Raw genomic sequence first — 121,896 nt, 5'->3', positions numbered from 1 at the left:
TTTCCCAGAGTGATGCTGAGAAACTGGTGCATGCATTTATCACTTCTAGACTGGACTACCTAACTCTCTCCTGTCAGGATGTCCCAAAAAGTCTCTAAAGATTCTCCAGCTGGTCCCGAACGCTGCAGCGAGGGTGTTGACAGGAGTTAGGAAGAGAGAACACATCTCTCCCAATTTAGCTTCTCTCCATTGGCTTTGTGACTGACTGACAGAGTCATGCTGCTAGTTGGCTCAATATTGAGTCTTGTCTGTTTTGAACATTTTCTGTTTCACCTCCTGTGGATCAGTTTCACACTTACAGTAGATTTTTTCCCCTCATGACCAGATGTTACTTAAACAGCGTTTTAGACAATGTGTGTTGCACAATGTTTTGTATTTTGCAACAGTGGTGTTTTACAGAGACCTCAAGCCCATGGCATGATAATCGGGATGGCTATGTTTGGTTTGTTGTGTGGGGGAAGTGAATCCTGGTAAACAATGAGAATAATGGATTGTTAGGGATTTTTATTTGATCTTCAATCAGTTTAATTCTACACTATTTGTTTTTGTAGCCTGTTGGTATTCACTTCAAAAATTATTTCATACACTTTTAGAACAGTCCTTTGGAGTCTATTGTATATATTGTATTCTTGCTAATGGAAGAACTTAATTACGTCTTCCTCGACGTCCTCCTCCACGAGTGACATGGCGTCGCTCATTTCTTCTCCCTTGGAGTGTTTGTCTTCTTGTCGTGGTTTTTGTTTGTCTTTTTTCTTGCCCTTTGATTGCATTTTTACATCCTAGTTTAACAGTGAGGGAAGAAAAAGCAGTCGCTCAACTCATAGCCTTGATGTAGAAAAATATATGATTTATTAAAAAAGGACCGACGTTTCCACCTCACACAGGTCTTCCTCAGGGTGTATGTCCAAGTTTAAATCAAGTTGTGGTTAATTTTGTAGGACTTATTATAAGCTAGCTGCAGAGCTCAAAAAGTAATAACCAGAAGTCTCGCTTTGGATCACTCATATACACTTATGCGGACAACCCCATTTTAAGCACTAAAAGCGAATACCTCTGTGGTGGAAAATTTGCTGACATTGGTATTCTCCTTGTAATAAGTAGCAACGTAGTCTTTGAAGTAGTAAAATCTTGTAGCAATCCTGTTAACTCCATTAGTGGAGACATTTCTGTACTGACCACAATAAACCTGGGGGCAGAGGAAGGACACTAGGATGACCCATGTACAACCTTGTTTACTAACTGATCTAGGTTGTAAATTCCTATAGGTACAACAACAACTGGGGTGCCATTTGTTGAGTAACACATCTGTTGACTTGGTTTATTGTGGGAAAGCTAGAAGTGCTTATATAATGAAGTAAGCAGAGTCATAAAGTAGGGTATAAGAAGGGACTGCAATCTCTGTTCTGGGGGCACTACTCTGAACTGCTACCTGCCATGTAGTTCTGTCCCCTTCTCTATGGAGAATGGAGAATAAACTTGGGTGCATGCTACCTCTCCAGTCTTGTTCTTTGACTCTCCACCGGCAGAACCAAAATTTCCACGACACCTCTCCAAAGATTTAAAAATGACAAGTCTACAATATTTCAAGCTTCATCTCTTGAAATATACTAGATTGAATTGCACTTTATTTCAGTTTTATGATTCACTTCTAAGTGTAACAGCCTGTTATATTATGTCTAAAGGGGCTGTGGACAATGCAACAGCAATACTTGATCTTTGCCTTTTATGGGTTGTATGTCACGTTACTTCAGTACAGACATAATAATCGTAGTAGTAGTCTAGACCAATATTCACTGTACTTAATTTGTAATTGTTATTCAATACTGGGTTGGAATGGGTCTTAGACATCGAACTGTCTGTTACCTAGTTGTGTTCAACCAGTCTGTCGTGAGAAGTTATTTTTATGCAAGAGCTTTGCTGGAAGGCAGTAAAAGTGTGTCAAGGGCACTAGTAGTGTTGAGATAAGATGGCCCTAATAAGACTAACCTGTTATAAATAGTATACCAGGAAACGTGCTGATTGTTAGGAAGATATGACATGGGTGTTATCTGATACGGAAGCCGGGAACGGCCATGTCCATATATTTTCTCATTACCGTTTCCTTGTGATAACAACTTATTTAGTTGTCTCGATATAACAAAGATTGTTTTCTCGTGATAACAAATTAATTAATATTGTCATCTCATTATAAAACAGACCATTTTCTTGTGATAACGAAATAATCATAGAATGTGTTAGAACAGGGTTCACCGGTGGAATCACTTCTGCTTAGAGGGAGGTAGCAGTTGGTTAGCCATTGTATGTTCATAGCAGGAGGCTCATAAAGCATGTCTGTAGCAAGTTAACTCAACTAACAGTGCCTGTTACAAAAACACTAAAAGCACACACATTTATAGATATAATAGAAGAGCTGTTTTCAGTGAAAAGAGAAGGCAACAACTCCACGTGTAGCACTATGTTGGCTGTGCAACTGTTCCGTTAAAATAAGAAGAGCGTCAGGTGTGCCGCAAAGGGCCAGGTAGAACTTCATATGAACGCAGAAAGCGACCCGGTGCCTCTCGGCCCGGTGACCAAGCTCAGATACTGGATCAGTGGTAGCCTACAGCATGTCCTCCCGCTTAAAGCCGCAATGTACTGGAGCTCTGACAAAACAACAAAAAAAAAAAACAACTTGCGGCGGAGCTGAAAACAGCAACGTTTTCCTCTACTAGCTGAACAGCTGACATGTCAGTGAGTGAGTCAGCTACTGAAACCATAACAAGGGCTAGAGATATGACAAATCAATTTGTTAAACTCATTTGATTCCACGTTTGCAAATCAAAGGATTTTAAGGAAATGGAAATGTTGAAGTTCTCCTGTAATTTTGTTTTTCTCCATTGTTGTTGAGAGTTCCTGTTTGTCTTTGCAATTCTCTATGTAGCTAGGCCTATATGTATTTTTCATAGAGGAACAACTGCAAGGTGAATTTATATATTTGTTTAGGTTACACACTAGAGGATGACATTTTTCTGGAATTGGGAGTCAATTTCACCTCTAATCACGTGATTGGGCAAGAGCGTGAGTAAAAATGAATGGGCGCAGAAGGGAGCGGGATCTATGATAGCAAAATCAACGGGATTGGACGGGACTGTCTGAAAACCATGATGCATTACATTTTATTTCAAAAATAAATCTGTAATAAATCTCCCAAGCCTTGCGCTTAAAATCACCGTCCCCATGTTGTAGTTTTCATTTAGCCTCACAACACTGCATCACAAGAGAAAAGAACTACACTGGAAATTAGTACTACATCCTGTAATGACCGTGAAAACTGCAACGCGCATCCGCTGTAAAATTTTAACTGTGGGAAAACTGAGCAGGATTGGGTGGGAGTAAAAACGGATGGGAGTGGGATTGTGTTAAAGGTTTGGTTTGGGACAGGATGGGATTATTTTCTGTGGGAATGGGAGGGAGTGGGATTGATTTTGAAACCCTCCCTCAGGATTGGGCAAAACTGGGATTTTTTCTGTGGGAGTGGGAAGGAGCGTGAGTCAAAATCCACTCCCATGTCATCCTCTACACACCCCATCTTGTTTTGTAGAAGAATTTCTCACATCCATCCTCAATCCCACAAGTACAGCTGGGGTTGCCCACACGGAAAGAACCTATAGGTTTTAATATACCTATACCTTATTGTGTGTTATAGCAGGATCACGAGAAAATAAAGGTTCAGGCTTGATACGTTTGCTGATAACTTGATGTTTTATCACAAATTGGCAGTTCAATCAAAATTACATTTTTAAATTCATGAAAACTTGATTTGATTTATTTCTTTAGCACAAGTTAAAAAAAACAGTGCAACGAGGGAACGAAGCAAAGTTTCACTCCCATCAAGAATTACATGAAACTCAAGATAACCAATTAGAAATACAACATAGAAAAAATCAAGATAAACAATAAAAAGTACAGTGCAACATAGAACAACTATGAAACATAAACAACAGAAGAGTGACAGTGGCGGACGTAATCCTTTTGTGGCGGGCCGCCACGAATAAATGAATGTGTAGGGGACACTGTGATTATTCCAGTTTAGACCTTCATCCAAAATGACACCCAGAAATGTGGTGTGTGGTACTTGAAGGATTTCAACTCCATTGATTAGTATTTTGACTTCTTCTTTTGCATGAGATTTATTTTTGTTGCAGAAGATCATGAAGTTGCATTTATTAACATTGAGAGTTAGCTTATTGATCTGGAACCAGTTTGAAACAGTTGATAATTCATCATTTACACATGCAATGAGAGACTTGAAGTCATCATGAACAGCTATAAGACTAGTGTCGTCAGCAAATAATAAGGGGAGAAAGTTATTGCAAGACCTAGGCAAGTCATTAATGTAAATCAAAAATAATAGAGGGCCCAGGATCGACCCCTGTGGCACTCCAAAAAGACTACTTGATTTGGTAGATGAGACACCATTGAAATAAACAAACTGCTCTCTATTATCCAGGTAATTGATCAGCCAATTGAGGGCAACATTCTGGATTCCATATCTATTGAGCTTTGAAATGAGAAATGAGATTGACTGTATCAAATGCTTTACTTAAATCAAGAAAAACACAAAGGGCAATTTTTTCCCCATCCAGTGCTGAGGATATGTTATTGACTAGTTGTAGCAATGCATGCTCAGTGGAATAATTCCTGCGAAAGCCATTTTGATGGTTATATAGGATATTGTTAGCAACTAAGTGCTTGGAGATTCTTACATCTTCCAATTTTTCCACAATCTTTGAGAAACAGGGTAATATGGATATTGGACAATAGTTGCCAAAGTCCTTTGTGTTTTGAGTTCTTGGGGGACAATACCAGACTGAAGAGATAAGGAGAAAAGATGGGTTAGGGGATGGATGATGTAATCTATTGTTTCTTTCACAATACTGCTTTTAATACTGTCGTGTCCTTGGGCGGAGTTCTTTAGGTTCTTAATAATTTCATACACTTCTTCAGCACTGGGAGGATCAAAACTAGAAAGTGGTGAGAATGTGCCTTTAATGAAACTACATGGGTTCACATCAGAGTCCTTTATGACTTAGCCTAATAACTTGTTCAGTCTTTGTGTTTTAGACTCTTTGTGGGGGTCTCTGCAAATAATTACATCATACATAATGAACATCATGAAGGCCACAGACGCAAGAGAAAAAAGGGTTAAAAAGGAAAGTTATGAAAATATCTGGATAGATGGCGTTGTCACTCTCTCTCTCTCTCTCTCTCTCTCTCTCTCTCTCTCTCTCTCTCTCTCTCTCTCTCTCTCCCTCTCTCTGTCACTCACACACACACAGATCATTTTCTGGAGAAAGTGGAGTACCTTCATTCACTCTGCACTCCTCGGCACTAACCATCCTCTTTGTGGTCACGCACTGCAAATATCATGCAACCAATCCTACCAGAGAGGGGGGAGGGGAGGGGGGTCAAGGAGCGTGCGCGCAACGTCACGCACATGAGCACATTGCGTTACAGAAGGTGTGTGGAGAAGATGAAGCAGCAGCTGAAGTCGAAGAGTATAAAATCTGCACTTTGTTCCTGCTGTTTGGAGAAGTAACTGGACTGAATGGGGGATCAATGGTGAGTCTTTTTACTGTAATTTATGAGAAGAAAAGAAAAGATTGTTGATAAAATGTTTTTTCACTGTGCTCACACATTTTCTTTTAGCTTTATAATTTTGTTTTACAATCTATGTTATTTGTTTACAGTGTAAAACCTGTAACAATTTGTTCAGCTGATAATATTTGAGCTGCAGTACCCCAGTCTTAAGATGCTGATAATTCGCAAGTAGGCTATTGTGTTGGGAAAAAATATATGAATTAAATCAATTGAATAAATCCTAATTCCATAGTAATGACTTTTTAGTTGATATATATTTCAAATTTCTGCAACTGCTTATCTCACAATTAGCACAATATGATAGATAGATAGATAGATAGATAGATAGATAGATAGATAGATAGATAGATAGATAGATAGATAGATAGATAGATAGATAGATAGATTCAGAGGTGCAGCAACTGCTTATCTCACAATTAGCATAGATAGATAGATAGATAGATAGATAGATAGATAGATAGATAGATAGATAGATTGATTCAGAGGTGTAGCAGTGTGGAGTGGTTTAACAGTCTCGCAGCATCAGACCCTCATGTGTTTGATAATGTGTCTGGTGGGTTTTATGTTTTTGGTGGTGTACATGGTGTGTATATTGTTGTGTATTGTGTGTCACATGTGACAGACTGTGAGAATCTATCTATCTATCTATCTATCTATCTATCTATCTATCTATCTATCTATCTATCTATCTATCTATCTATCTATCTATCTATCTATCTATCTATCTATCTATCTATCTATCTATCTATCTATCTATCTATCTATCTATCTATCTATCTATCTATCTATCTATCTATCTATCTATCTATCTATCATCCAGGAAGAAGTTATGGGCTTTAGGCAACTATGAAAGGAAAGTGTATGCTCTTGGTTAAAAGTTAGGAATCACTGCACATGACTCATAGTTACGTGACAAAATATGAACCCTGAGCATGCAGCGCCATAACAAATCTGACCATCGAGCTTCGGTACTGAATACGATCAGAGGTGAATATGTGTGTGTCAAAGGACCAATGTTGTTACTTCACCAACACATGTCAACACTGTTAAGTAATAACATGGTTCTATAGGTTTAGTTGCTGCACTTCCTTGTGTATCTTTCCTACAAACACGAAAACAGGACATTTTTGAGTTTAAGTTCAAGTTAAAGGCGCCCTGCAAAGGTTTTTGACCCTTGTAACACTTTATGAGCTTGTCCACTTTTTTATTTGCAGGCATAGTATGAGATGCAATATTACCTATCGTTTAATGCATTTGTACAGCAAAGGCAGACAATGATTGTAATGTTTATGGCAGTGAAAGGATTTTAAAATGTGCTTTGTTGATGTTTTATGATAGATAGATAGATAGATAGATAAATCTATCTATCTATCATAAAACATCAACAAGGAAAGATAAGCATTCAGCTTGCTAGTTAGACTTCAATGCATGTACATTTTGGTGAGAAACTCAGTATGTTTGAAGGAAACCAAGACAAGACACTTTGTCATGTGTCCTGTGGAGGTTTTTGCTACCACGACCATGTGACAGTGGTTACATGTCAGAGAACAAGAAGAAGGCTTGACGTTTGACATTATGTAACTATAGTGACTGAAAATGTAACTCGTGAGTTCACCTGAAATGTAGGAAATTGCAACATCCATTGAAATACAACCACTGTTTTTGAAATAAGAGTAGATGGCTCACACATTTGGCAGTCCAATCCCCAACAGCCAATGTTACGATAGACAATGAATTACACATATCAACTACTGTAGATTTGATATGCATGTGTCATCTGTCCCATTCAGTCCTATGATCACTGATTGACTGTAATTGATCCTGACAGAACCGTCACTTGAATTCACATGAATTCACCTGTACATCTATAAATCAAGGCAGAGGGTATCAAAGTGAAATAATGGAGGAGCAGTCTGCCGGTGAACCATCCAGATCAGGCTTCGTGCTGGCTGACTACGCGGTCTTTGCCACCATGTTGCTGGTGTCTATGGCCATCGGACTCTTCCAGGCCCTGAAGAAGAGGCAGAGCAACACCAGTGTTGATGATTTCTTCACTGGCGGTCGCAGCATGCCAGCCCTGCCTGTTGGGCTGTCGCTCTGTGCCAGTTTTATGTCGGCAGTCCAGGTTCTGGGTGTTCCCGCTGAGGCGTCCCGCTACGGCTTCAAATTCCTCTACATGTGCCTCGGACAAAGCATCAACTCCCTCCTGACAGCTTACATCTTCCTGCCAGTTTTCTTTCGACAGGGCATCACCAGCACCAATCAGGTTTTGATGAGCTTCAAGTTATTATCATTCGTTGTCACATATGTCAGCGTTATTAGTCTAGTATACAGCTTTCAAAGCTTATTGATTAATATAGATTTTTTAAATTTGATGTTAATGATTAAGGTCTAAAAACGCATATGTTTTGTAACCACTATCAGGCAGAAACACTGCAAAACAAAGTAAGTTAGAAAAACTTGGATAGTGGTGCCTGAGTTTATAAAGTTTCTGGATAACCTGCAGGATGTTACACATTCAGGAAATACAGAACAACATTTTACTCCTGTTGTCTGTGCCTACTGATCAATGTTGTATTCAATTTTTTCAGTCTGACTTGACAAAAAAAATATGTTGACAGTTTTATAGTATTTAGCATTACAAATGAAAGGAAAGAAAAGAAAAAAATCTTACATCCCTGAAATGTAAGGAGAAGTCTGCAGGGTTTTCAGAGGAACAAGAACATTTTGTGAGGTTTTTAGTTGTAGATTTTTGAATCACAAGAGAGAAAGGATGATAGGAGGATTTAAGATAACTACCATAAAATAATTCAACTTTAAGCCACTGTATCAGTAAGTATAGGCTATTGCAGTGAGATTTCTCTGACAAAATGTTGAAATGCACCTGTGGCTCATCAACTGAAATGAAAATAAGAGGTGAGGAAGGATGAGGGACGTGTGCAGAGATACTGTGATGTGTTATAACTCCAGCCGTCTGCCTGTCACAGTATCTGAAGATGAGATTTGGCAGAGGGATGCAGCTGTTGGGGAGTATCCAGTTTCTTGTGGCCACGGTAAGACACACGTCATTGTGTTCCCAGCAGAACAAAATCATATTTAGTGCCCTTTTTAGGGTTTGTCACATTTTCACAACTTTTCTAAATAGTTGCTAGGGTTCAGACTGGGTAGCGGCCAGGCCGGTCTTTAAAGTGCACAGTGAGACACCTCAGTTGAACTTCTTTACCTTGCAATTTTGTCACTGAGTTTGTAGTTTTCCTTGTGTTTCCCTTTTCTCAGCTGCTTTACACAGGGATTGTCATCTATGCACCAGCCTTGATCCTCAATGAAGGTAAGAAAGCTCAACTGTGCCCTGCTGTCCGCAATGGATGTAATTGGATTTTTTCATTCACCTGCCATTTTGGTCTTAGTTCCTGTAACTATTATGATATTTAATTTGTCGTTGGGTAGAATAGTGCATGCACATCCAAATTTGTGAGTCCAGGTGCAAAACAAAAAGCAAAGTAAGGTGAAAGAGGAAAAAATGTTCCAAACATTGACCTTCTGTTAAAAACTCTTTTGGGAGCATTGACCGGTGTGCAAACATTTTTTCCTCTTTCATTTCATTCGTCATTCACAGAAAAAAACAATAACTCAGACGTTCATTAGAGAATGTTTAGTCAGTCAGTATTTACACCCAACCATGAGACCTGACAGGGTGAAATTAGCTGGACAAGAAAAGCTCTTTTCTTCCAGGTTTAGTAACAAGGTGGCAAAAATAATGAACCAAACCACTTGTTGCTGAGAACAGGATGTGTGAAGGAAATTAGATGAATGAGTCTGCACACCAAAAAGCTCCCTTTGATAAGGATTTATTTGTGAAGTGACGTTTTGAGAAGGACGCTCTTTCTCAAACTGCTGTGCTAGTAATACAGACAGGAAGTTGCTCTTTAAGTACAAGTGCAGGTCAGTAACCAATTATTCAAATCTGGTGTCACTTCGCAAATAAATCCTTATCAAAGGGAGCTTTTTGGTGTGCGGACTCATTCATCTTCTTTAGTTTTCCTCTCTTTGATCCAGCACCCATCCCAACTGGGCTTTTTGATGTGCGTGTTTTTCTCACAGTTTCTCAAGGAAATTAAAGTAGGCTACACATGACCTACAGATGTATTTGTTCTGTGAAAATACTGTTGTGAAACTGTGAAAGTGTGATATGAAAGTCCCCACTGGCACACCGGCATATTCAAAACAGTGGCAATGAACATGTCACAACAAGAAAACCTTTTGCACTCAAAATTTCTATTGATTACTACGACCTTGGTGATGCTGTCAGTGACACAGATGTTAGATTAAAAGGATATGCCATGTGAACACGTTTCTCAATCTTTATCTAATGTATTTTAGCTGCTGGACTGGATATGTGGGTGTCTTTGTTTTCTACTGGGATCATTTGCACCGTGTACACCACTCTGGTAAGAATGTATTTCCTACATCTATTCAGCACGGACATTATTAAAGGGATAGTCAACTAGTTTAGACAATATTACTCACATCATGTTTTTGTGCTGACTTTTGTTTTTGTCATTTCCTTTCTTATTTTGAAATTTTTATTTTTGTGTCCATGGTTGTTTTTCGTCCTGCCCCCATTGATTGTCCCACTTACCTTCACCTCTTACCCCCTTGTGTATTCAGTGTGTTCTCCTATTTCTCTCCTGTTCCTCATGTTTTCCCCCAAGTCCTTATTTCCTTGATGTAGCTACAACTTGTGTGATTCTAAGTACCTTCACTGTGCCTATACCCAATCGTACTCAATCGTACCTGCCTCCACGTGGGGGAGCATACCGCCCATCTCTCCGACTACCCATTAATCCAATTTTTCTACATTGGCCCGACTGTCTGGTGCTCCAACCAAAATAATCCATATATTCCGATCATGGCTAAATCCGACCACCCAGAATTCCGACAATGAACCCCAGAATATAGCAATGCATAGTACTCTGGACTGTGATGAGATTATTATTAATAGGCTATTCCTTGGAGTGTTTTGTCTCTGTTGTCTTAAAATGTCGAGATATTTTATTACCTTATCAAAATATTTCTGAGTTAAAAATAAGTGGGCTACGCATTTCTGATTTTAGTTGATTTTAATTAACTTTCATTTCTCTTGGATTTTTGTGCATATTATGGAGCCGTTTTGGTCCATATTTGTAAGCCTTTTTGCTGGATTAATTTTTCAACAAGTGGCGTCGGAGTGTGTGATTGAAAACCACCACGGTCTGCTTCCCGGATGCCGAGACTTTGTGTTTATTACACATGAAAAACGCATGAATGACCATCCACGCGCACTTTTGTCTAGACTGTGGCGCCGTCAAAATACAATTGATATCTCATTCAATATGTTTTCATATCCTGCTTCTGGGCCGGATTAGTCGGGCTAATACACTGTCGTAATTACTGGGAGTCACCGAGCATACTTAAATCGAGGAAATGGGAGGTCGGACTAATGGACGCAAAAATATAGAAATGTGTGGTCGGAGAAATGAGAAGTCAGACTTTTGGGTTGTCGGAGAAATGGGAAGTCGGACTAATGGGAGCAAAAATATAGAAATGTATGGTCGGAGAATTGGGAAGTCGGACTGACGTCATGCACCCATCAACGTGTGTCTGATTTGGGGATAGGTTGAATGCACAATAGGATGAGCTTTATTACAGTAACCTTATGACATCACAAATACAATCTCACATGCAACCTGCACTGGATTTCTCAACAGGGACCTATATTTATAGTTGGCATTTAGTCTCACCTGTAGACATAACATCTTGTCTCATGGATCATAACCTCATTTAGGTTGTATGAAACTCTCCATTGTTATTTGTATTTGCCTAATCAGCTCTTTCGCTTCCTGTTTGTCTCTTCCATCGTCTGTTTGTCACAGGGTGGCATGAAAGCTGTGATTTGGACTGATGTATTCCAGATCGCTGTCATGTTGTCTGGTTTTGTGGCCATTTTCATCCAAGGCACAATCCTGGTTGGTGGTCCTGGGCTGGTGCTGGAGATCGCCAAGAATGGATCGCGGATTAATTTTAATGAGTATGAAGAACTTGATTTGAACACATAAATATCACACAACCACATTTAACGATAAATTCAAAATCCAAAATTGTCGATGTTTTATTGGAAGGTGGTCGCGAAAAGCATAATTGCTTTGTTCCATATTGTTTTCCAATAGTTTTGATGTCGATCCGCGGCGGCGCTACACCTTCTGGAGCCTCTCTGTCGGGGGTGCGTTTGTTTGGTTGTCCATGTACAGTGTAAACCAAGCTCAAGTGCAGCGGTACATCTGCTGCAGAACGGAGAGAGAGGCCCAGTGGTGAGTGGAGACTTGTTTGTCACTGATATAAAGTTTCAGCACTTGTTCAGACATTAAAATATCTATTGATCTGATCTTAACCATCAAGATAGACAAAAAAAACTTTTTTCTTAGTTGGGATAGTTCAACATTTTGGCAAATTGACCCATTGCCATAATCGCTATAGTCATAGCAGTAGGTTTGTTACCTTTATTTGTCGGTGTAAGCTATTTTTAGAAACGCCGAGCCAAGCGGCGAGCTTCTCAGAGCTACGCTACGGAGGCTAATGGGATTTCTTGGTTTCCCTCATCAAACTCATCAAATACACAATCCAAAAACTCCAAAACGCTCTCATGGACAAGTTGTGACCTGCACACATCCACCACGCTATGAGATAACAACGGAACGTTACGAGACAGAGTCGTTTTAGATGTATTTGAGGAAGACTTTTGGACAGCGTTTCATCCCCCCTCCCCCATTTTGACCATGAATGAATGGGCCTTTGAATATCGCTATTCTTTCTTCTGTTTTTTGTGTTGGAGGGCTGTGTTCGTGAACCAGGTTGGTCTGTGCCTCATTGTGAGCAGTGCAGCAACTTGTGGCATCGTCATGTTTGCATATTACATCAACTGCGATCCGCTGAAGTCTGGGGAAATATCTGCACCTGATCTGGTACCCATGACACTCCTGAGAAAAATATTCATTTAGATCCTAGAGTAGAAGATGAGAGTTTGAAACTCTTAATTATTGATATTATGTATTGGTGCTATGGACATGTAATATATTTTAATAGATTTAAAGGAGCATTATCGCAAATCCAAATTCTTAATTCGGCCACTAGATGGAGCCAGGCGGAGTTTATCAGATATAAACAAGTGGGCAGCTGTCAGAGAGAGAGAGCAGCCTCGTTTCGCAATCGAACGCAGCAAGCGCCGGGCCGGCTTGGATCATAACAAAGACAAATGCTGCATTTGCCCCACGGACACTATACTGTTGGCGATTTTTTTTTGTAAATTTAGTTATGGCTCCCCCCGACCCATCTTTTACATATTTCAGCTTATTTTATGCTATTACTGCTGTATTTGTGATAATGCTCCTTTAAGTCTCCTCTCATCTGCTGGTGACTTGGACTTAAATGGTAAATCTTTCCAACACCAATATTCACTTTTTCACTTTTCCTTCCCCCATCGGTCCGATAAAGTACATGCCATACTTTGTGTTGGACATATTCAGAAATCACCCAGGCTTTCCAGGTCTTTTCCTTGCCTGTGCATACAGTGGGACTCTGAGGTATTTGAATATTAGTTACTTGTGACATATTTCTCTATATACATTAAAGTGAGTTGATGGTTTCAGTCACTACTGTAAGATGCTTATGTGGCATTACTGACAAAAACCAATGTCTTTTTACAGCACCGCCTCCACAAGTATCAATGCCATGGCAGCAGTAACCATGGAGGATCTGCTGAAACCTCATCTGGAGCATATGACCCAGAAGAAACTGATCCTTGTTTCCAAAGGACTGTGTAGGTTGAGTCTCACTGACAATATCCGCTTAAATTAGTATAAATTCTTAAAACCACTGTAATTTTAAAACTAATCATGAAGAAAACTGGTAACTTTGTTATTTTCTGTCTTTCTTTAAGCGTTACTGTATGGAGTTGGTTGTATGACCGTAGCTGCTCTTTCTTCCCTCCTGGAGTGGGGAGTTCTGCAGGTATAATACCTCAGCGTTACCACGTTATATAACATTTAATCCAGTCTCAGTCCATTCTAAAATGCGGCATTACAAGAGCTTTGAAATGAACACAATCCTGAAAGTAGCTTATGAAATGATTAAATATTGAATAATGTTTTTTTGTTGTTGGTGTTGCTTGTTAGACAATATCATGCAAACCAGGCGTTGGTTTTAGGGTCTATAGATATACTGGGCCAATATGTGACATATAATAAATCTTGTCTTGCAAAATGTTCTGTAATTGAATCTCAGCAGAGTGTGTGTTTGTTGTCTCTCCTCAGGGGTCATTCACTGTCATGGGTGTAGTCAGTGGTCCATTACTGGGAGTGTTCATTTTGGGAATGTTTGTTCCAGCAGCAAACAAGCTGGTGAGTGGCATTTTTCAGTACATCAGACATGTAAGTCTTTTCCCTCCCTTTGCTGCTGTATGTCAACTGGCTATGTAGCTACAATATACATAATACATAATACATTTATACTGTAAGTACATATACATTTTTTACATGGCAAAATGGCTACAATTTTGATTTTTGTTGTCCGTTTTAATGTCAGAAATATTAGAAAGAAACTAGATAAAGTGACTGCACTGCTGAGCACACAGTGAATGTTATGTATGTTATGTTAAACGACTAAGTATTTAAAAAATAAACAAATTGGGTTTTACACATTAAATGAAAATGAACACGAGCACTTAAATCCCATGATTTTGTTTTATTGTAACTGTGGCTTCATTATGATAACTTCCTCCTCTGATCACGCAGACTTTGCTATATAGGTCACAACATCACGTCTAGCTAAAGTTTTATGCTTTCCTGTTGAAATTTTATTGATTTATTGATTAAAGGAGGTCACAGTCTAAAACCAGACTAACTTTTAAAATCATTAACTCATGAACACCACCTTCAAACAATAAGCAGTCTTAACAAAGGCGACCCCTCTTTACCTCTAACTCAGACAGTATTTTTTATTGTTCCGTTAATCACAACCATACTGGAAGTCAGTCTTCCCTCCCCAGTCTGTGTTATCACCAAACATTTTACGGCCGATTTCACTGCCAGTGATTTATTTGATTTTTGAGTCAGGTGCAAGTTTACAATATGACTAAGATATATTTTTATTGCACCTTTTTTTCTGATACAGTGTTAGAAAAAGGCAGTATTTTCAAATGCTAATTAATTTAGCAGAAACCCTTTTGTCTAATTTAACATTTTACTTACAGAAATGCTTCTATTTACAGACTAATGTCTCAGCTGATGGCTTTTAGTGCTCTTACACTATGTTAATCTTTATCTGCTTTGATGTCTATATCTGCCTTTCAGGGAGCGTATGCAGGAATATTTGCGGGCTTTTGTGTCTCTCTATGGCTGGCTGTCGGTTCAACCCTTTACCCACCCAGTGAGGAGACAATGGGGGTCTTGCCCAGCTATGCAGGAGAGTGTCATTCTGGCAACGTCACCTTCAACAGCAGCCCGGACCAGGAGCAGCATTCAATCTCTCCGCTTCACCCCAATAACCATGGGTACCTAAGTTCAAACAGCTTGTACTGACATATAACTGTTTTTTCCCCTTCCTTATGTGTTATAGTTGATGTATTTTATGCATCCTGTAAAAAATGGAAACATAATTTGGTCCTTCTTCTTCAAATGTGATTTTGAATAGTGTTTAGGGAAATAAAAGAGGGTGACAAACCAGGAACAGTAAAATTTTGAGCATATTTAATTAAATTTGGAACCTAATAATATCAATTATTTTTAATTGAATAAAGAACATTTGAAGAAGCTGGTTGCAACTTAGTAGATGGTAAAGTATTTTCTTTGCTCTCTATTTTTCCAAACTAGAGGCCTGCACAACTTCTACGCAATGTCCTACCTCTACTTTGGTGCTATGGCAACTAGTTCAGTTGTTCTGGTTGGGCTCATTGTGAGCTATGCAACAGGTAAGAAAATAAAATTCAGTGAGTGAGATGAGCTTCTATTACAACTACTGTCACGCTTTAGGAAACCTGCTGATTCACAATGACACAGTGTATTCATAACAGCTGTGTGAATGCAGGTCAATAAACTACAGTTTAAGACACCCGCCGTGCAATAAAAATAAAAAGCACCAATTTTATTGATATAGGACTAGAGAGGTGTGAGTCAACTCTGTTGTCATTTTGGAGCCATTAGTGACAATGGAATTGCTTTGCATTGTACCTGTATAAATGAACTTATATTTTTATTTTTTCCCCACTACACACAGGGCCAACTAAGAGGAGTCACATCAGAGAGGGTTTATTGTGGTGGGACCTAAACAGAAAGCAAGTGGAGTTACCATCAGAGCACAGAGTGAGTATAATATTAAAAACTTCAGACTTACAGTATGATTTATTCAATTTGTGTATTTAAATGTATATTATGTTACTTAGATGGAAGTAGGATAAATTGATGATCTAAAAAGACGATTTCTTAAATTTAAATTTACACATTTATAAATTTACAGTATTATCTCTGGGTTGTTTCTTTATGGACACAATGTAGGCAATAATGTATAATGGGCTTTGCCTGTTTGCCATTGCTTTAACAACAAATTACAGTTTGGCTGCTCTTGGTGCTGGCAGTACAGAAATGCAAACGTCCATGTGCATGTAAATGTGTTGGCTGTCTGTGTTCGTTCTCAGACTGGATCAAGGTCCAAGATGTTTACCTGTTGTCAGCACAATGCATGCTGGGATACACTGCAGCCACCTATGAACCTGAGTAGGAATAACAGGGTAAAGAATTTTACAATCTTTTTTTTACAAATTACTGTAATTTGACTGTAATTCAATAAACCAACAATTGAATATATTGCAATGAAGAACAGATGCAAGTATTTAGCTTCTTGTAAATAACAACTCAAACAAGTCTGTAACCCCCATTGGCACAATGAAAGACTCAACACCAATCAATCTGAATCTACACTTGTCTGTTCCCGCTACAGTAATAAGGTTTAAATTGGAAAGCACACATCACATGTGTATGTGCGGTACACATTTACATCCATCTGACACTGCGAAATTAGGATATGGATTCAAAACTGAAAACCCAAGATGTGTGTCAAGGATAACGAGGACTATGCGTTTGTCAAAGCACCTGTATGTCCATCAACTTGTTGTCACTTATCTATTTGAAAATAAGTTGTTTCTCTTTTTTTTTTGCAGGGAGACAAGTCACCAGTTAAACCAAAGCTTGTGCCTTTGAGGAACCTGCAGGGAGATGACGCAAATGAAAAACAGCTGACAGATGACAACATTATATCACCACTCAGAGGAGTGTAGCTGCTGGATAACTAATGACTTTCGAATCATACGTGTGTGTGTGTGTGTGTGTGTGTGTGTGTGTGTGTGTGTGTGTGTGTGTGTGTGTGTGTGTGTGCGTGCGTGCGTACAGGGCCTGAAGTTAACATTTGGGGCTAAAAATCCAAGAAAATGTTGGACATTTCATTTGATTTATTTTATTTGGATCCCCATTAGCTGATATAATACAAAACAAAGAAAATGCTTGAGTTACCCTCATAACAGAGCACACGTACTGTAGCTGATAGGTCAACAACAAAACCGTTTATCTGCATTTGTCGTGTCGTCAGGGGTTAATTTCATGCCCTGTGTGTGTGTGTGAACTTAATTTCTGTGTTATGTTTGGAGCTCCTTTTTTTTAATGTATGTGCTTTAAAATGACAGACTAAAGATGTCATTTAATATTGTGATGAGGGACATGGACTCTTGTCAAATAGCCTACCCACAGGTGTTATTTGAATTCCTTTTATTTCTGAAAGGCTCTTTCATCAGGACATTCATTCTGGTATGTTCCCTGTATGCAACAATGCACAGGCAGCTTGAGGTAACTCAAGTGTGATCAATGTGTCTTCTCTCCTTTCTCCACACAGATTAACCTAAAGCTTCTGTTTGTGCGTATACTTCATGACTTGGGAAGAAATATTTGCTAGTAGGACAACTGGGAGGTCTGGTCCCCTAACCAGTTATTATGGCTGTCCAGAAGCATTTTAACATCCTCACTGCTCACCCAGTCTCCAAAGTCAATATCTGTAAAAAAAAAAAAAAAAGAAAAAGAAAAAGAAGGTAACAGCATCAATGTCTACAATGTAATCCAGCTCTCCACAAACAGCAGTAGCCTATGTGAAAAACGCATTCAATATAAAGCAGTAAAACACACCTCATCAGGTCAGTGTTACAGACACTAGTTTTAACCAGGGCACACTCCTTTTTACTGTAGCCTATATGCTTATTGCACGCCTGTAAAACATTTATAAGTAGCCTAAAATTTTAAGTTACAACTTCCTCAAATGATCAAAATAAACACTGTAATGGTTGGTGCCAGGGGTCAGAAATCATTTCCTGTGCTGTGTCATGTAGGTTTGATCCAGTGAGATAGCAGATAATGATTGATCGCCATTCAAAACATAGGAGTCTGGCCCTTCCAAGGCTTACACTGGTAGAGACTTGTTCTAGGCTCAGGTTTGTTACTGTACCACTGAGGGAGAATTAGCATTTGATTTCTGTTTGTTTGTTTTTTAAAGATGCATGATGGGGACATGTATATTTATTTTATCGCACTTTTCTATATCCAAGTTGTGAGGCCTTCTCATAAAGAAGTCACACATTTTTGGACTTTAATTAAGTAATGTGTTGGTATTTTCTATTACTCTAAATAAAATCAATACAATTTCAAAACCATCCTGTGTAACTTCAACTTTATCTGAAGCACTTTCCTTCACAAGTTTGACAAGCAGACTTACTATTACAGACCACTATTTAACTATGAATTCTTAATTTCATTTTTAATTTCAATGCCTTTAAGATGACACCTGGATATAAATAGGTAATAAATAAGATGGCACAGTTACACCTTGGTGCAGGTGTGGGATATATATTTTTTGGTGTGTGGCTAGTGACACCTGCTGTAGACAGAATGTCACTTCAAAATACAGATGTGCACATATGGCTGCCTGTCTCACACAGCCATCATGGCTGCCAAGACACATGAAAACCAGAAAGCACTTCTTCTCAGGTGATGGTCATTTATTGCATTTTCTTATCTCTTTCACTCAGCCTCACCATACAAAAGTAAGCATAACATTTCCAGACATTCAATCTTTCACAATTAGATAGATTGGACTAAATACAAGTCTGTCTTTAACGTTGTGGGATTGTGCTTCCGTGCACGCTGACGCTGCTCCTAAATCCCTCAACCACCTCCGTGCTGCTGCTGCTGCTTTTTCCCCCCCACAACCCGGTGCTTCACCACTCATCCGCGGCCCTGTTCGAGTCCTCGTCGGCTACAGCGCAGTCCAGGCGCTGAACACCGGGAAGCGCCAGGTCCCTTTCGTTAAGCTTCTCCAGAAACGAGGAGAGCAATCGTTTGTTTAAATGGTCCGTCAGGGTCCTTTCCTCTTCGACCCGCTCCTTGCCGACATTTCCCTCCTCCGACTCCCCGGCTTCTTCTTCCGGCTCGGTGGTGTCCGCGCCGGGCTGCGGATCATGGGCCGGCGGCCGGTGGTTCAAGGACAAGCCGTGCGACTGCTCGTCCTCCCCGGACTGCTGCCCCGACCAGCTCCCGGCGTCCGCCCCGGATTCAGTCTCCATCCGTGATATTAAAGTGGTCTGCAGAGCGGCATTCTCCAGCTCTTTCAGGCGCTTACTGTGGAGGCCGCAGGCTGGTGGTGGAGGTTCATTTCCAGCCGGGGTGTTGTTGTGGGGTGGCTCACTACTAGTTTGCTCCATCATGTTCTGCGTCAGGAGTGCAGCCCATAGATGTAAAAGAGACCAAATGTTTGGCGCAGCCTGAGAGGTGTCGCCGCCTTGTGGCTGATCCATGAACACACACTGTAACCCTTTGACATTGGTAGGAAAAGAATGCAAATCATTTTACCATTCAAATATCAAATCAGATATCAAAAATAAATAAATACTGAAGTCAATATCACCTTTAATAAAAGTAGTCTGAATCATAAGTTGCCTTCTGATCACTGAAGCACTCAGCAATCTGCAATTGGCTTGATAATGACCTGTGAACTGTTTATGTCTGTATCTAAGAATGGAAACGGTCTTTTTTTAATGTAACATCCTACCACCTGTTATTCAGATAAATAAATAAGTTATATTGTGCTTATATGGGGATTAGGGAAATGCATTGCACTTTTTCTACGTTTTCCAATCATGGCTTTTGCCCTTTGTGAGTGCAGGAAGAAATGTATTATTATTATTATTATTTTTTTTTTTTTTTAATGTTTTTTTTTTTTTGCCTCATCTTAGTGCGTTTTTCCTCTGTTGGAAGTAGTTTTGCAAACACACAACTAACACTAACATTACATTTTAAACAGTCTCTTGTTAGTCTGCAGGGGGGAAAAGAGGGAAAAACTACAATCGACAAACAACGGCAGTGAGAGAGAGAGCACTATTTAAACTTTTCATAAGCTGTGCAAATAATTTAAAAACAATAAATTGACTATATTTGGCCATGTGACATAAAATGCAAATGGTTCCGACATCCATTTTGATTACGTTAGGCTTCCGTAGAGCAGGAATCGGTTTCCATAGAGACCGTCTTGACTGCAGAGCAGGCGAGCTGGCTGTTGGCTGTTGCTTAGCTTCGGTACTGCACAGGTAAGAAAAGACAAGAAAAAACATTATTGTGGTGGCATATAATGATATTTTGTGTTGCATCATTCCTGATAACGATGTTAAAAGATATCGACTCCTCGTCTGTGATTACCTACTGCGACACTAAGCATGAGTTTGTTTGTTTTTCTTGCTGACTTCCAGTTAGCCACCAGCTAACTTAACTCAACGCAAAATAACTAGAGTCATTACTTTCACCTACTCCTATCACTGGAACAATAGATATCCTAATTATGTTGTATAGCAGAATATGTTTTCATCCTGTGGTGATTGGTGGACAGTCGCTACCACCCCCGTGTTTTGTGCTTGTGTGTGACAATAACTCACATCTCTGTCTTTGTTATTGTTTTTTTCTTTACCACCAGTGGATGAATCAGTGTATGATCCGCTGTCCAGTATCCGCAGGTCACAATGTCCTTCAGAGACATGAGAAGTAAGTGATGCTCTCTATCTACTCGCTATTGAGTGTAATCATTGTGTAACTGAGAGTTTTTTTTATTTTATTGTCTACATAACGTTGGTAACTAGTGTTTTATTTGGCAGATTTCACTGAAATGATGAGGGCCTTGGGCTATCCTCGGTTGATATCAATGGAGAACTTTAGGACACCAAACTTCACTTTAGTCGCGGAAATCTTAATATGGCTTGTAAAGAGGTATGCTTGATCTTCACACATTTCATGTTTCTTCCAAGTGTAAAAAGTGTGATCTCTATCCAAAAATCCTCAATGATTTCTATGGTTGGACTAGTGATCCATTCACTCCTCTTGTGATCTATGTTTTTTTTCCTGTTTTTTCTGGCCCCCGGTCTATGTTTTACTTCAGCAAAAGGAAGGATATTGTTACATTTTTCCCTTGTCTTTTACATGTAGATATGAGCCTCACATGGATATTCCCACTGATGTGGATACGGAGTCAGACAGAGTATTCTTCATCAAGGCAGTGGCCCAGTTTATGGTGATGCCTGTTTTATGTATAGTCCAAATGTGGAGTTCATTCATAGCTATTAAGGGTTTGCTGTTATTCTGTCTTAACCCATGTTCACCTGATTGCAGGCAACAAAGGCTCACATTAAGCTGAACACCAAGCATCTCTACCAGGCCGATGGCTATGCAGTGAAAGAGATGCTGAAGATCACCTCAGTCCTGTACAGCGCTATGAAGACCAAGCAGATGGCCCTGGAGGACCCAGTCGAGGCAGATAACAGCAAGTTCAAGTTTGACCTCAGTTCACGGGTGAGGTCCACTTTTTACACTGTAATGTCCATGTTTCTTTAACTATCAAAGTTGTTTCCTTTACATTGTTTCATAACTTAATTTTCTTGATTATGTCTCACTCTGTCTTCACTGTAGATTTCGGATCTGAAAGCAGCTCGACAGCTAGCATCTGAGGTCACGTTTAAAGGAGCATCTCTATATGATTTACTGGGGAAAGAGGTGGACTTGAGGGTGAGGAAAAATATACTGTAGTGTACATATAAACTGACACTTTCTGGTCCAACTACAATGATCTTGAGTCCACACACCCCGTGTCAAAACAGTCTGGTTCTACTGTGATGTAAATGCTTTTTAAGATTAATTCTATGGAAAAAGAATGATGACACCCTTATTTTTGGCAATATCTTTAAGACCAGTCCAAAAAAAAAGCTGCCATTGGCCATTGAGCAGCTTAGTTACAACTGATTTGTCTGAGTGCTGCTGAGGCTGGTAGCATGATCTGACTTTGTTGAGCCCATTCTCTGTGATGATAATAGCTAAACAATGCTGAAGTCTGTTTAAAAAGACACAAGTGTCACTGATGCAGGAGATTACTCTCCTCCTTGTTTCTGACAGGAAATGAGAACAGCGGCCATTGCCAGACCACTGGAGATCAATGAGACTGAAAAGGCACTGAGAGCTGCCATCAAGGACGTTTTGGTGTGTAATCTCAGCATTCTCAGTTTTTTCATTCACACAGACCCACACTGATTTTATCCACAAACTGGCACTGAATCTGCCACCATGTCTCTGTGTTCATTGTCAAGCTAAGTGTGGATAAGACCAAAGACATGCTGAGTAATGTCGTCTCTGATGAGACCAGTCTGGACGCCAAGATAGAAAAGAAGAAGCAAGAGCTGGAGAGGAATCGGAAGAGGCTCCAGACACTGCAGAGTGTTAGGTAAGTTAGTATACATATACAAATTGGTCTTTCATTTTGATTTATTTTACTTTTGATTTATTTTATTTTTTCTGCACTCTTTTTCCAAAACACATGTAGCTCAAGCTGTGCTGTTTTAAAGTTCATTGTCTTCTTAAGCTTTACTTTACTTTTCTCCACTTCTCTACAACTCTTTGAACAGAACATTGATGATAAAGTGCATCTAAATTGGCTTGCTGGCTATTTTTTTTCTTCCACTGTCAATGTTTGTAGGCCAGCCTTTATGGATGAATATGAAAAAATTGAGGAAGATCTGCAAAAGCAATACGAGATCTATGTGGAGAAGTTCAGGAACCTCTGCTTCCTGGAGTCTCAGCTGGATGAACACCACAGACTGGAGCAGGAGAGGTTTGAGGTGTGTGTGAGTGTATGGTGTATAGAGCAGTGACTCACTATGAAAGTGCTGGCACTGTATGTAACTACCACTAATATATATTTGCTCAGTGTAACCTAGAGACATGTATTTATCAGCAAATATAAAGTTTTCCTGTAGATTGATGGAATATTTTGGACTTTTTATTTTAACAATTGAAAGGAATGGGATCTAGTGTGTCCTTCTTCCTCTTCTCTTCTGTGTAAAAAATCATTTGTTGGTCTGTGATGTTGACAATTAAGACAATACACTTCTCAAACATCAGTATGGAAAGGAAAATTCAGATTCAAAAATTGGGAGTAACTCACACTAGAAAATAGAGACTAAGAAAGAATTCAGATTTTGAATTTTACAGATGTATGAAAGCTTGTGAACATGTGAACTTCTCTTCTTTCAACGACCCTCTTTATAGCTGTCTGTGTGTGTTTGTCTTCTCTGCAGGAGGCGGAAAACACTCTGAGGATGATGCAGCACAAACTGAGGGAGGAGGAGAAGGATTTGATGAAGACCTCTTGTGAGAAAAACAGACAGACAAACTTAAAGCAAAAATATAACAACATAAACTCGACCCCTTTTTCATGGTTTCACACATTTGTTTCATAATATTTGCAGTGAAAGATGAGGATTCGGACATGGATGTTCCAGAAGACGAAGGTTCAGACAGCGACATGGAAGAGTGTCGACCATCTAAACCCAGGCCTACACAAAACGCCATCATGGCAGGTACACAAGGCAAAATCATATCGTTGTGATGATTAACTACTGATGGCTTTGTGAAAAAAAATTGCCAGAACTGAAATTCCTCATTATTACCTTAAATGATTTTCATCTGTAATTAAAAAAAAAGAAGTAAATGCTGAACTATGAAAACATTACGTTTTTGTACCTCAGGAAGAGGATCGCGGTTCATCGGGAACATGCAGGGTGGGGACAGTGATGAGGTTAGTACTGCCATTGCAACATCCATACAAGACTCCTTTCTTCCTCTCACTCCACATTTTGTTTGCTACAGCTTCGTAAATTTAAAGACTTCTTTGCTGATGCTGCTTTCCGTCATGCCTCTCTCCCAACAGAATGACTCGCGGTTTACTTGTGTTTGTAATTTCTAACCAAACGAGTGTCCCATTCTTCACCATCTCTGATCAGTTTCACGTCCCATTGGGTTTCCATCTTCTCTGTTCAGTATCTTACCTTTCCCTCACTTGTATTTCAAAAGGCCTTCTTAGCTGTTTCCAAAAGGTCCGTTCATTCTGCCAAAGAACAACGGAACGGAAAGGTTTGTGGCAGGACCAGGATCTAGTTTCTTTCTCATTCACCCGTACACTAAAAGGAAAAATCCATTCTCAAATAATCTCAGCTGCTACAGCCAGTATAGCCGGCATCCACTCATACTAATTAACAAGAGTGGATTTTGAATTGTCTTCTCTGTAAGTCACGCATATGTAGATGCAAAGAAGATGCACTAAAAATGAAAAAAAAAAAATGCATCACACAATCACATATGCACGGTAGGTGGAAATGAAAACAAGCGACATTGAGGCTTTTTTTTTTTTGCTGGAGCCTGCTTTCATGTTATTCATTCTGCAGTGTCTAATCTGTACTCTGTGAGAACAGTACATTTTCTCTTAATTTGTGGATTGACCAGAGCTATTATTTAAGATATTGCTTAAAACTTCTGGGCTTACCCTAAACACTGCGTTGTCCTCTTCCCCTCCAGGAAGTTATTTTACTACATTATTTTGATTTAGACTGGATTTTTCTTTTAAATCAGTAAATTGTCATGTAGTCCCTGTAGATGTGTGGCTCCAGATGGACGTGTCCCACTTCCAACACTGTGAAATCACTTCTAAACTCTGCATGTTTTCATTCCAGCCCAAGATGTGACTCTGTGATTAGATCCTCCTGTCTGATTTAGGTTGTGATAAACAGTTAGCTGGTTTAGCGTTTGGATTTAAGTAGTTGGATTGAAGACATGCCCATCCCTGTTGTAGCCTCTACATGGTGTGTTGAAACTGTTTCCCTCTTGTTATGGTGCATTTTGTAAAAGTTGTGATCATGTGGCCTGCTCTTTCAGAGTGAAGACAGCGAGATTGACTTGGACGAGGATGAAGAAGAAGATGAGGAAGGTGAAGAGGAGGAGAGCAAGGATTTGGAAGATGATAGTTTGGAGGGCCCTGTTTCAAGGGGTGGTCGCCCCACCAGAGGGAGCATGAGACCCCCTCTATTGGAGGAGAGTGACAATGACTTCTGAAAAACACACACACATTTAAGGATGTTCTTCTGCTTTTTCTGTATTCCAGCTCAAACAAGAACATGTACCTCTCAGAAATATGCATTAAATAATGTGTTTGTATAGTTCCTATTTTTGAATATTTATGTGAACTGGTTGTAATAAAGTCTTAACTCTTGAATATTTCATTTATGTGTCTAAATTGACTCAAGTATGACAGCAGGAGTGACATAGTCTTGAGATAGTTAAGTATAAGAAACACAAACCTATGGGGCACTTTGCGGTTTCAGTGTAAGGTTTATTCAACATAAGTTTTCTACAATGCACAGGATACAATGAGGCACAATTTGTTCCCCAACAGCAATATGTATTTGAAATCCGTTTGAAACACATAAACAAGGTGTTCATTTTATTCCAGGCAACTAGGTCTTGTAACATCTATTTGAATAAATAATTCAACATTTCTCATTTATTTACATTTAGATGCAGGTGTGAAGTTTGACGACCAAGTAGTGTTTATCTATAGGCTGCAGAGCTTAAACTGATGTTTTCATCCGACAAGTAAAGTGAAACTCACTGAGCGGCACAGTAACGTTACTTTTTTTTTTTTCGTGTTTATTTTTTATTTTTATTTTATTTATTTTTTTCTTTATTGACAAGCAAGTAGAGTACAATATCGTTTTAAGACAAAAAATAGATATGGAACAAGGTAAAAGTCAGGCGATACGGTAATAAAAAACAAAACAATAACAATTAGAAGAGGAGAGAAACAAATAAAAAAAAAGAAAAAGGGTACATACATTGGTCACGCATAGAATACAGAGTACACAAAGATTATGATCATCAAAAATCCATAAAGTCATTAGAAATAATATTAAGATTAGACATTCATCAGGCTGTCGTAATACTGCAGAAATAGATCATTTTTTTTGTCATTTATAATTCTGAGAGACTTAAAATGAAAGTTGAATTCAAGTAGAAATACCTTAAACTTCGGTTTAGTTTTGAGAAATCTGTGTTTGTGTATAAAGAATTTACAGGAGAGAATTAAGTAATTGGTAATGAATTCAACAGACTTGTTGTTATGAGAAAAATAACAAAGAACATCTCTTTTGGTGAACAGGTATGAGACACTAAGAAAGTTAGAAAAATGATTTCTCAGGTCAATCCAAAAATCATGCACAACACAACATTCGTAAAATACATGAGCGATAGATTCCTCTACATCACAGAAGACACATTTACTGTTCACATCCATAAACTTAGATAGGAATGCATTACAAGGGTAAATTTTGTGTAAGATTTTAAGATGTATCACAGTAACGTTACTCCATCAGACCTGCATCAGACTCGTTACGTCATCGCAGTGCGCGGTGGTTTCAGAGAGGAGGTGGCAGATGCCTCTTCGGAACAACAGTCGTCTATTTACGACCTGTTTTTCCTCTCCTACTGGTATGAAACCATGTTTATGCTACGACATGTGTGAATTGTGATCGTCCTAATCTTCGCTAAAAATCGGCGGACCTAAATAGGGGAATATGTAGCTCGTTGAAAGGCGAATCTGCCTTGTTTACCAGGCTAACACCAGGCAGCTAAAGCTAACTAGCTAACACAACTGACAAGCAGAGCTGCAGCCGTTTGTGTAGCTTTACAGATTCAGGTTTGATAAAGTTAACCTCCTCTGTGGCTGTGTTTTCTTCGTCTATTTGTTTGCGAACTCCCATTTCTAACTCTAGATCCCCAGTCATGGTAGCTATGTAGCACAGCAATAATTGTTTTTTATTCATAACGTTATGCGGAATTAATTTAGATAAATATCTCATGATGTAAACACTCGGTTTTGAACAGTTGGTATGTAAGTTATGTGTGGGAGAGAAACACTACTTTGGCAAATTAAAGGTAGGGTTTTGAATCACTGGAGGCATTTTACTTACTTGAAATGCAATTAATGCTTAGTTTCATCATCGATTGATCTCATTGATGTTTTTTTCTGACAATCATGTGACCTTTGAATTGTCACAATAGTGGACAGAAATATACCAATGGCAACTTCGCAGAACCTACCTTCGGATGCCTTGTGTTTTGTTTGAGTTAAAGTTCAAAAGATATGAAAGAGAAGCTTGAAACCATTTTTTTTACTAGTTTGTTAAAAAAAATGTTTCAGCTTTAGTTCATTCTAATGATGAAATGAGCTTGGTCATTATTGGGCAGTATTCCTGAGAAGTCTCCTTTCAATCTTGTCTTTCTCAGCTGAATAGCAGCTGTTGGGATGCCAAAGAAGTTCCAGAGCGAGAACACCAAGGCGGCCACAGCCAGAGCCCGCAAGGCTGAGGCTAAGGCAGTGGCAGACGCCCGAAAGAAGAAGGAGGAAGAAGATGCTATGTGGCAGGAAACTGACAAACATGTTCTCAAAAAAGAGCAGAGAAAGGTGAGGTGTCTCTCCAGATGGGTATTGTTTTAAAAAATATATAATTTCATGAGTATTTTGTGGTGCATATCCTGGTGAGTATTCTGATTTGATGCCAGTTTTATTGGTGTGGCTTAATTCATAATATCTGTACAAACACAGAAATGAAAACAGCAGAATAGCTGATAAAATGGTCGTACTTGGAAAGAAAGAAAAGAGCTGTCAACCTGACAAGACATATTTCTGCAGGATGACAAGGAGAAGAAGAGAGTGGAACTCCTGGAGAGGAAAAAAGAAAACCAGCGACTCCTGGATGAGGAGAATGCCAGGATTAAAGGCAGAGCTCAAAGGGAGGCTGCGGCTGCAGCCGCAGGAAAAATGACTCGTGCTCAGATCGAGGAGACGCTTCTGAATGAGCAACTGCAGCAAGGGGAGGAGCTCAAACCGAAAGGTGAGGTTCTGGGTGAAGATGTTGATTAACGTTTGATGGTTAGAATAAAAACGCACCCTCAGTGGAAATCATATAAAATCAGACTGCAAATTGCCTTACACTATGATTTAACCTTTGACGTGTTTTGAATGAATGTTCCCCACAGAAAAGAGCCACCTGGAGACTCCACTGGAGGAGAACGTGAACAGAATTATTCCTGAGGAAGGAACAGAGGAGGCCAGAACAATAGAGGATGCCATTGCTGTGCTTAGGTACCAGCTGTTTGTTTGCACTGTTGATTTAAATGAAACACCAGATATGAATTGGGTAGAGTAAACACAATTTACTCAACCCTGTGTCCCTGTCTCCTAGCACGGGGCCTGAGGACCTGGATCGCCACCCAGAGCGGAGGATGAAAGCAGCGTTTCTTGCCTACGAGGAGGTCAACATGCCGCTCCTAAAAAAGGAGAACCCCAACATGAGATTGTCCCAGCTGAAGCAACAGTTGAAAAAGGAGTGGATGAAGTCACCAGAAAACCCCCTGAACCAACGCTTTTCCAACTACAACACAAAGTGAATGCACTCCGATTAACACCATTTGAAAACAGGAAGATTGATTCATTGGATTTTCATTAGGAAAAATTGAGTAATTTCATCTAAAAATGAAGGGCGTTGCTGACGAGAACTTCACCGCTTCCTGCTCAGAAACGATCTCCCCAGCACTAGAGGACTCTACTTTATTGTTCCATTCACTTGCAAGGAGAAGCTCACCCACCCCCCCGCCCCAACCACCAAACAGCATCACAACTGATCATCGTGTCTGTGCACATGGCCTCTCATGAGGCATCTTAACATCTAATGAATTTAATTAAGACCTTTTTTTTAAGCACTTCCGGGGAGGTGGGAGATCCGATGTTTTGAGAGTAACTTATTAAAGTTCACCCCTCGATCATCAACACCTTTTGTTGCAAGACTCCTTCCTTGTTAGCAGGCACATACCTAAATTCATTGCGTACTGTTATTGTTAAGATGATGGAGGTCAAACTCAACTTTTCAACGTGGGAAGTTGTTTATGGTAAATTTAAAATATCTGTGGCTGGAAATTACTCACATTTTGATTTACTTTTGTGATTTATCTATTTCTTTGCTTAAATATTATTAGTCTGGCTCTGTATTAACTCAGAGCATAGATATGCATATTCTGTCAAAATATACTCAATGGGTTACACATGACAATTTTAAAGGACAACATTTAGTTCAATGGAAGTCGGAACAGAGATCAAATATCTATCTATATTTATGTTGTCATGTCCATCAGTTATGTGTCAAAGAGGCACACTGGTCTTGACAAAAGTTTGTTAATTGCAGCAAACATAAAATGAGACTTGCTTGTACTGTAGTCTGACTCACTGGGTGTAGGCTGTGGGTATACTGTAAGCTTGCTACTGCAGACAGCAGTTTCCTCTGCTTTTTACAACAACCTCCGAACTAGCAACCTACACTCTAAAAATGGTGAGTTTTTGATGCAGGTATGGATTGTGCAATCACACAGGGGACATACAACAGCGCTGCCTGAAAAGACTGTGAACAAGCAGAGTGTTTTTGCCCTGATAGCAGACGAATAATAAGGGAACAGCCAGATCTCTTCCACATAGGTCGGGTTTTGCAAATCTACTTGTGCTATTGCGTCATATAACAGGCAACGTTAACGGTAGAGGCTGAAGTTAAAAGTGTTGACACAAGTGTGTTTTCAGATAAAATACTGAGCTGATAGATTCCCCTCCAGTAGTTGAAGTTATTGTCCTCAGCCTGGATTAGTTTTTGGATTGAATCTGGCTTCCTGTAAAATGTAAATGTGGAGGAGAACTATTAACATCAAATACTGTCAAGAGTACTGGTGTAGCTACTTTAAAAGCAGAAGTTGTCACTTTATTGCTTTATAACCGGTCTGCACCAACTGGAAAGATGAAGAAAAAGAGCTGCTTTTACAGGTGGACATCTGCTCAAAAATATGTATTTATGGTATAGTAAAACAATCTAAAATGGGCATGAGGACTTCACATCCTTACCATAGATCAATGTGTTCTCTTTGTAAGGGTTAGGGCTAGAAGAAGAAAAAAACAACAACAAAAAAAACATCTCCAGACGTCAAACAGTAGCTGACTGGCCTCCCTTATCTCCTCCACCAGGCGCCTTGGCCTTTAGCCAACCATTGCTTTTAATTCCTATCCTTTCTCAAAACTGGTGGGCTGGTGAGATTGAAGTTGGGATTAAACAAGGTTATGATCAGATCATTATTAAGAGCTCTGTTACTGCTGTGGATGCAACTTTTGTTTGAGCCAATAGTCACAAATCTGTAAAATAAGACAGACTTATAACTGCTATGTGAAGAAATGTCTCTTGATAGGAACAAAACAACACAACTTGAATGCAGTTATTTGTAGCAACAAAATGAAACTTCTCATGGGGAATACCTTTCTGATTGTTTTGGACTGTGACCCACTGGTCACTGCTGGTCACAAAGGTTTTCTCCAGCGCAGCAACATTGATGTACTGAGCTGCTGAGGCAGCAGGCTGCAGGCTTTGTAAGTTTGTGTGATGCCAGGTGGAGAGACAGCAGGCACAGAGAAAACAGGGCAAAACAGTCTAATTATAAGTTATATAAAGATAGAGGATGTTAAAACAATGTAGTAACGAATATAATTTAGCTTCCGTTGTGTTTGGGAAATGGGGCTCAACACACAACAGCGCTCTCATGCAAGAAAAATGTGTAGCCAGTGAAAAAAAAACAATCAAAACAAAATTGATTGCTGGATCACTGCCCTAATTTTTGGCTGTACAGAAAAACAAGCAAGCTGTTTTTAGTGCAACATACATTCACATTGTCAGGCACCAGATCTGTGTCATGTTTGCAGGTTTTTATTTTGGAACAGTAACAAAAAAAACGTTGGTAAGTAGTTGGTCAAGTAAACAACAGCACTCCTGATGCCTGAATTGGTGTGTTTAAATGTTTCTTTTCATGCAGTTGCCGCAAAATTTCTCTTGCAATTACACTGTTAGATCTTCTGGGACACGTCTGATGAGGCCTTGCCCTCACTGGATTGATTCATTCAGAACCAGATTTTAAAATAGACACTTTTGTCCAGCCAGGCTCTTGTGGCGGAGGAGATAAGAGACCCTGTGAAGACCTTTGAAATACAGAGCTTTAATGACAAGTTCAACTGACCTTTTATTTTCCATTTTGTATTGAGAGCAACCATTTCCCTTTCTTTCCGCTACCAACCAATCACACCCACTTTACAGGGATTTCTTTGAGCTCATACGTGTGATGTTCCGCCTTAACACCCTGGTCTGATGTTACAGGTTTTTGTTTTCCTGCATCCTAACCTGTGGCTGCACCCTCCCACTCTCTGTCCATTTGCATGGCAACCCTTTTCCAGGCCAGCTGCTGCTGCCCTTTTCTTTCTTCATGTTGAATTCTAATCATTACTTTCAAAGGAAAGCGTCTCCAAAGCTCCTTTATCAAGTGCTCGTACTGGGAGGAGGCAAGCCGCTGTCCACCACCCACTTAGGCGGTTTTTCTTACCACCTCTGTTCTGTAAACAGCAAGCACTTCCTATCTGTGACCTGCTTCTTAAAGTTTGGAGAAAACAACATATGGCAGAAGAAGGTAAGATTTTCCTCTGGGATTCATTTTCAGTCATTGTAAAGATAATTTTGTACAAACTGATGCATTGAATTGCAGTAGAATCATTAGGTTAATTACTATTTTTCACCAATGTGAAATGATAATCAAGTTCTAAAAACACATTGAGATAAACTATTAGAGTGATGGCTCATGTCTTTATGCGCAAGATGATGATTTTCCCACCTTCATGCGGTGTCAGTACATGTACATCTGTCAATTCAAACAATAAATCAGTGCTTTTCTTGCAGAAATGTTACAATTTAGTGAGTTGCAGCAGTTGAATGATCAATGAGGGAGGACTTAGCTTACAATGCTTTTCTATAAATTATCATATAATCACATGTGTATTAGTTTTGAACTTTTTTGAATGTAATGTAAAAAAACAAAAACAAACAAAAAACACAACTTTAAAAGCTACAACATTATATTTGTTACAAAATGTTTTTTCCTTTTTTTTAATCTACACAACATACTTTTCACTCCCCGAACACTTGTTGGTAGTAATTTAAGACTTAAGAGCAATGACACTCATTATGGATTCCTTTTCTCTGTCCTCGTTAAATGATGAGTGAAACTGATCTGTGTAATTTTCTCTGAGTGTTTCTGATTTCTATGCACAAAACAGAAACATTAGAGGGGGGCCCATCTGCTTTTGACAGAGTAATTCACATTCATTACCAGCTGAGCATTTCAGACTCACCAAATCATTGCTTTTGAAACAATGATGGTTTTGCTTTGAATGAATACTCTGTGTAAACACAAGTGTGTGCAATATTTGCTGTTTTTGATTGTGAAACGTGGCCATTATGGAGGCGAAATAGTTTTAAAAGACTTATTTTGAAATGACATTTGTTTCTTGTTGTTTTCTGAGCTAAGTAAAAAATGAAAAGGAGTTGTTTTTTTTATACTGGTCTCGCTGCAACCGTGATTCAAACATTTTTTTTGCATGTAATTCTCCTCGCAATCTTTTTCCAATGACAGGATCTGTTTGTGATCTCATTTCAGCTCTGCAGTGATGCCATGAGGCTGATTCTGGTGAAACCCACGAACGCAACACGACGTCTTGACTCAACAGGCGAAGTCTTCCACGACAGTGATCGGGAGCACTGCACCGCGGGAGGTCCACCCCCTCCGACAAAGACCCCCGATGGGAAGCATGATCGATACGCTGGAACCTCAGTTGAAGCATCTTCAGCCCCACAAGAGACGAGTCTGTGCTGCGTTTCATCTTCACCCCACGAAAGAGCGAATGGAATCAGCCCTCCAAGAGTTTCAGCCCAGATGTCGCCGTTAAAATCCCAAAACCTAACCTTATCACAGCTGAGCGATCAGGACTGGCTGCTGCTTTGTGGCCAGGTTAGCAGAGTAGGAGATGGTTCACCTTCAGCAGAAAGGGCAGGGACCAATGTAGGAGATCCGAACCACAGCGACAGATGTGGTTGTACCTGTCCTGATGCACACCAGCACTCTGAAGCTTCTACTTTTCACTCACAATCAAAACATAGTGCAGTGAAAGACTGCCTGCCCAGAGTTGCACACAAGAAGAACCTTTCATCTTTACCGTACAACCAGTCGTTCTCTCAAAGCACCCAAGGTTCAACCTCTTGCCAGGTTTTACCGCAGCAAACCAACCATAGGGACCCTTCCAAACTTGCCACAAACCATCCACAAGATAATTTCATGCCTCAGGGCGCTGACCAAGAAGGTCGGAAAGAGCTTTCGCAGCAGCACTCTTGCAATCATTTTAAACCCAAGGACAGCATCCAAGCAATCCGTACAAATCTGTTCAACATCCCGCTGAACTCTGTCGAATGTGCCGAGACAAATCAGAAGCTTCCCCAATGGCCTCAACCTGCCGTCAGCGCAGACGTGAACTGGAGAGAGCTATTCGGCAAAGAACCGCTGTTAGTTCAGCAACGGCAAAAGCAAGACTCTCACAGCTCCATGACTGGCGATGAAGCCTGCAAGTCGTCCGGGGAACCCTCGGTTGCTGTCAAGTGTCGTCACCTCCCGTACAACCCTGCGAGCAGTACTCCGAGGGTGAAGAGGTCGTCGACACCAGCCAGTAACAGAAGTGTCCAGTCCTTCTCGTTCAGCCAGTATAGTTCGCTTGAGAACCAGGATTTAAGTGACGAGAGAACTAGACAGCGACACAGCCAGGTACTGGATTTGTTTTTTGTTTTTTTCATTTCTCTACTGGAGCAATCAGTGTCTTTATTGGATAGCCCTGTTTCTGTTGATATACTGTTTATAGTTTCTCTCAGGCATGTTGTCTTATAAATTTGTATAAGACAACGTCTTGTAAATATGTATTATTTTTTAAATAATATGTACTGACTGTCTTGCTTGCAGACTGACTCTCAGCAGCTCAGTGGATCGAAACTCTCCTTCCTCAAACACAGTCCCCTACAGTCTGACAACTTAGAGACTAGTGACACGGTAAACGGGGATGCAGTGCGACCTCTGAGCAGCCATGGCACCATAATATCCAGTCTCGGAGATCTTCACTCAAGCCAACAGCCTCTTCAGCTTCTTCACAGTGCCATCCTCGAAGATGCTTTCTCCAAAGTCATTAGAGAAGACTCCAGTAAAGCCAACAGTGAAAACCTGACCAGGGAGGAAGGCTGCGTACCTCAGAAGAAGACGAAGGACATTAGCTACCGCCTGGGTCAAAGAAGAGCTCTCTTTGGGAAGCGCAAACAATTGAGTGACTATGCATTGGTCTGTGGGATGTTTGGCATTATTGTCATGGTGATTGAGACAGAGCTTTCAAGGGGATATTACGACAAGGTAGTCCTCTTCAGACTCATTTTAGGTATCTTTGTATTGTGTTCTGACAATGCGGCCAAGAAAAGTCAACACTCGCTAGCTACTGACAAACTGACCAACATGAATATGAATGTGTCAGGGCTACATTCCCATTGTTTTTTTTTTTTTACTGTGGTCACTTCTTTACAACAGACTGCTCTCTCCACGCTCATGTTTTTGTTTCTATTGTTCACAGGAATCCATATATTCATATGTACTGAAAGGCCTGATCAGCCTTTCTACTGCTATACTTCTAGGACTCATTGTGATGTACCATGCAAGGGAAATCCAGGTGGGTAGATGAATGAATAGAAACCCATTTTAGTAAAAAACCCATGGTCTTTTTATGATCGGTAACCTTATTATTTGATTCATCTTGCAAACATGTATAAACTCAACTTTGACCTACAATAAAATTATAGCTCAAATGTTCTCAAATGTTACATCATCAGCTACTTTACATTGTTTGTTCTGATCTCTTCTTCTACAGCTTTTCATGGTGGACAACGGGGCAGACGATTGGAGGATTGCTATGACCTTAGAGCGGATTCTCTTTGTTGTGTTTGAGCTCCTGGTTTGTGCCATCCATCCAATCCCGGGCCAGTACATATTCACCTGGACGGCTCGACTGGCCTTCAGCTACACAGCTTCAGTAGCGGATGCTGACGTCGACATCATTCTCTCCGTGCCCATGTTCCTGCGCCTCTACCTCATTGGCCGGGTCATGCTGCTTCACAGCAAACTATTCACAGATGCTTCCTCCCGCAGTATCGGGGCACTCAACAAAATCAACTTTGACACTCGTTTTGTGATGAAGACTCTGATGACCATTTGCCCTGGCACTGTCCTGCTGGTTTTCAGTGTGTCCTGTTGGATCATTGCTGCGTGGACTGTGCGTGTATGTGAGAGGTATCAGCAAAGACTATTGAACTTCTCACTCTTTCTTTTCTGTCCTCAGTGACCATTTGAATAACTTCACTATCATCAGTAGTTTGTGTAAATAACGCCTAATTTAAATGACAGTTATTAATTTAAGACACCAACCATCATGAATACTCCATCTTTTTTGGTGTGACACAGCTTCTCTTTGTTTTTACATAAATTGCTGTTGCATCCGTGTCTTACCAGGTATCACGATGCACAGGAAGTAACCAGTACCTTTCTTGGAGCAATGTGGTTAATCTCCATCACCTTCCTATCGATCGGCTATGGAGACATGGTCCCTCATACATACTGTGGAAAAGGAGTTTGCCTGTTAACAGGCATTATGGTGAGACATATGATGATACAATACCTCCATACAGGAAGGGGAAAATCTGTAAAAAAAAAAAAAAAAAAAAAAAAAAGAAAGAAAAGAAAACGACAACAGCATATCAACCAACTGGACAAATAATGTACAACAACACAGCTTTTAGCCTTAAAATTAATCATCAATATTGAGTTTGCATACAATTAAAGAAAACTGTATGGACAAAGATAATCAAATGATGGTCATTCAATCTTCAGTTTCAAATTGGAACTTGAAAACTTTACTTTTACAACAATCTCACTGTATAAAGCCTGTTTGTTTTGAAATTGCTTTCATAGTGCTCTTTATTAAGCTACAGAATGCCACAATATCACTAATCACTGCTTTTCACTTCAGGGAGCGGGCTGTACAGCTTTGGTTGTTGCCGTTGTTGCAAGGAAGTCAGAACTCACCAGAGCTGAGAAGCATGTCCATAATTTCATGATGGATACCCAACTCTACAAAAAGGTCACTTCACAACCATGCAAATATAATTCACAGTATTTATCAAAATTAACAGTGCAGAAATGAAACACAATTTTGTCTTTTTTGACCTCACTGGGTAAGTTTAGGATTTGCCTTACACTGTATGTCAAGACTAAAGATTTGAGATACTCTGTGTTGTCATTCTGCAGAAACATCAAAGATGCGCAACAGATTGAAATTGCAAGCATGGCTCTACAAAAACACAGAAAGTGCTCCATAAATAGAGGGGCTCAATAAATATATAAGCATACCTATCTGTATCTATATCTATATAAGTATACAAAAAAGGATACAAGTATAAAGTTATTACATAATATTTTGCAGACAAAGAATAAAGCATGGGGAGTATGTCTCCAGTTTTACAGTGGAGATAAGACAAAGTGCAGGACACAAATATTGCCTGTGCCATGTAAATTCTAGTCCTCTGTCGTCTCATCTGTGTGACATTTCTCCTCCAGATAAAAAACACGGCTGCGAATGTCCTGAGGGAGACGTGGCTCATCTACAAAAACACCAAGCTAGTCAAGAAAATTGACCGTGCCCAAGTACGCCACCATCAGCGTAAATTCCTACAAGCCATCCACGAGTAGGTACACACCAGGGAGTGCACCACCACACTTTAAAGAACGTAGGCTATATTGGGAGAGATTTTTATTTGTTTTATTTATGTAGGTTAAGACAGTCTTGAGTTGTTACTAGGACAAACTGTGCTCAACATTTAATTTTTCCTTTGGTTTCTGGTTTTCAATCATAGATTGCGAAGAGTCAAAATGGAGCAAAGGAAACTGACTGACCAGGCCAATACAGTTGCTGACCTTGCCAAGGTCTGTACCTTTCAAGTGAAAAAAAAAAACCTTGTTAGCTAATTATACATAAGAATCTATAAAAACATTTAAACTAGAGGATACTGTCTGTTATTTCATGCCATCATATTTCCATTGCACTTCACTTCATCACTTTACCATCCTTTTAGGAGGTTACTTTACCCATAGGCCTACTACACAATAGACACAGTCTCCCTCCACAAACAAGCTCACTGGGTTCACTGTGAGGCCACTGTTGGCTGAAAAGTCCCGGCCCCATTGAGGTGCCCCAAACAAGACCGATGTCCACTGTAAGATGGAGGGCACATTTGTCACATAGTGTATCTTTTCATTTTGGTCTGGACCCACCAGGGGTCAACAGCTCTACTATAAATGCAACAAATGTCTTAATTCTAATGCGACAAATTATGCCATCCAAAAACATCTTCAGGGCCTATTGTGACCTCTCCTCAAGCAACTGCAACATAGCCTACTATAAAGTCAGTTGTGTGATTTGTCCGCCTCACTGTTTTCAGACTCAGAACATGATGTATGACCTGGTGTCGGAGCTGCAGCATCGGAGCGAGGAGCTGGACAGGAGGATCGTAGCTCTGGAAGAGAAACTGGATTCCCTCCTTCTCAGTGTGCAGTCTCTGCCCGTTGTGCTTTCTCACGCAATAACAAAGCTACAAAAGGATTTCCTGGACGACTTGGCTTGTCGTGTCCACTTCCTGTCATCCTCCCTGAGCTCTGAGTGCTGTCCGGTCCCTGCCAGGCAGCTCTGTCCAGGATCCACCACACCGGAGACACCTTACAGCTGATGGGCAAGACTCAGTGGTTTTTCCAATTAGCCTACCACTACTTTTTTCACGCTGGAGAGGATTTTCACAACATGCACTCTTATTGTTACACACTAGTTCTAACTAGGTTCTAGTTACACACATTCACCCCTGGGAGATTCGCCTCCAGAGTCATGTTGAGCAGGTCTAATGAGAGGGGAAATGTTTCAGTCAGGGGACTATAGAGGAAGGGAAAATCATGATCCCTGCCTTTCCTTTGGTCAAATTTTCTTAGTTTAGGGACCAGGGTTTTCACCTATGAATTGACAAACACGTACTAGTCCAAGTGTCTTTCTTGACTGCATCCCAGTGAACTATAAAATGTACGGGGAGACGTTCATGGAGATGATCAGGTTTCATACTCCAAGTTACACATTAAGTTAAAGTAAAAATTGTATTAAACATGACAATTATGCTAGCAATAGTTAAAACGTTTAGTTTTGTTCCTCCTCCTCTACTAGGAAAAGTTATTCTGTACTTTATTGTAGAGCATGTCCTCCATTAGAGAAAAGTGATGTTCTTATGTTGATGATTTTGTTACTTTCAAAGCAATAATGTATTTGTGCAAGCAAAGATTTCAGATCTGTTTGGTGTTTGTGAGAAGTGTAATCTCAGATAGCCTGACAAAACTGTTGTGCCACTTTCCTATCCCTACGATGTCAGGGCAGTTAATGACACTGCAACTTACCTCAAGTGCCACCTTGGTACTGTTATTACAACATTAACTCAATTATTTGTGCACTTTCCTCATTTTCTTTGTTTTGTTGAACACTCAATTTCCATTTATTTTTTCTGCTTCTAGTTAATTTTTATTACACTAAGTGGTATCAGTAATTTTATTATGTAAACTTGTAAACCTGCCTTTTAAATGTGCAATAAAAATAAATATATTTGATAACTTGGGAAAAGTATTAGTTTTGAATCCTTTCTTGGCAGTTCTACTGTGATTGTATTTAGGAAGTTAATTTGAGTACAGTATGTCCACCTGGTGGGAATTCAGTAGGCTAACAATATCCTGGCTAGAACTGCTGTGCAAATTCTCATTTCTTAAATTATTTTTAGGACATGTTGCTCTAATTGATTGTTGACCATCAGTGGTGCACAAGGACACTATTTGCTAATGCAATATATTGCATTTAGTAGAGAAAAATTACATAGCTAAGTGTTGTATAGTGATATAGGCCTAGTAATTTTACATGCAGACAATCTCTGGTTTGTATATAAAAGAGGTTTGTACACAAATAACACTAACGTTACACTTCTCAGACATATATTTAGTGCTCTAGTATGAACTAAATTGGCCTTGGCTGCTACTCAAGTCAGACAGGGGGTACTTCACATATTTAACATATTTAGACGGTTAGTCTGCGCCTCTGCGGAAGGAATATCAAAATCAAAGTCAGGCAGTCACGCTGCTCTGACAAGATGAACAGCGATAGCAGTTGTTTACGTTGACCAGTCAGACCCAGCGCGCTCTGGTCAGACCATGGATGTATTATGACCCATCTGTCTTTTTGAGGCAGCAGGTTTACATGGCGCTACATAATCTCGCGATAACCCATTGGAGATGAGCTGCACCCACGAGAATGTCGTTTCGCGCGCTGAGGCTAAGCTCCAGTCGCATTCCAGATTGACAGCTGCGTCGACCAATGAACGGGCTGCACTTAGCGGAAACGAGCCAATGGCGAATGTGCATTTTTACAGCGGGCGGGATATCAAAGTCTTGAAGAATAACTCATTGATCAGTCTCTAACAAGGCACAGAGTTGGTCGTACAAACCACTGCAACGAAGTTATTCAGGGAAAACGTGCGCTTTATTCCTTTAACCTCGATTTCTTATTTTCACTTGGACGAGCAAACAGGTAAGGCAGTTTTTCTTATTCTTCTGGTAACTTAAAAAAAAAAAAAACTCACTCATTGATTATTATCTTTACCCAGTTGCTAGCTTACTAAGGGGTTAGCTCACTTGACAAAGTCCTGCCTCGTTTCTGTTTGGTTTACTACATCCAGTTCCCTGGCCAGCCAAATGAAAAATGAAATTATTGTGGGGAAAAAAGTATTGAGCGATACCGTTTTCTTGCCAGTGAATGCACACTGACTTCTTGTCGGTAACATCTTATTTAAAAGCTGTGTAACAATAAGTTATAACGTGGTTTGCATAGATATGGGCAGGCGATTAACTTGACTACACTGAGCTGTTGGAACAGTGTTGTTTATCTGTGGTTTACCTCCATAATGTACAACTCTAGTGTAATCTTTCACTATCTCAGGTGTGTCTTTTAATATTGAGCAAAACAAACACGCTTACTCCTCTTAACCGGATTGCTGCTTATTTCCCTGTTTTTTTTCCGTGTGGGGGCTGGTGGTGCTTTTTAGCCCCATGTTTTTGTCTGTATTTAGAAAAAAAAATGAATGGTGTAAGTGAAGTTACGCGTCTTGGGTGAAAGGAAAATGTTTATTTTCGATGTTATTACTGCTGGTTTGTTCGCTGGTGTTGATTTATTTCGAGCCAGCGGGAGGAACAGGACCTCAGCTGAGAGCGCACAAGTAAAAAGCCGAGCAGCCGCGGACCTCACGGCTTATAAAAGGGAAAAAAGCGTAGTCTATGGGGGTAAATAACCGTATCTTATATTAACAAGCGATTATAAGGCATATGTGCGGTGATAATTCGGTGTGTTTTATTGTCAGAGCGAAGGCACATTGTTTGCTAGCGCTCCCTCGCGTCCGGATGTGCCTGCTTTTAAAAGAACTGGGAGTGGCTTGCAGCTCAGTTTCCCGCACTGTATTTAAATCAGCTTGTTCCCTCCCTTTCTGATACTCTGCTGAAGTGACAGCCCAGTGCTGACAGCAGCATAATACACTGACCCGAGAGTGAATGCTCATATTTCTGATACACTTAACTCTTTCTTTGACTGGAGATGATGTGCTTCAAGGACCTCAGAGTGAAAAATACCAAAGAAGAGATTTGAAAATATTAATTTTAAATGCAGACTGCTAAGTTCAACATCTAGTTACATTTTCAAATAAATGTCAATACATTCGTGCTTTTAGGCAATGAAATCTTTCTGCATTATGAATGCATACAAATATATTCAGGGAATTTTGGTTCAATAAACTTCATGAGACACTTTCACTTCTGCCTTGGTGTCGGGCTGTAAATAATGGAAACAAATGAGATAATAAATCAAATCAAATATCGTTGTATTGTTGTTTCATTAATTATATATCCAGAAAAAAGGGTATTTGCCAAAACTTTGCAGTAACACAGTTGCACTTAAATGTAAACAAAAACAATGACACATTTTGGGTTCTGTGTTAAAGCCATTTATGTTTCTAAATATAGTTCAATATTTATGAGGTGATGCCAACCTATGTTTATCAGTACTTCTTGAGTAAAATAATTGCAATGATTGTTGTGGCTGTAATAGATGATGGTTTTGCTGTTGACACAGGGCAGCTGCAATGTGGATTCAGGTTCGCACAATGGATGGGAAGGAGACCCACCGGGTAGATAATCTATCCAAACTTACAAAGGTGGATGAGCTGCGTCTCAAAATCTTGGAGCTCTTCAAGGTGGAACCGGAGAGGCAGCGGCTGTTCTACCGTGGCAAGCAGGTGAGCTGACATGGTTAAAAATGGTTAGGCTTTGACATTTGATTTGTAAAGAAAAATGCATAATGTTGCAAAATAAGAAACAAGTTTCCTCTTCTGAAAAAAATCTTGTGTGTCATTACACACCACCACCAGCAGGAAATATTAAAGACCACTGACATGACACAAAATGGTGTTTTCATGTTTTATATATATATTTTTTTATCAGATGGAGGATGGCCATACCATATTTGACTACAACGTGGGACTAAATGACATAGTGCAGCTGCTTGTCAGACAGAAGATGCCCGCTGTCGATGTCGTCAAGAGCAAGGACAAAGAAGCTGAGCTCTCTGACTCCGATTCTGGCTGTGGCTCCACCCAGAGCGAGTCTGACAAGAACTCCACTCACGGTGAGGTAGAGGGTCAAACCGCCAGCACCTCTGCCCAGACCAACACCGCAGAGCTCGTCGACCCAGGCTTTGGATTTTACAAGGTGTGTTTTCAAATCTGACATTTGATACTGAATCGGGGATCATATGCAAGGATTACAGGTTTTGAGTTGTTAGGAAGAGGGCAATGACCCGTGTTTAACCCGGGTCAGAAAGGAGTCACTTGGCGTTGTTGAATAACATGTTTAACCAGTTGATCCGCCAGCATGAATGCAAATGGAATAAAAGCCAATGTGCTTGAGGACTTGGCCACTTGGACTGCTCTATATTAAATGGGACGCTATAAATAAATGGGTAGACGGTGACACTAGGACACAGTTCACCACCCTACACTAGGAGCAGCTCACTGCCACCTCTCCAATTTGTATACGACTGTTTCGGACTTTTTTGTGTGCAGTCAAGTGCAACACTGTGTTTCAGGAGAGGAAAATTTCCATTGTGCTCGTACTCAAACTGCTCGACATCTCCCACTCACTATGTATCTTCAGAAATGACTCTGAGCACACTTTGACTTCTAAAGCTGAACAACACATTGCATGAGCTAGTTTTGAAGCACAATGAGACCCTGTGGTGCATCGCTCAACCAGCTGTTTTACCATAATTCAATACAAGTAACTCAAATGACTGTAAATATATATTTTTTCACTACTAGTTGTAATTTGTGTCTAAATCTTCTTCTCCTTTACCACAAAGTTTTAGTACCAAAACTGTTGTAGCCAGTAATTTGGCATCTTGGCAGACTAGTTGTTCGATGGGCTTGGATATCAATTTCCATTCCTCACTAACAATATTGAGCTGGCTGTTCATTCATACACATTGCCTGTGCAAGGATGAAGGTCTTAAAAGATAAGACAGATGTTATGTAGAATAATTTTTTAAACTAAAAATATGCCATACTCAACATGCCATTGAATGGGTTTTAAATGTATCTTAAATGTTCTCTTATGTGTGTTTTTTAAAGATCAATGAGCTGGTGGATGCAAGAGACTTGAACATGGGAGCCTGGTTTGAGGCCCAGATCGTGAATGTTACGAAGACAACAAAGACGCCTAAAGAGGAGGCAGCGGAGGCACAACCAGAAGAGGAAGAGATACTGTACCATGTCAAATATGAAGAGTAAGAAAGCTTTCTTCCTACAAACAAACCAACCACCCTCAGTGCAGAGCTTTGATGGTTTTAGTTGCAAAAATGTCAAGACTAAATGCACACAACTAAAAAGGAAAAGGAAGCATTTCTCATAAATGATTATCATATTGTATGTGTGCCTTAGGAAGTAATAAAAAAAGTGCTAAAATTCAATCCTCTCACCAGAACACAACACAAATCATTTGGCCAAAATACATGCAGTGAATAAAAGACAAATATTATTGATGCTCCCATTGACTGCACTCGGTTTATCTTATTCAGCAAGACACTTTATTTTGTTCCTGTCGTGTATTGTGTAAATATGAAAGAATCAACATTACTGAATAGAAAAGTAATTCAGACCACCACCCATTAGACGGAAAAACGCCCTTTTGTTGGCTGAAATTCAAGTAAGATCCTGTTCATCTCTTACTGATAAAGACTCCTTGCTGCATCGACTTATGTGGAACTGACATTGACACTGAACTAAAATATTTAACATTTAATGAGCGTGTATCACTAATGGCTCTGGATTTTCTGTGCTCTCTCTTTACCCTTATTGAACGGCATTCCTGAACTAGTGACTTTGCAAGTGTTAATGTTGGTCAGATCTTAGTGGTGTAGCTGTTCTCCACCATGCAAACATAATTGCACGCATTCGGCCGCTCTCTCTGAACTGCAAACTGACTTACAGTGTATCATTTGTCTGTCGCAGCTACCCAGAGAATGGCGTGATTCAGTTGCTGGTCAAGGATGTCCGTCCACGGGCCCGTACGGTCTACCAGTGGCACCAGCTGGAGCCAGGCATGGTGGTTATGGTCAACTACAACCCGGACGATCCCAAGGAGCGTGGCTACTGGTATGACGCCGAGATCCAGAAGAGGAGGGAGACGCGCTCTCAGCGAGAGATCTATGCCAAGATTCTCCTCGGGTAAGGACGCTGCTGCTGTTGCATGTCAGATGGAGCTGTTAAACTACGTAGGGTGTGTTACCACAAGTCTAATATCGGCCTATCCAGCTGTGGTGGCAGGCAGACATTTTTGTCTGTATCTCAAAGTTCGTTTGAATTTTTGTCTGCCACAGTAGCAGGTGGGGAGAAGTTAATTTCCTGTTGTAGTAGACTGTGGAACATGTTCTGCACTGCGAACATTTTAAGAAGTAGGATGTCTGGATTTGGATCTTGCACTTTTGTCTTCCTTTATTTGTTTACATAGTTATCGCTGCTAAGTTTCATGTTTTTGCTACCATAGCTTTTTTAACTGATTCAAATGCTATTGGAAGGTGGAAAGTGTACACCTGTATTTCTGTTTAAGTCTGGTTGTTTGTTTGCAGTGAGGCTGGTGACTCTCTTAACGACTGCAAGATCATGTTCTTGACTGAAATCTACAAAATTGAGGAGCCCGGATCTCTGAGTGAAAACCCCGCTGGAACCGAGAGTCCACTAAAAAGTAGGTTTAGAGTTTTTAAAATGTAAAGTCGGTAACATGGCTTTACAATTTTAAACTCAAGAATCTTGACTTGTGAATAATCAGGATTTTAATTTTGACTGTTTTCCATTGAAAGGATCAAATGGGCCCGAGTGCAAGCACTGTAAGGATGATCTCAAAAAAAACTGTCGCTGGTGTAACTGCCACATCTGCGGCATCAAGCAGGACCCTGACAAACAGCTGCTGTGTGATGAATGTGACATGGCCTATCACACCTACTGCCTGAACCCACCACTCACCTCCATCCCTGAAGACGAGGACTGGTGAGTCAGAGAGGCTGCAATACACGACGACTCCCAATGTGTCCAGATATCCTTAGGCTTTCTTGCTTATCCTGTCATATGATTAAAGAGCAGTAATGTAATAGTTGTAAATCTTGTAGCACTTGTTGCCTCCATTTTTTTTTTTACAGCCAAGCTTCCAGGATTGGTCTGAATATTTTATTTATTTATTAGAGGACAGATCAGTCACCAGGGCTCACACTCTTTCTGATTGTGTTTGACTCTACCTATGATGCTGTTCTAGGTATTGCCCAGGTTGCCGCACTGATGCCAGTGAGGTTGTGTTGGCTGGAGAGAAGCTCAAGGAGAGCAAGAAGAAGGCAAAGATGGCTTCTGCCAGCTCCTCTAGTCAGAGGGACTGGGGCAAGGTGAGCATTTGGATGTACAAAAAAAAGTGTATCTGACCTGAATTAATGATTGTGATTGGAACTGGAAACAGTTTTCAGTCAGTAACACGTTCAGGTCTTCGTATTTATAAAATGTACAACTCCTGCGTCTCCAGGGAATGGCCTGTGTTGGTCGAACCAAGCAGTGCACCATTGTCCCGTCCAACCACCACGGTCCAATCCCCGGTGTCCCTGTCGGCTCCTTGTGGAAGTTCAGAGTGCAGGTCAGTTCATGCAACTTGCTGTTGAATGAATATTTCCAACACGAAGCATAAAAAGTTTTCAGTTTTCGTGTTGAGCTTGAGGTTAACTTTGATCTTAAAGTTAATGAACTGAATAAACAAGAGTTTGTTGCAGTGAGTGGCGTTGATGTTCCGCTCTTTGGCTTTTCTAGGTCAGCGAGTCTGGAGTGCACAGACCACATGTCGCTGGGATCCATGGCAGGAGCAACGATGGTGCCTACTCTCTGGTCCTAGCTGGAGGTTATGAAGATGATGTGGTATGCTGTTGTTTTTAGTTTACATCAGTTGTAAAATATAAGGTTGTTTCGGGATGAGTTCATACAATGTTTTTTAGAAGTTGCTTCTTAATGTCAGTTTCAGGGGAATCTCAAGCATCAAGAAAGTCTCATTTTCATATGAAACCCAGAGATTTCTTTCTAACCGCTTACATCCTGTTGTCAAACCTTCTATATTGTCTGATGTTTGTGCGATCTCTCCCATTGCAGGATGATGGCAATGAGTTCACCTACACTGGCTCTGGGGGACGAGATCTGTCTGGAAATAAGAGGACGGCTGAGCAGTCATGTGATCAGACCCTTACCCACATGAACCGGTATGTTGTTAAATGACATGATGATTAACTTTGGAGAGTTGTGTGCGTGTGTTGTGTTTATTTATTTTTTTAATCGTTTGATGTGTTCCTCTGCAGAGCGCTGGCTCTGAACTGCAACGTCTCCATCAATGAGAAAAATGGAGCCGAGTCAAAGAACTGGAAGGAAGGCAAACCAGTTAGAGTTGTGCGCAGCTGCAAAGGTCGCAAGCACAGTAAATATTCCCCCGAGGAAGGAAACCGATACGATGGGATATACAAGGTAGGAGGAAACACTGATCAGGTTTCATGATGCATGTTTAGAGAGTTATGTCAGGTGTTGAACAATTAAACATAGGGTTGTGACAGTTAATTCATTACGTTACATTCATTTCCTTCAGGTGGTGAAGTACTGGCCTGACAAAGGAAAGTCTGGCTTCCTGGTCTGGCGGTATCTGCTGAAACGTGATGATGATGAGCCGGCACCGTGGACAAGAGATGGCAAGGAGCGCATCAAGAAGCTCGCTTTGACCATGCAGGTACAGACGATGACTACATTACACAAATAAACTTGCCTTGCCTTGCATGTTGACAAATGGTTTGTCTCAAAGGGCTTTTACATAGCATCATAACAACTTCCTCTGCCCTTTGACCCTCACATTGACTGAGGAAAAACTCCCAAGAAAACCTTTAGCAGGGAAAAAACAGGAGAAACCTCAGGGTGAGCGATAGAGGAGGGGACGAGCAGACGTGCAATAGATGTCGTATACAGACAAGGAAACAGTTTACAACATGAAATATGGGATGAATGGGGGTTGTTCAGTCAAGGAAGAGCTGATGGAGGCAGCTTCTGGTGGGCAAGCTGGTTCATAAGGAGGAAAGAAAGGAGATGATGCAGGCAGCAGTTGGTAGAGGGATGGAGCTCTGGGAAAATCTGTGTAAAACAGATAATGACTGTAAAAAAAAAATGTGCATGAGAAGAGAAGAGGAGGCTTCTTGTAACCTGATGTGTCCCCCAGCAGTCTAAGCCTATGGCAGAATAGCTATAAAAATGGTTCAGGATTACCTGAGCCAGCTCTAACTAAAAGCTCTGTCATAGAGGAAGGTTTTAAGCCTGGACTTAAATGTGAAGCGTGTCTGCCTCTCCGACCCAGTAGCTGAAGGCTCTACCTCCCAGTCTGTTTTTTTAATTGTTACGTCGTCTCTAAAATCAAAGTAATTCCTTGTTTGACGAATGAGTTTTTCTGCTGTTTTTTTTCTCTTTTAATTCATGATACGTTGTACTGATTTTTGAGTGAGATTCAAATGAATTCAATGTGAGCCAAATGAACTACAGTATCCATAATAAGAATAAGAATAGTAGTAGTAGTAGTTGTTGTTGTTGTTGTTGTTGTTGTTGAGGACAAACATCATTCAGTGTGAGTGAAGAGTGTGGCTTGGGTGTAAAAAATCCATTGTAACCTCTTGACTTATTCATTTGCCCCCTAATGTTCATGCAACTGTGACTAAATCGACTTGGTCTTGTTGTTTCAGTATCCTGCTGGCTATCAGAAAGAGAAAGAGAACAAGAATGAAGTGGAGGAGGCGGCAGCCACACCCAGCAAATCAAAGAGGAAGAGAAAATCTCAGGGTAATGGTACGTTTTTTTTTTTATGGTTTGTCACATGACTGCAGGAAATCACACTGATTGGAGGGTGCAAATAGTAAATTGGGGTTCTTCCTCTGTAGCGACCTAAGCAAAATCTGCCACCCTTCCTCCCTACAGAATCTCTTACTAAATGAAACGTGGTGTTTCTCTTTTTAGATTCATCCAAGACCTCACCAGGCAAGACTCCTAAGAAAATAAAGGTAGAGGTGTACAAGCTGTCCGGGGAACAAAAGTCCCTCATCAAGAGCGACAAACCAAACAAGAAGCTGTGGGATGAAGCCATGGAGTCACTGTCACTCGGACCGGTGAGGATGACTGTGTGCTCACGTCACTGCACGACTTTGAAAATGCATTAAGTGTAAATTTGGGGGAATGTAGTTTTGGTTTAGTTTGACCTCAAGGCAATAATGATTTGTAGTAATAAATAGCTGGTTTAGATGAAAGTACTTGATGTGAAATCATAATGCCTTCTCTGATGTTCAATATATTCTTTCTGCAGAAATTTTTGAATAAGGTTGAAGAAGTGTTCCTCTGCATTTGCTGCCAAGAAGTGGTCTATCAGCCCATCACCACAGAGTGCCAACACAATGTCTGCAGGGTAAGAAACTATCTATATTGTAGATTTTTATCACCATCACACAATAGCAATACATTAAAAGAGCTGCAAGGATGTGGATGCATCTTCAATACAGAAAGTTGGGAAGCCGTTCTTTGAATGTGCACTCATTAGATGGACCCAATCACACCGCTTAAACAGTTGATGGATATTTTGGTATACATTTTTATTTCATAATGTTGTTTTTTAGTGGAGTTACAGTTGTCCTCTTAAATGTCATGCTGGCTGTAGTAGCTTTTGATCTAATGATGCATCTATCGTACACCCACCTCTGAAACTGAGGAAAAACTGTCTCATTGTGGAGAATTCAAGAAACTACCGACTGAAAGGTCATGACAAAATGAATGTTCAAATCACAAACTGGTATTTAAAATGACAGTAATTTGTAAAAGCAGTGAAATTCTGTAGCAATTCTTTATGTATTTATCTTTTTACCTCCTCTAGGAATGCCTTCAGCGGTCCTTCAGAGCAGAGGTTTACACCTGCCCGGCCTGCAGACACGATTTGGGCAAAAACTACTCCATGACTGTCAACAAATCTCTGCAAGATATTCTAAATCAGTTTTTCCCAGGGTACAGCAACGGGCGATGATCATTGGCTCTGCTTTACTCAGCCGTGGAGGAAGACGCGATGTAAACTGTAAGGGGAATTTTCAGTAGAGGCAAAGAATCAGTTTCTCTTAATATATTTTTATGATTTATAAAACTACAATTTTTGTGGACTTAAGTGCTACCATTTTTCACCTTAGTTCTGCCATGATGTGTAGTTACTGATGAATCGAAAATTCCTTTAACTGCCAGTGCCGTTGCTCCCATTGTGAGCTTTTCTTTTATTCCCAGTTTTTTTCATCCTGTTCCATTAACTAATGCTAATATCCATGTAAAATTTGTTACGTTCAACTAAATCCCTCCATACCGTATTTAGAAGTCCTTAAGAGAATGTCAAAAGTGGTTAAGCTGTTGTCCTGATTTGCTTGGAAATTGTTTTGTCCAAGACTTTGTATTAGAATCTGGATCTATTGTCTGTTTGGCTATGGCCATTCATGATTTTGGTGCAATCTTCTCAAACTGATCGTGCAGTTGGGATGTCAATTGGTTTTGCATTCACATCCAGCCTGGAAGACTTGTGTGTCTCCTGTAGCTGAATACCTCTCTGTACTCAGTGTTTGTTTTTTTATTACTTGTTTTGTTTCTGTGTTTACAAACACTGCAGCTTGATTTGTCATTGAGGAATGAGGAATCAGTTGACAAGCTAAAATTGCAAAATATTATTAAGTCAATGTTGTCCTGGCATGATCAGATGATTAGCATTGCATTAACACAAGTGAACAAATCCCTTTGCGTTGAGAAGTGATGTTCAGAGTCTAAAAACTTTTAATTCATTGTAGATGAAACTTACCATGCAAGCACAGGTGTAACCAGTTTGTCTTTCTGCTCTTCAGCAGTCACAGAAGTGTCTTGTTGGGGAAACTGTGTCATCAAACTTGGTTGTATTTTCCAGCTTGTGCATCGGTTCCCTATATATTTTCATACAATGATTTTTATATTTTGTATAAAGTTTCTTAAAGTTGGTTTTACAGTTGTCATGAATTTGGTAAAAATCTTTCAAGATATTGAGTGTCATAGATTTGGATTTCCCCTCTTTTGAAAATATCAATTTTTGATAAAGTCCAAAGAAACTTAAATACTTAACCAAGAGTGTAATGTAGAACTCCCATTTATCTAGCTCTTTAGATGTTGTCCCAGACACTTAAACCTAATTGAGTCTAGAAACTGTATTTGTATTTTTTTGTTGCTAAAATTAAAATGTGTACTTCATCTTTTATAATCCATTACTGTCCTTTGTGGAAGGAGGCTGTTAAGTCAGATTTTTGTCTCTCCTGTGCTTACTCATCTTAACAGACTTCATTTAACAGGAAATACTTGCATTAAATTGAAATGTTAAGGAAAATCCGCACTGCTCCTGGAATTTGACATCACATCAACTAAATTATCAGAATTTGTTATTTACGTATTTTGCCGCTGACTGTCTTTATGGATGATGTTTGGTGTTGAATTTCAACAGCAGTGTGTGAGAAGATACCCATCCACATGCCAGCACTTTTGAGTTTCAGTGGAGAGACAAAGATTTGCATTGACCAGGAAATGTATATTTTCTAAAATTGTATAATTTTTTTTCTAGTCCATTGTAGTTTTGATGTAGTTTTTAGAAATACTTGCACATGTTGGTGCAAAAATTTGTCAATACATTTTTCAGTGTTATTCAATAAAAAAATGAAGAAAAAAAGGTGTTTTATTTTGAAAATAAGCAAATCATTCTGTTAACAACAATATCATGTCCTGAATCAACTCTTTTAAACCCATGCAGAGATCATGAAAATAGTAAAAAATGTTTAGGTTATTTTTCGTCATGGCTGTAGTAGTGGAGCCCTTTACAAAACCCGGCAGTGTGTGTACGTGCATGACGTGCACATCAGTTTAGTACGACCGTCGAAGACCATGAGGAGAAGTAAGCGTCTGTTTTGATTGGTTGGTTTCTGTGTCTGTAACCGAATCAACCAATCGTATCGCCGGCTTTCTCGCCAAGTGGAACCATAGTATCCGCGTGGTTCAACCAATCAGAAGGCGTAGATCGTGAGGTGGGCGTGACCGCGACAGCCTCAGTTAGCTAATGCTAGAAGAAAACCGTTCCAGGGAATTTTGTACAAAACGAAACCAAATTGACAGAGAGCAACAGGGAAAAGGGCGAAACTTCACCACAGCAGGTAATATATCATAAACGGGATTCATTGTATTCAGTCGCAAAGTCTGTGCTCTCGTTTAATTGTGATGGTGTGGTGTCTTGTCGTCGCGGTGTTTTGTTTTTTTCTAACTGCAGATATGGAAGTAGCTAGCGAGAAGCTAGCCACCTAGCCTAAGAATACATTACGTTTAAGGACATGGATGTGGCTCTGTCTGAATATAGCTAATGGCTGGGTTTACGTGTATGCACAACCTAGGCAGATTGCATTGAACGTTTCACATTTTTCACATTTTGCTTGTTTTAAAACGCACCGGTTACGGTTTTTTTTTTTTAGTTCGCTGTCATCTTGGATCAAATGCTAACAGTTGGTGTTAGTTGTGCAGAGCTATCGTCGCCGTAGCAGCAGAAGCAGAAGCAGAAGCAGAAGCAGAAGCCTGAAATCAACGAGCGTCGTTTTCACTATCAGCAAGCCTGATATAGATAAAGTAATCAAGATTGCGAGTGCAGTGTATGAGTATCAACATGTCAGCTTGCTGCAGCACTGACAAGTTTCAGGCCCAGGTGGAGTTAAAGGGTCTGTGTAGGCCCCTTTTTGTTGTGGTTTGACAGCTGGGGGGTCATATGGCCTTTAATTCACTGAATAGGTCAGCCCCGGTGAGAGAGAGGGGGTCCCTACGTTTAACTGAGTTATATTTTAAGATCAAGTATACTGGAAGAGACTCTCGAGACAATAAAGACTCAAATTATCTTCTATTAACTGTTGAAGTGAAACCGGTTCTCAGGTGTTGGTTGGGTCTATTTAAAAGACGCGTCTTTCTCTCAGGTGTTGCATAGGGGATTATTTGCAAGTCATTAATGAAACACACGCAACTCAATGATAATGGTGATGATACGCCTTTGTTTACATTGATCTTGCATGGCACCTGACCCCCCCTTTTTTGCCATTTAAACCGCATGCCATGTTTCCTGCTTTACAGGCTATTTGTGTTGGATGCAAATTTCTTGTTTAATGACAGTCACCAGTTGGATTGTCCTGTAGTAACAACTCACTGTACAAATAAGAAAACTCAACTTCACAGCTGGTCATAAAATGTTCCAAGTGGTCGATGTATGTGTGAAGATGCTTGAGTTGGATTGAAAACCTGATTTGGTGATGTGTATTGGGTTACTGCACAAATTCAGATAAAACATCTTCAGTCTTTTAAACAAATGTATTCTTAAGATGCCCAAATATGTTGTTTGATGTGATCAAAGTCACATATTGCATTCAGGAACAGTTGTTGATAAAAAAAAGGTGGATCGTTTGTTTGGGTGACACCTGCGTGATTGACAGTGCCAACCTTATCTAGGTTCATCTGAAAACATAACTTGCCGTTTGTGTGCAACAAACTGTTATTTTCTTGTCACCACCTGGGAATGGAAATTGATATTGCAGTTGTCCACTGAAAGAGTCAGCTCAAGTTATTTTACAACTGATAGCCTAGTAGTAGGCTATGTGGTAAAATGATTGTGACAAGTATTGAAAGGCATTTGGTGCCTCATATGTTGTTTGTAAAGTGACATTGCAGATATTGCACCAGTATGAAGCATTATGATGCAGTCCACTAACAGGACCCATACCACACAACATGCAGATAACTGCAAACACCCTTAATATAACTCAAACTTGATCTCTCACCTCAAAAGCTGATCTCTAGAGCTATGGCTTGCCAAGCATGATCTTTTATGACATTGTGGTGCTCGTACCATGATAGCTGGTTGTAACTAGGGATGTCATGGTTAGCCTACTTGATTTCACAATTAACTGTGGTGTTAAACGCAACGGATAATTAATCATAAAGATTCCTCAATACCGTTAATTTACAAAAAAGATTATGCTGAAACCATACAGGCAGATGATGGCAACTTGCATGGAATGAAAACAAAGTTAACAAACTTTGTTTTCGTAGCGTCTCTTGGCTGAAAAACAACTTTGCAAGTGTCCCAGCTCTCGTCTCTGTGTACTGCGACACAAACATGCCCCATAACCTGTAATCTCTTGTTTATGACAGAAAAGACTACACAAATACACGTCGTAACATCGTATATGATATATAACGTTATGTACCACTCTATTGATTAATTTCTAGCCGGTTTTGTTGTAAACAAATGCACATGGCCAGGAGGAGGGTTAGCAAAACAATAGAAAAGCGACGGGACTTGCATAGTTCCCCCTTAAGTCGACAAGGGATCATCATTTTGTTCGCCAAAGTAAAGGTAAATGTACAGTAACTGGGTTAAATTACGTAAACGTAACATTGAATTGGTAGCAAATGTTTAGCGTGTCATTTGCTATTAATTGTATTGTGGTATGCGAAAAAACCCAACATTTATTTGTGTCATCGTAATTTAAAGGTATAATGTGTAGGAATTACCCCCATCTAGCGGTGCGGTTGCATATCGGAACGTATTCTTGATGTTGCATTCACGTGAAATCGGGCAGACGTCAGACAGACAACAGACGCTGCATGTAACAGGATAAACAAGCGTCTAACAAGTGGTCCGCCAGCACAAGGAAAAACAATTCAGGCGTGACAATATGTTGTCATGGTGATGTCGTATTGTTTACCGTAAACAAGAGCTGCAATGAGTACGTTTTATTTACAGGCACCATGCATGTCTTCATACTCACTTCATACTCATACATCTCATACCTGTGACATAATGTAACAACAATAACGGCGGACTTCCATCAGGCCCCTCAGATACTGCACCTGAGCCATGTCATTGTCCACGCGGCATCGATGGACGTGTTTGTACTCGCACGACTTCTCGTGTTTAGTCCACTTATAATGTTTGGAGTTTGTTTACAGCGGGGAAGCTTTCCACTCTTCTTCTCTGTTTTTGGTGTATTTGTGTGGCAGTGTTACAGCGCCACTACAGGCCTGGCATATGTGCTATTGCGTTTTGAGTTGTTTTCACATCTGAGTATTTGTCGCAAGTCATATCGTCATCGCAATATCGAACAGTGTCATTGCACATTGGACATTTTGCTGATATCATGCAGGAACGGTGCTAGTGCTAAGGTTTGCTGGCAAAGGAATCTTGTATCTATTCTGCACAGAGCATGCCAACAGATGCAAGTGTGAAATACTTTAAAATCTCGTGGTGGATGGATGCCTTGACTTTTGACTTGATAAAACACAATGGACCAACATCAGCAAATAAGACGTCACCAAAATTCAGTGTGAAAACTCAACACTGGACTTAAAATGACCTGGATTGTGTGTCTTCTCTCCACTGTTCCCCGAGCTCTGAGAACTTGACTTCCAAATGAAATGCAAAATGTAGACTACTTTCATCGGAAAATTGTTCTCTTTAGCCCAGGATAGACACTTAGAACGAGTAGGAGCCGCATTTAAGTTTCCTTTATTGCATTGCACTGACTGTGGAGCTCTCCCAAGTTCTTCAATCGGCTTTGCTTGACAATCCTCTCAAGGCTGCGGTCATCCCTGATGCTTGTGCACCTTTCCTCTCACGTTTCCTTTCCAGTCAACTTCCCATAAATGTGTTTTGACACAGCACTCTGTGGCCCGATGGATTTCTGATTTTGACTTTGAACTTCTACATTTTTTTTTGAATGAATCATTGAAATTAAAACCAAAAAGGCTTCAAATGTTTCACCTTTCATATAATGAATATAGGAAGTCTCACTTTTTGAATTAAACTACAGAATAATAATAACTTTTCCACAATAATCAGATTTAATGAGTTGCACCTGTGGATGTGCAAGCTGCAGACAGAACTGTGACAATATAGTGCAATGTTCATCATTCACAATGTAAATCAAGCCTTAGTATCAATATTAGGATTAGCATTGGAAATGTTTTATTAAAGGGAGGGAGTCTTTTAGATGAGGCAGGGAAGCTGTGAGGGAATAAAATATGATTTATTTTATCTTTGTTTTAACAGAGTGCTACTGCAATAGCAAATAATCATAAAACAAATCTGTAGCAGTATCAAGGACAGCAGTAACTGCAGGGTAGAGGCAGGATCACACTACACGATTTCAGGCCGATTTTCACGCGATTTTGTTGTGTTTTTCCAGCGTCGGGCCCGATGCGTCGAGAGCCAGTTAAACAGTGTATGACTGGCTTAGGATGCTCCACGACACCCCGACGGAAAATCAAGCATGTTAGAACTTTTTTAGTTTCTCCCCTAGTCTGACATCTCCTACGTCGTGAAACTTGATGTTAACCAGTAGGATGACAGAGCGCTCTGATGTATTGTTTACACACAGTGAACATCAGTGAAGGGTTTTGAGGTGAAGACATTCGTCAATGTAGGTACCTCATGTTCTGTCTGAAGAACAGACCGTCCATACTGTCCTCTTCATCAGACCCCTGAAGACCACTCGCATCACACACAGCGCTACAGTAGCCAGATTGACAGTCTGTTGTGACGCCTCCCCGATGGCCTGTCGAACTCACGCAGGGTCGTGATCGGTCATCATTGTTGATTGGTCAGGGTGATACTTGTAGTGTTGCCAGTCTCCCGACCACGACACGGCAAGAGTTTATGCCACTGTGATTGTTTAATCTGACATGGTGACCATCGTGAAAGACAAAAAAATCGCCTGAACCCAGCCTAACATGTGTATTTATTTTAACTCTATTCATGTTTATTTGGGGATTTCTTTCTGGTTTAGTAGTTTCCTACGTCATGTCATCAGAGGGTCACATCATGATTTTCCCAAACTGTGAGCAATTCCATATTATTATGGATGCATCGATTTTGAAATTCTGGGGCAATACTGATGTTTAAAATAACAATTTGGCTGATTGGCGATGCTGGTGCTGATGTTTTTTCTCTATTATTTATTCCTCTTTTGCGTGAAGGAAACCAAGAAATCTTCATTACTCCTGTCCCACACAACCAATATTTTTGCTCACTCGACTTTAACAAATTGAACGTGCAAGGGCCCTCCTGCATCTGGGCAGAGTCACGTCCCCCCGAAAAAGAGAAAAAAAAACAAGCTTAATTGTCAGCTCAATATGCTACAGATTAAAAACAGATAACAGATAAACATTAGCCACTGTCATCAGTATTTTTCCGATGGCCAAAGTCAGTCAATGAGGTGAATATCGGCCGATGCTTATGTTCAGCCGATGCATCCCATTCCCTACATATTATCCATCTTGCAGCTGTTCCCAGTTTGAGTTTACAAAAATGACAGGGCTCCGGACTGCTCTTAAAGCAGAAGTAAGCGGAATGTTTGTGTTAATATAAGTCTTAAATAGTTATATCTTCCGACAGCAATCGCTTATATAGAGTGTTTGGTCCGAAACACGGGTCTGTCAGTCACTCTGCTCTGCTGTAAGCCGAGGAGAAAACTTTCCTTGTATCCTGCAACCTTTATCCGATGAGGAGAGTGTGCAGCCAAGGGATGCGCGTGAATGGGGTGACGTAGGGACGAGGGCGGGGGCTGCTAACTCCATCTGCTGACAAGAAGTTAGCCAAAACGACCGGATCGCTTACTTCTGCTTTGCACCTAAAATTTTTTGATTGCACATGTGCCACCAGTAAATTTGCTATTCTTCTTTTAACACTGGTGAAACATGGAAGAGGCCATTCAAAGAATCTGGTATCTGTCATTACAGGTGGCAGGCCAATGGATCATGAATGAAAAGGAAATGAGAATATTTGCTCTGCAAGCCAATTTACGGATTGCGCCCCTAAATTTTCTGCTTGTGCTCCTAAAATTTTAAGTGCTCCTGGTAAAAAAAAAAAAAAAAGTTAGTCTTTGCAGCCCAATGTTTGCTAAAAATAAGCTGAATTATTCTGAATGTCCTAATAGCTTGTGCTCTCCTCTCCAGGTTCACCTGCAACTCTTCAACGACCGAATGGCTACCGACATGCCCATGGACACGGTGCCGACTCCTCAGCCTGCCCCGACCTCACCCTCAGACCCTGCCCCGGCCTCACCTCCTGCTCTCAGCTCCACTTCAACCCAAGAACAGATTCCCTCCCAGGAGCCAGCAATAGCTGAAACCCCCGACACAGCGCTGACCTCAGAACATGATGCTGCTCCAGATAGCATCCCAGCTCAGCCTGCAGCCCCAGACTTGGCCCCAGGTATCGTTACAGATCCTGAGCTCCCCCCGGCCCCTGTACTGCAACCAGTGCCACCAGTCAGCGCCAAGAACCCCAGCTGCAAGATTATGACCTTTAGGCCCACCGTGGAGGAGTTTAAAGACTTCGCCAAATACATCGTGTATATGGAGAGTCAAGGGGCTCACCGTGCTGGCTTGGCAAAGGTGAGAACAAATATACCTTAAAAAAAAATCAAAAGTCCTTAATAGTTCTGTTATAAGATCATTTTGATTAAAGTGAAATGAATAATAAATTAGATAAGTTATCAATATCTGATTATCCAAAAACTGATTGTGCAAATTCAGTTACTGGTTAAAAGAAAGTAAAAGTATTTGAATGTCAAGGTGGATTATAGGGTTGTACATGCCCCAGATAAAGAACAATAAAACTTGTATGGGGTGTTATGGATATTCTTGTACAGTGTTAAACATTTACTTAGATGTGGCATGAAGTCACTGTAAACCTCTCTATATGAATGTACCTAACTGACTGTATGCTCCCTTCAACAGGTGATTCCCCCGGAGGGCTGGAAGCCTCGGAAATCCTACGACACTATCGAGGACATGGTGATTCCAGCTCCCATCATGCAGGTGGTGACAGGTCAGTCGGGTCTGTTCACCCAGTACAACATCCAGAAGAAGTCAATGACTGTGGGAGAATACCGCAAGCTTGCCAACAGCAAGAAGTAAGTTGGTGCCAAGTCCAGGTGCTTAATTGGGGTCATTCTTTCATGCTTGGAGACTTGGTTAGCAGCAACTTATGATGAGAAGCTTCTTTTTCTTTTTTTTTTTACAACACATTTAAATCGACAACAAACAAACATCTGTTGTGGTGTGTGTTTTGTAATGTGTTTTAAGAGTGTCTTTAATGCCTAGGTGTGGATTTTAATTGTGTTTTAATGCCTCATGGAGCTGTTTTAAAACACACATTTCTGTCTATTTGAAACAAAGTATTTATTCTATTCTATTCTATTTTCATCAGACAAAGAAAAAGGGAATAATACATAAAAGAATAAGAGATAAATAGAAATGCATTAAATTATGAATTAGTTTGCACAAATACAAACAGGAAAATTATTATGTGCACGTATACAGTACATATACACATACACACAGATACGCATATAATACATAATACATTATATATGAAGCTTGATGATGAGAAGCTTCTATTTTGCTTTTGCCTTCTGAGCAGTAGTAAAATTTAATACATTACCACCAGTGCTGCTGATTTTTCTTCCCTGAACCGTTAAATAATAAAAGCATGTTAATTGATTTTTCAGTAGTAATTTCCACCACTTGCCCAAGTACCTCAGCAAATGTTTTAAGCTACATCTGTTGGGATGTCATTTGTGTGTATGATTTGCATGAAACTCCTCCAGCAAGAAATAAAAACGTTTGTTTTGTGCCTTAGTTGTAACTGAGTTATGTCGCCGTTTGTGGAAGCTACAGTGGTGCATGTATGAACATCAAGGCTGTGTTTGAGACTTCCTGCAACGTCCTAGGTTGACTATTGCAGCCTGAAATTATGAGAATCGGAGATTGCTTAGGCCTTAATTACGCTTTTTCATCTAAAATGGGTAAAAAGTTAGTGATTGAAAACTGATAAATGTTGAACGTGAGGATTTAGCTGAAAGGCCATCTCTTCTTGCAGCTGACAATCTGGTTCTGTTCTGTTCTTAGGTACTGCACACCTCGCCACAAAGACTTTGATGACTTGGAGAGAAAGTACTGGAAAAACCTGACATTTGTGTCACCCATTTATGGTGCAGATGTCAGTGGCTCCATCTATGATGAGGTGAGGGTTGAGTGTGTGTGTGTGTGGGCTCATTTTCTAACCCTGCCGTTTTCTTGCTTGATACTTGGATCAGCGTTATTAATCACATGATTTGTGGAAATAAAAGATGTTCTCTACCGTTTGCATTATATAGGATGCATATTTCAGACTTTTTTTTTGACAATTGTTACTTGTAATTCTAGGTCATTAATGTAAACTGCTTCAAATAGTGTGTGTTAGAGTATCATAGAGATTTCTCCATCCATATGCTGTAACTGTTATACCTTGCCCTGTAAATGAAAACATTTAATTTTTTGACTAGAGCACCATCTGGTGGTAGAGTCATCGTACATGGTAATCATGAGACTGCATGTTATTCTGTGCAGGGTGTTGACGAGTGGAACATCGGCCATCTCAACACGCTGCTGGACATGGTGGAGCAGGAGTGTGGCATCGTTATTGAGGGTGTCAATACTCCATATCTATATTTTGGCATGTGGAAGACAACGTTTGCCTGGCACACAGAGGACATGGACCTCTACAGCATCAACTACCTGCACTTTGGACAGTCCAAGTCCTGGTGAGTCACTTTTTTTGTTTGTTTTGTCTAGATCAGGGGTTCTCAACTAGTCTCACTCTGGGACCCACATTTTCCCATGGTCATTAAGTCGCGACCCACTTTTATAGAATTCAAACCAAGATTTTTTTTTAAGCCTTTAAAAACTCATTTTGCTCTTTATTGAGCAAAGTGCATTTCAGAGCACATGAATGAAACTGAGGAGGAGGAGGAGGAACTATGGAAGTCCGGTCGGTTTTCCACTGTTTTGCTAACCCTCCTCCCGGCCATGTGCATTTTTTTTAATAAAGCCAACAACAAATCAATCCATGGAGTGGTGGATAACGTTATATATCATATACAAAGTTTTGTGTAGTCATATCTGCCATAAACAAGAGATTACGGGTGCGTTTGTGTTGCGGTGCCGCAGAGACGAGAGCTGAGGTTGGAGGCACTGATCTTGAAAAGTTGGTTTTCAGCCAAGAGACGCTATGAGGAAGGAAGAGAGCCTCCATTCTCCCTCGTAACAAGTCACAAGCAATTTATTTAACTATCACAATTATTCCGAAGTTGTAAATTAAGGTAAAAATGTAGCATAGTTAAGCTAAAATCTTGCATAGTTCCTTTAAGTTCACTTTTAATTGGTTTTACAGTCTGTGCTTGCCACACAGTAGTTGTGTGTCAGTATAGCTGGCAGTCACACACCAGCGTCGGAGGCTATAGTTGACACGGCAGTAGCGATCAGTTTGTGATTTTCACAAAAATGGTTGGACTGGATTACAGCGATACTGCCAGAACCTGTGAAACAAGCAGCACGTGACACGTTGGCCGGCCCTGTTGCACTGTGGGTAGTAGAACAGCCTGATGACACTGCCTGCCCGGCTGCTGTGAAGTGTCTGGTTTTACAGCACCACCTAAAGTTCATGTGGAGCCTAACAGGAACATAATCTGCTTGTGGAGATGAGGTAGCACAGCCATGATGAACCAAACAGGGAGAAATCTGTCTCTGAGTGAGGATACTTTATTTATTCAACTGTGGAGGCAGATAGAGTTATTTTTAAGGAATACCATCTCATTACCTCTGGGCCCAATCAGTCTTGAGCATCACTACGATCACTGTGATTTATTGATGAACGCAAACAATCGGTACAGGGTTGAGTGTATACTCAGTTATGCTTCTTGCTTCTTGATTTGTTGTGGTACTGATAATGAACAGGCAGACTTGCTATTTGTTACGTACAAGCAGAAACCTGTCTGGGGGTCATCAGTGCCTTTGTCTCAGTGAACTAGTTTGAAGTTGTAGCAGACCAGGGCTTGAAGGTGAAAGGTTGTGGTTGGGTATTAAACACCTCAGCTATGCCACTTGCGTAATTCACAGACTCATGTTTTCATAATGTGTGTCTGGAGCTTGTGTTCTTGTTTTTTTCTCATCTCTCCTGACTACAGTGCCGTTTGTTTGAGCGCACTGCTTTGCGCTCGCAGCACTGTGGCTTCTCATTGGCTATCTCACCACCAGCGAGTCCTTTGTTTGGTGGATAAAACTTTGAGATATCTGATTGTGGTTGGCGTCTGTTTGTTTTTACAATAGTGTTTTTGACCTTAAGGTATTTGGACACACTTCATGAATAATGCCAGAATTCGGTTTTGTTTTTCTACCTTTTCCTTCTATGATTTTTTGTCAGTTTGGTTAAGAATAGTTTGCGAATGTTTTCTCTTTTGTTCTCTCAAACATCTGCAGCGAATCTCCGAAGAATGTTGAGCAAAAGGAAAAAACAGCAAACTGTGCAAACCTTGCTATGAGTCGTACTGGTGTGAAAGTCAGACTTTTATCATCATCTCGCTCTTGCAAATCCACAGAAAGTTTGCTGAAACCATATGGTACATTACAGTATAGGAGGCTACAGGGGCTTGAGTGTTGTTGAGCTTGCTGACTTTCTATTTTGTGCATTATTATTATATTTCCTTTTGTTTTCTTGTCAGTCAACCTTGGTGGCCCTTGGTTCCCGAAAAAAAAATGGATTCGTATGTGCGCATCTGTGTTTGTGTATTTTCCCCCCCCATTCTTTCATTCAATATTTTTTTGATCTTCGGCGCTGCAGGTGGTGAGCGGAGTCAACCTAGCCTTAGAAATACAGTGTTACAGTGTGTGTGTGTGTGTGTGTGTGCGCGCATGCTTGGCTTCTCTGTTTACTCTCTCCTGTCTTCATTTTTGTCACAGTATGCTTCCCTTCCACCTTTCCCCTTCTCCTGTCTTCCTCCTGGAGTGGTGTAATCGCTGTGTGTGTATGTTGCGTGTTTTTGCTCTCTGAGATGTGATCTCATTAAAATCATCTGCCTGTCTCATTTTTCACACCTCTCGCTGAGAGTGGCTATGTATCTGTTACAACCCACTGTCAAGGTGCGTGCGTGTGTGCATATATATATATATATATATATATATATATTGGAAGGGAAGCATATATATGACATTCATCAAGCTGTGATTTTTCAGTCTGGTGTTCGACGGGAGCTGAGCTCATAAAGAACAGCAGAGGTTTATGCCTGCATTTTTCTTCAGCCTGGATGGCAACAGTTGGTTTAAAATCTTTAATCTGATACAAATACTGAGCTGATGCGGCGCTTGATGTTGTGTGTTACAGTTCACGGACATTTAAATAGGGGCTTCTGGTTGCATCATTTTAATCAATGATGTACAGAACAAATGCATAAGGGCAACATCAGTGAGGTTGTGGAAGCAGGAGTAGTGAGCATGTTTAAACACACTAGGGGCCTTGATGCCTGTCAGTGTATGGTCTCACACAGAAAATAATAGGTGCAGGGGTTGATCTGCACAGCAGGCTACCACTGTTTGTTGCCCTTTGAAGATACACCAGGATTTGTTTTTTTGTGTTTTTTTTTTACAAGACCACTCATTAATACTGCAAGAGAAAAACAAAGAAAACCTTTCAAATATGCCAATCATAATACACAGCGATACATTTGAGAAATTTGAGTGTGTCACACAGCCTGTGTGGCCTTTTTAAAGTATATCTGCCTTTGTATTATACGCTTTATTGAATCCTTGAGTTGACACTGACAGATACATATCTGATATTTATAAACAAAAGTACCATCATAGACATACTACAGTGTAACCTCTATACATCTCTGAACTGTAAAAAAAGAAGAAGACTTTACTAGTTAAGTATCAAGAAGGAACCTTATTTTTCTCCCCCTGTCCCTGCCGCCAGTCGAACAATATACACTCTGAAGTAATTTTACTAAAAATTAGCCTAACTAGTTTTTAATCCTGGGTTATAGATCACTGATTTGTTTTAGAAATGGGTCAGAGAATTGAACCTTTCAGAGTAGGTTGAGTTATTTCCTCCTGGCCAGTGTTCAATATGACATGTTACTCCTAAATCTCTTTAGGCCTGTTGTAGTGCCCTTAAACTCACTAATGAGATGATACACCTATATATTCTTACTTTTTTGCTTCCTTTCTTGCTTTCTTCCTCTTTATACTTCTGTTCGATTTGCCTTCACTGTCATCCCTGTCAGTTAGACTAATTAACTCACAGATAGACGGAGGCACACCATTCATTTCCCTATTTAAGCACATGCCCCCTCCCTGTCTCTCTCTCTCTCTCTCTCTCTCTCTCTCTCTCACACACAGCCACTCACTCACTCTCTCACTGAGCCTTCCCACCTTCATTCTTCTGAAATTGAATCATTTTCACTTTTACACTTGTCGGGCACTTATAGGCTGTTAAACACACCATGCCATTAACACACACACGCACACACGCACACACTCACGCACATACACACTTTCAGCCTCTCCTCATTTTCCCTCTGTCACAGTCCTTCCCATCGTTCTCTTTCTCTTTATTTTTACTGCTGAAACCCTCTCGATCACCCCTCTACCTCAACACACACCAGTAGCTGCTGTCAGATAAAAGATTAGCCTCGGAGCATGCGGAGGGAAGGTAGGGAAAGGCTGACGAAAGAGAATTGAAAGGGATATTTTGAAGCTGTAACTTCTAGGAAACGGATGCGTTTCTTCTGAATCCATTAGTCCTCAGACTCGTCTATAGTCTTTGACAGACTTTTTTTTCCTTCTTTTTTTAATGGCAAAGGTTCTTTTTTTTTTTTAAAGGCGAGAAAATTAAGCTCTGCTTCCACCTTTGCATTATGGGGCATGAACTCTGGAGTGTAGATTAATTGGAGATTTTTATTAGTTTTTGGAGTGGGGGGTTGCAAAAAATGTGAATATGCTGTAAATTATGAGCTAATTTCTAACTTCTGGTCATATTTTCTTTTGTTCAGCATTGAGTTGCTTGTAACAGAAGTGGCCCAGTTTCAGCCAGAAAACACTGAATAAGAAGAAAACAGGCCTAATACTCTTTAAACTGTCTGTAAAGGTGAAAATGGAAAAACACACAACACACTGTGTCGCCCTTCATGCTGTCAAGACGTCTTAATTCCACCTGCTAGGAGCGCTGTCCCGCAATAGATAAATCATGGTCTTCCTTAGAGAGGTGGAAAAGTTCAAGCCTTCATTTTGGCGTGTGTTGTTTTATTTGTGTGTTTTTCTCTCTCTGCTGCCGGGTTGACAGACGTGTTGCTGCCATGGCAACTGTGGCATTAGGAGGGAGGGAACAGGAGGAGACACGCTGATCGGCTGATTTGTTTAGTTTGATGCTGGGATGGAGGGGATCATCTGAGGGATGTTCTCTAGCGCAGGCTTCTCTGAAATTCGTGCACATTTACATAAACTCTGAAATGATGCTCCTGAGGACAAAAACACCTCTAAAGGAATATTTAAATACTTTTAAAAATGTACCGATGAGCTGCGTAATTGAGAGGGATGACAAGATCAGTATCAAGTTCATTTCAGATCTAAAAGCAAAGCACAAACCCTCTTACCACCAGTGTGAGGCTCTGGTCAAACATAACTTCAGACCTATATCATCACAATGACGAGTGCAGGCTGAGTTCAGTCTATTTGAGTTGTAAGATGTATTTTGAGCAGCACAGCCATGAAAATGGGCGATACTATGCAATGAAGTGCTCACACACATAGGGCACACACCCAAAAACACTTTGTGACAAGTGTTAGATACACAAACCAGAAATGAGGAACAGAGCAAAGACATACAAGTGGCATCGAGTCAGAGTACTGAACTGGGTCATATCGGGACTTATAAGATAGAGCGGAGTGTGAGGTTGGTAATTTAAAAACCAAGAGTGAGAAGATCAGGTTAAAGTAAGAATATGCTCTCTCTGTGTTTGTCATTACTTGTAATAAAGTCTGCTCAGACATAGAAAAAGATTATGTTCTTAAAACACAAAAACACAGACAGTAATAATAACCTGAACTGAGATAATAACCCTGCTCCCTAATGGCATTAAGAACTTTGGTCAAGAGCCACTGATGCTGGGCAGTTGTATAAATCCAGGCTGTAAAAATAAAATATTGAAGGATGAGGCACCTTTCTGAAGTTCAGATCTTTAGTCGACAGGTGGCAGTGTGGCTCCGTGTCTTGGCTTCCATGGTTGAAAACGACTCATGCATTTGCTTTGTGTTTCTCTCTCTCTCCGTCTCCCTCTCCCTCCCTTTTTCTGCCCTCTTTTTTTCTCTCACTCCTTCGGTGTCGTTGCATTACGCCATCGCTCCATCTTTGTTCTTTCGTTCTGTTGCTTGCCCCTCTGTTTCTCCCTTTGTTTCCAACATGCTCTTGGCTGTTGCGGAGTGAGAGAGGATAGTAGTTCATTGCCTGAAGTCTCTGGAGGTTTCAGCAGCCCAGAGGAAATAATTTAACTTAAAAAGTATTGTTATAACTGTAATGAGCAGATTAGATTTGAGCTTTGCAGGCTCCCTCCCACTCTGTTTTGCAAATCAACTCGCTATCTAAATGTAGCATAATATTTAGTGTAATGAGAGACTTTACACTGCCTACCTTATGTATTAACATTACAAACACCTCCAAACACTTTACCTTTTGTTATTTGTTGTACATTTCTCTTACACAGAGCTGAGGCCACAGGACTGCCGTATTTGTACAATAATAAAATAGAGGAGAAAAATAATTAATCATTACAAATGAAACAAAGCAGTAATAGGAAAAAAAGATAAGTAAGAGTGGACCAGAACAATGTAGCCAATCAAAGCAATATGATATAATAAACTCAACCACAGCCTCGAACCTCCATTTTGTTCCCTCCAGACCCTTCAAACATCGACAAGAATAGTGATTTGCATGATGAGTGCATGTGTAAGAGAGAAGGGGGAGGGAGGGGCGGTGAGGTGTGCAGCAGCATGGGTAATTTCATTTCTTAAAACGGTAAGTGCTGAGGGAAATAACCCTGCACTCCCAAAACAGTCATTTCCCCTGGTCCTGCCCTTTATCGGTCATTTTCCACCAGCCTGTCTGTTTCCCCTTCTTCTTCCCTTCAAATTATTAGCTCGTTTCTATTTAGGTTTTATCTAGTATCTACGTGAGGATGTTGTTCAGGGAGCTTTTGTAGTTTTTTAAAAATTATTATTATGGTATGCTTGGAGGTATGTCCTCTTGTTAATCATGCTAATTTTATTGCAGGAGTTTTTTGTTCTTTTTCATGGTGGCAACTAGATGGAAGGTGTTGCTAGCTACAGCATATACATATCATGAACATACATGTCCTCTTATCTATACACAGTCATTGTTTAAAGTAATTTTGACGCATAAAATGCAAATATTTTATTCAAGGTGAAATATTCTTTACTCTAATGGTTACATCTTTGCCTCAATCCCCACACCTCGTGGGAAGACTTGTTACCATTGCTTTGTATGGTTTCTGTTTTATTCAGCACCTTTAGACGTTGTAATAGGAAACGGTTGTTTCATGATATTTTAAAAGCAAACAAAGCTGCCCAGACACAATCTCATGGGCCTGCAATTTCCATTTTTACAACTTGCAGCACGATCAATGATCAAAAAGGTCTTCAAGTTGTGGATGAGACAATAAAAGTTGGAAATTCAGTAGAGGAGCAGAAAGAACCCAAGGGGCTTCTGGGTCAGAAACTCTAAAATGATAATATCTGAGAGAAGATTGTGAACATGTATCAGTATCAAATTGTCTATGGAAATGTACAAGAGAAACAATCGCAACATACTTGACGTGTCTGTCTTGGTAGCGGCTAAAAGCATTCACTAAACTATCTGATGCCCTCTTTATCTCCTCTGTCTGCAGGTATGCCATCCCACCTGAGCACGGGAAGAGGTTGGAGAGGCTGGCACAAGGTGAGGAACTGAAGACATTTTCAGTTTAAACAATTTTCTTTTGCTTTGTTTATTTTACCCCTGTGTGCCCTGTAGAGCTGAACGATTTGGGACATCAATCAATGTGTTTTTTTTGTTGTTGTTTTTTTTTAACCAATATTGCAATTACGATTTAATATGCCATTATTTTTTAAGTTCCTTATCACTTGTGTTATTCAACAGACACAAGCAATAACTTCTATATTATGACCAACACAATATTTGATTGATTAAACGTAGATTGGCCTTTTCTGCAGGAAGTGTTCAAATAAGCCGGACGTAAACACTGATATAAAACTCAGTAACCAGTCACATAAGCTACAGCTACATGTTCTCCCCTGTGTGATCATCTAGGAAGTAGACAATCTGAGGACAGAGAGTTTTGAGGTTGAAGTTTATATCAGTGAAATGCACCGTGCAAGCTGGATCTTTATTTCCTGCTGAGAAGTCTGGTTGAAGAGGGCTGACAAGATCGGTAGCATGCTTTCTGGACACAAGTCAGGCCATGGTCGTCACCTGGGTGAGGATGACCGCTGATTAATCACTTCCCACTGGGGCGATGGGGCATACTCGAAGCGGGATGTGATGCCAAGAGAAAGCCCCAAAAGAAAAGCGCCTACACAGCTGGAAATAAGAGAATAAGTCAGTAAGAGACAAGATGTATGATAAGTGGACAGACAACTACGCGATTACGCTACAATTGAAACACCATTTTTAGAACCTAGCATTATTAGAAAGTGTCTACACTGCTGGAAAAAACAACAACAACAGGAGCAGTAAAAAAATAAAAACAGCGCAATGATCGAAAATGTTGCACACTGGTCACGTTGCCTCAGAGGCCGGCAGGTCCTTTACGGGTCCTACTCTGCAGTGAAGACACACACAGTGGAAGGACGTTTTCTGTCCCCCATCAGGAGCTCCTGCAGTGGAAACACATCTTATGTGTCCAGGTTGCTCCTCGAGCTGCATTAGAAAGCTACACATTCTCCACACAGGACATGTACTGAAAACACGCAGCCAGAGCTCGCTCGCTAGTTGTCCCTCACACAGGTGAACAAAGTTAAGCAGCAGTTCTCAGCTACAGCCTGTTTCATTCCCCCGTAAGCACAGTGTGCACAGCATTGTGAAGAATCCTTTACCACTCACGGTAAACAACCCCACCACCCTTTCTCCTCTTGTCAGCGGTCCTCCCAGTAAACACCGTGGCACATGCTGCGGTTAAATGTGCATGTAGTCAGGAGATGACAAACTTTCATATCCCGCTTTCTCACCACATATAAAAACATAGATTTCTTTGTCACCTGGCTGTGCCAAGATGGAGCTCAAGAAGGAAGAGCAGCTTGAAGCAGTTAGTGTGTGCACTCGCTCAGAGTAAAAAAGATCAGGAGGGCCGTGGATGTTGAATTTCGGGGGTGAAAGGCTGGCTGAGCCGAAGCCGGCGGCGTCAACTGTTTGTCCTGCAGAAAGAGGAGGAAACCTACGAAGCCAATACAACGTCGTCCAATCAAAATGGCGATCCGGACTGCGCGTTGATCGATTGTTTATGGTGCAGAGGAGCACTGGCTGCTGCTGCTGCTGCTGCTCACTGTGTTGTCTGCATACGTGTAATAACAACCCAGGAGCATTGCAGATTTTGCGAAAGTGAAATACACTTGAACCAGATTTATTTATTTGGTGTGTCAGACTCCATCCATAATACACTCAACCAATTTAATAACATGCTTTTGTGAACATTATAAGCCAGAGGTGGTTGTGATACGATGCTTCTTTTTTACTGCTCTTCTGACCGACTCGCATAACTGCGACTGAAGTGAGGCTCTTTAGCCAATCTGCCTTTAGTGTTTTGTCAACCATCTGCCCTTCTCTCTGGTGCAAGATGTCTGCTTGCATCTCTCTCCCCTTCCTTTCTTCCAGCCATGTTCTCCTCCTCCTATTCTCTGTGTTGATCAATGAAGATTACATTGTGTATTGCATGTAGTTCAGAATGCAGGGGTAGATGAGGCAAAGTTGTGCAATTAAAACTTCATTAAATAGACACACTGTTTGTCCTTGTTGATGTGAAGAGCTTGAGCGCAAATCAATCACCAACACATAGGCCCTGACACTTGCTACCTGCAATATACTGGAGTGGCTGGGATATGTAATGCACACAGTATGTGACATGTGACAGACAAGGACAATTACAGTGCAATCTTCTTTGCATGACATGCTTTCTTTTCCCAATGCCATGTTTATCCTTTCATGTTAATCTTCCCCAGCTGGTTGGGAGAAGTCACATACAGTAGACTAATCTTCCAGTTAAACTTTTTAAATATTTCATACTCTGCACCTGCTTAGTACCTACAGTGCATTTTAGTTCATTAGAAAGAATAATTGCTCATTAAAAAAAGATGTAAGATTACTATTATTTTTTGTGTAATATCCATCATGTTTTCCTAAAAAATAATGGTTGTCAATTAGATTGTTGAGTGGTTATGTTAAATAGATTTGATAATGGATATGTAAGCATTCAAATTGGACAGGTAAATGCAATCCTGGAATCATAGATGTGATAAAATGTCATCAAACCGTGTTATCATTCTTCATGTTGGCATTCAGCTTTCAGTCACCGTCGGACTGCATCCATCCTCTCCTAGCTAAGCAGCTGGCAGTGGGAGGAAAGCGGTGCCAACGTTATTTAACTAGCACCCACTGACCTATCAAAGCCATCGTCTGCACAGGCAGCCAACTGTTTACGAGGTCCTAAAAAGACAGTGATGAGTGTAGTAGGAATTCCTAATGGGACTGGGACAATGGTCTTGTTACTTGAAAACTCCTCTCCAAATATTTGACACGACGACAGCCGTTTCTCTTATCACTCCTCATTTCCACATTATTTCAGACTTTTTGGATTTTGGAGGCGAGGAGGAGGAGGAGGACGAGGGGGTACTAGGTTGTAGGCAGGAACTTAATTTTAAAACTCAAAAGGACAGAATGAAGCCTTTAAGTTAATATTACCCCACGGAGAGCTCAGAGAGCCAGCTGCATTTTAATGGGGATTAATACCCGGGCTGTGTCGGCACATTATTCACCTTTATCAGCTCCAACAAGCAGGCAGGCGATGAGAGAATAGAGACCCTCTCTCCCTCTCTTGCTTTGTAGGGTAGAACAGAGGCTGAAACAATGCAGTGAAATGAAGGATGAAATGGGTGCCGATTATACTGTCAGTCACATTAAAGTTTAACTGGGTGGAGGCTTGGATGGACCCCCCTTTAAGGCACTGGTGGGTACAGACAGTAAAGAGTGCGAAAGTGAGTGATGGAAAAGAAACTCTTTGATTATGCAGAGGCCATCGGAGTTTGCTCTGTCTCCAAGAGCACAAGTGAGACTTTGTTTTAGACAGACATGTCGGGTCTTCAAAGCTCCAACTCTGTGTGTTTTTAAGGAAGTGGAGTTGTTTTGTAACACAAAAGTTTCAGTTTCAGCAGCTGTGTTGGTGGAGTTTTGTCGAACAACAAAGAGGTTAATCACACATCGGCACAATACACAGTTTTAGTGGGCAGGATTTATTTTTAATGACCTTGGAAGCAGAGCCACCAACAATTAAATAGCAGCAGTTCTAGATTATGTTGTTTTAATTCATTGTAATATTTTAATTACACAGCAAACAAATGGAAACACTGGTTAAGACATTGGCGGCCCTTCAGTTTTAGTGCTGCCTCTTCTTGCACAATTTCAGTACATGTTTTTTTTCCCTGACTGCAAAGCTGATGTTCTTCAGGCAAAGGTTTTCTTTTTGGCTGCACTGAATGGGATAAGACTGCTCCCAGTTTCAGTTTTGTGCTGTAGTCTTTCTTTGTGCCATAATGCGATCCATCAGATTTCCCCCAGAAATCCAAGCTAGAGGCACACAAACAACGAATTTACATACACTACGGTAATGTGATTATTCTGCACTCTAGGCAGTAAATTAATTCACCCCCATGTCAACAGAAAACCAGATTTCCTTTTCCAGGTTGCAGGATTAACAAAAATCACTAAACACTGTTACATTCCTCCTGCAGACTACAGTTTAATTGGCAGTATTTATCCGGTATTTCTCAGATACTTAACCTGCCAATTAAGCCTGTTTCCAAAACTACCAAAGATACTTAAAGCAGCACCACATCATTGAAAAGCTCCATTTACTAATCACACACATACTGATAATACACCGTGTGAATGCTGTGTATTAGGTCCAGAATTTAGGCTTTTGATAGGTAGTGCATAGCTTTTGACTGTGTAATGATTAATTAGGCTGTCTGAAAAGAAAGGACGCCCAGCTTCACTTACACCACTTTGTACACATATAGTTTCTCCACATTATTTATTGTCTGTTCAGCTCCCACACCAGCGGAAGTTTACCTTTCGCCGACAAACTTGTGCCATCTGACAGGCAGCAAACACGCAGCTGGATGTCGTGACATTAGGAAATTGTTGTTGGATCAGGGAATGATGATTATAACTTGAAGGCTTTTAGAAACCAGCGCCACAATTTGATTTGACATAAACTGTTTGATAAACAATGTCTGGTAGCGATTAAGTTATTCATTACAACCTGTGTTTGTAGACCAAGCTTTGCCGATGTCTGTGGTATTTATGAAGGTATTCGTGGGTTTATCAATAAAATTTGAGCTGCTCTCATAGACGGCGTATCGGGATTACCAGTAAAATGCGTTAAATGTCGTGTGCTTGTTGTGACCCTCCGCAGGCTTCTTCCCTGGCAGTTCTCAAGGCTGCGATGCCTTCCTCCGCCACAAGATGACGCTGATATCTCCATCCATCCTAAAGAAATACAGCATTCCTTTTGACAGGGTGAGTGGCCACTGACTAGTCGATGTTGCGTGACAACAATTTATATTTTATTAGTCATCATGACAATTGTATATTTCCCATGTTGTTTCCAAGCAGAGGTGGCGCTGTCTGGATTATGGTTAGAATGTGCTAGACTTGAACTTTGCCAAATATTAGATGTCGGCCATAAGGCTTGTGCAAAAGTAGTTTCATAAACGGGTTGACACGGTGTCACTCATCACTCACTGTTCCCCACACTCTCATCTGCCGACTCGAATGTTTACAGTCCACTGAAGAAAGCTAGTTTATCATCATCCCATGGTCAAAGAACTCAAACACCGTATCTACCATTTGAAGTGGCGAACAAGCACAGCACAGGCCATAATAATGAATGGTCTGCATTTACTTACTTCAGTCATTGCATTAACTTTTAACACCTTTATGTAAAATGGGGAACACAAACTATTAATTATTTCAGCCATTATAAGTAAATATTGATTGATGCCAGGCTCATGTGAACCCATGCACCTTCACATACAGCCATGGTAATTTAACTGTTGGTTGAAGCTGAAACTGATATATTATATATTATTATTATTATTATTATTATTATTATTATTATTATTATTATTATTATTATTATTATTATTATTATTATTATTATTATTATTATTATTATTATTATTATCATTATTAAATCTTGGAATATGTCATTTGATTGTTTAAAAGGGAATCAAAGATGCATTTTCCACACCTGCTCTGCCCTGTTAGCATAAGTAAACCTTGCATACATTGCTGAAGAGATGGGCTTGTTTTGAATGATGAATGACATCGCAAGGAAGGTTAGTGGCTCAGCTTTGACATAAACACCACGGCTGCTACAGGCTGTAGTATTGATACAGTATGAATAATGATCTTCCCTTGTGTCTGTCATAGAAAATTAATTGGCTTTCTTTTTCACCTCGCTGTTTACGTTCCTCACATGAAAAAAAAGAAGATTGAATGAAAAAAAAAGAAAAACTGGCTCATAGCAGGCATACAGATCTCCTCTGTCAGCAGAGGGTTCCCCCCACCCCATTTATCTTTTCACTCCCCCTTCAGGACGTCATTATCACAGCGAACATGTTACTCGTTACATACCTACAGTACCGCTCTTGATTCATGTGTAAAAATAAAATCGTCTTCTTGCGTTCTTGCAAGAGCAAAAAGGGGCGTTTGATATCTGAACCACTGCCTTTAGTTGAGGAAGTTTAAATCCCGCTCTCAGCCTCTACCCCTGTCTCTCCCCTCATGCCTGTCACCTTGTCTGGCTTGATGTGTCTCTCGATTGCCTCGATCCAAGCTTCACAAAGAAGCTGAGATCCACAGCCAGACATAGAGGGCTTATGTTTTGGGGCAACGCATTAAAAAAAAAAAAGAACGCGGTTAACTTGTCCTCACATTTCTTAAAAAATTCTCAGAATAACACTGAGCTCATGGGAAGACACTCAACACTTGGAGCAGCAGTTTTGTTAGACTGAATCAATTTCGCTCACAAGTCAGAAAAGTTTAGAGAAAAGTTGTTACTGAGGAGTTGAACTCCTTTGCTTATTCTCATATACTTAATGGCAGCTGTTGTATAAGTGACATCCATCACTAGTTATAGAACTTCTTTTAGATTTGGAGCAGATCATTTTCAGAAAATAAGCATTCATCGCTGCGAATCATAATCGGCTAAATCCAGAAACACTGTAACATAAATAAGATAAAAGCCAAGTGGGCAGCATGCACACACAGAGCTGATCATTTCTGCTCTCCGAACATAAAACAGAGATCTGCATGCACAGGTGAATAGTGCAAATTGCAATATTTAGAAGATATGTAAAATGGGCACTGAGGCACTCGAGGTTAGAGAGGTTATTCAGGTTAAGGAGCGCCATGGAGCTTCCTGTGCCCAGCGTTTCAAATTAAAAGCCCTCTGCCAAGTCCCAATGCAATTTCATCACTTTGCTGCGGTGGTCCCCAGCTGCAAAGTCTATTTAGCAGAAACATCTTTACAAGATGAAATAAAATGTCCAATAAAAATGTGGCAACAATTTAAGTGTTGTCTCCCAAAACAATTAAAGCAAAGATTAATGTTGTCCTTAATGAGAGACCTAATTAGTTTTTATTCAGCCAGTGGGTTTATGAGATACATAGTTGTCTTTATCGGACGCAGCAGCAGACCCATGAATGTGATCAAAGATTTTCTCTCTCTCCTCAGATGAATTGGATAGGGATTCAGCTGGAATTCAGTTCACAGAGTACAGATGGAAATTAAAGTGATATAAAGTCTTAATGTTTTTTTTTTTTTGTTCTAATGTTTTTCTCTCTCTGCCAACAGATAACTCAGAATGAAGGAGAGTTTATGGTCACCTTTCCTTATGGCTACCATGCCGGCTTCAACCACGGCTTCAACTGTGCAGAGTCCACAAACTTTGCCACCCTGCGCTGGGTAGACTATGGCAAGATGGCCACCCAGGTAAGATCGGGCAGACAGCTGCAACGAGGATACGTCACTGAGAGATGAACATTTTGTGTTGTGAAATCTGGACATTTGACTAAAAGGCGTGCATTTGTGTCTGGAAAGCGACATGATGATAAATAGAACATGTGTCTTTCTTGAAACCTTTTGGATTTGATCTGGAAAGGTATGAAGTCACCACTAAGGGAACGTATAACCAGAGACAATATGAGCATCCAACCAACTCAACTTTCCTTTAAATTTAGGCAGTTGTCAGAAACCTAATTGCATCAGCAGCATCAGCAAAAACAAGGAACGAAATTTGGTGTAAAAAGAAAACATATGGAAACCACGTCACCCACGTCACTCACACAAACGCTCTCCAAGCAAATGTAGACACTCCACTGGGAGGAGGTTTTGATCCCGTGTGTGATTCAGCGGCGACTTGTCTGATGGGGTGAAGTAATAGTTCATATCATAATATTAAAGCAGTTGTCTGGTTCCCTGCTGCACACCATCTGTTACCGACACTAACCATACCCTCGCATCCTTCCGTTGACACAAACTGCCTCTTTGCCCGAGGGCTGTTGAGCATGAAATTGACAAGGCATGAGTTGGTTGTGGATGGGAGCTCAACCACAGTGTCCCTTGGAAAAACCTCCCCCCTTGTCTCTTTTCAATACATTCCACTCCATTTTCCTGTTCACTTCCTCCTGTCTTTCCTGGAGTGTGTGTGTGTGTGTGTGTGTGTGTGTGTGTGTGTGTGTGTGTGTGTGTGTGTGTGTGTGTGTGTGTGTGTGTGTGTGTGTGTGTGTGTGTGTGTGTGTGTGTGTGTGTGTGTGTGTGTGTGTGTGTGTGTGTGTGTGTGTGTGTGTGTGTGTGTGTGTGTGTGTGTGTGTGTGTGTGTCCACTCTGTACCGCTAATCCGAGTCGACAAATCGACAGCGCAGCACCACATGCAGGGAATCAGAGGAATGTGAAAGAGAACAGCTCAGCAAAGTGAGACAGACTCTTTCTGCCCATCCATCTTTCTCTCTCTCTTTGTCTCTCACACAGACATTTCCATTCTCTTGAGTTGGTGCGGTAGCAAAGAAGCTACAGAAATTGTCTGGTGGCCAGTGCTGCTTAAATTCAGTCCCAGCAGCAGTCAAGCTGTATGGTTGTTTTTTTTAAGCAAAAATGCTGAACCCATTCAGGTTTCCTCTCTGTGAATCACTCTACGCTCAACAAATTGGCATATGACGTGTTGAAGTGGACATTCCTCATTAATAAGTAGGTTCAATAACCGATGTTACACTATTTATATATTTTTTTGGTAGCAACAGAACCTCTCATGACAGGATCATCATGGTAAAAATGATCTCCATTGCCTTTTAGCTTAGAAACTGAGCAGCTAGATTAAGTGCGGTTTTGCCGAGGTTCTAGTTAGTCTGATTTTTTTATATATAGAATTTCTCTATACCTCCCTTTCATCATCAACATGCTTGATAAGTCTTCCACCCTCCCTTGGTTTCCCTCCTCCAGCTCCCTTTCTGTCTTTGACTGAAGCAGTCATGTGCTAACTCGCTTGACTCTGCCTCCACCCTCTCCTGTCCTCCCCCTACTGAGCCCTATTCTGTCAGCACCAAACAGGACAGTGAACAATGGGGCCCTGTATCAAATTTGTCACTGTTTAGGGGCTCAGAGTGCGAGAGACAGAGAGAAAGAGTGAGCTTGGACGTGCGCCATGTCTCGGTCCTCTTAAATACAAGCTCCTCAGCCGCAGACCCATCCTTCAGACATACTAAGTGAACACCTGCAGTCAAGGCAGCTCTGGTAGCCACTTAAACTAGTTTGCTTGGTATAAAAGAGGAGAAATAACTTTGGTAGAAACAAGTTTGGAAGAGAACAGCTGAGCAATGAGCCGACTGAAGCACCAAAGATGGGTGGAAGTATGCCTGCAGATTATTTCTGAAAGTGCCATTAATGTTGCTCAGTGTTAACAGTTTCTGTGTTCTGGGTTTATAGTATTCTGGATGAGAGTCTCTCTCTGTTCATTTAGTGCTCAGTCACACTGCTCCCCAAGGTTTGCAGGGTGATTTTTTTCCTCTGTCAGGGCAGAGAGAGGAGCAGAAATGATCCTCCCAGTTCCCAGACTAAATCACATCACTTTTTCATCTTGAAAGTGAATTGCAGATGACCTGCTCCATCTTTTTTATATTTGTTTGCAGTCTTGTCTTGTTTTGGCGAGGCCAGACATGCTGTGATTGGGCATGCTGATTTTTTATCAGGCTTTATGTGCATCCTGTGTCCACGATAACCAATAAACAAAATGTGTTCTCTTAGTAGTAGACTCACTGCATTATTAAACGGGTAGGGGGAAGGATGATTGGTCTTACTGCAAACACTGCTCACAGCCCAGAACAAACTGCCCACGTAAAAAAAACAAACTCACATGCTCAATAGAAAACAAACTGGGTTTTTGTAATTGACCAAGACCATTAAAAGAAGATTATCTGCCACACAAATCAAGCAGTAGAAAAGGATTCCCATCACTTCTCCAGAGAGTTGTCAAGGACGGTTGGGGTCGTCAACGTCATAGTAAATACAGCATGTTGCACACATACTTTACCTAGACTTTAATTATCACATTAGAAACCTGTGATTTCACCCGTAATGACACTCATAATCACAATTGCACTCTAGGTGTTTGAAAGATGTGAAATGGCCCAAAGGCAGCATTTGCCACACTGAACCCCAGTACATCACGGATATGACTGGAAGCAATTTGAATGTGCAATTTCCTAATTAAAATTTCAATGAACTCACAAAGCATACCAATAACAAAAACCAACACAGAAGCCATATTGATGTCGCTGAAAGACTACATTTCTATTTTTCAGTCTGTAGTTAAGTTTTATGTTCATTGTTTCACTTATCTGAAGAACACTCACTCCACTCTGTCAGCCACCGTCAGTGGAGGGCAGCCATATTGTAATGAAAGACCCTAGGCTTCTGGCACCATAGTGAGATGAGTGGATGGTGTTTTCATCACAGTTGAAATACTGGTGACATTTACAGCTGGAAACTTGGTGCAACATAAAAATAAACCCGACAGATGCAGCAGCCCAGTGCTGTATATGCTGTTTGTTATGTGCATCTCCAGGTCCGCAGTAGTGAAAGCCATACACAACTTACTAATTACCGTTTCCACACTGCTTACTGATTTGTTTTTTTCTTTTTTTTAAATTATCCCTGCTCTTTTCAGCACATTAAGCAGCTGTTGTTGATTGGATTGTATACGAGGAGATAAGGAAGGGAAACAAATAAGAATGTGGGGAAGAAAAATGAGAGCAATTTAAGCATTATTTAAACTTGGTCAGCGTTTTTCTGCTGCATGCATCTCAGTGAAAGACCCAAGAAACATTTATGGAAGAGACACACAAGCAAAGACGGCCTCAGATAAGTTTTTGTCTCATTTCACAGTGTGTTTAATAGCATAAGCAGCTGGATGATGTACAACCCCGCTGCGTGGCCTCTTCTGCATTTTGCATCTTTACCGTTTTTAATTACCTTTCCAATCGTTCTTCATTCTTTGGATTCTCCTCCTGGTTATTTACGTCCTTGGCGACAATGTGATCAAAACAAGCATAAAGATTTCTGTATTATCAAAACCTCACAGCTACTGTGCGGCGGGGTCAGATATGTCAGACTCGAGCTCTGTTTTGTCATTAGTACTTGCCACATCCAGTCCATAGAAAGTCCCCAGGCTCTTGGTTTTCTGTTGCTGCAACAATTTAGCTTCATTAAGAGCTCAAGTATACTTTAGGGCTCATTGACTGCCTGCCTCGGGGCGAGTTTTTGTTTTCCTCGATCTTTTGCATCTCCAAATGTGTTTCCCTCTTTTAATTAAGTTTTTATATGATAATAAAGAGTTACTCATCCTGGCCCTTGAGGATGGCAACAATCTCCATAGCCTCTTTAGTTAATAGTTATATAAAGATAAAATCAGCCCTTATATCCATTGACAAATGAAAGTGGCATATTTTTCCAGATACAGTCAGCGTAAGAGCAATATTTATCTGCTGTTCTTTTGCCTTCGTAGGTTCCTGACAGATACTGTTCACACTAAAGGTTTCGTGATGGTAACAATCAGCTGTGCCCATGCTCACTTGCTCCCGTCTGCCCTCCCACTTCCCGCTCCAGCACCCTCCACCCGACACCATATTTTAATGTTTCCGTCTGTCAAGTGTTGTCTCGATGAGATGTAGGCAGGATATTGTTTTGCTGGGGAGGGAGAGCTGCTGTGTTTCCAGTAATTGAACATAAGGCTCTCAGCACAACTCGGGAAATAATAGGGCTAGAATGTAATACAGCAAGCCAGGCACAAAAGAAAATATTTTCATCTCACTCTCTCCTCCCCCGTCTTTGTTTGTTTCATCTCTTTCCTTTTGTTTCCATCATTCTCAAACTTCTTTCTGCTGTACCTGCCATTTTCCCCTTGCTTATATACAGCGCCGTGGTTTCATTTAACAGCTCTGTCACCAGTCAGCAGAATGATTCATTCACCGGCAATGTCATTATGAAGGTTTGTGGAGGCATTTTGAAGTCTGAGTGGTTGCCAGATGCCGCTGTCAGTCTCTTTTAGACTACAAATGAAATCTGCACAGTACCACGTTTACCAGGTCTTATCACATGCCTCATTTTACTCTCCCTCATATATCAGACTAACTTGGTGTTGATGTTGAATAACACAACAGCCTCCTCCATGGAGTAACTGCTCGTTGGCCACTGCAGTTGGATCCCAGTAACTGGGAGAGTATTTTACTGAGCAGTGACCCAAGTCCTGCACTCTAAACTAATCACATGTTGTTGTATTGATGATGAATTGTGGCAAAACTCTCAAAATATACAGCACATCTTAGTTGTGTACAAACTGTCCTTATGGTTATAGTTGTTGTGCAAAACCTGACTACTAATACACATTGCTATTTGTTAGTGCTCTTCTCATTTTGCTGTGCAGAAATCTGCACAATACTATTCAGGCTATCATCCAAAAGATGGATTAGATCAAAAGATTGGTTATAAAAAACATGCAGATTCTTAACGTAAATACATAAAAACGAAGTCAAAAATATGTTTCTCTGCAGAGTATGATTTCTGCTTCCATGCTGTTTGTTGTCGATCTTCATCGGTTTACCACAGAAGGTCACCTCCTCTTTTCTAATCAACTCACTGCCTTGTTGTGTGTCAAAAATCTGCACAGTCAGTGTACCTAAAATTGTCATGTGTAGCCCCCGCTCTCCACGTAGACATCAGTATTCTACCACAGTGGAGGATTACGCTGTGTAAAGCTGAGTGTAGTGTGATGTGACAGTGGTTCCCAGGTGCTGTTTGACCAGGAATTAATTAGCTTTTTGTTTGTTTACTTGTTTGCCGTGGACAATAGAATTTGTTCGTGTCCGAGCTGCAGCTATTCCCTAAACTAACGTAGAGTCTTCTCCTCTTTCTCTGGTGTTTTTTGTTTGTTTGTTTGTCTTTTTTTCATCCAGTGTACCTGTCGTAAGGACATGGTGAAGATCTCCATGGATGTTTTCGTGCGATGCCTGCAGCCCGATCGCTACGAGCTGTGGAAGCAGGGCAAAGACTCGACCGTGTTAGACCATCTGAAGGCCACTGAACTGAACAGCCCCGAACTAGAGAACTGGAGGAAGAATCGTGTCACCTTCCGAGAAAACCTGCTGCGAAGGTGAGAGGTCAAACGACACACATCATCTCAGTTTGGTAGTTTGGTATAAACCTTTATGTCCAATTATATGCATCAGATGTTTGAAAGTGATGGAAATTTCTCTATACATGACTGTAGAGATTACGGACCACAGCGTGGTTTACACACAGCAACATTTAACTCAGGTGAAGGAATAACAACAGTCTCGGTACAGATCGGCGGGCGCTGTTGCCGCTCTGTTTTTGAAATTTCCCGGTTTGATTCTCATATCGGACGTAGCGCTCGCACTCTTCCAGTGACCAATCAGTGGAAGGCAGTCAGCTGACGTCACATTTTAGTATCGCTTCGGCTCGCTTGGAACCAGGGCCGAGGAGGTACTAAAAATGGTACCAGGTACTAGGGCTAGTGGAAAAGCAAAAAAAGTGGGCCGGGCTGTGCCGCGCTAGTGGAAAAGCGCCATAATATGCATAAGTTCCTGAGGCAAACGCATAGTCCAGATAAGCATTGAACTCAATGGGCCGCTAGAGTTTTATTGGAACTGCAAATTGTGTGGTTGAGGATCTGACCTCATTTGGCCCTGGTGAAGATATCTCTTCTACAAGTGATGTATGTGTGTGTGTGTGTGTTCGTGTTTTTGACAAATGACAAAGTTTTTACACACGTGTCTCTCTGCTCTACCCCAGGGCCATGCAAAAGATGAAGCTGTTCCGCCGTCTAAAGCTGGATGAGGTGAAGGTGCTGGCGGAGGAAGGCATCGAGCTGAACGCTGCTGAGTACCAACGTCAGGTGGAGGAGCGCGAGGCCCAGCGGAGAAAGGAGAGGGAGGAGCGCCTCGCCAAAGAGGCCATGATGACCCTAGAGGCCATGGAGCGTGAAGAGCAGGAGGCCGCGGAAGCTGCGGCGAAAGCAGCTGAGAATCCTACCACAGAAGGTGAGGACGACATAAGCAGTGAGTTGCAGTTTGACGATGTAAACACAGGAAACAAGAGATTCACAGTGTAGGTCAAAGTGTAGTACAGCACAGCACTAGATAAATGTTGATATCATCAAAGCTAACACAGACGCTTCCTTTTGAAGCGTAGAAGCGTTTCTTTGGATTATCTTGAACTTTGTATATTTGCAGAATGAAATCAGAGTAACTGCTTTGATTAAAACAAAAAACATTTAAGAAGGAACCTCCTAAATTTTTTATTTCACACCCTCGTAGCACAGTCCCCAGTCCCGTAATCACAGTAAATCATCCAGCTTATTACCTTTTCACCTTCCTCTGAAGTGTTTTTCTTTCCTCTTTGCCAGCTGTGAGGGAAATTCTTCTTCTATATCTCATGAATACAGAAATCAATGAAATGCTCCTTTACTTACAGTAACGATCCAGTTACATAACAACACTTAGTACATGTGCAAGTGACACTCCTCTAATATACACATCATCTCATTTATACACTCCACACCACTCTTTGGCATAGATACAGACTAACTGTCCAGCTCAACATGACAGATACATACCCCTGTCAGAACTTTATTTTTCCATACATGTCAGTAAAAATGTCCCATCAAATTTTCTCCTTTCAGCTCTATCTCAATTGTGAAATCAGTGCAAACTATAATCGTGATCTTCTTCTCAGAATCTGAGGCCAAACCACAGAGCTCGACAGAAGACAGCGAGAAAAAGAAGCAGAAAAAGCCAAAGAAGATGTCAAATGCCCACAACGTCATCACCGGATTCGAGGCAGCGTTTGAACAGTTTGCTACATCTGGCATCAGGAATTCAAATAGCAGCATGGCCATTCGCCCAGAGGTTGGAAAACCTTTGACCTCAAGTCAGAGTGGCATCCCAGCAGACAGCAAGCTTGATGTGAGTGCCACCCTGTTTAGATTGTTCCTGACTGAAAGTTAACAGATTTTTCCCTTTTGAGTTGTAAAGCTTCTGGTATTTTATTGTGCAAATGTTGTAACTTACGTGATAAAAGCTTTCTACCACAGCCGCAGGTAGTGCTGGTTAATTCAACCAAAAAATCACCATGATATCAGTGAAATATACAAATTACATCTAAGAATCAGCAAGGCTGGTGCCTGCACTAATGTTTTATAAATACAACATTTTCCCACAGCACATAAGTAATTTACTAAACTAATGTCAACCATTGAAAATGTTGAAAAGATTTTTCTGCTTCACATTACAAGGTTAAAAACAGTATGATTTTAGAAAATGCAAAACAAAATAAACTTTTTTTTTCAGGCATGCTACTCCAAGATGAAGATGCCAACAGAGGTGAAAAAGAGTCGGCGTCACCCCCTCAGCAAGCCACCCATGCGCTCCCCTCTCTCCATAGTCAAGCAAGAATCAACCAGTGATAAAGGTACATGCTCCGTTTCTGTTACTGCATACTTATTTTGCCGTTACTTTATTTTCGTATGAATATATTTTTATTGTAAACTCAACCACATCTGAATAGAAAGTTTTCATACCACCCGCAACAATGTGATGAATCTGAACTACAGCTGAGAAACAAACTGTCGTGTGGAGTAAGTTCTGTTTAATCTTTCAATGACATGAATAGAAATAAAGGTCAAAAGAATTAATTATAAGATAATTATTGGGAAGAAACTGTTAGAAATTCACATATGAAATATTAAAACATGATTCACACAAGCTCTATCATAGGAACCCTCACAGTTTTCTATCCATCCATACAATCCGCTTTCTTTCCCTCTGCCCTCCTCATTATTCATCCCACTCACTGTCTTCTCCATCACGGTTCTTGAAGATTGAAGAAGACGGCATTTTTGTTTTGATTATCGATCTGGAGAAAGAAAAACAAACAGGACTAAAGCTCCTTGTGGGGATAATGAAATCAAGACTGCAAGGCTGCTTTTTCCACCCCTCTCTTTTGACTTATTACTTATTTATTTATTTTATTTATTTTTTTGACTGACACTTATTGATCCAGGGATCATGACTTCCAATTACCTGCTTTCAAAGTCACTTTAAGTCGGTAGCAGGGGACCCAGCTCAGGGTCTGTCCTTCAGAAGAGTGGACGGGGGACAAAGAGAGAGAGGAGACGGGCGGTGGAAGCAAAGAGAGAGTTAAATGGGAATCTTGTAAAAAAGATTGCTCTGCCTTCTTTCCTGGTCTAACAAACTGTCTGGATCAGTAGCTTAAGGGCCTTCACAGCTAAATTGATTCCTGACCCACAGCAGCAAGTTGTTGATGTCTCTGCTATTTGTGTTCATCAGCCAATAATTCAGGAGCGGTGTTGTTGTTTTTGTTGTCTGGAACAGAATCTGCTATTTTTGTCTCTTGGCAAGGGCTCCTATTTTAAAAAACCGAAAATGCTTTCTGTGCATTTGTAAGGAAGAAACCCCCCAAATCATTTCAGCTAACTTGTCTCTAATACAAGTAACTTCTCCCAGACGATGGCCTCGTTTTCCTACAGAACCTTAATCAGGCAAAGGCGACATTGGTTAAAGTGTGTGTGCGTGCATGCGTGTATGGCTGTTAAGATGTAGCATCTTTTATGCGCACAAACCCATCACTCTTAATGTAGATGCGCGAAAGCGAAACCGTAACAGCGCGCATTCGGTGTGATGCGCTTGTTTTTTCGTCAGATTACGGTTCCCTTGTCGGGCTGTGTCTCTCCTACTGTTTCCCATGGAGCTCTGCCCCGTTTGAAAGGCGAATGAAGCCCATGTGTGGAAAGACGTTGCCTTTATTATAGAAGGGAAACACACATTTCAGATTTCACATTTGTATCATCAGAACATGCATGTCCCATGATTTTCAGCCTATTTTCACATTTAATAGAGAGGGGGAGGGGGCAATACCTGTCAATACTATTCTCAGCTGTCAGAAAAAATCCTGTTAATGCATTTTGTTGCTTGCCCACAGATCTATCGTCCCCCATACCCCTGGACAGTGATATGAAGAAACAGGAGCACCTGTGGCAGAATCACTCTCCCAACTTCCTGGCAGAGAAAGCCTTCAATGTTGCAGTGGCAGCTCTCCAACCACACTGTGCTATCTGTTCACTCTTCTGTCCCTATACCAAGGTAAAGTCATACGTCACAGCAGAAATATGGCACTATATGTGTCAGTGAAGTAGCAATGGTAGTGGTGACAGTATTAACAAACTCAGCAGGTTACTTGTCGTATTGGTCATGTCGATGTTCTTTCCATTCGCCCATCCATTAAAAAGAAAAACATATAATCACAAACCTCTCTTCTCTGGCATTTCCAGCCACAGACCGGTGTGTCCGTTGCAAACGACAGCCCGCGCCCCTCCCTTCCCCATCATAGCAGCATGACTCGTCCATTGGTCCCAGAGATGTGCTTCAGTGTCGGAGCAGGAAACACAGCGCCTCCTCCCACCAACTGTCACATTGGAGAGGATGGAACCAGTCTACTGATCCGCTGCTCATCTTGCAAAATGCAGGTCCATGCCAGTAAGTAAAAAAAAACCTTCAGTACAGCAACTGAATTAGCTAATGTTTTTTTTTTTTTTTTTAAAGATGACCATGAATAGTAAATCAAATAGTTTGTATCCTGTTCATGAAGAGTCAGCACTCTCCCAGTTTCATGAAGCTTTCTAGCAAAGGGAGTTGTTTATAACTTTTTCACTGGAGCAGCACCAGTTATGCAGATAACTATTATTTACAGAATGGTTTGCATCACAGGCAGATACTAATGGCTGTGATAATAATGCATTAAAGCTCATGTCCGTCAACAATATTTTGTAGATTTAAAATTGTAGAAAATAAGTTGTATTTGAGTGTGTTCAGCTGCTGATTTATAACACTCAATCTTGGTCTCAGCCAGCTGCAAGCTCACATATGAGCTGACAGCCTAGACGGGCTCTACTAGGTATTCCAACTTTTTTTTTTTTTTTTTTTGCATCTCCGGACCCCTGAGAATAGCACTGAAAAAATAGGAAGCACCGAAGATGAGGCCCGACCACAACAGTGCAACAAACTGTCAGCTGAATTCCCCCGTTGCCGCACTCTGCGAGGCTTCATAGTTTAACTCCCCTTGACTCTGGTTAAACTAGCTAAGAGGCTGCTCATGCAACACAAGACCTCTCTGTAGACATGAACTTCCCCAGCTATTATTTACTCTGCTTTCCGCACTTTAGCATTTCAAGAAGCAAATCAACTTTTAAGGGCATATGACTTCTGTCAAAGGAGAGTGTGAGAGGACAGGCAGCTTGTTAACACTGTGTCTGAGATCTCTCTCTCTCTCTCTCTCTTACTCTCTTTCTCTCTCTCTCACTCCATTCGCTCTACTTCACTTCGCCAAATGTCAACATCAGTTATTTATACAAAAAAAGACATTGATTTGTTTTTGTTTTCAAATCATGATGCAGATGAGCAAAATATGTTCAAATAAACATCATATGTAATATCTAGCTGTATAATAAGAAAGTGTTTACTTCCCCAAACGTCTACATGTGGGGCTGTGTCAAACTGCACATACAACCACATGAGTTACAGCACAGTCAGTAACACACACAACGCACACACCAACCCTCCAGGGTTCTTATTATCCCTAAAGCTGAAGTGCACCTTCAAAAAGGCCAGTTCATTAGTCATCCATGGATGAGCTGGGCTCAGCTGTGGGGAAGCAGCTCTGCTATTGATAAGACGACATGAAGCAGAAAGAACTCCTGTCAAAAACACAGCTCTGCCCCCCCTCTCCCTCCCCCCAATCCCCATCCCTGTGCTCCTCATTGTGGACATCCAACTAAAAATCATTCAGACCTGCCTAGGTGTTACACGAACGTGCCAGTGTGTTTTGGTTCAGGAGCTCAAATTAGAGATCGTGATGAGGAGATTGGGAGAGTTATAGATAAAATGTAAGCAGGCTTTTCCGGTAACTGACAAGAAAACAAAGCATTGAAAGCAATTATAAGGATTAGGAATCATTTAATTAATACTGGTGTAATGCTATGGGGACTATGCATACTGAACATTAATACACTGGTGCATGTAGATAGTGCTTTACAAAATCAAGTGCAAAATGTGAGAAGTCAGGAATCTCTCCTCTCTTTCAGGTTGTTATGGTGTGAAGCCAGACTCTGTCAGCGATACCTGGATGTGCTCCAGATGTGCAGCAGGAGCCTGGACAGTGGTGAGTGGTAGCACTTGCGGTAACTTGTGCCATAAAAAGACATTGTTACTCAGAATTGATCAGACTTTGAGCCTTATTTAACTCCCACAGCCCTGCATTTTGTCATGGAAGAAGAAATCAATCGGCTCTGTGGCATTTTGTTCAACAATCCCCTCACTGCCTAAACTTACCCCTCATTTGTTTTGTTTTTCAGGAGTGTTGTCTCTGCAATTTACGGGGAGGAGCTTTGAAGACTACCACGGATAATCGGTCAGTGGCACATGCATGGGTTACAGCTGTTCATCCATTCGCTCCTTTTTTTTAAAAGTACATTTTTGGACTTTTTATGCCTTTTTATTGGATAGTATAGTTGAGAGAGACAGGAAATGGGGAGGCAGAGAGAGGAGGGAATGATATGCTGCCTGATGCAGGATTTGAACCGGAGCCGACTGCAGCGAGGACTGTAACCTCAACCTACTGTGCGTCTCATTCGCTCCCTTTTAACTATCAGCCATACCTGCTGTATATGATTGTTGTGGGCGGGAGCCAATCCACCCCGGGCAGGTTGCCGATCTATGGTATGGATTAGTGTGACATGGTTGACAAACAGCTGGTCCTACTCACATTCATACCAATGGCACTTTTCAGTCCGTAGGAGGAACACAGAATAGATTAATTCTGTATAATAATAAATGAGATAGAAAAAAAATTAGTTGCAGCTCAAAATAGGAGTCATCGACACATTGTCTAACAAATTCTTCAAAGAGATTGTTTTTCTTATTATCTGTAATGGATAGATAGGTAAAGTTTTAACATCAAAACCAACCAAGTGAGTTTGTAAAGTATACACACACAATGCTCTGACAATTTCTGACTTCAGCAGTCAGGAGTGATCTGCTTTGTATCTCCACTAGTGTACGTTTTTTGAACGCGCCCTCTTTCCTCTGTCTTTTTCTGTGTCACCAGGTGGGTCCATGTCATCTGTGCTATAGCTGTGGCTGAAGCTCGCTTCGTCAGCGCCATTGAAAGAGAACCGGTGGACGTCAGTGCTGTTCCAGAAACACGCAAGAATCTGGTAAGTAGGGGCGGTAGAAGAAAAGATGTAGTCGTCCTTCCTGCAGTGGACTGTGATGCCAGACACACATATTCAAGTTTAAACTTTACAGTTAAAATCCTCACCTCTATGCAAAAAGATAGCAAATCTCTCTCTCTCTTTTGAAGAAACTTTCCTCCTGTGCACACTTCTCAGCGCAGCCATTCGTTTCTTTTGTCTTGCTTTCTTTACTTGTTCAACACTTTATTTCCTTTTCTCCCTCCTTCAGTCTTTATCTACCTTAAAGCGAATTCCTGTCTCTCTCACTCACTGCCTCCGTATCTGTCACTCTCCGTTACCCACTCTCCTTCCCTGGTGGATGGATAGATCATGTTTTTGTGAACTGTGGAGGACACGGGGTAAAACAGATGTGCTGAGGGGAATGGCTGAATAATCAGCTGTCATTTCTCACTGCGCCAAATGAACTGCATCGATCCCGTGGGCAGGAGGTAATTTCCCCATTGCTGCCGCGTCTTTGAACACAACTCGTCCCCTCCTTTCCTTTGCTCTCGCCACCTCTGTGCTTCGCCTCCACTTACCCATCAACAGCAGTGCTTGCTGGCGCATTATCGCAAATCTCCCTTTTTCTCTCGGAATAATCTATCCAAGACAAGCTGGATGACATTTGCATCTGAGTGCTGTCAAAGCAGGTTTCCTCCATCTCTTCTTAAAAGGCTGTGAGAAGAAACTCTGCGGTCTAATGATTTGGATGACTGGGCTGATCAAATGTGAACATGCAGCCGTGGAACCCGTTTATATTGCACAGTGTTCAGCAATCTTCGGTTCTTCCTCCCATCTTTCAGGGGTTTTCTTTTCAGAGACTGAGAGATTTCACATAAGTTGCTTTTGTCTTCGGTATTTCATATTTTTTTCTGACACAGTAACAGACACAAATCCAAACTCTTCCATTCTCACATAATACAAAATTATTATTATTATTATTATATGAATTGCTGCTCCAATTTTGAAGTCAGCAAGGTACATAGAAGTTAGATGTAGTGCGCATTGGCATGTAAAATTATAATCTAACAGAGGCCAGGGCCAAAGTATTGGAATTGCAGATTAAATGTTTATGTAAAAACAGCAAATTGGAATGAGGCAAAAAAAAGTGGACATACAAGTAGTGTTTGTTGGTGCAACTGAATTTCTAACACGCTCCTCTGGTTCTGTGTCACCGCCTGTCAGTGAGTTGAGCAGTGGAAAACCTCTTCCAGCTGGAGAAAAGTGTAAGCCATGGCAGTCGGTGAAATATCACACAGTACAGCTCCGTTGAGAACTGTTGTACATTTTTTTCCCTGCACCAGTACAAAAATGAAGTATTGGCACTTTAATAAAGAATTTTTATTTTTTATTGATCACCCATGCGCCACACTACAGCTGCTCGCCGTGCGATTTGTCAGAAGGGGGAGAGCGGAGAGGGAAGGATGAGAGACAAAGGGAGGGATTGGAAAGACATAGACCGGGGATGATGATGGATAATCACAATAAAGCAAGTACACAGAACAATATCGGGCACATAAGATGAGACAGTTGTTGAAGCCGGTGGGAGACCGGGTTGAGTCTGTTTGTTCAACTAAAACATGGCGTCATGAGTGGAATGTATATCATTCCTTTTTTCTCTTGTCAGATTTATTTCTTGGCAGGTGATTTCTCAAAGGATGTGAAGATAGATGAACTCACGTGAAGCCTTTGTGTATTGAGAATATAACTCTATTTTAGAGGCCAGATTCTCTTGTTGCTCTGCTCTTACTCTTGTTGCATCCCAGCTTCTCATCTCTCTTCCTCGTTCTCTCGCCTTTCACCGAATCGGGGGACAAATGTGCGACTGGGAGGGAAGGCGTCAAGACGAAGAGCAGGAGGCACGGAGGGTTGAAGGAGTTGAAGTGAATGAAACGAACGTTGTGGGCTTGCATGTGCCGGGGTGGTACGTGTCAAAGCGGCTTAGTGGAAAGTAAGACCTGGATCATGGACGAGGGCAAAGACTTGGTTGGTTGGTGGTAATTTCACAGTCATCATGTGGTGACTGAATGAAGGGACTCGAAGAAGAAAAGAAAGACGCCCCCAAGGCAAAATGGTGACTTCCTTGTATGATTGTGTAAGAGGAGAGGTTGAACGAGTGGTGCAAAGTACCAAAAAGGGATGCAAGGGAGAGGGAAAAAAAAGATGAGAAGCATGTTTTGAATGTCTCAGTGCGTGCTGGGGCTGCTGTTAACGAACACAAAGTTGCTCTGTAAAGAAGTGAGTTTGAGTTGGGAAGAAAATCTCACCACGCCACTGACACTGATAACTGCACCAGCATGTTATGAAAGCTGAAAACATTTGTTCTATTTTTAATGATTAGAAACCTGAGAACCAAACAGAATCAAAGATCTGAGAGGAGAGAAAATGGTTACACTGCTGAATCCTCCATCATCTTTGTTTCATGTGATTATTCCTGCAATTTGACGGCGTGAAAGACCTGAATAAAAGAGTGACATGTCTTTTTTTTTATTTTTTTTTATCCTGTAGCTAAATCGCAGTGCATGGAGCAGCAGGGTGGGGTTGTTAGCATCAAGAGCTAGATTTCCATATTTCTGTGTATAAAGCATTTATCTGTCCAGTGAACACTTTTGGTGTCTCTCATCAAAAAGTTCAACATCTGTAACCTCAGAGAGTTTTGACACTAGGAGTGAAATCATGGCTGTGACAAAAGCAGTCTGACCGACACAGTAGTCTAAGAAGTGAAGGGATGAGGGTTATTTACACAGCTTGTATTATGTCTCTGGTCCAGATTTACATTTAAGCATTTACCGTAGCTGAGAATCTTTGACATCGTAATTTACATGAAATAAAATGGTAAAAAAAAAAAAAAAAATAGGCTAACCACCCTGGTTACATAAGTAAGTGTTTCTTGCAAAGCACAAGGTTTTTCAAAACTGAGGACCATAATAAAATTCTTGTTATCTTTGAACATCCATGAAAGAGAAATCCAAGAATGAAAAAATAAGATAATGAGGTCAAGGGGGATTTGTGTCTAACCTGAATCACCAACCAGAAGTCTTTGTATTTTTCCTTCTCGTTGCAGAAGTGTGTGTTCTGTCACGGAAAGAATGCCAATCAGAACCGCGGCGCCTGCATCCAGTGCTCGTACGAGAACTGCGCCACCTCTTTCCACGTCACCTGCGCCCAAATCGCGGGAGTGGTCATGAAGCCCGCCGACTGGCCGTATGTGGTGTCCGTCACCTGCCACAGGCATAAAAGAGTCCCTCCGAAGGTACGTGCACAATGTCCACCACTGTCAGCTTAAAGGGGTAGTTCAACATTTTGGCAAATAGGCCCATTGCCATAATCCCTATAGTTGTTACCTTTAATTGTCGGTGCAGAGCCGCGAGCTGCTCAGAGCTACGCTACGGAGGCTCATGGTATTTCTTGGTTTGATCAAACTCATCAAATACATAATCCAACAACTCCAAAACGCTCTCGTGGACAATTTGTGACCTGCACATTCACCACGCTATGAGATAATAATGGAACGTTACGAGGAGTTGTTTTCGAGGCAAATGCAGAGACTGTTTGCCGAAATGAACGTACATCAGCGGTTTTGCATGAATTTACCTCGAAAACAACTCTGTCTTGTAACGTTCCGTTATCTCATAGCGCGGTGAATGTGCAGGTCACAACTTGTCCATGAGAGCGTTTTGGAGTTGTTGGATTGTGTATTTAATGAGTTTGATGAGGGAAACCAAGAAATCCCATGAACCTCCGTCGCATAGCTTTGAGCAGCTCACAGCTCTGCCCGGCCGATCTAAAAATAGCTTGCACCAACAATTGAAGGTAACAAACCTACTGCTAAAACTATAGGAATTATGGCAGTGGGCCAATTTGCTAAGATGTTGAACAACCCCTTTCCAGGCATGGGCGAACCATTCCTCAAAGGGCTGTGTGGCTGCAGGTTTTTGTTCCAACCAATCGAGAGCACACAGTTTGACCAATCAGCTGTCTGAAGACTGGGGACTGAGTCAAGGTCGGTGTGCTGCTGCTTGGTCTGAACAAAAACCTGCAGCCACACCGGCCCTTTGTGGAATAGTTTGCCCCTGGCCGACTTAAACCCACACACGCTCGTTATTTTATTTTCAGATGTGATAGGAGATTTGGTAAAAATAATAGCTGTTGACATAAATTTGTTTTCAGAAGTGGATAAAACGATTTGCTGTTGTCGCGAACATCAAGGAAATGCGTCGTTGTGAAGCAGTGATTGTTTTTAAAAAGGATACGTGTTGGAAGGGAAAATGGCTTTTAGGCTTCATTGAAGTGGAGAAAACAGTTTATGTTTGTGAAATGTCTGAGTGGCTGAAGATTTTTTAGAAGCAGCAGAAGAATAACGATGCAAATGTCTACGATTTTAATATGTTTGTAAATCTGTGTTGTAAAATAGGACTCACCACCTGTGTCTTGTGTTAAATCAGTCGTATTATTCCTCTTATTCAGCATTTTAGTGATTTCCCACTGGAGTGACTTTCCAGTTAAAAATCCGTCTTAACCATCTGCGTTTCCCTCCCTCCAGCCTCGGACAGCACCCAAAGGCCCGCCGACTCTGAACCTGGGCCAGAAAGTGATCGGTCGCAACAACGACGGCTGGTACTATCACTGCACCATCATCGGCATGGCAACGCAGTCGTTCTACGAGGTCAACTTTGACGACGGCTCATACTGTGACAATCTGCACCCAGAGAATATACTGGTGAGTGTGTCCTTCAGTTCAGTTACACACCAACCTGTGGACAATTTATAGAAACTGTTTCCACAAACGGTGCCTTTTTTAAAAAGCAGAGACATATTCAGCAGCTGGTATTTGTTTTTTTGTTTGCCTGGGCATCTCAGGAAATGAAAATGACTTTGAGAATGACTCACCACTGTAAAGTTGGCTGCAAAAATCTTTAGCTTAACTGTTTGTGTGTGAGAAAAGAAGGTTGAACTAGAAACAACAAGTAAATGAAGGTAAAATAACACAACATATTATGCAATCAGGGATGTTTAACTTTATCTTCTGCTGCTTGGTAAAACACTTTAAAGCACTTGGAAGTTTCATAAAAAAGAGAACATGGAGGAACCTAATGAATCCTGCCAAAAAAAAAAAAACTTTATTAGAAACATGTATTAGTCAAAGTTCATTACTCTGTATACTCAGTCTTTCTGCTAGCTGCCTCAGGTCAGTTACTTTTAATGTTACTTTTAAATCACAGGCTCATCTGCATTTTAAAAGCTGGTTTAGTAGAATGACACAAGCAGCTCTCCTAAATGTCCTCATCTTCGTCCTCTCCCTCTCCCTCTCCCCCTCCTCCTCCTCCTCCTCCTCCTCCTCCTCCTCCTCCAGAGTCACGACTGCCTGCGTAGCGGCCCTCCTGAAATAGGGGAGTTGATTGTGGTCAGCACACCCGAGGGTCAGGTCCTCAACGCTTCCTTTGTCAAACAGCACAGCCACAAGCTCTATCAGGTGAGTGGGAAAAAACACACAACATCAAATCTCTTTGAATGATCTGAATACATCTCTTGTAAAAACACAGTTTAGATTTGTGGGTGCATTTATGAAGGGAAGAGCACACAAATCTCATTTCTCAGCAACTGTAAACAGTGGGATTCACACCAGCAGTTTGTGTAAATGCATGAACACTTCCAAGTCAAATCACCCTGCATCAAATCAAGTGCATGCCTGAACCACACTGAGGCGCGGTGCAGAAAAAAAACAGTGTAGTGGCAAGTAGTGTGTGAGTAATGGTGTCATTTACATACTTCATCTGATGCGCCGCTGCAGCAGGAGTGGAAGTGATTGAACCTGTGAACTTTCGGTAGTGGGGACGCTCTGTCTCACGGCTTCGCCAGCCTCCGGTGTGGCTCCCAGCCCTGGTATTTATCAACACGTGAAATGCTCCGCTGCTCCTGTAGATTATGGCCGAGCATTTTGATACAGCGCGGCATTAAAAAGTAAAGTGCAGGGATCACTGGTGCATGCTGGGGGGAATTTATGGGGTAAATATGAAGAGTGCTTACAAAGTGGAAAATTCGAAATCGGGAGTAGACAATTTTGGGACTGGTGTCGGAGGAAGCCATCTTGATAGTCACTTGGGTACATGGTGGGGGGGGTGGGAGGGGGGCTGCATTAGCAGACCAGGTCAAATGAGGTTGTTCATCTCATATTTCGCCGTGTCACTGGTTTTATAAGATCATCTGTAACTATTATTCTGAGTGGACACAAATACACACACACACAGAGGAGACGTTTTAATGACTCGCTGAACCAAGTCATTGAACCTCCGTCTGGCTCATTCAGTCTCTGAGTTAAAGCGTCAATTAATTGCCTTGAATATAATATTTAAAATATTGAACCAATCTTCCAGGCTGTTGCTCTTATTCATTATACACAGGAAACACTTCCAGTTATGTTTTGGCATCTCAATCTTGTTTCTCAGATGCTGCTCAGTTGAGGTTTATTTTCAGTCGGTCTTTTCATGTCCCTGTGCGGCCTGGTGGCTGCGGTCCTGAGAATCCCACTTAGGGACAAAGAACATCGGTACCATGAGGAAAAGAAAAACAAGCCTATACAGTACCTAGACGGTGTCTCGGTGTCACTATTTTAACCTTGTCCTTTTTTTGCTCAAGATTTTCTGAAAGCCAAGAGTCTGTGTTTGTGTTTTTTACTCACCCAGCCGCCGTAATAGACTCTTCATGACCTAGTGGAGTGTCCTCTTTAGCCGTGTGCTCCTCTCACTTGGGACAAAAGAGTTGGAAATGCTGGTTAATTAACCCAGAGTTTTATCATGTATGTGCAGGTTGAGTTTCAGGACCAGAGTCAGCTGATGATAAAGCATTCAGAGATCCATCATATGGACCAGGAGCTGCCCAAGAGGGTCCGAGCCCGACTTGTGAGTATTTAACTTTAACTCTGCATCAGAAAACAGTAAGAAGGGGAAAGCCAACAGCAGCTTAAAGTGGTTGCAGATAAACAACTTTTTTTTAATTCTAAAAAACAACAACTTTGCAGCCTGTGTGTGGGCGAATATGTGTGGGAAGTTCATTTGGATAAATATTTATTTTATCTGGTAAATGAGTGTTGATGTGCTTCTGAAACTTTAATTCAGCTTTAACATCTAAAGGACTCTGATGTCAGAGAAGATTTCCGTGAACATTCGTGCAGATGAAGGCCGGGTTGACTCCCAAACCCCCCGTTCGTTTTAAAGTTATTTTATAATTACAGATTTCATAGCTCATGTCAAAGTGGTAAATCAACCAAGACAGGACAGATCATAAGCACTAGGGATGTCACGATTATAGATTTTCTTTGTACGATCATTGTCAGAGAAATAATCACGGTATTACGATTATCATGATTATTATGCATTAATTAATTTCACAACATATCAATGTGTAAAATCAAATACAGTCAAAATATAATTACATTACTAATTATTTACACTAAACATTTTAACCACCACCTACTATTAATATATAACCAATTATTAATCCTCCAGGGGTGTTGACAGTGTTTTAAATGTTCAAATCATTATTAGTCATCTATAATGTACCAAATGTTTAAGTTTATTTTAATTGTTTTCTTGTTTTTTTTTTTTTTATCACAAATGAGACGCTAACATTTAAATTCCTACCAATTGTATGTTATGTTGGTTAAATGGACAAGTATTTCTTACATTTACCTTAACTTTTGTGCACATCTGCCTCTGTGTTTACAACATAATCTTTTCTGGAAAGTGACAGTATTTAAGAATCTTTACGATTAATTAATTGTGGTGTTTAATACAGCGATTTATTGTGAAAACAAGTAATTGTGACATCCCTAATTAGCACTAAGCTTCATGTAATCCATCATAATGGTGGAAAATGAATACGCACACATATAGCGTTGACACTTTTTGTCCCACTGTCAGAAAGTTTGATTGTTTTCTTTTTTTGGGACACTTAAAAACGTTGGTGTGTTTAAGTAAATGGACAACACACAAATCACCTCCTGTTTCTGTACCTGTCTGTCTCCAGGCCATACCTGTACCTCAGGAGGAAGTCTCCTCAGCAGACGAAGCTCAAGCAGCCAAACGCCGCCGCCTGCCCCCCAGCTCGGCCCCGCCCACCGAGACTCCCATGGAAACAACAAATCCGCCCGCCTGTCCCCTAACTACGGCCCCTGTAGCAGCACCAACAACACAACGTGACAGTATTAGTACACCGCCAACCTCGTTGCAACCTCTGTCCCGGCCCAGCGTGGCTCATCAGGAAGCCCCCCTCCTCGCCGCCCCGACCAACGGCTTTGGGATGGAAGCAGAGGGCCCAATGGACACGAGCATCAGTATCGCGGAAGCTCTAACGCGGTCGTCCCTGGGCTCAGACCCCACGCTGACGCCGGCGACGACCCCCTTTCGGTCGACATTGAACTCTGACCCCCTCCTGTCTTCCCAGTCCCCTCCCCCGCCGCCCCAGCACATGTCCGACGGCTACACGCCGAGCAGCGGCTACGTCTCCTACATGGAGACGCTCCTCCACTCACATTTCCCTCAGGACGATGGCCCCGGACCGCTGTATTAGAGAGGAAAAACACACGGCTCCACTATGTTATTACTTGGTCAATGGAGACTGAGCCAATAGGAAGTAAGCTAATGGAGGTGGATTTGTACTGAGTGCTGTATTAACCGGCTCCGAGAGCGCAGCGCAGGAGCAGGAAGAGACACGGACACACAGGCGCTCTTTTAATGCATGCTACTTTTCTATTTTTGAGTTAATGTATTTACAGTGGTGCTTTAGCCTGCTCTGAATCAGTGAATCAGCAGCTAAAGCAGACAGAGCTTTTCTTTTTTTAATTATTATTTTGACATTAATTATAAGAATTATTGTTATTATTGTTATTATTATTTTAGTTTTTATTTTTGAATGTTTTTTTTGTTTGTTTGTTTTTCTGTGTTATTTTGTTGATAGGTTATTTTGTTTTCTTTGTTTATTTGTTTTTGGTCAGCTGCTGTGCTTTTCTCCTCCATTTTAATATGAATATGACTCTGGGTGGTATCAACTCCATACCTCGTTGCATTAATTCAATAACAGCACACTCCCGTTTTCTTTCTACAGGAAGCTAATTATGCTAACGTCCTCTCTGCATTGAGGTTTTGTTGGACTACACTTTTTTTTTTTTCCCTTCTTTTCCCTTCAAATCAAATAACCAGCAACAAAATATCTATTTTTCAATCCAGCCAAACTTGAAACTGTTTGGAACGCAAGTGTCGCAACGTCCATCTGCAGGATCTTTTCAGTAAAGGTGTTTTATTGCCGGACTGCAAGAGGTAAATGGGGGTAAAGGGGTTTAAAAGAAGTATTGTAGGGGGAACCCAGTATTTAAATGTCTTAGTCACATATTGAAAGAATTATTTGTAATAGAAGAAACATGTTGAATGCAAACTAGTAGATGTGTCATTGTAGTAAACAGATGAGATCTTTTATGTAATGACGTCATTCAAATGGTCATTTGGCGACTCCACTTTTCAAACCCAAAACTGTCTCAGGGTTCCTACATGTGGAAAAACAAATTCTATCATGCAAATCTCCGTGTGGTGAAGGAGGTTTATAACAGCCTGTAAAATTGCCACGAAATTATCCTTGGTCCCATTTGGCGCTTTAATATCCGTTACTTTTATTGTCATATTTGCTCCTGTTAACCGTTCATCTGCTATATTGAGGTATACCTTTGTTCACTATCATGTTATCTTCTAGTAGCACATGAACTGGTCACAACTATGAGGTCTGTTTAAAGAGTAAAATTATGGAAAACGACTGATGCTTGGAAATAGGAAAACTATGTAGGAACCCTAAAATCTGGAAATATTTTGTACCATTTTTGGTTTAAATTATGTGTATTAATCAATATTGTATATTGTTAATGTTGTCTGTTTTTTCTATGACAATATCCTTTCTATGTTAATTTTCTTAAATTAATTCACAAACTTGGCCAATCTAAAAATATTAATGCCTTTATTTTTGACAGATTTTTTCAGGCATATTACTCAGTTTTTAACAACAACTACATTTGTTTTGTTTTTCCGGTATATGGTCGATTTGTGCTACAGAGGTGCTACAGAGATAAACTACTGATGGACTGATTTTCCTAGCACTGTCACCTTGTACATACTGCAGGCCTTGTGTATTGTGAATCGAAATTTGTAAATGCCCTTCTCCTTGTTTTTTTTTCTCCTGTCGCCACAACCGAAATGTCAGAACACAGATGTGTTCCTGTATCCAAATAACTTCATCAGTCGAGAAATCTTATTTCATAGGGATTAAAGTGGGTTGCTAGTTGCCAGCTTCTCTGTGTGTTGTGTGTTCAGTTGCCCAGAGATTCAAACAGGAGTTTCTGGGTCAAAATCCTTGGACGAAGGCTGGATAATGAGAGTCTCCTCAGTGCATTTAATTTTCTCGAAGCTGACTTTCAGCAATTCATAAACTAAACTAAACCAAGGTCCTTCATCACAGTGATCTATCAATGCTGTAATTAAACAATACTTTCATTAATTTGCAGCATTACCCACAAAGCTAAGCAAGATGTTTTTTTTTGTTTTTAAACCATAATTTTAAATAATCCACTACCAGCAGTAGTTCAGTTTCAGTCTTTATACTATCTGTCTTCAGGCTGAAGTGCTGTACTTATTAAACAAACAGGACTGCTGTCAAATCATCTCCATTGTAGGAGCTATTTGTGCAAATTGCTGTTGCTGCATAATTAGCATTAATAGTTGTTTCCAGACCTAGTCTGAGACAAATGTTGCAATTACAGCCCCAGTTTTCGTTCCTTCACAGCAGTTTCCAGTAGTTAAAAGCAACACCAGTGTTGACTCTTGTTTTTCCTTGTATTCCAATCATCTCTCGTCTTCTAGTGAAGTTAGCATACAGTACTAACCAGCTAGTGACCATGGTGAGTGACTCTACCGTCCAGTCGGCTCTGAAGGAGTAACGCTGCTGTGAGGGAGCCGTGTTGTAAAGGTGACGATGGCTGAAGCTCCTGGGAAGGCCCTCCCCACCACCACCTGTTCATGACGAAAGAGAAAATTGAAATGTATTAGAATATTTTTTCAGCTTATTTCTTATAAGTAAAAAGTCAACACAAGTATTTGGTCCTTTTCTAATGATACACACTTCCCTTGTTGTGTAAATACAGACGTTATATACTGTAGATATAAAGTCACCCAATGTTCTTTGGGTCACCCTAACCTCACTTACCCATCTCCAATTCAAATCTAAATATTTCAATTTCACCTCTATGCTCGGCTCCAGCCCATGTGAAGTTTTCTGAACGTTATCATTTTCAACCCTCTGGTTTGGCAGACTCATCAAAGCCTTTGGGGAATCCATAATTTAGCATCTTAAAAGAAAATAATAGTTTCAGCATTACATTTACTTTCCAATGTTGAAACTCTTTTCCCTTCAGGCCACATGGGAAAATTTATTTTCTTCCATTTCTTCACATTTATTCATGTAATGGTGAAATTTAATTAAGGCCACCAGGGTTGCCCTGAGTCTGTTGCATGTAATTGTCTTTTTAAGACATGATCCTCCACCTCCTTCTCAGACAAAGATATTATAAGTGTATTTTCAACAATTGGCAGTGCAAACAGCAGCGTGGCTGTTTATTCCTCTCTGCAGTGTCTTGTTGGCAGGAATTCTGGTTTTGCACATTAAGCAAACAGCAGGGAAGCAGGGTTTTTGCTCTTGCTCGTTGGGCTCAACACAAAAGCTATTTTTAGATGGTGTAATTAGCAGGCTCCAAGGTTCAGACCAACTGAACCCCCCCTCCCCCAAAAAAACTAATTCTACAATTTAATTATATTTCCATAAGCGGAATACATTACTCTCGAACTCGAAGTCAGTTTCATGGGAGTCGAGATAAGATGTACATTAGTCAAGTGTGCCTGTCATGCCACTACATCATTAGTAGCATTCAGTCAGGATGGATCAATGCACTCTTTTCTATTTTTGGTGTGGGATTATTATGCGTGTCCATCCTACATGCCTTTTTTTCTCCCCCCATAGGAAAGATGAACATGCACGAAGACTCGCAGTGATTTGTATGTTGTGTGGTGTTAATACTGTAGATAAATGTTTTTTTTCCCACTTCATTGTGCACTGGAATAACAGGTGGGAAGGTCAGAGGTCATGGCGTTGCAAACAGTCCATTTAACCAGAGGGACCACCTGCAACTATGGAATAAAATAATAATCAATTCCAATGATCAAAAACAAATCAGTACTGGCTGCACTGGTTCAGAGGTCCAGTTTTAATTTGCATGTGCAGCTCCCAAAAATCACAAATGAAGGCAATGTGACAATTCACAACACACACTTCTATCTGATGGATGCCAGTTTGAATCATTGAAGTGGTGCCACAAATTTGACATATTCACATCCATGTGTCACCAGTAGGATGTTTGTTTTCATCAGCGGCACATGTCAAAATGAGCGAGAGAGGATGTTGCAAATGTGATGAAACTGGCCCTCGTGTTTCTTGATCGAGTGTGTGTGTGTGTGTGCGTGTAGATTTCTGCTGTGACAAATCCATCATACAAGTGATTTGAAGGTTCAACAGCAGCTGCAAAATGGCCACTCTACAACAATGGCCCCTTGTTGGTCACTCTTGTACAGTGGTGAAGCCTAAGATGAGATAAGATAATCCTTTATTCCTCCCACAATGGGGAAATTTACAGGGCTGCAGCAGCAGGAAACAGAAAAGACATGTATAGCACTGATAATACATAGCAATAACAGTAAAAGAAAAAAAAAGAAAGCAGTTTTTGTAATAGAGTGTGATTAAGAAGAAAAAAATATATACACACACATCCCAATTATGTTTTTTGCTGAGAACAGCTCTTGTTGTGGAGTCTGACAGCTCTTGGGAGGGAGGACTTGTGTTAACGCCCCTTCACACATTTTGGGTGAAGGAACCAGTCACTGATGAAACTCTCCAGTCAGGATGTCCCTCATGGTGTGGGACTCACTGTCCATCATTCTCCTCTCTCCAGTGACTTCCACCAGGTTGAGTGGACATCCCAGGACAGAGCTGCATGGCCTTCTTGACCAATTTGTTCAGTCTCTTCCAAAGCTGCTCCAGCAGACCACTCCATGAAAATAACTGACGCCAAGCATCAAGGTCATCTCAGTTGTTGTAAAATAAAATGACATCATATGGTCGACATTTGCCAAACAAAAAAAAGGATAAAAATAACCCTACGGTCCAACACGGTGAGCTCACTCTGATCTGTTTCTAAAAACAGAAGCTTGAGCCTTTCTTCCTTCATGTCCCGCTACACTAACAGGATTCACTTCCACTCCTCAATGTTAAGACCAACCTTCTAAGTTTGGACCAATCCCAATGAGAAGAGGATAGAAGCAGAGAGAGAAGGTCACTGGAAAGAACAAGAAATGTGTGTCGTATGGACAAATTGGTAATGTGCGCACGAGCACACACACACACACACCCCCAACACTACTAGCTGTGCATATGCCAAGGCTGCATTGCCCTCTCTGATTCAGGGCGGCCATTAACATTCTGAAGTGCCCGCTGTGTCTTTGCTGAGGAACTGGGGATGTGCCAGCTTGGCAATTACTTTAACAACTCCAGAGTTTGATTTCTTTATTCAGTTGAACCCAGCCAGGGGTAAAACTAAGGAGAAACACGAGGAAAAGAACTCCAAGAGGACAAAAGTTTAGGCTGACCCAACTGTAGTTCAGCAGAGGATCTCCCACTGTTTGAGCAACATCTAGCGATACAACCGAGTCGGTCCTGCAGCGCTGTGTGTCCTTGAGGCTGTTGAGACACGTGCACGCACTCATCTGAAAGTTCAAAGGTCATGGCAGCGAAAGTGAGCGTGTCTGTGTCTCCACCAAAATGTCCTTCAGGATGGCGTTAAAACCTCTAACCTGCGGGATGACTGTCAGACAGCTGAATGACTCCCATGGAAATGGAAATCAGTGAATGCAGTGGGATCTAATTGCAGATGGAAGTGGCAATTATGTTGACAAGCTGGTTGATATGACAGGCTCCATTATAGCCTTAAGCTTTTATTGCATTTCTGCCTAGTAAATCACATCACTGAGGCAGTATTACCATAATGACTTAGTGGAGCTCAATCTGTTTAACACTGTCCCTTGTTTGAAGGGGACTGGACTGAGTAAGTTGGAGGTGGTTGATCTTTATGAACTCCCACAGACAGAAACGACTTTCAACTGATACAACTGCATTGTCTCTTACAGATCCACTGAGTCGAGTCCTCGTCTCGCTGACAGCCGGCTGGCCTGGCGAAGAGGGACAGAGGGACACGGGTGAACAGAATTTTTTTTAAAAACGGGTTAATTTCCCTGCTGTTTTGTGTCTTGTTAGCTCCACTGCTGCACAGTTGCTGACACAGCAGGTTAGCAAGCGCGCTAATCTATCAAGAGCGTGAGGGATATTTATTTTGACTGCAGGGAGAAGACACTGGTCTTTGCCAATAAGACAGGTGCGTTTGTGCTAGGGTGGCACAAAAAGAAAATCTATGAATTAAAGCTCAGGATGAATCCAGATCTATAGTCAGAAGTGAACACAGACCATTGGTTAGAACATGAATCTTATGGTTTCCCGTTTGACTTAAATGCAAAATGAATGTCGTTTTTAATTTTCTGTCCAAAGATCATAGTCGGCCGTTTATTAGAGACTAAAAAAGCCTTTCATGAGTATGAACGTCAGGATTGTATGCACAATTGAGATTCACAAACATGCTACCTGAAATGATGTCAAGTCAAGTCAAGTCACAATTTATTTATAAAGCACATTTAAAACAACCTCAGTTGACCAAAGTGCTGTACAATTGCAAAAGCAAGATGTACATGCAGACATGATTGAAATCCTACACGGGGGAGTTCAAATGTTTGATATGATACCGGAAAATAAACTGCACAAAATTATTTATGATCCAGAGAGGATTTGAGCTTAAACAAAAGTACCTTCAGTTCAGTCATGGGTATTTTGAATGCAGCAGGAGCCTTTCACACAAGCCTTCAGCATCATGTGACCAAATGAAACGAAGTACCATACTGTAGCACTATTATGCTATTTTAATTAAAAATCAGGTCCATATTTGTTGAGAAAAAAACTGTAATTTGTCAACAACAGTTTAAATGACTCTTCAGGACATACAGTGAATGCAGAGCTGAAACCGTTTAGTGCTTTATTGTCTCTTGTCTGGATGATGATGCTCATTATTCTTAATGTGAATTATTCTTATTTCTACTCATTTATTTTAGCAAGTTAACAAATGAACACACTTAAGCAATCACTTTTATCATGGTTAACAGACATAACCTTTTCGTTCTCTATTTTTTTCTTTTCCTTTCATTACATTTTTTAAAAAACATTCATGTGTCTGAGAATATAATGGTGAATTAAACTAAGTGGTACAGGAATACATTTAACGTTCAGCTCCCAAGAAGATATCAGTAATTGAAGACTGTTAGACACTATTAAGTTCCCGACAGAGTAGCTAATGATGGTGGAAAGTACCTGAGCATGAAAACAGTGGTGTTTTGGCTGCATAGACCAGGTGAAGGACGTGTAATGATATGAATGTGCAGTAGTCACAATTAGGCCCAAATAAGTAGGAGAGATAAATGATATGAGTGCACAACTGAGACGGTTCAGTTTTGCTCCAGTTTCTGAACAGAATGGAGGTTTGACTTGACGTTTGTTTTTTCCACATCTCCAAACACAAAAAGAATCAAATCTGAAAGCAAAGCCTTGTTTTGTTTTTTTAGCATCATGGCTTAATTTGTATTTCATCTTTGCAGTCATGTTTATGTATTTTCACCAGCTATTGTTTGCACTGGATGTTGTAGGTTGTAGATGATTATGGATTTGCATGCACCATAAACTATCACTGGCTCATGGATCCTCAGACAAGCACGGGCACTACCTATAATTTTCAAATCTTTAAAGGGACATTGTGTAACTTCTCCTGTTATCTATTCACGAAAATCGATTATTTCGTTCAAAAGTATGTTTTTCATTAATCAGTTATCACCCCCATCAACAAACTGAAGTGTTCCTTTCAGCTCTGAATTTGCCGTTCATATCATTCATATCTACATGGAGCGGGTAAGCTCGGTGCTGGCTGCCATGTGGTGTCGCCATGTTTTTACGTTCAGTGGCAGCGTGATCGTAGGAAACCATGGAAACTCACCGGAGACACCGGAGCTGTCGGCTCAGGTCGAGGTGGCGTCTGTGAAAAGTCACCGCGGTAACGCAGTGAGGAGGAATGGAGCGTTACACTGATGCTGCATTCACGTGCAGACGGCCGTTGGTAACAAACTAGATGTCATTTTAGTCACAGAAGTCGAGAGAAAGCCGGTAAAACGTGGGTCAGGTAAACAATACGCCATGACAACATATTGTCACGTGTATTGTTTTGCCTCGTGCTGACGGACCACTTGTTTACATAGAGGCTTTTTTATGCCGTTACGTGCAGCGGCTGTCGTCCGTCTGCCGTCTGCCCAATTTCACGTGAATGCAGCATGAAAAATACGATTGAGTTGCCTGCGATATACAACCGCAACGCTAGATGGGAGTAATTCCTACACAATATACCTTTACGTGTTTGCTCAGTCTTTATTTGTTTAGATGTTGTCAACTTTTTGATATTTAGATCATAATGTTGTCAACCTTTTCATTGAGGGGAAGTTTGCCTTTATTTTGAAACCAAACAGTTCTATCTTGAATACCGTATCAGGATTCGGTGATGCAGCTCTTTTTCTCACAAGTCTCCATTTGTTTTTCTCCAGACACAATTAGCTGAAAAGGGGAGAGGCTTTGTGGAGAGCATGGAGGGAGTAGGGGAGATGAAAAGAATAAAAAAAAAAACAACACCGAGAAAAACAAAACAAAAAAGAAAAACAATGTTGGTAAGCGCCAGCCCTTATTAATGAAGTGAATCTTCATCCAGTCACACACGACAAATAAATGGCCGCCCCCTTGAAGCTCTTAATCGGCCCATTAGTCTTCAAGCGACCACAGCCTCCTCTTTTCTCCCCCTCTGGCTGCTTCCCTTTAGACCACACCAGATACATCCATCACCTCGTATTTGCATGCCCACCACACATGCTGACAGAGCTGAGTGCACAGCTGGAGATGCTACATCATATTTAGACTCTTACTTGTGCAATAAACACTGTTCTCCACATCTCGAGCCTTTTCTCTCTCTCCATCTTTAACTACCCACCATACTCCTTTCCACAGGAACCCTGCTCCACACAAAAAGCTTCTCCTGCGTCTCCCTCTGACACTTCTTTTCCTTGTAATTTTTTTTTACCCTACATGATCATCTTTGGAAACGTTTTGTTCCCCGCAGTGAGTTTAATTTGCTGATCTATGAATTCAATCAGAATCCGTGACTCACTGTAAACAGCTCTGCAGCGGGGAGAGGCTAAATGACTCAAATGAAAGATGAATACTCGAAGTAATGACAGGGTTTTCTCCTCCAAGTCAGCCTAATTAATCACCAGACGGCGTCCTGTGCAGCTTAAAGAGCTGCACAAACACCGAGTCAGACTCTCAGAGAACTGTCATGCTTATCTGTATGTGACCTGCGCTTATTTTCCCTCCATTTCTCAGCTGCCGTTCGCTGCACCCTCTGCTAATTCAGCCGCTTAAAATCTCATTTCAGACACAATTAGCCTTTTGCCCATCCAAGTGCCGTCGCCTGTGGTGGTTTTTTTCCTTCCCCTTTCATCCTTTGTAAAAATGTTCTTTCACTCCCCGATAAAGATCATTACTGAGGTTACTGAAAAGGAGTTTTGATCACTTACAGGAGAAAACATATTAAAGGGCCTTTCAGCGGACCCATTAGGAGACTGTTAAAACCTTCGCTTGTTGCCATGCCAGGGTTATCAGTGCTATTGGGAGCCTTCAATTCATTCCTTTGCTCAAAGTTTTTTTTTAATTACATTTGTAGACAAAGACTTTTTACTAAGGCGGAGCCCAGTTGTGCTGCTGTTATTTATTTTGGGGGATTAAACTCTTTACAGCGCTTGCAAAACGAGCACGCTCATCACTTTTTGCAGGCAAGTCACAACATATTTTTTACTGCGTCTGCTCTGCAGCTGCTTGTAAATGGGTTTATTTTTCAAATGCACATTTGTGTAATTTTTGTTTTGCTAAGCACACATCGTTTGTGTGTGTGTGTGTGTTTCTACATTTGTCTGTAAAGCCTCCAAAGAGAAATTAATTCAGCTCCCTGCTGTATCCACTGTGAAGAAAATGTTCAGCATTGCAGGATTTTGAAGTGGAGCTGACAGAGTGTCCCTGTATTTTCAATTTGTCCTATGTCGGTTGCATTTCCTCAAGTTACCTCTTGAATAGCAAACCTTTAGCACTTCACTTTTAATGCTAGGTATTTGTACAATGCTTTGTTTTAGTGCTAGATTAAATTTAGTACCAGCCTTGCCTTGTTCTTACTTTAAAAACTCACACATGTTTTGTTGTAATGGTTATAAAGTTAACTCAAACTCCCCCAGAAGCCAGTGCTGATCCCCTTGATCCCTTGAGCATGAATATGAATGAATATACCTGAATATGCCTACAGTAACGTAACTGAGGCTTTTAATTTCCAAATTCTGCATATTTCTTCATTATTATTTTTATTTATTTATTTTTATCATTCTTTAAAGTATACCAGAAATCCCATTAAGTATGACTGCAACATCCCATTTGAAATGATTACATCAGCTGAAACTCAAGAGTCGTAGCCTACTACTTCTATGAACTGCAAGAACAGACAACCTCAAAGTGGAGGTTTCGAGTTTTTTTAAAAGGATGCAATAAAAGTGGAGAAAAAAAGTGAAAGTGAAATAAAATTCTCCATCTCAATTACCTGCAGGTTTATTTCTGTGTCAAACTCCTGGGTGTTAATGATTTCAGTTTTAAATATGCATAAGTGTGAATGTGCCTCAAGCTGCAGCTGCTTTATAAATATAAAACAAATCTTTATATTAGGTGACCTTGTAAGGACACGTTAAGGGCACAGATCAAAGTTTGTTAACATTAAATCCTCCCTTAAAGACATTTTAACCATTTTTATGTATAATTGTGTAGTCATTTATTCAGTCATCTAAATACTTTCCATCCATTTCCATCAAAGAAATGTTCTTTGAAGGCTTTACCACATCTTGCTGACAGGCTCAGTGTAAATAGCCACTGAGGTTCTTTGTGGAAGAATTAAAACTCACTTAACTTAAAGCAGATATCAGCTTCACGGCCGTTTCGGCTAATGCTGCGTTCAAGGCAGGCTTTTGAAACCGTAAGTTACAGCTTCAAGTCACAACTACGACTTGGTAGCGTTCCAGGTAACCCGTAGCCTAGCTCGTGTTTTTACCATCCTGTTGTCTGTGAAAGTTCCCTATAACGGCCACTCGTAACTTCCGACCTGTGAACTCGTACCAGATCGAACTGGTATGACTTCACAGGAAGGAAAAACACAAAGTACGAGTTTCTTTGAACGCACCATGAGTTAGCAGCCCCCGCCCTTGTCAGGCATCAATTGGTCCTCGTGCTACGTCACCACATTCACGCGCATCCCTTGGCTGCACACACAGCCCTTCATGCCGTTCTCTCTCCTCATTGGATAACACTTGTATCCCACAAGGAAAATTTTCTCCTCGGGTTACAGCAGAGCAGAGTGACGGAGAGACTCGTGTTTAGGCTGAAATACTTCATGTAAGTGATTGCTGACGGAAAATAGGACTATTTAGGACTTATATTAACAAAAGCATTCCACTGATATCTGCTTTAAGGTACATAAAAGCTTCAGTTAATCATACCATAATCACATGTGAGCACTTGAGAGACTGATCTCTTGTTGCGCGGTGTGTCGCCTCCTCCACCTGCCTGACGACTGTTGTTTCCTGTTGCTATTAGCGTCATGGGGTGTTGAGTGAGGAGGGAGCAGCTCGCTGGGTAATTATGCACCGAGAGCTCGGCTGTCTCAAGGTGAGGCATCAGGAAAGTCACTACATGTAGCAAGAAGAATAGAGGAGAGTGAGGTGACAAAGAGGAGAGAGAGAGAGAGAGAGAGAGAGAGAGAGAAGAAAAAGGATAGAGGAATGATAAACAATAATTGTAGCTATACTAGAAGAGGAGTTTGTGTTTCTTCGGTCTGATGAAACCAAGATTGTACCGCTTGACCTCAGTTCTGAACTTTGTGTTTGGGTAAAACCAGACATTGCCCCTTTTGGCTCTAACTAGAAAGACTGCAAGTTGTTCCAGAGGTCTCTTCAGGAAGAATAATAGAGGCCACTTTTATTTTTTTTTGCATCCTCCCCCAGAACTGTGCCTCAACACACTCCTGTCTCTGATGTCTGCTGGCAGTTATCTCCACCTCATCATGGCTTGGTTTTGTCCTACTACGCAGTGAGACCTTCTATAGCCTGTGTCCAATCAGTTGAAGGTGGACTCAAGAGAGACACAGAGACCATTGAGGTAAGTGTGTCTGTATATTTTCAGTGGAATATTTCGGTTTCTTTTTTAATGTGTGTGTGTTTGCCAGTTTAAGAGAGAATGAGGGGAGATTTCCTTCCCGTAATTAAAAAAGCTGAAATGGAAGAGGAAAGGTAGCACTTTAAATGCCTTTAATTATCCTCTTCTCCTCGTCTGACACACCTGCGTTGCCGTTGCACTGAGCAATTTCATTTGAATAAAACTAAATTAAACCTTGTGTGTGTGAGTGTGTGGGTCAACATTAACAACCAGGGAATTGATACAAGAGGAGGTATTTGCTCTCATTCACTGGAGAGCGACAAGCTTTAAATTGATTAATTGTCAACAGAGCCAAGAGAGAACATCTCTGCTGGCCAACAGAGGGCACCAGAGAGTGTCAAGTCAACCACCACAAACAAAGCATTCGCATTCTTCCACATATACAAAATGGTATTAATGTTTTAGATTATTTAAAATATTTATTTTTAACATAGCCCACAGCACTATTTTCAATACACATGAAGTGCAGGAGGAGGGGAAGAAGTAACATCTTACTTAGGAAGGAAGTATGTCATTCGGAGCGCCCCAGAACTGACAACAACACACAGCAGCAGTTTGTGTGCACCAAGCTGCCAAAGCTCACCAAGAAAGAGCAAATGTTACACATGCATGAGAGAGAAGGGGAAACGTTTAATGAATCTGATCCTTGTGGTTTGAAGGTAGATATTAAACACCTCTACACTAAAATAGCTGTTAGCTTCTCTGTAATATTTTGGGTGATACCAGTTAGCATGAGTGCTGCACGGTGGCAGGCTATGCGCTCTTCAAATGTTGGATGTGTTCCTCAGTTTCCCTCTGAATATTTCATAGTTAGGTCACTCATGACCCCTCTTTCACAATATGTCCATGTGTTAAAAACACTGGGTAACGCTTTATATTAAGGTCCTTGTAATAAGCATTAGTTAATAGGTAATAAGGCCCTTATAAGTGATTACAAGATGCTTATTAACATTATTATGCATTTATAAGACTATATATGTATTAATAGACTCATTATAATATAGTTAATAGCAGACTATAAGAGATTTATAATAACTTATAAGAAACTTAGTTAACTGTTTGTTGATGCTTATGAACATTAATAAGATCCTTATGAGTATCTTATAATTGTTCATAATAACATTACAAACACATATATTGACTCAACTAGCCCAATCATTATGTCTTTATTAATCTTAAGGTCTGTGTAATAAGCGTTAGTTAATAGGAAATAAGGCTCTTATAAGTGCTAACAAGTATTAATAGTCTCATTATAATATAGTTAATAGCAGACTATAAGAGATTTATAATAACTTATAAGAAACTTGTTAACTGTTTGTTGATGCTTAAGAACATTAATAAAATCTTCATGAGTATCAATCTAACCCAACCATGATGTCTTTGTCATGCCTTTATTAATCTTTTTTTTGTTTGATTTATTAACATTATACTTTATTGCTCATCTATTATAAGTTTACTTGTTTACAGTAAACTGTGCTTTTTGCAGGTACTGGATCTAAAGCGAGAACAATGTCTTATTAAGGCTGATACATCTTTTATTATGCATTTGATTTTGGTTTTCAGAAATGTGCGTCGGAGGAGAAGAGCAGACTTGTAGAATTTCTTCTCACTTGAAACATTTTACCCTTTCGCTTTTATTTTGAAGGCAAACAGCAAAACCGGAAGTTCCGGTTTAAGCTAGCTGCGCAGCTGATAGCTTAACACATGCCCATGTGTAAAATGGAGGTAGTTGCCCAACATTTCTGCCCCCGAGTAGAATTCAAACCCATTCTGGGCCTCGAAAAGAAGCAGCTGACAAGAGGAAGCGCTGTGAGACGGAGGATGACTCTTCTGGTAAGTTTAACTGCTGCTAACTTGTTAGTACAAACTCAAACATGCATAGCTAACGTTAGCCGAAGCTAGTGTAGACCTAGCCGCCTCATGACTGTAGCTGCCCTACGGAAGCGCTCCTCTGTGTATCAGTGAGAAAGTTTTTATATTAAAATGTAGTTTATTTTGTCTCCAGCTAGGCTTATATACATACAGTGTACATTGTCGAAATATATAACTTCTCTCTTTCGTTGTGCACTGTCTGATATACTATTTCTGTACCTGATAGCCTACTTACTGCTGTGTACATTCAGCACAGTCATTTGAGTTTGAGTTTAATGAAATGTGCTACATTAAGACTCTATTTAAAATGCTTGAAAATTCAACTGTAAAGTGTTATTGCAGGATATATCGAGACTTTTATTTTTATGTTTTTACATTAAAAAAAATGTCATTATGAAAACTCAGATGTAAATTTCCTCTATCCTCATTCTCTACCGACCCCTCCTCAGACTCTCCTCAAGCTCCTCAACCTCAGATGATGGCAAGAAGAAGAGGAAGAGGGAATTGCTTTTGATGCAAACAGTGCAAAAGAGCAGCTGCGTTAAATGTTCAATGGAATTAAAAATAAAAAAAAATAAAAGTGTACTTTTTTTTCAAAGACCTGTTTTAGGTTATTTTTTATACATTTTAAGTATAAAAATCATGTTGCACTTTGCAAAATGTTGCACTTTTTTGAGTTAAATTATGTTTTGTATAATATGCCTAAATGTTTTAAAGGTGCTTTCTACCTGTTTTAGGTGATTTAGATTTTTATACATTTTCAGTAAAATGTCTCTATACTTGACAGCAATGAATAAAACAATGTTGGGCTTCACTGTTGAAACATTTGTATTACTATGCAATCTTTTCTTTACATTTCATCAACCTTGACCACATGTATTGTTCATTACAGATGTGGAAGTTGTGAAAATCATTGTTAACCATTAATGAATGCATTACAAAAGATTTATTAGACTTAATAAGGCATTGTTCTCGCTTTAGATCCAGTACCTGCAAAAAGCATAGTTAGCTGTTAACAAGTGCATAGTTAACTGATAATAAGGGCATAATAATGCACAATAAAAATATTTATCAGCCCTAATAAGACATTGTTCTTGCTTTAGATCCAGTACCTGCAAAAAGCATAGTTAACTGTTAACAAGTGCATAGTTAACTGATAATAAGGGCATAATAATGCACAATAAAAATATTTATCAGCCCTAATAAGACATTGTTCTTGCTTTAGATCCAGTACCTGCAAAAAGCATAGTTAACTGTTAACAAGTGCATAGTTAACTGATAATAAGGGCATAATAATGCACAATAAAAGATTTATCAGCCTTAATAAGACATTGTTCTCGCTTTAGATCCAGTACCTGCAAAAAGCATAGTTAACTGTTAACAAGTGCATTGTTAATTTATAATAGATGAGCAATAAAGTATATATTAATGTTAATAAATCAAGCAAAAAAGATTAATAAAGGCATGACAAAGACATCATGGTTGGGCTACACTCAATGTGTTTGTAATGTTATTATGAACAATTATAAGATACTCATGAAGATTTTATTAATGTTCTTAAGCATCAACAAACAGTTAACAAGTTTCTTATAAGTTATTATAAATCTCTTATAGTCTGCTATTAACTATATTATAATGAGACCATTAATACTTGTTAGCACTTATAAGAGTCTTATTACCTATTAACTAACGCTTATTACACATACCTTAAGATTAATAAAGGCATAACAAAGACATAATGATTGGGCTAGTTGAGTCAATATATGTGTTTGTAATGTTATTATGAACAATTATAAGATACTCATAGGGATCTTATTAATGTTCATAAGCATCAACAAACAGTTAACTAAGTTTATTATAAGTTATTATAAATCAATTATAGTCTGCTTTTAATTATATTATAATGAGTCTGTTAATATATAGTCTTATAAATGCATAATAATGTTAATAAGCATCTTGTAATCACTTATAAGGGCCTTATTACCTATTAACTAATGCTTATTACAAGGACCTTAATATAAAGCGTTACCAAACACGGACTTCGAGGTACTGAACTGAATTGATTAAAGATTGAGCATTTTGAAGATTGCCTGATCATTTTGAGGTAGACGAATGAAGGGAGAACTCCACCAGTTCTACACAAAATTACCAAACAAAATGTTGAGTGAATTTGGAAATTGCTTAAAATGAACATTTTGTTTAGATTGGGGGGGGTTTTGGAGTTAGAGAGAGGGGAGCTTACCTCTGTGAGCCTCTGTAGCCCACCATGTGTTAGGGTTAGCTTGATGCTAGTTCAGCCATTGCTGGCTTTGTTGAGGGGCAGATGTTGCATCAGGCAGGAGATGTATGAGTTGTGCTATAACTCAATGCAAACTTTGTGTTTCTATCCAACAACAGGTGAACTGCAATAATGCAGGTAGATCAATCCTGGCACCTCTGTTGACGCAAATTCAAAATGAAGAAATGTGGACTAGAAGACTCATTATTCTAATGCAGCCATCTTACTTGTTTTCCAAGCGTGAAGGTTATTTCACACAATTAATATTGCACATGTAACAGGTCTAATTAAAACACATAATTACATCCCATTACAACAGCCATTATTTCATTATATCTCTGAAATGAAAGTCTCAATTCAAATAGGTTTCTACTTGCACAAATGAACAATAATTTCTCAGTTTCATTTGTTAGAGCAAGTATCACAATCCCATTTCAGAGAGAGAAAAATACTTCACACACACACACACACACACACACACATATAACTAACACCATGTTTGATGTGTTAGCGATGTAAAATGGGGTTAAATCCATCGTTTTGAAAGTATACATGACGTCTCGTCGAAATGACAGATCTCATTTTGCAATACGCAACTATTCAGACACAAATCGATTCACGGTTCGACTCCAGCTGTTATCAAAGGTCCCGGGAACATCAATCTGTGCTGAGAGCTACATCTGCAGGCCTGATGCAACAGATGATGAGCCAGCGGTGCGGAAATTGAAAATGGAGACATCAACCCTTCACCGTATCTGATTGGCTGTCCCTCCTTAAACATCTGACAGAAGTGCACCCTGGGAGGAAACCACCCATCACTGCGCTCGTATGTCCTCATCACCCGCCCCCCCTCCACCCCACCCCACCCCATCAGTTTCATCTTGCATCAACCCCCTGGATCATTATCACATCCAACACCTCAATCTCCACCCCCTTCATTGAGAAGCCTTATTTTTTTCCCCGTAATTGAAAGGAACACAACACTTCCTCTTGCCTGCTCAGGCTCTCGAGTGTGAGGGATCCTTGTGCGTTTTCCTCTCACAGCCAAAAAACCTGACAGGGTTATGTAACTGCTGAACTACATTATTGTTTCATATGCAAAGGAACTTGAACTTGACGAGACTCTGTAGCCATTTCTCAGTGGAAATGAAGGGCTGCCTGCCACACATCATCCTCACTCTGTGAGTTGGACTCCCATTAGCATTCAGATGACAGCCACTAGTCCGTCTCACATCCACAGTTTAAAAAAATAAATGTCCATTTGTCTACGCAATGAAAACAGGAACAGCTCGAAATAGAAGATAAAAAAAGACAAAAACATTCAACGGAAGAATCTATGTCAACACAATAACAATTATTCATATAATCTCAGGTTCTATCACACAACTGGTAGAACCGGTCTGTCCGATTGATTCAATGTTTTCTGAATTTGTTTGTGTTTGTGTCATTGTTTTCTTGAGTTGCAGTACCTTGAGCCCTCAGGGCCGCCGTACTCTCCCACATTGTGTTCACATTTAGTTAAATATTGGTTTGGTATCCATTTGTCCTCTCACCAGTTTATCCCCGCCTGTTTATTTTCTTTGCGGTTTTACCATGTAACACAGAGCAACCACAACCACTGGACCGCCTCATGTCGATGCTGTAAAAGTATGAATGTGAAGATAATGCCTGATTATTGCTACTGCTTTGTCTGCAGTGTCAACACAGAAGGGAATCAGCTCGAGCGTGTGTTGCTTGGGAACAAAAATTCAGACAGACCATTTCACAACAAAAGACACAGTCGCCTTATCTGCCCCCCCCCCCCTGTGAATAACAGCTCTTATCCGCAGTCCTCAAAACAAACATGTCGATGTGAAGAAGAGGAAACAGCTATGAAACCGCCTCAGTCCAAAAGCGACCCTTGTATCGTATTGATAGTATCACAGCAGCTAATGTCAATGAATTAAACTTTAACCCGTGGATTCTTTGCTCAGCGCTGGCCTTGTGAGGTGACATGTTACATGCTTTACAACCTCCCCTCGACTTTTAAATGTATAAATGTTCACGCTTTCAAATTAGCCACAGTTGCCTGCAAGTTCTGCCCTCCGTTCCTTCATCATTAAAACGAAATTCATTACTTCAACAAAAGGCCACAGCCTGTTTTCCCTCCCTGTCTTTCCTGCAGTGGTTTGCTGCTGCTGCATGTCACCACACAGTTACTTTACAAATGGAGCCGGGCATTCACATAATTAAAACCAAGATGCTAGGACATAATTCTTAATTAAGCACTAATGTGATAAAGTGTGATAGCAGGGCAGAACTCTCCTTTAAGGGAAGGAAGGCCTTTGTAATGAGGTGATTAATGGACTTAAGAGGGGACAAAGATGTAATTGGCTGGTCGTCCCTCCCAGCTGTAGAGCAGGACACCGCACGCCGTCTGCTGCGGAGGGCTGCTGCTCACAGAACAGAAAGCAATGTCTGTCTTCAAGAAAAGCCTTTGATCACAAATGGTTCTTTTCCCCCAAAACTTTTAATGTATGAAGAGATTATGTCCTTTACTTCAGGCGACCATGCAGCACAGCAGGGTAACTCCTGTACAGACAGTCACAAACAGGTCTAAAACTCAAAGGAATTAAAGGTCAATACATAAACCTAGTTAGCTGAATGTCAGGCTGCTGTCTGGTACTGATTCTTTTGATGTAAAGTCTGGTCTTGCACCTGCAACCACACCCAGCAGCAGTGATGTCTCAATAGCCTATATGTTAACTAAATAAGATTTTTGGCTGCTGTTTCTACAAAAAATACAAAAACCTCTAAATTTTAAGTAGGATTTACAGTCAGTGCAACACTTCATATCTTTTACCCCTTTCTCACCAAGGAAGCTCTGGAGCTGGTTCAGAACATGGGCCAAACTGACAACCAGTTTCTTTCTCGCCTGAAATTAAAGGGACAATGAGGAGTTTTGGAAAGCGAAGTGTTTTCATACTACATTTACCATGAGCCTCCGAAGGCACGGTGAAATTCTTGGACCGGCGCAAGACGGACGTCTTAATCCGTCTGGACAAGAATGTTTTCATTCATCAAGAATGAAAGTCAGGGGGCGGTGTGTGGCGCAGTGGTTAAGGCGGCCGCCCCATGTAGAGGCTTCAGTCCTCAATGCAGGCGTCCCCGGTTCAAATCCCGCGTCGGGCAGACCTTTCCTGCATGTCATTCCCCCTCTCTCTGCTTCCCCCTTTCCTGTCTATCTCTACTATGGCTATCAAATAAAGGCATAAAAGCCAAAAAAATATACAAAAAAAAAAGAATGAAAGTCAGAAGACGGTCAGATACCATCGTAGTTCCAAACATTAATGGCGGTTCGGCGGCGTTATTATCATGACCCGCCGGGCAGCGTCCACGAAACCGAAAGTAAGGAAACGCTGGTCGGCTCGCCCAGAATAATATTCTATTGTAGACACCAGCTAGAACATGTCAACAGCTACCTAGCTAGCTAGCTGGTGACATGTTCTACCGTAGTTAACTAATACAGTAGAATGTAGAAATGTCAACTGCTAGCTAGCTAACTGGTCCACTCTCTGAGACTTTTTGTCTATTTGTTCATAAAATAAGAAAGTAAAAAAAAAAAAAAAAAAAAATGGAAATAACACCCTGTACTAATTAAAAACAAGATATTCAAATGATACTTGGAGGATTCAATCATAAAATATATTGATTTTAAAAGATACCACAAAGAAACACTCACCCAGCATGAATTCACATGGAAAATGAATGCGGGTCATTTTAGACCCATGTTGCGCATTAGAGGGGGTGTGCATATGTTGTGCATCAAAGGGTTAATAATAATAACAAAATAACAATAGAGACAAAACGATATGTTTATCCATTAACAAGTGTGGGTAGCATAGATTTATCCACATTAATGTGAGACTTTTTTATAACCAAATACAAACTCCTCGGTGTCCCTTTAAAAGGGGAAGTGACGTCAAGGCATGACTCTACTTTAACTCTGTCACCCACAGAAAACCAAACCAGTTTGTAAGTTGAACCAATCACTGTATGAACCAGCTCCTGCAGCAGCACCAGCCCAGACCTCGCACTAGCTTCACCTTGATGGTGAGCCATTGAAGGAACTACAGTTTTTGGCACTCCCATGCCAGCTTAAATTGTTTCAGCCCTGGAGCTTGCTACCAGGTAAAAACTAGATAGTGATACTACTGGTTTAAAAAGTCCTCTGGCTACCTCCAAGCTTAGACTCAAGGAGGAGGGGGAAATGCAGCCACATGTATTTTATGAATGAATTACAGTTTGCATGTACTGATTTCTCATAATGAAACCCACTTTCCTCATTAAGATAACCTTGGGCGTGTTTCACTAAAATTACAACATTCATATCAATTCATATTAAGCCATGCTGCGATTTACCCACTATGCATTCATTTTGACAAATTTCATTAGTCAAAACAAACGTAACGTCATGCATGGGTTGCAAGTTCATCAAGAGTCCCGTAGGACTTGAAACTGTGTCTGCAATTTGCCAGTAATGTCAATGTCACTTTCTTGTCTGAAATAGAATCTGCTCCTTCTTTGGAGGTCATGTAGAAACTCTGAGAAATTATACAACTTTGATTTTCAGATGTGGTGAGCAGCACCTCATTTGACCTAGTTCTCTTTGACTCTGTTCATGCTGAAGAATCAGTTTCCTGAGTCAAAGTTGTAACTGTGACTTGTCACCCCGAGGCAGAAAAAGTCAATCGACACTCTCCCGGTGTCCTGAAAGCCTCTGCAGGTGTTGAAGAGCAGATGGCAAAAACAGCTCATTTGCAGTAAAATTGAAAATTTCCTTTGGTGGCAAATTGACACTCAGACAGTAGCTCTACATTTCTCTCTAACACAGAAGAAAATAGAAAGCTTCATTGATTTATGAAGAGACCTTGAATGTATAATCCAAATACCCATTGTCATTATGGCCGTAAGTGATGCAGAGTTGTGCAGTGTCTGAATCTGAATGTGTCTCTCTTTTCCCCATTCAGCATTTGCTGCTTTAACTTAGTCTTGTAAAACGTCAACCTCTTTATGAGGATTGTTTAAAAAAAAAAAGTGAGAATTATTTCATTAGAGCAGAAGTGACCAAACATTAAGCTTTGGAGGCTTTGGAGCCGGCATTGTTGATAGTAGTACTTTAATACATAGACTGAACCTTGGATTAATGCAGGGATACGTGCTTACTCAGCTATTTCTATGACTATTTTCTGTTCAGTTATTTTGATAATTAACTGGATAATTAACAATTTTAGCCAGAAAAAAGGCTGCCGTCTCGGGGATTTGGGCTCTAGGAAATTGTCAGTGAGGAAGCAGCTGCTGTGACCTTAATTACTAGTTCTCAGTGCGAGTTGTCTTGAAAACCAAGGGTGGTTCATAACTGTTTGTTGTGGTGAATTTATTGCTATACTTTTATGTTTTTTTGTTTTTGTTCTTTTAAAATATGACCACTGCAGCCTTCCTTACCATTTGAAACAGGTTAGAAAAACCTCTCACACTTTTTGTCCTCTCCTGTTCTAATGAAAATGTTAACTTAACATCCTGTTGGAAAGGAATTTGCAGCTTTTTATGGAAAATCCAACCCCAAACTGCCCAAATCCTGCATTATGAAAGAACAAAGCAGCTTAATTTTGCTGCAGTTTCTTCCTGAATATTTTGCTGTTTAAAACAAAGAGTCAAGCTTAAAAACAGTAGCCACGATAAGCTGTAGGATTTGCTGAATTTTACTCACCATCACAGCTGCTTTGATGGTGTTATATCCAGAAAGAGATCTTACCTGGAGTATCTTCAAAGTCAAACACGAAAGTGGTGAATGTGAACTTAAAAACTCAGCCTGTCTGGCAAGCAGCAAATGTTTCCACCATTTCCTCTTGCTCTGCATGATGGGAGTCACCGTTGAACTCAAATTCTGTCTTAAATACACGGAAACATGGTGTGTTTGGTACGACTTGCATCCTCTCATCTTTAGTTTCTGCTGCAAACCTCACCTGAGGGAAAAAACAACTTTAAATGCAGCCTGTATTTTTTCTCTGTCTAGTTTTGATTATGATAATACTGTATGATGTATACTGAATTTTCATGTTAAAGATGACCAACACTGATTGTTGATTTGTGCAGGACTGAAACCGTTAACAAATCCCACTGCTACTGAGTGTGACAAGGCGTCCTGAGGTGATATTTGCCCCTGTATCAGTATAGCTGCGGATGATCACATACGTCCTAACAGGCATGTGCAGAAATACCCAGAGATTCAGGCCAAACCAGCCTCACAGACAGCTTGGCTTCCCTGTCTGCCAACATGGAAGCTGCAGAGCTGCTTCTCAACCTGACCTTGCCAACTCAACCTGGCAACCTCAACACCTAATCGGGCCACGAGCGGCTGCCAGTTCCACCCAGCTGTCTCAACTGGAGAGTGGCGACAAACAGCTTGACGAGGAGTGACGGCTGAAAAGCTTCAATGGAGAGAATGGCTGATCCAAAACACAACCCGGCACAACCGCCAGTGCTCTAGCTCGGGGCCTTTTGCCAACGAGTTCTCCAGCAGCTTTCCACAACCTGTGCACAGTTTGACCTCCGACACCTGATAAAATGTGCTGTTGTGCGACCAACTTAGAGGTATATTTAAAAACAACAACAGCTCCTTTTACAGCTTATTTTAGATGAATTAAATGAATTCTGCAGGGAAACACCCTCTGAATGGCTCATTTATACTTTGTACAAAATGAATAGTAATTATGTGTGAAATTCATTAGGGATTATTATATTTCCCTCCTGGAGAGGCACAGATTCATGTTATAATGCAACATAAAAATCATCAGCAATCTGTAAGAACTGCAGTATTTGTGTTATATTTGGGTTTGTGTTACTTCTAACTAGTTGGTCTCAGGCAGGACACAATGTTCCATGATCTCACCTCAGTCAAGTGGACACTCTCTAACACTGCGTCAGTAATCGCTGCAGACTCCCCCAAAATTAGCATAAAGATGAGTTCAGCTCTTTCTTTGGCGTCGCACCTCCTTCACTTGGAACTCTTTGACATTCACCTTCCCATAAACCCTAAACCAAAATGTCTGCACCTGCTCTCATTCAATCAACCCGTGTGAATCACGCTGCTGAATAAAACACAAATAACTGAGAGAAAAAGGAATGAACGTGTGTGCGTGTGTGTCTGTGCGTGCGTTAGGGGCGCGTGCTCAGCTTTTCAAAGGGTCATCGGCACTGTATAAACTGTGTAACTGCTGTATAAATCCCTTAAATGGAAAGTGTAAATGCTATTATCCTCCATCTGCTCCCTCACTCTCTGCTCCTCTCTTTCAATATACAGCATGTACACTTTCAATGTGCTGGTTTGTTCAGATAGACCTCTCTTTTTTTCTATCTTCTATTATTTATTTTCTTACTTTCTGTCTCTGCCCCTCTCTTTTTTTTGTCTCCTCTAAATTTCACCTTTTTTTTGGCTCACCCTCTGTGGGTTTCACCTTTCTCTCGCCTTCCTTTTCATCACTGTCTACTTTCGGTGGTCAGGCCAGAACCGCTGCAGTGAAAATGTTTCTGTGATACAAAAACACACAGATATCCCAAAAATGTAAATCATGCACTCATTTAAAAGAACACTTTATTGTTCATGTTTATTGTTTTCAGCAGCCGTACACCCACATTCACCCATACTGCATCTTTTATGTTATTCTCCCACTTGTTTTCTTTCGCCATGCAGATGAAAAAACAAAACAAGGATAAGATAAATCAGTATTTTCTGAACAACAGGTCAGTCTCACCCCATGTCTCAAAGTGGATGGAAACACACTCTTGAATCAGTGAAGTGATGAGACCGTTTCATGTGTGACAGAGCCTCCACCCCGCCTGTCTGCTTTTTATTCCACCTCTCTCCTAAACATCCCCCCCTGTCAGCTCTCCTCTCCTTCTCCTGTTTGTCAAGTAAACCCCTGATGTCCGTGTCTGTGTCTGAATTTATCTCACACACAAACTCACACACACACACTCTCATTTCATAACTGGTCAACGCCTCTGTCCATATGTTGCCACTAGGGGGCAGTGAAACTCCACCTGTTGGCCACAGCATGGATCTCATCTCAGGAGGTAGAATTAAAGCCGACTGAGACTTAATCCCAGCGTAATACCCCCCCCTGTTCTCCCCGCCCCACCTTATGAAGCCGGGGAGAGAGGATGGAGGAGGGTGTGAGAAATTAGTAAAAAGAGGAGGCGATTAGAGGTGTGGAGAGGTGAGTAAAGACAAGGGGTGAAAGACAAAATGAGAGGGAGATGGAGTGCAGCCCTAGAGTGCTGGATTTCAATTTTCATAGAAATAATGACTATGTACAGGTGCGGAAAATGAAAGACATTTCTTAAATAACAGCGCTGCGGCAGCTCAGCGGTTCATATAGTGTCTGTAATCATGTTTGATGTGAGCTTGGCTGTCTGAGTGTCAAGATTTGTCAGACTGGAGTTTTCTCATTAGCATACACTGTGCAGAGTGATAGATGATCAAGTCCAAAGTGAGAAAATGACTTGACTTGATGAGTTAAATCTAATGTGCTAATGTTACATTAGCATCCAAACTTCGTTGGTGGCAGTGGGTGAAAAGTCATTGAGGTTACTGGTGACATGGCACATTTTGCAAACTTAACAGAAAAACGCTTGTCATATTTGATATCATTATTTGTTCTGGACTAGTCGATGGTAGGTGAGTAAACTGTATAAATTCAAAGATTTGAGAGACATAAAATATGAAGCAGGAAGTCTAGTTTGAGTAAGAGTTCAGGAAACTGGAGATTTGAGTGGTCACTTGTCTTTCTTTGATTCAGGATTCAAGAGCTTTATTAATCCCTTAAAGGGCGATTTGATTTGGCAGCTTGTGCACCACGTAGCACAACTCTCTCTCATAACACAAAAACACATAAAAAACAAAGAAAGAAGAAAAAAAGAAAAGAAAAAGTTGGCTATCTGCTAGCTCTAATAATAAATAACATGTACTAATTCCAATAAATATCTTCACTAAAAGTACAATCTCAATCCTGAGAGGCATTCCCAAGTGAAGTAACACCGGGATTGGTCAGTTGCATGCATGTGTTTGGCCAGCATTTTTTCTGGTCAACAACTTCTTTTTGCAGAACAGGTTGGTGAGTGTATTACTATACTTGCCATACTGTGTATGCACTGAAGCCTCTGCTCCACACACACAACCGTCCTCTTTGTCCATCTTTGGGTTGGTGTTAAGTGGAGTCTGGCAGTGGCAAGATGTCGATTCATGCGGCTCACACTCAGCTACAGAACTGCTCCTCAGAAACCTATGGCCGATCTCAACAAGACTTCGTCCATCTTAATTTAGATCCTGGTTTATTTCAAATGAATTAGGATTTTTCATACAGGGCTCAACTTGCTCTGCTACAGAGTGACTTATACATTTGCAACCAAAGCATATTATTCTCAGTCTATCGTCCTAGAAAAACAAATGATTTTTCTTCTTCTGTGATGACAGACATGACATGGCTTATTATAAGATCTGATAGTAAGTTTTCTCCTGGACATACTGACTCACAGACAGCGAGCCACCGCAGCTCTGATTAGACTGGATATAAATTGGACAGGAACCAGGTAGATGTGTGACGACCCCCACTTCACATCAGAATGGCTTTGCGTGTACTGTATGTACGCTGTGACTTGACTCAAGACATCAATCCCAGGACATTTGTTTACAATCCTGGCATGGAGAGTATAGGCTACACAGACAATACAGGCAAAAGAAGAGAGGGAGAGCGAGAGAAAGACGGAGGGACAGAATTAGTATGTGCCGTTGTGAGGTTTAGATGACAGTAAGGTGTTTTGTGAAGGTCACTGATGTTGCGCTTCACCGTTATTTAGGCTTTCAGGGATGAGATCCAATCAGCTCACTGTAAAGCCGTTTTCCCCAAATCCTCATCACATTATGTCGCAGCATAAGCCCTGTTGAATCAGCGGCTATTGGACTAGCAGTAATCAGCTTAGCTTAGCCCCACTGTAAATATGCAAATAGTATTTGATGATTAATTGACCCCAGTTGGCGACGCAGCCGAGCAGAGGGAGAGAGAGAGGGAGAGAGGGAGGGAGTATGTGGGAGAGAAAGAGGCGGACAGAATAGCAGAGGTAGAACATGTCGGGGAAAGTC

The 121,896-nt window shown here is 40.7% G+C and overlaps 6 protein-coding genes across 7 annotated transcripts; all 6 read left to right on the top strand.

The window, feature by feature from the left end:
- Positions 1-7,540: 7,540 nt before the first annotated feature.
- slc5a5 (solute carrier family 5 member 5) lies at positions 7,541-17,002 on the top strand (the record flags this gene model as incomplete). Its single annotated transcript, XM_083970134.1, has 15 exons — positions 7,541-7,906; positions 8,628-8,693; positions 8,917-8,968; positions 10,021-10,088; positions 11,553-11,707; positions 11,847-11,987; positions 12,509-12,638; positions 13,168-13,256; positions 13,380-13,492; positions 13,613-13,683; positions 13,986-14,072; positions 15,024-15,223; positions 15,543-15,640; positions 15,946-16,031; positions 16,886-17,002. The coding sequence occupies 15 exons, from the start codon at positions 7,541-7,543 to the stop codon at positions 17,000-17,002; spliced, it is 1,839 nt and encodes a 612-aa protein (XP_083826260.1).
- Positions 17,003-20,288: 3,286 nt separating this feature from the next.
- Positions 20,289-25,222, top strand: cluap1 (clusterin associated protein 1). The gene is made up of 13 exons (XM_083970851.1): positions 20,289-20,347; positions 20,728-20,795; positions 20,906-21,017; positions 21,234-21,318; positions 21,417-21,596; positions 21,714-21,809; positions 22,194-22,277; positions 22,385-22,518; positions 22,771-22,912; positions 23,372-23,444; positions 23,543-23,653; positions 23,822-23,871; positions 25,005-25,222. Exons 2-13 carry the CDS (start codon positions 20,774-20,776, stop codon positions 25,179-25,181), a joined length of 1,266 nt encoding a protein of 421 aa, XP_083826977.1. The 5' UTR covers positions 20,289-20,347; positions 20,728-20,773; the 3' UTR covers positions 25,182-25,222.
- Positions 25,223-26,517: 1,295 nt separating this feature from the next.
- Positions 26,518-28,940, top strand: ccdc124 (coiled-coil domain containing 124). The gene is made up of 5 exons (XM_083970848.1): positions 26,518-26,612; positions 27,411-27,588; positions 27,817-28,018; positions 28,164-28,269; positions 28,370-28,940. Exons 2-5 carry the CDS (start codon positions 27,430-27,432, stop codon positions 28,572-28,574), a joined length of 672 nt encoding a protein of 223 aa, XP_083826974.1. The 5' UTR covers positions 26,518-26,612; positions 27,411-27,429; the 3' UTR covers positions 28,575-28,940.
- Positions 28,941-32,705: 3,765 nt separating this feature from the next.
- kcnn1b (potassium intermediate/small conductance calcium-activated channel, subfamily N, member 1b) lies at positions 32,706-37,891 on the top strand (the record flags this gene model as incomplete). Its single annotated transcript, XM_083970133.1, has 9 exons — positions 32,706-33,845; positions 34,038-34,475; positions 34,690-34,785; positions 34,984-35,402; positions 35,622-35,763; positions 36,139-36,249; positions 36,726-36,853; positions 37,022-37,091; positions 37,607-37,891. 9 exons carry the CDS (start codon positions 32,706-32,708, stop codon positions 37,889-37,891), a joined length of 2,829 nt encoding a protein of 942 aa, XP_083826259.1.
- Positions 37,892-39,675: 1,784 nt separating this feature from the next.
- On the top strand, positions 39,676-50,518 carry uhrf1 (ubiquitin-like with PHD and ring finger domains 1). Of its 2 annotated transcripts, none has more exons than XM_083969780.1 (17): positions 39,676-39,771; positions 41,362-41,524; positions 41,730-41,996; positions 42,914-43,068; positions 43,793-44,008; positions 44,410-44,525; positions 44,641-44,827; positions 45,090-45,213; positions 45,348-45,455; positions 45,626-45,730; positions 45,959-46,065; positions 46,162-46,324; positions 46,443-46,580; positions 47,575-47,671; positions 47,846-47,994; positions 48,189-48,287; positions 48,750-50,518. In XM_083969780.1, exons 2-17 carry the CDS (start codon positions 41,372-41,374, stop codon positions 48,894-48,896), a joined length of 2,331 nt encoding a protein of 776 aa, XP_083825906.1. In that variant the 5' UTR covers positions 39,676-39,771; positions 41,362-41,371; the 3' UTR covers positions 48,897-50,518. The 2 variants fall into 2 exon arrangements, with proteins under 2 accessions (XP_083825906.1, XP_083825905.1); XM_083969779.1 differs by having other exon boundaries at positions 47,575-47,677.
- A 419-nt stretch (positions 50,519-50,937) lies between these two features.
- On the top strand, positions 50,938-97,285 carry kdm4b (lysine (K)-specific demethylase 4B). The gene is made up of 22 exons (XM_083970973.1): positions 50,938-51,069; positions 56,903-57,343; positions 57,689-57,864; positions 58,862-58,976; positions 59,342-59,535; positions 66,727-66,776; positions 71,524-71,627; positions 73,969-74,106; positions 79,620-79,816; positions 80,479-80,744; positions 81,421-81,650; positions 82,035-82,155; positions 83,686-83,846; positions 84,035-84,239; positions 85,844-85,920; positions 86,114-86,169; positions 86,866-86,974; positions 90,057-90,245; positions 91,536-91,712; positions 92,346-92,465; positions 93,799-93,891; positions 95,018-97,285. The coding sequence occupies exons 2-22, from the start codon at positions 56,930-56,932 to the stop codon at positions 95,558-95,560; spliced, it is 3,735 nt and encodes a 1,244-aa protein (XP_083827099.1). The 5' UTR covers positions 50,938-51,069; positions 56,903-56,929; the 3' UTR covers positions 95,561-97,285.
- Positions 97,286-121,896: the final 24,611 nt, after the last annotated feature.

The sequence above is a fragment of the Trachurus trachurus genome (assembly GCF_905171665.1).
Source record: "Trachurus trachurus genome assembly, chromosome: 4".
NCBI lineage: Eukaryota > Metazoa > Chordata > Actinopteri > Carangiformes > Carangidae > Trachurus > Trachurus trachurus.
This window is presented reverse-complemented; position numbering and strand designations above follow the sequence as displayed.

What these genes read in the sequence shown, in the direction of transcription:
- uhrf1 (XM_083969779.1), top strand. Translation starts at nt 41,372, where the DNA reads ATGTGGATTCAGGTTCGCACAATGGATGGGAAGGAGACCCACCGGGTA. An exon ending in GTCAGAGGGACTGGGGCAAG is followed by an intron (nt 45,214 to 45,347) that starts GTGAGCATTTGG and finishes CTGCGTCTCCAG; the next exon opens with GGAATGGCCTGTGTTGGTCG. An exon ending in AGTCACTGTCACTCGGACCG is followed by an intron (nt 47,995 to 48,188) that starts GTGAGGATGACT and finishes TTCTTTCTGCAG; the next exon opens with AAATTTTTGAATAAGGTTGA.
- kdm4b (XM_083970973.1), top strand. Translation starts at nt 56,930, where the DNA reads ATGGCTACCGACATGCCCATGGACACGGTGCCGACTCCTCAGCCTGCC. An exon ending in TCTTCTGTCCCTATACCAAG is followed by an intron (nt 83,847 to 84,034) that starts GTAAAGTCATAC and finishes TGGCATTTCCAG; the next exon opens with CCACAGACCGGTGTGTCCGT. An exon ending in AAGACTACCACGGATAATCG is followed by an intron (nt 86,170 to 86,865) that starts GTCAGTGGCACA and finishes CTGTGTCACCAG; the next exon opens with GTGGGTCCATGTCATCTGTG.
- ccdc124 (XM_083970848.1), top strand. Translation starts at nt 27,430, where the DNA reads ATGCCAAAGAAGTTCCAGAGCGAGAACACCAAGGCGGCCACAGCCAGA. An exon ending in TCAAAAAAGAGCAGAGAAAG is followed by an intron (nt 27,589 to 27,816) that starts GTGAGGTGTCTC and finishes ATATTTCTGCAG; the next exon opens with GATGACAAGGAGAAGAAGAG. An exon ending in GATGCCATTGCTGTGCTTAG is followed by an intron (nt 28,270 to 28,369) that starts GTACCAGCTGTT and finishes CCTGTCTCCTAG; the next exon opens with CACGGGGCCTGAGGACCTGG.
- cluap1 (XM_083970851.1), top strand. Translation starts at nt 20,774, where the DNA reads ATGTCCTTCAGAGACATGAGAA. An exon ending in GTCCTTCAGAGACATGAGAA is followed by an intron (nt 20,796 to 20,905) that starts GTAAGTGATGCT and finishes TTTATTTGGCAG; the next exon opens with ATTTCACTGAAATGATGAGG. An exon ending in ACAAAACGCCATCATGGCAG is followed by an intron (nt 23,654 to 23,821) that starts GTACACAAGGCA and finishes TTTGTACCTCAG; the next exon opens with GAAGAGGATCGCGGTTCATC.